At 45.6% G+C, this 117,159-nt stretch overlaps 1 protein-coding gene across 4 annotated transcripts; it reads left to right on the forward strand.

Annotated features, from left to right (window-relative positions):
* The first annotated feature begins 44,069 nt into the window (after window positions 1-44,069).
* On the forward strand, window positions 44,070-114,115 carry SLC45A4 (solute carrier family 45 member 4). 4 transcript variants are annotated; one of them, XM_082335067.1, is made up of 8 exons: window positions 44,070-44,090; window positions 72,320-72,931; window positions 99,751-99,939; window positions 102,949-103,128; window positions 103,243-104,318; window positions 104,417-104,516; window positions 105,511-105,722; window positions 106,570-114,114. In XM_082335067.1, the coding sequence occupies exons 2-8, from the start codon at window positions 72,688-72,690 to the stop codon at window positions 106,930-106,932; spliced, it is 2,364 nt and encodes a 787-aa protein (XP_082191193.1). In that variant the 5' UTR covers window positions 44,070-44,090; window positions 72,320-72,687; the 3' UTR covers window positions 106,933-114,114. The 4 variants fall into 4 exon arrangements, with proteins under 4 accessions (XP_082191193.1, XP_082191191.1, XP_082191194.1 ...); XM_082335065.1 differs by lacking the exon at window positions 44,070-44,090 and adding an exon at window positions 44,139-44,222; XM_082335066.1 differs by lacking the exon at window positions 44,070-44,090 and adding an exon at window positions 49,702-49,846.
* The last annotated feature ends 3,044 nt before the right edge of the window (window positions 114,116-117,159 follow it).

A 117,159-nucleotide genomic window follows, 5' to 3' on the forward strand; every position in this document is an offset into this window, starting at 1 on the left:
CACCAGGCTGACCTGGGGACTCAGCCCCTGCTGCGGCAGAGTCCTCCTGGAAGGCTGGGTTATTTTGGAGGGGATTTCAAACCGCTGTTAAGGTCCACATCCAGCCACAGATCTCCCAGGTAATGCCATTCCTGTGCTTCACGCTATTTGCGTACTTGACTCACACCCAGTTCCTTGCCCTCCCCACCCAAGGAGAAAATAACTCCTTCCCACCCACGGCAGGACTCCCTGTCACACCCAGGGAGCCCCAGCCATTACCTGGTGACCTGCTAACAAACACAATCTCCATGCCACGATGCTGACACTCTCTCTGAGCCCCGAAAGGTGCCAGGGGGCATCCTGGTCCGTCCCCCCCCTGGGGTCAGGAGCACCTCTGGACTCCCCATCCCCAGTGGCATGCATTGGGGTAGGTATTCACATTTCTGGTGGGTGAGCCCCTGGCCTTGTGCTCTTAGGAGAGCTTTGCAGGAGGAAAGATAGAACCTGGTATAACAAAGAGATAGCATGGCGTGCAGAGCAAACACCTGATGTGGCAGAGAGCTGATACAACATTAACCCATCAGTATTTTGTGCAGAACCATGAACCAGCAGCGGGGCTTGATCTAGGCATCTCTTTGCAACATGTACTGTTGACGCAGTTCAAGGAGCTCTGCGCCTGTCATTCACTGAATCGTCCACTCACAGCCCCAGAGCCCCAAGCACTGTAAACACTATGGGAACAAGAGCATCAGTAAGACATAAACAGGAAGACTAAGACAAATTTGTGTGTCACTGATGGGAGGGCCTTGTTTCCAAAGTAACTGGGTGGGCCTTCAAACCACTGAGTGCAGAATTGGGAAGGACATGAAGAGGTGACCTCGTCCTTCCCTCTGCCCCAAGGCAAGATCAAGCATGCCTGAACCAGTCCTGAGAGCTCTCAGTTTTACCTGCCCTTGGAACATCCAGGTCCACAACATTGGTTGCCCCCAGCTCTGCCAAGTCCCTGCCTCAGTTTCCCTACCTGTAAAAGGAGGAACAACCAGAACAAATGGATCCATTGCTGGGTTATTGGAGAGGATGGAAGTGGGGAGGGGAATCTTTGGCTGATGGCTGATTATTTGCAAACATCTCATGAAAAGCAAGAAATAAGCATTGAGTATTGTGTATGTATGGGTGTTTACACCTGCTGATGGGAGTTTGATACAGCTACAAAGTGCTGTCAGAGTCTTACGCAAGATGGTCCAGGTGTGCACACACGTGAACATCTGGTTCTTCTTGTGCTCCTCCAAGCATAAGATGGGCATTTGCCTTGCAGAGGAGTTCCCAGTGCAAAGACCGTGACCAGATTTCCAAGCGATACCAGGTATCTCCTTGTAACTGTAGTTTGTAGCAAGCTTTGCTTTTTTATTCTATTGGGCATGGAAAAGTGTGGGAATCACAGGGCTGGACTTCCTAAAAAAGGTCAACATTTGGTAGATTGGGCCAGCATCCTAATTCAGTAAGGAAAGTGGCAAGAAGATTATTATTTGTGTCCAATACTGCATCTATCTGATGCTCATGTGGACGCTTGACTGCAAGTACACTCAAAAGGGTGTTTTAAAAAGGGCAGCATTTTTATGGCACTACCCTCAAGCTTTGAACTCTACTGCTCTGGAAGACATCCTGAGCCTCCAAAGCTGGTTAATGTGGGTCCAGGTCTCTGGTCAAGACCAAATCAATACTTTGCCTGAATTGATAACTCTCAATCCTGTGCAAAATCACGCCATCAGCTTGGGCTTGAATATTCCTATTGCATCAAGGCACGCCTCCGACAGGGTCTGTGTGCAGCAGGCATCTCAGAGAACTTCACAGATGTCTACCAGCCCCTCCTGACCACTGCAGAGAGACGTTGCAGGATCTGCCCAGGATCTACAGGTTCTTAGTGTGATTCTCCAGTGCCCCATATTAACATTATGGCTTGTCCCTGTGCAAGCAAGCATTTACCTTGCTTCCCACAGGCACCGTCTCCTACCCAGCCATGTGAGAGACAGGGAAATGGACACCATCTCTCTAGCAGGACCTGTCAGCCTAAGCCAGTGCCTCAACAACTATGTTAGATGTAACTAGAAGCAAGAAGAGAGCCTGTTTGGAGACAGGAGGTGCTGAAGGCTACAACACAGGCTGTGGCTCATAGAGTCCTTTGGGTCCTGGGGCTCGTTCAGAGGCACAAGCCTATTTCAGCTGGCTGAAATCACTATCCAATGAGCTGCACCTCCACTGGAAAATGTGGGGAGCCACAAACAAAGTGAGGCTGAAAACCAGGCTTTTATGCCCAGATGCTCTCCTGCACTGTAACAAGCATTAAAACATACATTCCAGAAACCTCCAGTGACTCCAATCTGCCAAAGGATTGGGGAAAAAAAGCAAAGACAAGTAGGATTTCTTTCTCAAATTTGGACAATAGTTTTGGTACCTGCCAGAAGACCAGAGCAAACTTAGCTGACATTGGCTTATTGTCCTATACCTTATTATGTTCCTAGCTTAGCTCTTAAGTCCCTGCTCCAGTCACTACTTAGAACACTAAACCTGTGCCATTAAATCATCTCACAGCCCTCCCGGGAACAGTTAAGACTCAGGATGGCCTCTCAGCATTACTGTGTAATTTAGCTCTGTTTAATTCCCATTAGCTGAGAAAGATGATGAAAATGTATCCAGGAGACCAGTGATCAGCAATACAGCTTCTATTCTTGACAGATCCACAAGCCCAACTTTCCATTGATAGTAACTGCTGAAAACTAGGACTTCATGATTTATCCAAGGCTCTTAAGAGCTTGATAGCTGCTGTTCTTCCGGCACGGAAATGCAAAGTTTAAATATAAAACCTGCTTTGAAAAGTTCTGTGCAATCCAATCAGCCAGTACATTTCTTACAGATGATAGCACACTGATCCTGGCATAATCCAATGTTTCATAAATGACTTAAAAGATTAAGGCATCATTTTCTGCCCAAATGACAGAGGAGATTCACATCTCTGCAGAGTAAACACTGGCAACAGTCTTGCATAAGAGCCAGCAATATTGCTAAAATTCTCCTCTGTGCTTCCTTACAAGGGCAACTACACAATCAGAAGCCTTCACCTATCAAAAGCAATCCTTTTCCTTAAACAAGATGCTCTGGTGTGAGCCCACAAGCGCACATCAAATGGGAAGGAAGGGAAGGTAGCTGGATTGTGTCCCCTCACAGACCGGGAAAGAGGATTTTTCATCTTTTAATGACTCATCCCTGCTTGCTATTTTCTTTTGTTAATCTCTAGCTCCAGCTCTAAGAGTATGTTTGAAGGAGTGCACCAAGACCCTTTGACTCATGAACGATGGTCGCCAACACGCAAGGCTCTGTGCTTAGAGTCGCACGTGCCCATCCTTCTTTGTAAAACAAGGATTGTACCTACAAAGGAGAAGGGGGTCGAGCAAGACTGGCTGAAAGACCTGTGGGTGCAGAACTGCCAAAAAAGCCTTGGCAAAACTTGATCCTTGGCAAAACTGAAGAATTAAAGACACTGTCCTGCTCAGCCAGGCTCCTCTAGGGACAAGTAGTTCTGCTGCTCCCTCTTCCAAAGGGTCCCTCCGTTCCTAGTTTACCCTAAACCCCAATGAGGTCTGCAAATTAGGGCAATTACTGCTTGAATTTTAAGGTCAGCACAGACAGGAGTGGGTGTCTCCACGTGAGCTTGTCATCTAGACTCCGTAGCATCCATGGGGAGACAATGCCTAATAAGAGATGTCCTAGTCATGCCTGGTCCTCTTGAAGGGTGAATCTGTCACAGTCTGCAACGCTCCTACTATTTCCCTGCATCAGCTCTGCAAACAGATGCAGCAATGGGCACCATTGGCACCACCTCCTGATCAGTAGAGAGCTACAGACAGCAGCTGTCTCAGGACAAATGACATCAAGACCCATATACGTGTCCGAAAGAACCATGTCCAGTTATAAAACCATCAAATATGCTAACTAACCTGTTACAAAAGATCTCTGCTGTGTTGCTAACAAGAGCTGCTGGGAGAGCCTGGGCTCTAGCACAGTTTGCTGCCTCACAGGAAAGCCATGGGACCTCTTGCCCTCACTGGGGCTTCCTCTTGAGTTGGTGGCTCAGATTAGGATGCAATTATTGTCCTCAAGGAAGATAAGGCCAAATTGTGCAGGGGCCCTGAGATTGCCCATCTGGGTTTGAGATGGGCCTCACATCTCTGTGCTTATTGCCTCTTCATGGTGCGTCTGCATGGGGAAAATAAAGGACTAAAAGGCCCGGATTTAACACACGCGATCTCCTCTAAGGCAGCTGAGTGAGGGATGTAATTCACTGAAGTGCCTTCCCTCAGCAGGAGAGACCTTCCTGACTGCTGCTAATGAAATAGCAGGAAACAGTATTTTCCTGCTCAGACCTAGCAAGCAATTTTTGGCAGAGTTCCTCTAAAAGAGCAGAAGGTAACATGGTAATTGGATGAAGGCAAGTGGGAAGCAAAGAGAAGGAGGCCACGACAGCAAGGTCGCTACGGAGCAGGTCAGAGGCTGCGAGACAGCTCAGGACAGAGTCATGAGCTCCAAGAGATTAGCAAGGACAAAATGGGACAGGGACAGAGGGGCAGGAGGTGGGTATCCCCAGAGAGCTTCCACCTGGAGCAGAACTGGAAGAGTCCTGACATACAACACTGCTATGACCTGCTAATGTTTCAGGGCCTCCTAAAGGGACCATCTCCTCTACAGAGCAAAAATGTGAAACCCGATGGATTTTGTTTAGATTTTTATTTCTGAAAGGATCCCACCTTATATTCAAGCTGATCCAGTTGTGATCTAAAAGTCCCACGTTATCTTTCACTGCCGTTTCTTTGGCTTCAATTCAGGCCCCTTAGGTTTCAAGGCTAAAATGATGGAACATCCCTCCACCACGACCCACCCAACCTCAATACTTTTCTCCAGCAAATAAATTCCTGCCTCTGAAGCTGCAGCTGCTTCTCGTGGTGGCAAAAGGAGTTGATGTAACTAGCACAGAGGCACATACCAAGGCTGGAGGATACTGCTGTGGTCTTCCCTTCTATCACCAGTATCACAGAATCATAGAATGTCCTGAGTTGGAAGGGACCCACAAGGATCATCGAGTCCAACTCCTGTCCCTGCATAGGACAACATCAAAAAATCACACCATACGTCTGAGGGCGTTGTCCAATTGCTTCTTGAAAGTTGTCAGGCTTGGCGCCATGACTGCCTCCCAGGGGAGCTTGTTCCAATGCTCCACCACCCTTTGGGTGAAGAACCTTTTCCTAATGTCCAACCTAACCCTCCCCTGGCAGATCTTCCTGCCGTTCCCTCGGGTCCTATCGTTGGTCATCAGGGAGAAGAGATCAGTGCCTGCCCCTCCTCCTTCCCTCGTGAGGAAGCTGTAGACCGCAATGAGGTCTCCCCTCAGTCTCCTCTTCTCCAGGCTGAACAGACCGAGTGACTTTGACCCAGTATGACCCAGGCCACAAAGCCATCCTCCTGCAGTAGCACAGTTTCGATGCTGTATCAGCTCATCCAAGCCAGGACTTGCAGAGTGGGGAACTACAAACCCAAGAAGATACAGGAGAGGACCCAGTAAACTTGACCTAGCAAACCCTTACAAATCATTCACTTCAATGGACAAGTTGTCCTTGGAGAAGTGGAACAATGAAACCTGTGTTTTTAGAGAGAGATTTTGGAGATTTTTAGAGACTTCTGCTCTGGGGTAATATCTAGTGTACTCATAGCATTGTATTTCCATTAGTGGAGGCACGGGAAGAGACGTTTCCTCTATCCAGCAACCAGTATTTGCAAAAGTGGTAGGAATTTTGATATCTAAGATCTTTGGTGCTTCACCAGACTTGGCTGAAATGGGTAAAGGATTCAAAGGTATGGGAGAGTGAAGGGGGAAAAGCACATCAAGAGAAAGCAAGGCAGTATTAGCTTTTTATCTCTCGTATATCAGAAATCAACATCCTTAGCTATTGACTGTGATATTCATTAGCTATTGCAGGATCTGGCCTTGAAAAGCTCTGAAAAGATGGCTCAGTCATTTCAGAGGTTCAAGATGATTTTGCCACTTCCAGTTAATATTTTCAGGAAAAGCTGGGCACACACTGGGAGGAGGAGAGTAAACACAAGGCGATTGTCTGACTAATTTTTGACATAAGTTCACGTGGGCGGTTGTGCAGTGAATAGACTCATTGAAAGTGTGTTTCAAAGCCAGGCACGAGATTGGTTGCAGAAAACAAAGTTTTTGTTGGAAAGCATTAGCGCTGGAACTAAATACCTGTTGTGTTCTGCCCATGGGAAGGCTGCAGCTTATCTCCCCAGCAGCGAGAAAGCAACCCAACCCTGCCAGCAAAACAGAAGACAGCGGCGGGATTAATCAACAGCACTCAAAGAAGAGAAAGTGGAGGAACAAGCTGTTAATACTGTACTCAGAGGACAGATCTGTTCTGGGAAGCCACTTCCAAATACTCTAGGATGAAACGAAAAACGGCTTTTAAGATCAATTAGTCTTTGCAAATGAACCCCTGCAATCAAGTTTCCAGGGGTCCGGGGAAGGTAACATACAGGTTGTGGTGGGAACTGGGGGCACCTCTCCATCCTTTTGAGTCTCAACAGGGTAAACATGATACTGGGACAGTAGAAATGTCAGAGCCTGCACCAGACAGAAGAAAAAATACAAGGAAAACTGCTGATGTTGCAGCCAAGGGGATTGAAAAGCTGAGCTGACTTAAAGCAGGTCACTTCCACAGAGCTTGAAAACTGCCTTCAAATTATCCGGCCGAATGAGCGTTAGATAAGCAGAGTCTTTTTGGGCCTTGAGGGGAATTCAGACAAGAGGGTTATTCAGCAGCTGGGTGATGACTAAAACTTTCTGAGGCAGGTGGGGGATAAATCACTGCTGCAAACCGAAGACTCAGCTGAGGCCGGGAGGGCGTCTGAGGAAACCTGCGTGGCTGAGCAGAGGCAGGGGCAGGGTCCATCCTGCCCAGCTCCCACATCCCTGAGCTCTTTGAGGAAGCTGATTTCAAGAAGGGTTTTTTTGCTTGGGTTTGTTTTTCAGCCAGGTTTCCAAAGTGCTAGGAAATCTCCTTACACAATCACTGTGTATGTCTGTAACTCTCCTCCTGCCCAACAATTTTTACCTTACCAACCCAGGGCTTTCAGAAGTCCAAAGAAAGGTTTGCCTACACATGCTGTGAAAATGGGTGGATGAGGAGGCGGGGGAGTTTGGGATAAAAGGGTTTGAGCAAAGCGTCATGGGGTCACAGTCCCTCTGTCCCCTCCGTAACACTAGGGGAGAGGACCAGTCCCTGTAGAAAAGATGGAAGATGGCCACCCTCAAACACACATCAGATTGTAGAGATGGACAGGAGACAGAGAGCATTCCCATCTGGTGGGGACCATCTCTGCCTGCCGGCAGCCAGAGCTGGACCTGCTCTGAGACCCTGGTGAACACACTGAGGCTGTGCACAGAGGATGGACCTGGAGAGTCCCACATCTGTGGTCTGGCACAGGACTATCATAGGAGATAGCATGGCTGGAGACAAAGAGGGCTGGGAGACAGAAGTCTGGCTTCTGCCAGTGTGTCACTGCAGAGCTGGGCAAGCCGCCCATTCTCTTATGCCTCCAGTTCTGGATAAAACTAGGATACAGAGCTATCTCCACATTGGGCTCCAAAATGCTCTGAAGGAGGCAAGGTATGTGCGTTAGCCATCACAAGCCTAACCTTTTGACCCTTGAAAAGGGAAAGTGCAAGGTTTCTCCTGCAGGCAGTGATCAGCAGTGCCATGTAAATCAGCTGATGATGATTCAAAGTATATCAGTAAGGGTAATGAAGGACACTGAGGTCATCGCTTCCCCTGCTCTTTCTTCTCCGAGTCAAAACAAAGATCTTCTCCTTCCTGTGCTGTCTGAGAATCACAGAATAATTTAGGTCAGAAAGGTATTTCCAGTCCAATCTCCTGCCCTAAGAAGGGTTATCTTCAAAGTTTGATCAGGATCTTACCCAGGTGACTTCTGAGTATCTCCAGGTGTGGAGATAGCACAGCATCCCTGTGCACCTGTCCCAGCACTTAGCCATTCTCAGAGTGAAAAATGTTTCCTTTGCTGTGCAGGGCACCATAACAGAAATGTTCAGACTGGTGTGAATGGGGATGTTTTGTGTGGACGCACCAGAAGGAACAATGGCAGGGGAAGGGCTACGCAAATGCTGATGGCAGCTAGCAGAACAAGTCAGCAAGATGCTAGCACATCTCTGTGCACCATCTCAGGACACCCAGGCTGGGAGACAAAGGCCAGTGAGAAAATCCTGGTGACTCACAGACATGGGCCAGGATGGAGAGATTCAACAGATGGCATCCCTTGTCCTCTGTGGCTTTGCAGGGAATCCCGGACAGACCACTTGGACGCAAGTGGTTTGGTGCCGAACTGGTGGGTGCACGCCTCTTGGTGCTTGTGGGCATGAAGGTGAGTGCAATGAGTGGCAACATTTTTTGTTTCAGTTTTGTTTAAAAATTAAATCACCTGACCCCCTGCAAGGTCTCGCATCATGCATTACCATATTGTCGCAACGTCATTTCCCATAGCTGCAACTTCTGTTTGTTGCCTCATCCTTTCACAGTGCACCTCGGAGAAGAGACCGACTGTCTTCTCTATAGCCTCCTCTTATGTAGCAGAAGACAACAGTTGCATTCCCCTGAGCATCTTCTTTCTGAGGCTGGTCAAAGCCAGCTCCCTCAGCCTTTCCTCATGTGTCTTGTGCTCTCCACTGGACCTGGTCCAGTTCGTTGGTCTCTCCCTTGTGCTGGAGGACCCAAAATTTAACAGAGTGCTTCAAACAGAGGGGAATCATCACTTCCCTCAACCTACTGGCTAGGCAAGGAACCTGCAAGGCACAAGCGTGGGCCTTGCAGGAGGACACCAACTCCCACTAAATTCAGTGATGGATGAATCAAAGTCATCTCAGAAGAGCCTGATAGTCTTGCACCATGTCTTTGGAAATCTCATCTGAGAATGAGACAACAGATACCTCCTGTTACTTGCCAAATATCTGGCTGTGTGAGCAGCAAGAACAAGCTCTTGCATCTTTGACGGCAAAGCTTTAAGTATTTGCTAACGTGAACTAACATTCTCCACGCCTCTCTCTCTGTCTACTCCGCTCTGCCTGATAAATTGGGTCCCACATCTTCATGTCTGCTGAGCAAAATCCGATTAGCAGCAAACCTTAGAGAAATGAACAACAGAAGGTTCCTGCTGGTCTGGAGATGAAAGGGTGCTTTTAAATCATTAAGAAAAAATTTTTTTTTTTTTCTTGTTCCAAAGCAGGAGCCCAGATCAGCTCTTAATTATTTCCTCACCCCTACAGCCTCCATTGGCAAGTTGTTCCCCTGGCTGATTGAGCTCGTCGTGGTCCAGAAGCAACAGTAGGAGGCTGCAAGACAGGATGTCTGGGTTCCTTTCTGAAGTCTGTCCCTGACCTGCTGTGGGAAACACAGCTCGGCCCTGCTCCTGATGGGCCACGTTCGCAGATGTCGAGGCCGAGTCTGCCTGAGCGGTGGTTTTATGCAGCATGCGTCACCGCAGCTGGGGTTTCCACTGCACTTACCATTATGGCACTGTCTTATGGAAGTGTCAGGAAGATTAGTTGATGTTTGCTCAGCGCTCGACAGATGCGAGGAGAGGGGAAAGGTCCCCTGCCAGCTCTTCCTTCTCACTGAGCAAATGCAATTCTCTCTCACGATGTTTTCAAGCCCTGCCAGGATCCCTGTGCTTGCCTTTGCCTCCTCCCCTCTGGTGTCCCTTGCAGACCAAGGTCCCAGAGCACAGCCTCTCCACCCAGCACAGCAGGAACCTTCTCATGGGAAAAATCAGAGCTCTTAAAAAGCTCTTCTTTCTCATACCTTGCTTTTGCTGAGCTCCACTCTGGACAAGCTGAGAACCATCCTTATCTGCGAAGCTGACTTGGCCATCAGCCCTGGGGCGTGAAAAGGGTCCCCCCCAGCTCTCGCTGCCTTCCTCAGACTGCGCTTGGGCTAAAGCAAGCAGCACAATGTCCTTATGTCTGAGGCAGTGGGGGGGGAATCGGAAGTGGTGACACACCACCGCAGAGGTGACACACACCAGAGTGCCACTGCAACAGGGTGCAGTTCAGCCTGGCTGCCACTCGCTCTGTGCACTCTGCAATGCAGCAGCCTTTCTTCTGCAGGTGGCCAGCCAAGAGCTACGCTAGTTCAAAAGCACGAAGCCAAGCCAGGAGCTGCCTCTGGCAGGGACATCCCATTCACTTCAGCTATGGTCCCTCTGGGTTTGTCATTCTCCATGCTGAGGACTGCCTGCACTCATTGAGCATCTCCTGATGCCTCCAAGACCAGTCTGAGCTGTCAGACAGTCTGCAGCTGGGCTGCTGTGTCCCACGGGTCCCTTCTGCTGTCTGGGCACAGATTAGGGTACAACACACGCACAGCTTGTAGGAAGCACCAGACAGACCAAGTGTGGCCAAGCTGGTCACTCCTGCAGCCCCATGAGGCTGGCTATGTCAGGAGCTCTGGTTTTGTGGCCATGTCCTATGCTATGCAGACCTTCACTTCTTCCCACCATGTCCTGATCTTCTCCCCAGCTGACAGCCCTTCATGTTTGTCTTTGCTCTAGCTGTTTCTCTAGCCACGGCCTAAAGACAGCACATGCTGCTCTGCTCCACACTGCCTCTCAAAAGAGCTGTGGCCATTTTTCCAAGCCAACACCGCCACGGTGGCAAACACTGTGGTTTTAATGAGCCCCGTGGGCAACAGCCACCATGAATGCAGAAAAGCAGCAGCCAAGCAGCATCACGGGTCTGCACAGCTGAACTACTCTTTGAGGACTGAAGAAAGAAATCCCATTTTACGTGACCCTGCATTTGCCCTGCTCCACTCCCTCTTCGCTGCCTGGTGCGTAGGCGTTGCGATGGATTTGTCCCCAGGAACAAGAGGCAGGTTAGCTCTGAACTAGCTCTGCTCCCTCACACAGCATGGTGCCTGCAAAACTCCACATTTCTACCAGCTGAACCAGCTGATGCTGATTGCTGAGCCCTTCCCTGAGGCTTTTCTGGGTTGCAGACCAGCACAGCTGTGGGGCAGGGGTGTCCAAGAGCAGAGGGAGAGCAGGGATACGAAACCAGCAGGATTGCTTCAGGACAGCAACACACATCTGGCTGCAGCAGGGAAAAGGGGATGAATAAATGCACTCGCTTCCAGCTAAAGGCTGAATTCAGTGAACAGCATTTGACTTGATGCCAACCCCAGAACCGGCAGATGTTGAGGAAAAAAAAGCAACCCAACAACAAAAGCCCAAAGTGAAGCATTCCCGTAGTCACAGGGGGAAGTTTCATGAGGTCTTGACCCACAGGATTTTTTTAAACCTTATCCTTTAACATAACCAAAAAGAGGGCAGCCAGGAGATAGGAATCTCAGCAGTTGAGAGGACCTTCATCCAGCCAAGCTTTCAAACAGTCCTGAAACCTTTTCCATGAGGTACCTGCTAGGCTGACCCAGCCATGAAAAGCCTCTCGCCGTCCTGGAGCCTCTGCTGAGGCAAGGCTCCTGCTATTGCCAAGCTTCCCAGCTTCGACGGAGGACGGCAGCGTGAGCCATCAAGAATTGATGCAGAATGCATCCTCCTCTCATGATGGGAGAGCTGCCTCTCAGCGTCATGGCTCAAGCTCATCCACCAGGCACAGCAGCACAGCCTGGTTGTGCCGCTGAGTTGAGCAGTAAACTGGGCTCCTGCTTTTAAGAGGAAAAGAGTTTCTGCAACGCGCCGTGGTGCCTGGCCACAGCTTGCTCGTTAGCATGGGAGCAGTTGCCATGGCACTGCAAAGTAGGAACATTTCTGGGCTGATTAGGATTAAGCATCGGCTTCCCAAAGACCAGGCTCCCCTCACCAAGCACCTCTCTGGCGTTTCTGCCGGGCCCTGCTCCGCTTTCGGTGGGCACACTGGGGTGCCAAAGGAGCAGCGCGGGAAGAGGGTCCAGGAAACAGGGGGTGGGTTAAGCACAGGAACCCTGCAAGAAAAGCTTGGTGTATTGCAGACAGAAAGATCGCACATCTCCTGGTCTCCTTCCTTTCAAGCAGCTCTTTTGCACAGTGGTTTGTGGCCAGCTCAAAGCCAAGGCATAAGGATGCTCCCCTCATCTCAGCATCAAATTCTCCCCACATTTATTTGCATGCGAAGCAGCAACTTTGTAAGCAATGCTGCAGAGCACCTCCCTCTCCATCTAATGGACCCACATGGCTTCTCAAATGACTGGCTGAGAGGGACTGGTGAGCAGCTGCTATTTCACAGAGTCACAGGGTTTGAGACACATGGAGTGCACAGCGATAAGCAATCTGCCCTCTTGCAAAACCCAGCACTGACTGCATCTGCCAAGCCATCAACTTGCCTCTGAGCAATAATTTTGCTGTCTTGATTTAGAAATTTCCAGCAACTACCCCAGGTGGCTGGTCACAGTGGTTCTTAGCCTCCGCCAGTTAAAAACAGGAGAGCATCTATCTGACTGAGTCTGAACGTATCTGGCCTCTGCTCCAGATCACTGGATGCAGTTCCATTTTTGCAGCGTGGCTGGAGTGTTGTTCACCCCTTAGCACTTCTTTGCATCGACCTCACCCAGATCAGCTCCTTCGCTTCTGCACTTCATAGAATCAGAAAATCATTTAGGTTGAAAAAGACCTGTAAGATCATAAAGTCCAACCGTTAACCCAGCACTGCCAAGTCCACCACTAAACCAGATCCCTAAGCACCACATCTACGCGTCTTTTAAATACCTCCAGGGACGGGGACTCAGCCACTTCCCTGGGCAGCCTCTTCCAGTGCCTGACTGCCCTTTCAGTGAAGAAGTTTTTCCTAATATCCAACCTAAACCTCCCCTGGCGCAGCTTGAGGCCGTTTCCTCTCGTCCTATCACTTGTTACTTGGGAGAAGAGACCGACCCCCACCTCGTTACAGCCTCCTTTCAGGCAGTTGTAGAGAGCAATAAGGTCTCCCCTCAACCTCCTCTTCTCCAGGCTGAACAACCCCAGCTCCCTCAGCCGCTCCTCATAAGACTTGTGCTCTTGCTTCACCACTGCTTTGGGCACAGCGGTGTCTGGTCATCCCCAGTGGCAAAGAAGAGCTGTGCTCTGTTCCCTGCTCTGATCCCCTTGATTTCCCTCAAGGCCATGTGTTACACAAGATCTTCTCAGCTGTTCAAACAACAGAAGAGCCACCCCAGGGCTGGGAAAGGCCAAGCCACCATCCTGCCTCTGCCAGGTAGGTTTCTCTAACAGAAATCATAGTGGAGGTGCAGGACAGGCACACAGGGCCTGTAGATGCTAATATCCAGTTGTATTTTTATTAGAACTCAACATCATGTACCGTCAGTCTCCAGTGACGCCCAGCACACACATTTTCGGTGATCCTGGTAGTGCCAGCAGCCTGGAGCCTCAGTTCCAGCCGTCCTGCCTTCTTGCTGCCCCATGGGCAGAGGCAGGTGATCTGTCCCCAGAGCATCTCATCCTTCCAGTGAGAGACTGCTTTCAGCCTGGAGACATTTTCATTGCATTCAGGTCCAGCGTGCAGCTTGTTTTCCCCAGCAGTGTCAGATCCCTGGGGACACTCTAGGCACCTGCAACTCCCCATGCCAGAGGTGCATGGGCGGGGGGAAAGACTGGCGCTGCCTTGTCCTCGAGTCCGGACCCCCGGCAAGTGGGTTGTTGAATCCCTGTGATAGCCCCCCACAAGTGCCGATAAACCCAAATCCTATGAAGAGCCTTTTGCATGACCTCAGTGGCCCACCAGCCGGAGACCTTACCCCCAGTTTCTGTCTCGCACATCTCCGTGGCCACTTCATCTCTGCTCTGGTTATCTCACCAATGCTGTTTTCTGATTTAATTCAAATCCCCTCCCCAGTGTTCAGTGCCATCAGAGAAGCCACTTTGCCTTTCAGTTGCCAATTTTGTGGACATCTTTGATATGCCAGCTCCTGCCAGGCGGGACACCGCAGGATCCCTGAGCACTGGAAGAGCCGCAGGGATGATCCACGTAATACCTGAGCTGCAGCCGGATCTCGAGAGGAGCAAGACAGGGAAAGCTAATGTGTGAGATCTGACAGGCTCATAACAAACCCAGCTGGCTGGCACACACACCAAGCCCAAAACACCCCAGGCCACCCCCCTCCCACCCTCCTGATACCATCACACCCCTCCGCATTTAATTAAAAAAGGATTAAAGCAGGCTGTAAGGACGTGGGCGACGGCTGAGGTCAGGGGGTGCCTTGCAAACCTACGCCAAGCCCCACAGCTGGTGCTGGGACAGCGGGCTGTCTGCTGGTGACGCCAGCTTCCCCAAGACTATGGCAGGTCTAATCTGAGACCCAGGCAACTTATCCGGGCTGCTTGCCTCTTGTAGTGCTGCTCTGTAAGGAGAGCTGCAGGGCAAGGATGGGATCAGGGGTCTGCAGGGAAACGCTTATGCTGCTGGTAAGACAGCGAGCAATGGTTATGGCATTCCTCCGAGGCCTCCATGCTGTCCCGCTGGCCCTTCACCGGGCTTGTGTTTGGCTGTGTCTCCTTCCAGTGCCCACACCCTCATCCTGTGCGAGCCACCTGCAACCATCCCAGCCCTGGCAGTGAGATTCGGCTCAGGCAAGCAGCTCTGTCGCAACAGTGCAGGCCGTTCCAGCCCACTCCCCGTTTCCCAAAATATGAATGTTTCACCAGGGCAGAGCCCAGAGGCTTTTTCCAGCCAGCCAGATGCCAGGCAGGTAGGTCCTTCCCAGCTCCAGCCTCACAGAAAGCCCTGGGAACGTGTCTGTGGATGAGGCACCGTGCCAAGGAGTCCCCATCTTACCTGGCTGGAGCAGCCATAGCCATAGATGGCTGGAAGTCACCTTTGCACCGGAGTTAACCCTAGGATTAAAGCCTCATATCGGTGAGCTTCACCTTCAAGCGGGACACGTTCACAAGAAGGTGGAGAAAACCCTAGCTGACTCTCAGGCCATTCCTCCCCTGGGCAGAGGTCTCCAGGAGCAGAGTCAATGGCATAGGTGGGTATCATCTCCCGCACGGAGAGAAGCAGAAGGCAAAGCTCAGCAGGAAGGGTAAGGGCAAATGGAGAGACTGTGAAAGCTGGAATTTGCTAGCACAGAAATGAGGACGTGGGTCCGGGCCTGAAACCCACCCCTGAGTGATGGGACACGCTGCGTGGTGGCAGGAGAAGAGATGTCTCAGGCTGGTGGATGGACCATACTGCATCAATGTTCCCATTGAGAGCCCTTGGCCTCTTGGCTTGTATCGCTGCACAGAGAACTGACCTGCACGATGCAAGCTGGTCCCTCGGCAGCAGCTTGATGGCCCACCCAAGCCTATAACATGGAGCCGGTCCCTGCAGGGAGGACAGGTGAGTCCATGGCATGTAAGTGCTCCCCATTTTACCCAAATCAGTCTCACATCCCCTAAAGCATTTCAGTTCAGCCCCAAACCCACCTCTTTCACAGTGGCTTGGCCGTAACAAGCCTGAAGAGCTCAAAGAAGCTCCTTGTGGCCTTTTTAGCTCTTTCTGCTATGAATTCATTGCCTTTCCTTTCTCCTCTTGCCTCCATAGCCTAAGCAAGCCCTGCTGCCCTCAGAGCAGGCTGCTCTGTGCAGGATCATAGAATCATAGAATGGTTTGGGTTGGAAGGGACCTTTATATGTCATCTGGTCCAACCCCCCTGTGATGAGCAGGGACATCTTCAACTAGATGAGGTTGCTCAGAGCCCCATCCAGCCTGACCTTGAATGTTTCCAGGGATGGGGCATCTACCACCTCTCTGGGCAACCTGTGCCAGTGTTTCACCACCCTCATTGTAAAAAATTTCTTCCTTCTACCTAGCCTAAATCTACCCTCCTTTAGTTTAAAACCATTACCCCCTGTCCTATCACAACAGGCCCTGCTAAAAAGTCTGTGCCCATCTTTCATGGGGACACGACCTCTCTTTTAGGTATTTCTAAATGCTGCAGGTCCCAGCAGCCTCAGTAATTGCTGCTGTCCCCTAACCAACCCATCGTCCTGTCACCCAGCCTTGGAAAGTTTTCTCCCTCTCTTGCCAGAGACCAGCTGATTCATCCACTATCTGCCTCAGGCAACCCACGCAGCCACTGATGATTGAGTTACTTAACAATTAAGCAGAACCTTAAATCTTTGCAGCACTTAACACGTATTGACTAATTAATCCAAGTGCTATCTGAGGTAGGTTAGTTCAGTCTTGTGTGTAGCTTCCAAACATGCCCATGGCTGCCTCATGGGTCAAAGGCAGAGGCAGTTCTGCAGAGGTGATAGGAGGTCCACATCCCCATTGCCCACACCTCCAAGGGACCCATGCAGCACTGCCCATCTCCGTCATAGGACCCGCTGCGACTTCAGAGGTCACTGGGCCCAGGGGACCATGTCCCCAGCCCAGGACTCTTGCAAAGCCTGCCCTTGAATGGGCTTTGCTCTTGCATCTTCTCGGGCCCTGCATGGTTGCTTCATTCCCCAGCTCTCCCCCTCTCCCACCACCGGCGGGGCACCCTGCACATCCAACAGCTGAAGCCAACTCGGTCAGACCAGCAACGAGCTGCTGAGGCTCTGCCAGACCTTGAGCACAGGGAGGGAAAACCTTCCCCTGGGCTCCCACGGGCAGCCAGCCACCAGCCCTGCCGGTGCAGGAGAACAAACCTGGCCTTCAGGACAGTGACAGGAGAGCACAGCGCGCTGCCCCGCTGCAAGCGCCATCCAGAGGGAAGCCAGGCTTTCCCTGCAGCCCGCCGTATTAAGCCTATTCACACAGGCTGTCTCAGGCACATCAAAACCCACGTCCCAGTCTCGGCTGTCAGCGGGGAACGAGGCCAGGCGTGGGAGGGAGGGAACCCGCTCCCCGTGCGGACGAGCTGCACAGGAGCTGTGCGCGGATGAGCGGGCTGGGCAGATGCAGGGACGCACCCAAGGTTACGCAGGGAGGCCGTGGCAGAAGTCAGTACCTAGGTGACTCCCAGCTCTGGGATTCAGGAGAGGGAAAGGGAGGAGGTTTGCCCTAGCTAAAGCTATGGGTAGAGACCCGGAGAGCTGAGCTGTGTTCTGAGCCACACAAGCCTTGGGGCCTGATCCCCTGCAAATCACCTCACTTCTCCCTTTTTCCTCCAACACAGTCACTTTTCACCTAGCCAAGAGTAAAAGAAAATGCCACGTCCTTGTGCCACGCAGGTTCCCAACCGTTAGCTAAGGCCAAGGCAGGCATTAAAACTCCTAGCCATGCCACGGTCCTATTGCACTGAAGAGCACAGGATCTCCCCAGCACAAGCACAGGGACCCCAGAGGTCCCTGACGCTGTTTGACTCCCTGCCACCAAAAAGTTTCAGCCTATCTGAGTCCTCTGAGCAGCTCATGTCCTTTCCCTGCCTCCTCGTCACCCCAGGGCTGCAGCACAGCGACATCCCCCCTCCCGGACAGGCAGGTGATGAGGCTCGAGAAATGCTTGATGCGAAGGACCTGGCAGCAGAAAGGCACTCTGCCGACCTGGGGAGCTGCAAAGCAGCCAGCCAGAAGAGAGCTTAAGCTGAACAACCTTGCTGAAAAAAGCCAGGACCAACGGAGTCCGGATCTGCTCAAACCATGTGGTACCTATAACAGCAAGGTACTGGCTTGAGTCAAAAAGCATCAGCGTGCATAAAGGCATCTCTGCTGCTCGCAGTGGTACCCTTCACGTGCCCTCCATCTCATGCTGCTGAGGACGGGGTTCCTGCTACCCCGTGGATATACCATTTGCTTGCTTTTTAACACGCGTCTAACACCACCAAAGGGAGAGGAGAAACTTCCTCTCCCTGTGAAATTCACCCCAGAAAATCCTGAGTTGTAAAGCAGAGGAACTTGTAGACCAACACTTTACCTCTGGGTCATAAACCATCACATAGATCAGGAGTGAATTTTCATTTTTTTTTCCCCTTGCCTGCATATGTGCTGATCTCATTCATCTTGGGAAAAGCACGGGGTGTTCTCATCCAGGCTATACCTGGCAAGCTGCATACACTGTGACAGAGGGAGCGAACTTCTGAGCAAGCTCTGCAGTGGCTGCGGCCGGGCTTCTTGTGGTTTATTTCTTGAGCGAGAGGCCGGCTTCTTCACCTGGCATTCTTGAGAGAGATGAAGGGTAAGTCAGCAAATCGGCTTCATGCACTGCAAACATCCTCTGCTTTCAGCCATGGCAGAATTAGCTCAGGTCGGGATTTGCTGGTAGCTGGGGGAGAAACGTCTGCAGGGCTTTCTCCCCCCCACCTCCCCTGGAGGGAGAAAGCAAGCAAATGTTTTTAACGTGCTGTATGGAGGCAGGTTGCAGGAGCTGTGGTACCCGGCATGGCTGAGCAAGCCCTGCCGCGGAAAGCAACGGGGAACGTTCCTGATGCTATTTTAAACATCGGCAGAAAACGCTAGCTAGCAACACTGAATTCGACGGGGCTGCGTAAAGCCAGGAGCAGCGACGGAGGCATGAGCTGCCTGCCCATACAGCAGGGATCCCACACGCCGCAGAGCGAGCCGTTCGCACCTACGCGTGGGCTGCTCGCTCGCTCGCTCGGTTTGTTGATGTATTTGCTAACTGCAACGTTGCTTTGACATGTCAGCTGGCAAGCCGGCGTCCGGATGCCTCGGTGTCACGCAGGCAACTCCGTTTCAGCCCTGGGGAGAGCAGCTTAGATCCGCTGGCCGGGGTTAAAAATGAATCGCAGCTAAGCTGTTCAAAGGGATCCGCGCTGCCGCCAATGTGAGTGCTCCGCGCCCGCCAGCGCAGGTGGAAGTTGCATGCCTGTCTCCAAGGGGGGATGCAGCTCTTGCGGGGTGGCTGCGGAAAAACACCCCTGCTCTGCCGGCTCTCTCTGGAGCCCCTTGCCTTGCTTGCCTGGGAGAGGATGGAAAGAGGGCATGTTGCGGGATTGCTGCCGCCGGTGGGTGCTGCTAAAGGCAGTATGTGAGATCAAAGGCGGTATCTGCGAATAAAGATACCGCGGCAACTCCTAGCTTAAGAATAATGAATATTGCAGGTCTGGCTGCTGCAGGAAATGTCCCCTTTGTAAATCGTGCTGTTTGGAGCGAGAAGAGCAATTATGCGGATTCTGCTGCAGCTCATTTTGGTCGGGTTAATTTGGGAAGAGGATGTTTGCTGGCAGCTAAAGGAGGCTGGTTAAGATGCAGCATTACCGGACCAGGCTAGCGTTTGGAAATGGTATAATAATCTCAAAGCAGGGGAACACGGTTCGGTATGATTTACCTTCTGAGATAGTCAGGAGGGGAGAGACCTTAGCTTAGAGGGCTCCTCTTGTCTTAATTAAAAAAAAAAAAAAAAAAACAACAAAAAAAGATTTTCAAAGACAGAGCCTGTTTTGCAAAGCCCAGACACCACAATGATGGGCATTGCTGAAACCAGCCGTCTTGCCTGCCGTCTGACTGCCAGGCCTTTCCAGACACCCTGGTTGTGCAAGCAGAACTCCGTCGCAGGGGAGTTTTTTCACGCCCTGGTTCTGTGCGCGGGTACGTGTGTGTCGGGGGTGTTTGGGGGGCGGAGGCGTGAACTGCTCGCTGCACCCCGAGTCTGACTTTGCAGCCATGGTATTACCGTAGCTGTGACGATGGGTATTACGCAGGGCTGTGCTTTGAACAGGAGAGCCCCGGCTGGGTTTAACGTGATGAACGTTCCTGGTGCTTTCAGTGCTCACAGTTTTGGGCATCTCCTAGCTAAAACTGGTGCCTGTTTCTCAAAAGCTGGTGTCAAATGCCCGGTGCCAGAGGGGACCTCCTGCGTGGACGCAGCAAGGACGTGAGGTCTGAGCTCATAGGCAGCTCCAGCCGGGGTGACGTAGCGAAAATGCTGAGGAGGGCGAGTTGGCGGTGTTGATTTGGACGGACTGGAGATCGGAAAGGAGGGCAAATAGCAGCGAATCCTCCCAGAGAGGAGGTGACCGGGGATCAAAAGGGAGAGATGGCGTTTGTGTGTGCTGGGACGGTGCCTGGGGTGTGGAGGGGGCGAGGGGTGTGTAAGTACACACACACGGGGACAGTGACAGCAGGGACTGCTCCCCACGCCAGCTCATCGCTGTCTGTGCTCGCCAGCCAGCGCACAAAGCCACAAACGAGAGATTTTGCGTGCTTGCAAGAAAAGGGACCTTTGCTCCTTCCCCACTTCTCTATTAACGTTCGCATTGCAAACTCCACTTTAGCTCTGCTTCCAGAGGGAAACGAACAGTCGCTGTGAAGGCTGGTTTTTTAAAAGCAGTAGCAGAAGGAACCTAAAGCACAACCTTCCTCCTGCTTAACTTTACTCTGTTTTAAATCCCCAGGGGCTGCTTCAGGACTGATCATAACCAAACCGTTGGGCAGCGTAAGGGCACTTCCTCTGCAGAAGTAGCAGTCTGCCATGGATCGCTACTTCATTTTCTTTCACTAGAGTTTTTCCACTAAATTTATGGTCTGTATTATTTTGTTTAGTGCTGTTGAGGACAAAGGGCCCTCTGTACTGAGCAACCATATTAAAACGTGCCTATTAAACCTCACCCTGTGAAACCGCAGGGGCTGACGGCTGCAGGCTTTGGTGGCAGTCGTGCCGATGTTTCTAGTCTTGAAGATTACAGGAACCGAGAGCAGAACAACGTCGCTATTGTCGGACAGGCTGGAGGTCTGGTGGTAGGAGAAGAAGAACGGTGCATGAGGAAAGGCTTGCAGATCTCAGGCTTGCAGGAGACCATCCAGCTGCCTTCACCCAAGGTGGAAAAGGAGAGGGAGCGAGGGCTGTCCCTCCGTGGCTTGTTGACAGTTTGTCAAGCAGCGGTTGGAAGGAGGCTCCAGCGAACAACTGGGCATTCCGGTCATTTCTTTCCTCCAGCACCTAACGCTGATTCATAATCTGGATCTCCAGGAATCCCTTCATCCATCTCTGAAGCACGGTCACTGCTTTGCCTTGCAGGGATTGGAAACCGAGTTATAATCTGCTATAGAAGTGGCTGCAGCATTTTAGCCCTCCCACCTTCCCACCACTAGCAAACCGATCTTGGCTGAGCTTCTCTCCTGTCCTGACACCCACAGCGCGCCTCTCTCTGCCGTGAAGTCGTGTGTCAGTGCAAGCTGCTCTGAGAAGATGGATCCAGACCCAAAACGAGATGAGGGCAAACATCTCCAACATCCCAGAGCACGGGGGATCAGATCACATGCAAAGCAAACACCTTGCCCGCGGCTGCACGCATGTGCTGAAGCAACCACAGCTCCAATACAAAAACACTGACCTGAACAGCAGCCAGATCATTTTTTATGAGAATGCACCGTTCTTGAGCAATTTTTCCAGCACATCCCATGCAACCATGTTTTCTTTGAACACCGCAAGGCAGCATTTACCATCTCATGTCAGCTTTTTTTTTTCTAATTGTAAGGGGTGGGAGGGCTCTCACGTATCACTTAGTGTCTCCATGCTGGTGAGCACAGAGTGTGAGCAGCGTATCCTCACGGACACAAAACCCAGCGCTAAACCATTTCATGTGACCAGTTCTGCCGAAGTCAGACAAGATCCCAGTTTTCCGCAGAAACCTGAGGCCTTCGACTTGGCACCTGTATACCGCTCTAATAACATGTCCTTCCTCTTCTCATCACCAGAACAGCCTTCCCAGGAAGGGCACGGTGACTCTTCCCGGTTTGCATGCAGTGCATTGCACTGAAGAAGCGGTGTTGATCCTTCAACACTGGCACTAGCTATTGGTGTCTATGATATTTTGCTTAATTAGCTAAATTCTTGGAGGTAAAAAAGGGATGTGGAGGGAAAATGGATAGTGTCTGTAGGGCATAGCTAACATCCCACACATTTCTGGCCCAACGTAGCCTGTGTCCACTCTGACCTGGAGCTAGAGCTACTGTGAGAACAGGGAGTTTTTAAGGCCTTATTTGGCCCAATTTATGAACTTTCACCGCACAACAGTACCTCAGGGCTGTATCACCAGACACATTAATTCTACTTCTTGGTTAGTGGCGAGTGATGGGCACGTGCTATTTGTTCCTAATTAAGGGAATGAAATGGTCGGAGTCTCTCCCTTCCCACACGGGAGAGCTGGAGGGATGTTTCTAGGGGAGCAGCTCTGCTCCTTGGCAGACACCCCTCTTTGATCCAAGCTTTCAATCTCATCAGGTCCCTCATTTCTGCATGCAGGAGGGACGGGGAAGCGAAAGCAGCACTGCCTCTCCTGCTAGTCTGCCCCTTCGTACCCTGTGCATTGGCCTGATTTGAAGAGCAGCAGAAAAATTGTATTTAACCCCAGACAATCTAACAAAAATTTCCCATGTTGTCTTATTCAGTAGAAAACTTATATTCTAGTTCTTCCTTGATCAAATTTGATCAGCCTGGAAAGTCCATTCATTTTAACCCACCAAAAAATGACTGGGGGATGTAAAACTTCAGCCCCAAACAAATGAAAAAAAAAAAAGTAGAAATTGAGAATTTACCTTTATTTGCAATGCAACACGCTAAATAATGCTTGGAAGCAGCAAATGCCTAGGGAAAACTGTTTCATCACACATTTTTACAAGGGAGAGAAGCAGCAAATCCTCTAGTCATGCAAAGGTGGATTGAGCCCTGTCCCTGTGCAATGCTGGAGGCAGACTGAGTAACCTGCTCGGTCTCCTGTGCTTGTCCTGTCAGACCTCTTTCAGGGTATCTGAAATAATTCTTAGTTAATTGTCAGGCACAGGAGCAGCTTCTGGCTGGGATCATGACTGTGTCATTAGCTGGGCCTCCTCTGTTTGACTGCTGTATTCATGAACATCGAGCAAATACCTTTTAGGAGAGAGAGAGGATGAGCTGGGTTCCTCAACCGGGTGTTGGTTGACAGCCGCCTGAACATGAGCCAGCAGTGTGCTCAGGTGGCCAAGAAGGCCAATGGCATCCTGGCTTGTATCAGGAATAGTGTGGCCAGCAGGACCAGGGAGGTGACAGTGCCCCTGTGCTCAGCACTGGTGAGGCCGCCCCTCGAGTGCTGTGTTCAGTGTTGGGCCCCTCACTCCAAGAAGGACATCGAGGTGCTGGAGCGTGTCCAAAGAAGAGTAATGGAGCTGGTGAAGGGTCTGGAGCACAAGTCTTATGAGGAGCGGCTGAGGGAGCTGGGGTTGTTCAGCCTGGAGAAGAGGAGGCTGAGGGGAGACCTTATTGCTCTCTACAACTCCCTGAAAGGAGGCTGTAGCGAGGTGGGGGTCGGTCTCTTCTCCCAAGTAACAAGCAATAGGACGAGAGGAAACGGCCTCAAGCTGCGCCAGGGGAGGTTTAGGTTGGATATTAGGAAAAACTTCTTCACCAAAAGGGTGATCAGGGATTGGAAGAGGCTGCCCAGGGAAGTGGCTGAGTCCCCATCCCTGGAGGTATTTAAAAGACGGGTAGACGTGGTGCTTGAGGACACGGTTTAGTGGTGGCCTTGGCAGTGCTGGGTTAACGGTTGGACTCGATGATCTTAAGGGTCTTTTCCAACCTTGACGATTCTGTGATTCTATGATTCTATGATTCTCAGTTTGTAGTCTGCGGGCCACTCATTGCTGCCAGAGGATTTCACTGTGCTTTGGCAGGGAGGAGAGGGAGTTTCAGATAACAACTCTAACATGCATAGGCCAACAGAGAAAACAATGATAAACACGCAAAGAAAAACACAGCTTAACTTTGCTTTAGCGACCTATGAAAACCACAGCAGCAGTGCTGCACAAGGCGGGATTTGCACACTTAAGTCCAAAGATTAAGTGGCTGCGGGAGTGAAAAAACATTGACAACTGCTAATATATTATGCAGTTCTTGTCTGAACATCCTGAGCATCTGAATTTCCCCCTTAGAGAGCTGCATTAGGCTGCAGAGCAGCCTGCTATCAGGAAGCTTTGGCAGGAACGGCGGAGAGGCTGATGCTCTTGGCATCCATTTTGACAAGTCTATTGTGCAGCCGGGTTTGCAGAGCCACGCTGGGTACCAAGGAGAACAGTGGCCTCTTCTGCAACTGGGCAAGAGCTGTGGCTCTCCACACGTTATGCAGTATCCGCTTCGGCCTCCGGCACAAAGCCCTGTGAGCAACGGAGCCGGGACCACGTTGCCTCTTTGTATGAAGTCTGGGCAGACACATCCAGGTCACTCGCTCCAGACAGCATTCATGACCTGCGTTTTTGCTGTCTTCCAGTTGCCCGGAGGGGAGCTCGGTGCCTTGGCAGCAGCCCTGCCTCTGTCCCCAGGGTCCCTGGGCTGCGCTGCCTGCTGGAGCATGGCCGGAGCGTGTGGCAGCTCAGGCACTTGGGAAGAGGCCACCACGTCTTGCTTGGATGTGATGTGCCTCACGCCACGGTGCCTTTTGGGTTCATTTAGGCACACAGCTCATTCTTTGCTGGCTGAAGGGAGATCCAAGAACAGGATTTAGCTGTAGCTCACCCTCCCCTTCCTTCTCCTCCGTGATCCTCTAGGAGGAATAAATGCAAAAGAGAATGAAGGTCATCCATGGCCAAGGCAAGTCCACGCTAATCTCTCTCTGGAGCCTTGGTGGGGTCCAGTGTTCAAGCTCTGGGAAGTATTGGGAAATGGATAATTGAGCAGGAAAGGCCAGATTTTGGTAGCTGTGAAAAAGAGAGGCGCATTTCACCCACACCATGGAGAGAAAGGTGAGGGTTTTCCTCCGCTCCCAGGCTTTGAACACTAAGGTACATGGGTTGGCAGACTGGAAGACGAAAGACTGTGCCACGCTTCTTGTTGGGCTAACAGGGAGGGACCACATGGGAGAAAACACAATGGCTCGAGGATGACTTTCACACTCACGGGGCAGCTCATTTCTGTGCATACCCCTCCTGTGCTTGCTCCTGTGGCGTTTTTAGTAGATGCCCTTGTACGCATTTGAGAGGGAAAGAAAATCTGTCTGATAGTCCGTTCTTCTAGCAGATCTTCCCTTTTGTTTCTGAGGCCAGCTGTCCATCTCAAAAAAGACTTTTCTCTGCCATCCCAGAGAGAGAACTGGAAGTGCAGGATCAGCTGAAAAAGATGAACTTGCTGCAAGCAAACCCGAAACCCTCTGCAACATCCGAGAGACCGGAAACTTTGCTTGCTTTGTTTCTACACAACTGATCAATTGAAACCAATCAATGAAACACTGTGGGTTAGCGTGTTCCTGCCTCCACCCCGCGGGCTTGTGGTGCCGCCTGACCTGAGCAGCAGATCGGAGTTAGCACACACGCTAACACACACGCAACCACGCTCTCCTCCAGTGAGATCCCAAGTCCTCCTGCAGGCTTGTTCTGGCTCTCACTAAGGAAAGACCAGTCCAAAGGAATCATCCTGGGTGACAGGACATCTCAGGGATGTCTAATTATTATCACAGAATCATAGTATCATAGAATCATAGAGTCGTTTGGGTTGGAAGAGGCCTTCAAAGGCCATCTAGTCCAACCCCTCTGCAATGAGCAGGGACATCTTCAACTACATCAGGTTGCTCAGAGCCCCATCCAACCTGACTTTGAATGCTTCCAGGCATCTACCACCTCTCTGGGCAACCTTTTCCAGTGTTTCATGACCCTCATTGTAAAAAATTTCTTCCTTCTATCTAGTCTAAATCTACCCTCTTTTAGTTTAAAACCATTACCCCTTGTCCTATCACTATTGGCCCTGCTAAAAAGTTTGTCCGCATCTTTCTTGTAAGCCCCCTTTACGTACTGAAAGGCTGCAATAAGGTCTCCCCATAGCCTTCTCTTCTCCAGGCTGAACAGCCCCAACTCTCTCAGCCCTTCTTCATAGCAGAGGTGCTCCAGCCCTCTGACGACTTTTGTGGCCTCCTCTGGACCCTCTCCAACAGGTCCACATCTTTCCTGTGCTGGGATTCCCAGAGCTGGACGCAGGGGTCCAGGAGGCGTCTCACCAGAGCAGAGCAGAGGGGCAGAATCCTCTCCCTCGCCCTGCTGGCCACACTGCTTTTGATGCAGCCCAGGATACGGTTGGCTTTCCGTGCTGTGAGAGCACACTGCTGGCTCATGGCCGGCTTTTCATCCACCAGTACCCCCAAGTCCTCCTCCTCAGGGCTGCTCTCAAACCCTTCATCCCCCAGCCTGTACTGATACTGGGGATTGCCTCGACCCAGGTGCAGGACCCTGCACTTGTCCTTGTTGAACCTCATGAGGTTCACACAGGCCCGCTTCTTAAGCTTGTCCAGATCCCTCTGGATGGCATCCTGTCCCTCAGGCATGTTGACTGCACCACTCAGCTTGGTGTCATCTGCAAACTTGCCGAGGGTGCACTCGATCCCACTGTCTATGTCATTGATGAAGATATTGAACAGTACTGGTCCCAATACAGGCCAATGAAGGACAGCACTTGTCACTGATCTCCATCTGGACATTGAGCCATTGACCCCTACCCTCTGGATGCGACCATCCAACCAATTCCTCATCCATCAAACAGTCCACTCGTCAAATCCATATCTCTGCAATGTAGAGAGAAGGATGTTGTGGGGGACCATGTCAAAGGCCTTACAGGAGTCCAGATAGGTGACAACTGTAGCTCTTCCCTTGTCCACTGATGCAGTCACTCCATCATAGAAGGCCACTAGGTTGGCCAGGAAGGACTTGCCCTTGGTGAAGCCGTGCTGGCTGTCTTGAATCACCTCCCTGTACTCCATGTGCCTTAGCATAACGTCTAGGAGGATCTGTTCCATGATCTTCTTGTGCACAGAGGTGAGGCTGACAGGTCTGTAGTTCCCAGGGTCCTCCTTGCTACCCTTTTTAAAAACAGGTGCAATGTTTCCCTTTTTTCAGTCCCCAGGGACTTCACCTGACTGCCATGACTTTCTGAATATCATGGAGAGTGGCTTGGCAACTACATCAGCCAAATCCCTCAGGATTCTGGGATGCATCTTGTCAAATACCATAGACTTATGTATGTTCAGGTTCCTCAGGTGGTCACGAACCTGATCTTCTCTTACAGTGGGAGGGACTTTGCTCACCCAGTCCCCGTCTTGCGGTCCATCCACTCGAGAGGTGTGGGTAGAGTGGTTGCCAGTGAAGACTGAGGCAAAGAAGTTGTTGAGTACCTCAGCCTTCTCCTCGTCCATTGTTACCAGTTTGCCAGTCTTGCTTGTCAGCGGGGGTACGCTTTCTTTGACCTTCCTTTTCTGGCTGACAAACCTGTAGAAGCCCTTCTTATTATTCCTTGCATCCCTTGCCAAGTTCAGCTCCAGCTGTGCCTTTGCCTTCCTGACCCCATCCCTACACAACCGGGCAGCATCCCTGTACTCTTCCCAGGATACCTGTCCCTGCTTCCACTGCCTGTGCATTTCCTTCTTGCCCTTTAGCAGGTCTCGACTCATCCGTGCTGGTCTCTTGCCTTCCTTTCCTGATTTCCTATACTTGGGGATTGAGAGCTCTTGTGCTCTATGGAAAGCATCCTTAAAGACCTGCCAGCTCTGTTCTGCTCCCTTGTCCCTGAGGGCAGTTGCCCAGGGGGCCCTACTGACTAACTCCTTGAACAGCTGGAAGTTTGCTTTCCTAAAATTCAGGGTCCTGACTTTACTGCTCGCCTGACCCATACCCCTCAGGACTGCGAACTCCACCAGTGCATGATCACTGCAGCCCAGGCTGCCCCCAGTCTTGATGTGAACGATTAGTTCACTTGCATTGGTGACCAACAGTCTAGTCTCTGGTAGGGCTGTCTGTTACCTGGCTTAAGAAGCTATCCTCAGTGCATTCCAGGAGTCTCCTGGATTGCCTACAGCTCACCGTGCTACTTTTCCAGCAGATGTTGGTGTGGTTGAAGTCCCTCAGCAGGATGAGAGCCTGCGAGCACGATGCCTCCTGTAGCTGGAGTAAGAAGGCTTTGTCAGTAGGCTCCCTTTGATGGGGCAGCCTGTAGTAGACACCAACCACAAGGTTCCGCTTGTTGCCTCGGTCTCTGGTTCTTACCCATAAGCTTTCAACCAGCTCATGGCTATTCTTCAGAGACAGCTCTTCACACTCATTCCTTGACTTAGAGGGCAACCCCTCCACCCCTCCTTCCTCGCCTGTCCCTTCTGAACAGCCTGTAGCCATCGATAGCTGCACTCCAGCCATGGGATTTGTCCCACCAAGTTTCAGTAATGGCAACTAGGTCGTAGCTTTCTAGCAGCACGGTGGCTTCCAACTCCTCCTGTTTGTTGCCCTATGTAAAGCTCAGCCTGGGTAAAACAGAGTTTTTGACATCCCTTTCCTCCCAAGCCATCTCCCGAAATCTTCTAAAAACACAGTGAGCAACACGATGTGTTATCTGCCACGCAGACACGGCTCCTGAATGCCACCCCACACCTCTCTTTCAAGGTCCATGGATTTAGGCTGCAGTTAAACCTTGTGGATGTTTTCAAGCCCGGCTTCTCCAGCCCTGCAGGTAAATCTGTTGCATATCTCTTCCTTCCTCTGTTACTAAAGTACCTTCCATGGGCCCTGTTCATGCCTCGCTCTTACCCGTTCAGGATACTACCATGGAGATTTTTCTCCTAACCTCTCCCTTTTGTCTTGCTTCCCAGTCTGTATCCCTCCACTGGCTCCTCCCTTCCCGTGACATCGAACTCAGATCTTCGCTCTCAAAGCCCTGTGACTTCTCTGACCATGGTGATTCCCACCAAAACCAAGCCCACGATGGCAACCTCTGTGGTCAACCTCCTCCTACCTTCTACCACGTGTCTTTGGAAGGGCTCCTTGGAAACATCCACAAATCAACCTCATGACAGCCCCCACCCAGTCCCTGACAGAAACCCATCTTTGCCCTCAGTAGCATCCTCAGGTTGCCACACAACATACTGACAAACATCGCTTTCCTTCCCCGTGTTCCCCTGTTTGGCTGAGCCCACCCATTTTCCTATGTCTCAATCTTGGAGTAGCAAAGGTAAGGGTTTGTTGCGTAGCACAGCTCAGCCCAGCTGCAGCTTCTCGTCCTATGGCAACAGAAACCAGGAATAATAATAGCAAGGTGGTGACTCATTAAAACCAATAACCTCAATAATTAGGCTTACTTAACTTTTCCAATTGTGTAAACAACTGAAAAAAATAAAAAAAGATCTTAAGCTTTTCCAATATTTTTTACTTTTCCAGTTTCTCACACAGAAATTGTCAGTATTGGGCACTTGTCTCAGTCAAATTTCCTCTCTACACAACAGTAAATTCATAGAGTGAGGTGAAATGTTTGCTTTGCCCATATACTGTTGGTGCTAAAGACTCTCCAGCACCTCTTTCCTTCTGAGCAAGGAAGAGCCCAGCTGCAACCCTGCCTTGGTGCGGACACTCTTCCAGCTGCCGTTGCTATAGGAAAAAAAAAACAAAGACAGAACTGTCCAAGTTTTGAGTTCCTGAAAAATCTGTTTAAATCAGCAGGGATAGAGTCTGGATGCAAATTTCTCTCCAGAGCTGCTGCTCGGTGGGTGCATCTCTGCCATCCACCACTGCGTTCAGCTGCTGCTGGTTGAAGTTGTACCCTGGGTACAGCCTCTTCTCTGCTACCCCTGCTACCTGCCCCCCTCTAAATAACCCTCGCGTGCCCGTTGCCTCTTGCCAGAGGCAGAGAAGGAGGCGTGGACCAAGACAGGAGCTGCCTGTGGGATCAGGAGAGGGTGTTTGTGGGACAAGGAGCCGTCAGAAGGAGGAGAGCACTTGGGAGAAGGCACCTGAGGGACAGATGGGCAGGTAGCCTCGGGGCAAGTGGGGCGAAGAGACTGGGACAAGGTGGCTGGTGAGATAAGGAGGATTCCTGATGGAAAAGGGGGGAACAAAGGAGACAAGGAGCCAGGGAGGAGGATATGAGAGATCTGGGCTGAAAAGGGGGCAAAGGGACCAGACTGGGAAGAGAGGTGGGCATCAGATCCCCAAGCAGAGCCTCACGCTCCACTCCCTTCGCTGGCCCTGCATTTTGGGCACACCAGGACCTTGTGTTCAACTTCGTCTTTTTTTTTAATTGCAAAAGATCTCAGTATCCTGCAACTCCCAGGCAGATTGGCAGCAGGAGGTGGCTACTGAACCAGCACTGCCCTGGAAAGGGCTGCTTAGACCCCAGCAGGGGAACTGCCCTGATGCCAGCATGGGGGAAGCCTTAGTGTAGACAAGACCTCAAGAACTTGACCTCCAGGCTGTCAAACCTGCCCCATAGCCCTCAGTCCCCCCCAAAAAAAAACCCAATGACTACAATAATATGGTGTTAAAAATGGAAAGTGCTTATGGAGAGAGATCAGCTTGCTTTGTTATGCAGCTTTATGTCCTGGAGTTTCTTTTGATGTAAATGTGTGAAATTACACATTTATTGCAAGATTCAAATGTAGCCATGGCAACGTGTTTATCAAACAGTTGCATATGGAAGTGTAAATCCATACAGGTTTCTGGCTGGCGAGATTAAACTGCCCAGGGACAGGACTCAGTGTACGCCAAGCCCAGGCCCTCCATGTCCAAAAGGAATCAGCTCTGGCTTCTGTGCCTGGGAAAATTTCATTTCTTTCCATCCAAATTGTCTCCATTCAGCTGGGCTCACCACCAAGCAGATCCAGAAGGGCAGCTAAAGAAGCCGGTACCCACAGCGGAGACGCAGCATCACGCGCCTTCCCTGCACACCACTACGCAGGGCAACGCTGCCTTCAAGGCTGGTTTAAACAAACTCCTTTGCTCAGGGACAAGGAGAGTTCAGCCAAGAGCTGTGTCTCCGAAGAGTGGGTTTAAGTTACAACTCGAGCAATCGTCAGGTTGTATTCATAGATTTACCATGCACGAAAACAGGCTGGGCAGCCAATGGCACCGTGCTCAGAGCAGCCAGGGCATTCCCCCACCCACGGTTCACTCATGTGACAGCGATCCGGTGACATCCGAAGAGGAGACGAGCAAAGCTGGCATGCATACTGGCTGCAAGGAGGAAAAGGCTGTGCCCTTACAGCCTCAAAACCGTGCCCTTGCCGGCCGTTCCTCGGAAACAGAGCCCATCAATTAATTTGCCGCAGCCACCAGTTACAGGCTAAGCCACAGTATCGCAGCCGAGGAAAGTCTGTCGCAGTTCTGCCTTCTCCCTTGGACACGAGGCAGGCTCCAAAACCTCACGTAGCGGCGTTTGCACGTAGACTGTGCTCAGCTCAGAGTCCTGTTGTGTCCGGACTGACGAATGTATCATCAGGTAGACTGTGAAACAACCGCAAAACTGTTATTAAAAGAAAAAGGAAAAAAAAAAATAAAAGGAACACACACCCCAGCATGGAAACAGACCAGTGGGGAGGAAATAAAAGTTTTAAATAGACACTCAAAGTTTGGTTGAATTTGGCTGTAAATGAAGACAGAGTAGTGGAAGTGCACAAATTCATCCTTGTTTTGCTTTTTTCCCCGAGACTTGAGGTGGTTCTTTCACTGAGAAACACAAAAGTAGGGCAGAGTCCTCCAGCAGGCAGCCAGGAGGTACTCACAGCCCTGAGGTCTGGGTACCGGGGGCAGGAGCCCTGGCGTCCCTCTGTAACCAGCAGAAAAGCAGGTTATCTCCACAACAACACGCTGAGCAGCTCAGGCGGACACCTAAAACACCTGACGGCAATGCCCCCGAGCTGTCATGTAGGAATTCAAGGGATGGCTTGCTCGGTAGGATGTTCCTATAGCTAATTAGCCCCGATCCTTATTTCCAGCAGGAACATCCCTTGTTTCTGTCTCCAGCAAATAGCTCTGGTAGCGCTTTGCCTAATAGATCAGGCAGCCTGCTCAAACCTGGCACCTCCTTCTGCCGCAGGTATTTCTGGGGACCGATCAAATCCCTTTTAACCTTCCCTCCTGCAAGGCAAACATACCAGAGCTCCACCACGCTCTTGTTTCCAAACCTGCCAAGCATGTGAAGTCCCAGATCAGCCGTCCTCCTCGGTTTCTTTCTCTGCATCATGAGGTTTTACAGCAGAACCTCTGTACTTTTTCTCAGAGACTATTTTAAATAGTACTGTTTCACAGGAAATTTTTGGCTTGAATAAAACACAGGCTCTCATCACTAGACAGCCCTTTCTCAGTAAACATGAGGCTTTTGACTTTAGAAGTGACAAATACTGTTTCTTAATTAAAAAAAAAGGATTCATTTCCCCAAGCCACTTTAGAAAATTAATAAAAACTATTGCTGTGCTAATTGCTATTACCCAAACAATTTTCACATCAGCTCCTGCCTGTGGCCATGCAGATATGGGTCATTCTGCATACAGCCCTGCCATTCCAGGCTGCAGCAGATTAAGTATCTGATTTTTGGTTAACCATGAATTATCGCTAAAATAAAGGCACCACAGCCCTGCCGGTAACGCTGCCTGATGCAATGCCCAGACACTCGCAACGTGGGAGCGCCGGCGTGCTGCCGAACCGCCCATGCTGCCGCGGCATCTGCTCCCCAAATTCAGTCCCTGCCACTTGTGAAAATGGACCAAACCCCTCTAAGAAGGTCTCTTCTCCCTAGTAACAAGTGATAGGATGAGAGGAAACGGCCTCAAGCTGCGCCAGGGGAAGTCTAGGTTGGATATTAGGAAAAACTTCTTCACTGCAAGGGTGGTCAAGCATTGGAAGAGGCTGCCCAGGGAAGGGGTTGAGTCTCCATCCCGGGAGGTATTCAAAGAACGGATAGATACGGTGCTCGAGGACATGGTGTAGATGGACTTGGCAGTGACAGGTTAGCGGTTGGACTCGATGATCTTAAGGGTCTTTTCCATCCTTAACGATTCTATGATTCTATAAGAAGGGATGCGAACCTCGTTCCCCTCGCTGCACTGCCCTTTGTAGTCCTTTGATCTCCATAACCGGAGAATACTAATGGGAGCACTAGAGTCTGAAGTGGCTTAAAGCCATTTTCTTTATTGCGGGATTAGTGCTGGGAGGGTATGAAATCTGCCGGCGCTCAGCTCAGAGCAAGTGAAGAGCTTTCTGCTTCTCGCAGACACGGGTATGCTAAGCGTACCGGCCTGCCTCGCTACAGCACAGCTAACTGCTTTTATGAATGGAGTTAAAAACAACAGATGCTGGGAAGCTGTTGCTAAGAAGGTTGGTTTTTTTTTTTTTTCTGGTGTCCTGACTGCTCCGGCCAATATAAGCCACAGCGCTGCCGAGCACCGCACAGCCCTGAAATCAAGGAAATGGGCAGGAAAAGAAAAGCACAGGTTCCCTATCTGTTCTCAGCCTGCGTTTAGTTGAGCAATTATACAATTCCAGATCTGCGATTATTCCTGGCAAGGTTTATTCATCTCATGGGAGACTTTTAGAATAACACAGTGCTTTCGTAGGGAGTGTCAACCACCAGGCGAACGTGCCTTCCAGATCTGATTTTTTTTTTTTTTTTTTAAATATGTAAGTAATTGTTTCTTTACAGTTTGGTCTTTGCCTTTTAATGACTCACATTTCTACCTTGTCAGCTTTCAGCACAGGCCCTGCCCTCCCTCCCAGTACTACAATCCTCCCAGATCTCACCCACTGCGCCAGGTCACCCAGGGTGAAATCGTGAAAGACGAGAATCCATTTTGTCAGCGCCCTGTCCAGATGTTCTGCTTACGGAGGCTGCTTTTAGGGGGCTGCAGAGGCTACGGGCACAGCAGTCAGAAGGCATAAAAAACGAGGTGCAAGCCTGCCTGTAACACATTGAAACAGAGGTTTGTCTGTGGTTTATTATTTGGACAAATCCAGATGCGTTTTCACAGAGACGGTGACAGACGCCGATCCCCAGCACTGCTTCTGTGCCAAGTGTCTCATTCCTGTTCCAGCCTCCCGCGGTGCAGAAGTGCTCTGCAAAATAAACAGGGAGAAAGCTTAAACATTCATAAAACTAATTCTTTAGTTTTAATCCCAGTGAAATATGACTGCACCTTTTTTAGAGGTTTTTTTTTTTATGTTTAACTTTTCCCCCTTCATTCCTCTCCAAAAAATGTATTCAACTTGAGGCAGGGAGCAATTATGGAAAATTTCAGGCTGAATGGTTAAACCATGGCCAACTCGTAAAGTAATTGGAAACATAAGGATAGAGAGGAAAGTGTTTGGCAACATGGGATGAAAGGTGCTGTGTAAGTGGAGGGTTCTTTTTTATTGCAAGCTCTCCTCTCTCTGATACGTTAATTGTGTTTTGCCTGATCCCTTGACAGTTCATTAATTTTTTGTCCAATTGCAGGCTGTTGAGCGCAGATAAATTTCAGGCTATTATGGGAACACCCTAGAAGTTCGTGTAGAAAGGAAACTCTCTGTTTCCTGTATCATCCTTCTGGGGATCTTGAAAGAGTTCACAAAAGCCACTTAAGCAAACTTTCTTTGCTGGATAACGGAAGGAAAGGAAACTGTGAACAAGCAAACACCACTCAGTTCCATGAGACAAGAGATACTCATAGGTCATTAGAGAGAAAGTAAAATCAATGAATGCAACACACACACAAAGTATCTTGTACTCTGAAAATAATGGGAATTTCTGCACCTGCGCACTACTTCTGATCTATGAAAAGGTAAATCATGCCAACCGCCGGTGAGACGGCGGGGGGAATATCCATCCCTGCAGCGCGTGAAATCTTTTTGAAGTTTTTTTGCGGTTCAAATACCGTATTGCGGGCTGAGTTGGAAATGGTCACGGATCAGCTGAACAGCTTCACTTTCTTCCTGTCATTAACAGCACGGCTGCCAGAGGTCTGCTGCAACCAGCTCTGTATTTTTTGTCACGTACGGATCGAAATAAAGTCTGAACAGCTGTCAGTTTTCCTGGGGCTGGCTTCGAGCGCAGAATTCGGACGGAGCTCAGAAGGCTGGGGCAAAACACAGCTTCAGGTGTGCAAACGCAGCCTCTGCCTCCAAGCCCTGGAAATATTGGGGACTCCAATTTATAGGCTTGTCCCTGCCTCTGAATTTTACGCCGGTTTTCTAAGGACGTGAGGTTGGCCCAACAGTATGCCCCCTTTCCTGACAACTTTTAAACCTCTTGGCTTCAGCTGCATTTCAGAGGGAGATCAAAATCACAGAGTGGATGAAACGCTGCAAGTTTGTTAAAAGAAGTGCTTAGAGGAGGAGATTGGCAAGTGGCTCATCTGGAATATGGATTTTGTGGTATTTGATATGAGTAAATCCACATGGTGGAGAGACCTCGTATCTGCTTAAACCACAGGAAAACTTCTGGTTGAAGTTTGCAGGCAACAGCAAGGCACGGAGCTGTAAGAAGAAATGGTTTACGGGAATACTTGGTTGGCAGCAAGCAGAGCAGGGAGCGGGGAGAGGAGTGAAAGGGAAGCAGTACAGCAGCATCTCGCACTTCTGGGAAGTGAAGTTTAAAACAAGGCAGAAGGGATGACATAAAGGTGACATCCCCTACAAAACATCCTCGCCCCTCTCAGAAGAGGAAAAGTTTGTGCAGCAGGGTGGCTGAAGATCAATATGAAAGGACCAGGCCATCTGACAGGTCATTTTCAGGACTATTAGGAAAAAAGGATCTAAATTTCAGCTCCGTTCAGTGCCCCATAGTCCCCGAATACTCCTCTGAACTTCTCCAGCCACACTCCAACCACAGCCTCACCAGAGCACACTGAGAGGTTGTGGGGAACAGCGTTGCTCATCAGGGGCTGAAAAATAAACCTCTAAAGGTAACGTCATGGGCTTGCTGGGCATCTCAGAAGGGAGGAGAAGGACAGAGTGAACTATGGAGCCAGCACCAGCAGGTCTCCAGTTCGGGTCTGACAGATGATAAGAAAAAAGAGGTGGCTGGTGTCTGCTCTGTACCTGTTGTATCATTGAAGAGGAGATTTCTGTCCCCAAGGGCACTGACTGGCTATTTCTGAAATGCATTTAAGAAAATATCAATTGTGAAAACATTTTTTCTGGCAGATTCTGCAGCATATGCTTCTGGTCTGACCAAAACCACTAAGAGGGAAAAAAAAACAGAGTGAGGAAAATACATGAAACTTTTGCCAGCTGGAAAAAAAATATTTCGTTCAAATTTGGAGCAATCCATTCAGGCCAGTTCTTGTTTAATTGGGACTGGGGAGGGCCTTTTTTTTGCATAAATACAACTGATTACTTGACAGGAAAAATCCAAACTCCTCAAAAACATTTCTCCTGGTCTCTTCGCAAAGTTCTCCACAGCAACACTGCTTCCCTGGGGAGCTTGTTAAACCTCCCAAATAACCTCATTGCTAGGAACTTTCTCTCCTCTCAGTTTTATTAACTTCTTTATCTTAAGCCGTAATCTCTCGAGTCTGCTCTCGAGGTTGCAAATAATCTCCATTCAAATAGTCACCTTCTGAGCTTCTGTCGTCTTTCTGTGCTCTGGCCCAGGTGAGTGGTAAGATGTCCTTATGGAGAGCATCCATCTGCACCCAGCATAAATGCCTCGCCAGTCCAGAAAAATGGGCTGAGACCCATTCAAGGAGAAAGGACCTTTATTTCTATTCTGACGTATTCAGAAAATATTCCCTGCTGCATTTTATTCACTAATGATAGGAGAAAAAAAAACAGTAATACAAAACTTTTGGTCCTACCAAAGCAGCCCTGGGTCTTTGAGGTAATTAAGTTAGGAGCTTAGTCACCAGGCTCCCTTTAAAAATAAGAAAAGAAGCTGCTGAACTGACAGGACTGGCCAAGTAAGAGCAGCAGGAAAGGACGTCTCTATCACCCTCCTGGTTTCTTTGCTGTTGGCACAGTGTTCACACACAGCTCTACAAACCTCCAGCAGGTTGTGTCGTAGCCTTGGGAAGATCTGGGAAGTGTTTGAGGAAGATGATGAAATTGCTTGAGAAGGAACTGGAAAGTGCAGCTGTTTTTATAGGGGTCAGAAGTGAGAACTGGAAGATGACTTATCCTTGAGTACTGCGTCCAGCTCTGGAGCCCTCAGCACAGGAAAGATGTGGACCTGTTGGAGAGGGTCCAGAGGAGGCCACAGAAATGGTCAGAGGGCTGGAACACCTCTGCTATGAGGGAAGGCTGAGAGAGCTGGGGTTGTTCAGCCTGGAGAAGAGAAGGCTGCGGGGAGACCTTATTGTGGCCTTCCAGTACCTGAAGGGGACCTACAAGAAAGATGGAGAGGGACTAAGCTCCTGTAAGTGATAGGATGGGGGGTAATGGTTTTAAACTGAAAGAGGGTAGAGTTAGACTAGATAGAAGGAAGACATTTTTTACAAGAAGGGTGGTGAAACACTGGCACAGGTTGCCCAGAGAGGTGGTAGATGCCCCATCCCTGGAAACATTCAAGGTCAGGTTGGATGGGGCTCTGAGTAACCTGATCTGGTTGAAGATGTCCCCGCTCATTGCAGGGGGGTTGGACTAGATGACTTTTGAAGGTCCCTTCCAACCCAAACCATTCTATGATTCTATGATACCCTGGGAGAGACAATACTATGTGAAAGGGCCTGACCATTATCTGCCAGCATCTGCAAGCTGAAACAAGGTTTAGGACTGTCGCACGAGTCAATGTGCATGGTTTATCCGGCAGAAAACTATTTCTTTTTCTATAGAATCATAGAATCATAGAACTGCTTAGGTTGGAAAAGACCTTTAAGATCATCAGGTCCAACCGTTAACCCAGCACCGCCAAGTCCACCACTAAACCACGTCCCTAAGCACCACATCTACATGGCTTTTAAATACCTTTTTGTAGGGTTTCCCACCAAATGAGCTAGATGAACTGACTCATCCTAGGCATATACAATCAGCGGTTGAAAAGGAAAGGAAAAGCTTCTCCTTTGGGGAGAAACTAGCTTTTAAATCATTTTAGCTGTAAAGTGAAACTAGACCCCAAGAACAGCAGTGTGCAGCATCCACACTGTGCTTCAGGTAGAGGGACTTCCCCAAATCAAATAGTGCATGAAAATTGATGACTGGGGCGATATTCAGAAAAGGGAAAAATTGCAGAATGCAACTGTTTTGAGTTAATTACAAAAACTGTGAATTTGTCAGTTTTCATCCAGCTTTTAGGGGGGGGAAGCAATTAAAAGAACCCTAAAAAAATCTCAGTATTTTGCTGGGTTTTTTAATTTCCACTCCAATCAACTTTGGACTTTGGAAATGCATTTTATTTTTTTCCTCAAAGTTTAAAATTACTTTCACATGCAACACTTCGGGGTCTGCAGTTGTTTGGTTGTGTTTGGAAATTCAAGCAATTAGAATAAAAACTATTCACCCAATTAATTTCAGTTTCTCGGTCACAACTACAATAACAGTCTGCTCAGGGTTATTCTTGAGACTTGGTTTGCTTAAGTCATTTAAATAGATTTCTATTTCAGAAACAAAATGAGAGCCAACAGTTTCACAATTAAAAGCTCGAGGGCTATAAAACTTGGCTTCACCTAAGACTCTTAACATTGTTTTTATTATCTTAATCACTAGGTTCTTTACATACTAATTTTCCATCCCATTGCCAACCAGTGCGAATCCAACTCGCTTTTCCATCACCCAGGTGAGTGTTACTCATGTTTTCAGGGGAATGTAAAAAAAAACCTCAATACAGTCAGCACAACAGTGCCTATTTTGGCGACTGCTCGTGGACCTCTGCTAACACTGAGTCACGGCTGCAGAAGTCACTAGCTTAGGTGTAGCTCCTTCTTGAGTTGTTTCCCAGGATTTTCCAAAAATACAGAGAACGCTGCCGGTTTTCCAGATGCAGTTTTGATGACACAGGGCTAAACAATTTGAAATCCTGTCTCTGCTGGGACCCAGAATATTGTAAACACCGATTAGGTATGTGACCGATTAGGCAAGGGGAGAGATGAGATAAATTACAACACGTGGTTCTAACAGGCCTTAGCAAAGAGTAAAGCGAGTCCTCCAGGAAGGCTGTAGAGGCTTCAGGTCCCACCTGGGGATCAAAACAGACGTGCCCAATAACACCTGCGTAGTTTAAATCCAGGTGTAGCTCAAAGGCTGCAAAACAAGAAGGCAGCGTGAATAGGGATAAACGCTCAGCTATCTAGAGGGCACGTGGTAGTGTCTAGAGCTATAGGCTAAGAATGTGTCTTGTGACCAGATAAAATATGATATTTTATGCTGCACTGGACTAGCCCAACTGGCTATCATCTATAAATTCATCCATGAAACGTTGTGTTGTTATGAGAAAGCATTAAGGAATCAGGATCTCTCAGGGAAACTTCAGTAAAGGCTTTCCAGCAGGCTGCAGGAGCCTGTGCAGCCAGAAAACTAACTGGTCTTTTTTCTGTATTCACCAGCATAAACTGGCAATAATACCAGCCAGCTTTCACCAGGGTAAGGCTAATGTGAATGAAGTCACTTAAAAATCATTTCAGAATTAAACAGACTCCGGTACTTCAGGCTTTGGTTCAGGGTTTTGGTTCTTTGCAAATCCAATAGGATGAAAATGTATCCATTTTTCAGTTTGGCTTTGAGTAAAAATAGAGAGGCCAAAGCACAAATATCCCTGTGCAGCAACGGAAACCTCACAAACATCCTAATCGTGGTTTCATATGAGGCAGCTCAGAAGGAAAACTGACTAATCGCAGCTCATTGCCCAAGCGGAGGGAAACAGAAAGGGTAAATAGCATTAAAAAAAGAGAGGTTCTGATCTCTCCATTGCAAGGGAAGAAGTGACTGAGCTGAACAAGCTCTGCAGTTCTCAAATGCTGTCATTTTAACTGCTTTTAGGGCTTAAGTGCGAACTGAAAGCCACTGCTCTTGAAGGCCTGTCAAGCCATCTCTTGTCAACTACAAACTGCGCCGGAGCTTAATTCCTCACAGTTTTATTGTGCAGATAATTATAGACCACATAAATTCAAGAGGCAGGATAATTCTGCAGCCATTAATACCACTTTTTAGCTGTGCAAACCAGGAAAATAATGATAGGGAACTCTCATTCTTCAAGGCATGAACTCATGGTGAGACCTCACAAGTGGTGGCAGCAGCAAACGCATCTTACAGCCTGTATTAGCATCTCGCCAACGTAACTGCTACCAGCCTGAGTCTCCACCGTGAGCCGTTTATTTTCCATATGGGATGGTGGGGGAAGGTATAGCTACTGCTTTTACTCCCGGTTTCAGCCCAGGAGAAAGGCAAAGAGCACCTGCACCGCCCTGTTTTGCTTAGGACTGTTGACATTGCTGTGGGGTGACATGAGCCAACTGGCTCCAGACTGGTAAACTCTGGGCAGGAGACAGGGCAAAGGGCTGGGTCACGCTCTGTGCCTGCAGGTCCTGTCTGAAGCCATTTGGCTCTCAGAATTCAAAGTCCGTTTTGGCTACCACAGGCAACCTAAACTGACCAGCAAATCTGCCTGTCTGGGTCCCAGGCGCAAACTCGCACGCGGTATCCTGCTGTCCATGACTTGTCTGCGTCCAGACAAAATATCTTTGGTTGGCTTGCTGCAAGCCTACAGCCCTCATCCGACAGGCAGAAACCAGAAGCGTCCAAATGCTTTTCAGGGGAAAAAAAAAAAAATCATCAAGGGACAAGGGCTATTTTACACAGCCATTAAAGTTCCAGTTTAATGACAGCATATGTTGGGGGAGGGTGGGAAGAAGGATAAACAGCAGTTTCAAGCCCAGAGCACTGGTTTCCCATCAGATATCTCACCCTTTGTGAGAGATACCCTGGGGATAAGTTACAGGCCGAACGGGTAAAAGTTGAGACTCATTTTTCATGTCCTGTTTACAAGTGTCCTGGCTGGGAGACCTCACCTGGGCTTTTGGGTGCTCAGATTTGCTTCAAGTCTAGCCTCAGGCTTCCCAACCCCACGGCCACTCCCCGTTGGGAGACACCTCTAAGAGTTGGCTGTGTCAAACGGCATGAAGTCTGAAAGCAAGTCACAACAATCCCGTGGGCTTTTGTCCATCCAGATGAAGAATTACCTTTTTTTAAAGCCACAGCTTTCAAGGGTTTAGGAGCAAAGGCAGTCTCACGAGGTTTGCATAATCTAGGAATCCCAGCGTTTCATATAGAGCAATTCACACTAGATCTGAACACTGGCAAACAGTCAGCTAAATCCATTATCGCATGATAATGCTCAAACATTTCATTAATTCCTAACCAGCTGTCCTCTGCTCCCTTACCCCTTTCATCATACAAACATTTCTTTAACTGTCTGAGGGAGGAGAGAGGGAGGATCAGACGCAGGCTCGTAAAATTCCTTCACCCGCTTTGCCTGCGGCAAGTTATTTCTTTTGACACGCATGTAAAATAATACTGGGGGTGTTGTTTGTTTGGCTTGGCTGGATGGTAAATTTTCATAACAATTTTGTAAGCCAAGTACCTGCGAAATGGAGTAGAAGGAACTCAGGGCAGCTTGTTGACGGTCCTGCCATCTGGTTAATTAATATATCTCATTAAATAGGGAAGACCCCCTCACTCCAATTTCTATGCCAAGACAGAGGGCAAGGCTTTTTGATCAGGGTACTGCTCTCCAGTGTTTAGAGGTCCTGTAGATTTATTTTTTTTTTTAAGTCCTTGGGTACTGCATGCCAAACAAACCAGCGGAAGCAAGGATAAAGTGAGGGATCAGTACCTTGGGGGTTTCTCCAACTACGTGACTCACAAAATGGAAACATGCATAAAAAAGGTCGTAGAGCGATTTTAAGGTGACTTCTGGATGCTTTCTTTAGGGAAAGCTCTCGCTGAAGCGCCTCAACTCGCTACACATTGCCTAGGGTCACACCGAGGAACGGGACTCACAACCACCACCCTGCTGAGCAGGGACCCACTAAAGGTAGACCCTCAAAACGCCGGGGAGGAGAGCACGTCTCCAACCTCGCTCTCAACCACAGTTTAGGGGCTTTTCTCCCAGTCCCACAAACATCAGCCTCAAACGTAGCGCACGTCTGGACAGCACATCAGCCTCTTGACTGACACTCATTTCTCCCCTGCCAAGACTTGAGGATGCGTTTATTTATTATGGGTTAAATATTTGGAGTTGAGTAAGAACCTCAGAGGGAAAAGGTGGGTCTGCTTCCTTGGATTTTTCTTCCCCACCCCCTCACTCTCATAAAAAATTAGATTTTTTCAAGTAAAATGTTTGTTTTATGGAAAATTACCCTTTCTGACTCTAGGCTCAGCCAAGGGCTGACAGTTAACAACTCTCAAGCGAAAATCACATGAGGAAATACAATGGAGAAATATCTGGACACGTCTGGACATGTCTGGACATTGCTGGAACAGGTCTAAAATGTCAGGGCGAGGTAAGGACCACGCTTCGCCACAACAGCAGGCAACAAAAGAGCAAAAAAAAAAGTAAATTTTTTCAGTTATTTTAAAGCGAGGTGTCAAAACACCAGGTAGCCCAGGCTGCCACAGATCTACAGGTAACAAGAAGCACATCTTATAAGTTGTATCTACACCCACATCTTGAGATCCCTTCTTGGTGTTTTCAGTTGTGTTAGGGTCTCATATAATTTCCACTAAAGTCACTGAAGTCTTTCCTCTTACCACGAGTCATTAGACTTTTCTACTACTATAAATATAGGTATAATTTATTTCTTCTGTGGAACATCAATGTTTTATTAAGCTATACTACATACATTCAGTTGTGGTACAATGGATGTTGTTTTACTGTCACGAGTAGGTGTTACACTGGGCTGTCATCAGTATGGTAGCTTTATCTTTACCATTTGGCTAATGAACATGATTTTTTTGCCACATTTCTTTTCAAAAACCTAGCAGTGTCATTACAATATTTATAAACAATATTTATATGTCAAAAACCCCATCATTCTTTGAATAGACTTTGGGAATCCTCACCAGAGGATGGTTAATTTAGTGAGTTGTGGATGACTGTCGTCATGCACGCTTTTCAGTCCTTGGTCTGAATTAACCTAAAAATAAATACATGTTGATAATAGCATTCTAGAATAAAGGGTTAATGCTGGTTTTTTTGTTTCTTTAGGGCTTGCAATCACAGTATTTTTGTTAGACTCAAGATTCATATTGCTTTTTAATAGCACGTAGATGTGTACCGTTCTTCCATTTTGCCTTCTGTGGTTTTCCTTTTTCTGAAGTCTGGTATGCTTCGTGGTTTATTTATTCATGAGCTACAGAGAAAGAAGTTCACAATTAAAAAAAAAAAAATTGTTTTGGAATATATAGTTAACGGTGTGTCAAGAAACAGAAAATTACACTTATGCAATGTAACGTGCATTTTTACATGCCACTCACACACTACTTTATGCATCCCCAGTTTATGTAAGTAATAAAGATTAAATATTACGCTACCCTGCCCAATGCAGTCAGCACAATTAAGGCTAGGAGACGTAAGTAATTGGGAATAAAAAAAAACACGTGCCTGTGCTAAAAAAAATATGGTCTTTCACGGCAAGTTTGCGGAGGGTGCTTACGACGCGGCAGGACTACGGCTGCGATCGGGACCGAAGTGTTTTAATTTCCTCAATTTGCTGTACGTTGTATATTGAGCGTGGTATACGGCAGACGCCAGGAACGCCAACCTTGCCCAGGGCCGGCGATGGCGGCCTGGCACGGCTCACCCCGTGAAGCGCTGGGCTGGACGGCGGGGAGGCCGGCGGGCACCTCGCGCGGGGCCAAACCTGAGGAAAAGGTGCAATTTTTCCTCATGCTGAAGGAAAATTTCGACAATTTGGGGGCAAATTTCGACAATCTCAGGTAGGGAAGGGTGTCCGCCCCAGCGCTTTCCAAGGTCTGTTTGGAGCCGTACTCGGCACAACTTTTTCAGAGAGGGGCTCCGCGCCATGTCGCCACCGAGTTTCTGTGGAAAACGCTCTCCGTCTCGGCGGGGGATGAACGGGTGGCAACCTCCAACCGCCCCCAGGTCGCCGCTCGGACCCTTCCCGGCCACGAAACCCCCTCCGGCGCGGGGAGGGGTGCCGGCGGGCCCGTCCTTCCCAGCCCCGGCGGCGGGAACGGCCGCTCCACCTGACTCGCCCCCGCCTCCCCTCAGGTGGCCCCCCCCCCCACCCCTGGGGGGATGCCCGGTCGCCCCCGTAGCTCGCCCGCCCGTCACCCTAGCAACGCCCCCCGCCCTCGCCACGGCCACGCCCCCCCCTCGTTGCATATTCATGACCCCCGGCGCGGGGAGGGGGCGGAAGCGGAAGCGGGAGAGGGTTTCCGAGGAGCCCGGTATAAAGCGGCCGCTGGTGCCCGGTGTCGCCCGCCGCGCTTGTGCCGCCGTGAGTGACCTCGTCCCTTCCCTCCTTCCCTCTCCCCCCCAACCCTCCCCGCCGGCCGCCTCCCGGCACCGCCGCCTCCCCCCCCCCGCTGCACGGAGCAGGTCCCGGGTGCAGGGGGAGACCCGGGGGCAGGTAAGGGGGTCGGTGGGCGAGGGGCTTGAGGGGGGGGCGGTTGGGCGGTAAGGGGTGTCTGGAGTGGGGAGGCGGGGTGTGAAGGGAATGAGCGGTTGGGGAGGTTCGGGGTGAGGGAGGTGAGGGGCTGGTGGAGGCGAGGAAGGGTTTGGGGTGAGGGAGGTGAGGGGCTGGTGGAGGCGAGGAAGGGTTTGGGGTGAGGGAGGTGAGGGGCTGGTGGAGGTGAGGGAGATGAGGGGTTGTAAAGGTAACGAAAGGTTTGGGGTGAGGGGCTGGTGAAGGTGAGGAAGGGTTTGGGGTCGGGCTGGTGGAGGCGAGGAAGGGTTTGGGGCGAGGGAGATGAGGGGCTGGTGGAGGTGAGGAAGGGTTTGGGGTGAGGGAGGTGAGGGGCTGGTGGAGGTGAGGAAGGGTTTGGGGTGAGGGAGGCGAGGGGCTGGTGGAGGTGAGGGAGATGAGGGGTTGTAAAGGTAAGGAAGGGCTTGGGGTGAGGGGCTGGTGAAGGTGAGGAAAGGTTTGGGGTCAGGGGTGGTGAAGGTGAGGAAGGGTTTGGGGCGAGGCAGATGAGGGGCTGGTGAAGGTGAGGAAGGGTTTGGGGCGAGGGCCTGGTGAAGGTGAGGGAGATGAGGGTCTGTGAAGATGAGGAGGGGTTTGGGGTGAGGCAGATGAGGGGCTGGTGAAGGTGAGGAAGGGTTTGGGGTGAGGCAGATGAGGGGCTGGTGAAGATGAGGAAGGGTTTTGGGTGAGGGGTGGTGAAGGGCTTGGGGTGAGGGAGGTGAGGGGCTGTTGAGGGTAAGGAAGGGTTGGAGAGCTGCCGGAGAGAGATGTGGGTGGGACTGAAGGTAAGGAAGGGCTGAGAAGCTTTTGGGTGAAGGACTTATGGGGCTAGAGAGGTGAGAAAGGGCTGAGGAGCTTTGGGGTGAGGGGTGTGTGGGGCTGTGAAGATGGGAAGGGGATGAGGAGCTTTATGGTGAGGGAGATATGAGGCTGCAAAGTGGGGAAAGGGATGAGTGAGTGAGGTGGGGGAGGCATGGGGCTGCAGAGGTGGGAACTGGAAAGGGTTGAGCTTTATGGGTTGAGCTTTATGGTGAGGGGCTGGGCCAGAGGAGATGTGGGGCTACAGAGGTTGGGAAGGGATGAGGAATGAACGGTAAGATGAGTAAGGTGGGGTTGGAGAGGCTTGTTTGGTGTGTCTAGGATAGTGAGTCCTAATGAGGTGAAGATGGGATGAGAAAGAGGTTGCCAAGTGCCCCTTTGGGATTATGTTGGGTGGTGAGGATTTATTTTGGCTGGAAGAGGACTTGACAAAGAGACCAAAGATGAAAATTAGTGTAGCTTTTCAGACTATTGAAGTTCACTAGTCTGCCATTTGAATAATTCCACACTTAACCTGTAACCTGATCTCAATGGTTTACCATAAAACAGTTGAGTGTCACCTCACCTAGTTTGATATGATGGTGGGAGAGTACTGGGGGAAGAAACTACTTAGCACTTTTAAATCTCCCATGAAAGCTGCAGTTTTCCTTAAGATTGTGTTGTCAGTGATTTTGAACTCTTAAGATGCCCTAATTTAGCACCTTTAGGAGGTGCAGGAACTGTGTTTCACCTTGAAAAATACTCTCCCCGTGGGGCAGTTTTCTGTTGTAGTAATTGGCCTCTGGTATTCTCTGTGTATAGAGGAAAAAAGAAGGGGAGGAAAAGATCTAACCAAGGCTCTGACTTGGCACTGGGTGCAGTGAGCAAATCAGTGTTGCTAGAGCTTGGCTAATGCTGTGAATTACAAATGGGAAAGGATAGGAAAGATATTGCAGGATGTTGAATGTTGGACGAAGGAGGTGATTTCTCCTTCAGGAAAGGAGAGCTGTTACAAGAAGTGGACCTACAGGGATAGGCAGCACTGTAAGTGCAGAGCACAAACAACAGCAACATTATGAGGATTCACGAGAAGAAATTGCACTGTTACAGCATGTATCCTTACTGCTCTGTAAAAACTGCTCCAGCCTGATCTGCGTCATGTTCCACTGCCTTGATCAGACAGTGCTACTAAAATATTTAGTGAAATATGGCTTGAGCAAGGCACTTGAGCTCCAAGAAAGAGTGAACTAGTGAATACTTTGTTTCCCTCTAGAAGTCAGGCTTTTTTGTAAATATCTAGCAGAAGTGGTTGCTGATGTGACTGCACTGACATAGCTTGTATGGCTTCTTCCTCCACACCAGTATTGCAAATGATAAGGTCTTCCTCACTTGGTTTGTTTAATGATTATACCCGATTGATGAAATGTTCAACAGGCCTAATTTTTCCCTTCCTAAATAAGGAAAAGAGCTTCAGATAAGAGATTAAGGTATTTAGTTGACACTCTGGCTATAAATGCTTCCAGAATTACTTTTTACTGTAAGTTTGAAAAGCTGACACTACCTTAAGCTCTGAAAACTGCATCCAGTGGTCTCTGAGGCATCCACAGACCTCTGAGTTCCTGTGTCTGTCAAAGGTAGTGGCAGCTGCTGTCTTGGAAGTGAGCGCTTCATTCCTGTATTAATGAGATTAAATTGGGTATTTAAGGGAGTTTTCATGACAAAATAACAATTTCCATGATGTAAGGGATGGGATCAGTGGAACAACTTCTATTTTAGTTAGCTATTTGTAATATCAGCGGCCAGTTTACATGGGTTGGCTCATGCCTCTCTGTGCAGTTCTTGCACTCAATTATGTATGACTGAGGCACTTTAGTAAAATCGAAAACGTATGGCGCTATAGATAACCCTCTTGCGTAATGCGCGTTAACTCCTGTGGGAACCTGTTGCTCTCTGGGAGTTTGTCATTGAGACAGAAATTAGCAGTATCTGCTGACATGATCTTGTTTGGATGCTATGGGGACTGCTTGCAATCAAAAGCAGTCCTCTCCCTCAAAGCTGAAATGTCTTAGCAATTCAGTTTCTTTTAAATACATTTGTGTTGCACTGCCTTAAGCTGACAAGGGAGGATGTCTTTTGGAGGTGTCCTTTGTTAGTGGTGAGAAGGTGGTTGGAAGACTGACATAGCTGGTGAACTTGCTGCTCCTTCTCCATCATGTTACAACAAAATTCACGTAGTGCAGCTTTGTTCACGTGCCTTTTCAGTGGGGCAACGCAAGTGCAGTATTTAAGTGGCTTCCAACAAAGCGTGGTGTAACTCTGGCTGAAATAATACACATGCTTGTATGTTAGTACATGTGACTTAAATTTTTCAAACTGAAGCGAATGTGTACCCTATTTGAGGAGCTTTCTGAAGCAACTGTCTTTATTCTGCCGTGTGGAAATACAGGCTCTGAGGAGCTTACAGAACGCAGGCTGAATTTGGACCCATCTCACAAGGCTGTGACCTCAGAGGTTAACTACCTTTAAACTCACTCCAGTCCTGGATTCACTGACAGCTAGAAAGTGAGGTCTTGGTAATTTAATATTGCTCTGCTTGTGTGCTAAGGCTGGAATGTGTGGACCCTGCCTCTATCCCTGTATAAACTTGGTTTAGATGGATCATTCCTAAAAGCTACGAGAATACTAACATTGGATGGTACCTGCAGAGTGTTTCACCAGTGAAACTGCATCTAATGTTCGGAAAACCTTCTTGAAGTCAAAATGTGTTGCCAACTGAGTAGCTTAGAAAAGATGCTTAAGCTTTGAGAGGCATCTTATCAATGCCTAGGTGGGAGGCTGGTGGCTGAAATGACCTACTAGCTGCTAGATAATGCCTGCAGTTGTGAATACAGTTGCATGTAATGCTTCTGTACTTTCAGCAGATGCTGATTTAAGCAATAAACAGTTCCTTTACACAGTAGCATTTGATCTTGCCTAGCTTAATTTGTAAACTCTGCCTGTGATGTACTGCTGTTGTTCTTAGTTGAGCACCCCATGACTTCAAGCTTCAATTTGTAGAGAAGGTAGCCAGTTTTGCCCGCAGTATGTGGGCGCCTCTGCTTGCGTGTTAGGCAAAAGCAGTGAAATCCTTTCATATCACCCATCACAAGAAGCTGTAGCTGGCAGTTCCTTTTGAGCTTAACCAGCAGTCCGTACCTCTGCTAGAATAGTAGAATCCACCCTAAAATACTTGCATCAAATGATCGATCGGTGTGCGTTGAGCAACAATGCGCGTGCACTGGTGTCGTGCTTGAGATAAAACCAAGCCTCACTTGCACTTCAAACTGACTACGATCTGATGGTTAGTGTAAAACCACGCTGAACAGAGGCAAAGCTACTTGAGTCGAAATGGGGCTTTCCACTTGATCTGCCAGGAGAGCGGCTGTGGAAGTGATGAGGCATCATGTGATGGAGGGGGAAGCTTTAGCAGCTTGCACAGTAACTGGTAACACAAAGAACTGTGCTGCATTTTAGTTTGCAAGGGTCACTCCCATGACCTTTACCTGTAACACTTGCAAGATCCCAGGCTGTAACCTGTTCCAGCTATGGGCGTAAGATTCATTGAAACTACGCTGACAATGGCAGAGCCTTGTGCACGGTTGTTTCCATTACAGAAGGCTTAATTGATTTGATAACCATTCTGTTAGAGCTCCTCGTCCTTCAACTTGCAGCACATTGTCAGCCTTACTAAACAGCTTCCATTCAACAGTGTGGTTAACTTGGGGAATGCAAAGTGCAATGATTGCCACTTGGCTTAATATACAGCGCTAAACTGATATGAGCGTTTGAAACAATACTTTTCCTAAGCAGAGCATTATGCCTGCCCAGTAACTGCTTTAATGAGTCCCATAAACTTTCTAGCAGAGCTCTGTATTTAAGTTGCCATACAGAAGCAGAAAATACAAATGATTCTGGCAAATCCAGTTGCCAGAAAGCTGAAGCAGAATGCCTGCTGTCAGGATGAGTGACACCATGTGTGTAGCTTGACAGCTGATGTTTCAGTTCCAGAGTCACCTTCCAGATGGGGGATCCTGGACAGCACAGAAACCAAGCCTGGAAGCAGACACTGTTAAGCTGTGGAGCCCTGTGCTGTAAACTAAAGACTTTACGTGCTTTTGGTAAGCTGCTGCTGGTCAGATGACTGTTTTAGTCAGCAGCTTATCAGTTACCCACACATCTTGCATTTGGGCCACAGCCCTACTCAGAGTAACCACCCAAAACTTCCATTGGTAAAGGATATTCTGTCCTCCAGCTGGGACTGTGAGGGTCTCTTGAATCCTAGCACTGAACAGTTATTGCTATCTTGAATAAACTGGTTATTCTGTTATACTTCTGTATCACAGTTCACTCCTCTGAGTGGAATAAGATACTCTGCATGAAAAAGAGCTGAGTTCATGCTATTAAATCTAGACCTCCGATAGAGTTGCTGGAGACTGAATTTGCCTCAAGTTAAAAGCTGAACCTTAGGCATCTCAGCAATGGATTCACAACACTGCAGCGGCTGAGTCACGGAGTGGTTTGTGTGCTGTGAACTGCCATCTTAGGGAAACTGGCACACAGTAGCTTAACTAAAGCCCCTTAGTGCTGGTATTTCCAACGAGTGCTGTAAAGTCATTTAGACTGCAGCTGGCATACTGCATTATAACAACTCTGGAGAAGCAGCCAGCTTTTCTCATCAAACTTGCTCTTGGCAAGTGACTGTGGCAAGCATCAGGATGCAAAGCTTACATTGGGTAAGGATTTGGTTTGGCTTAGGAGCTGCTTCTGACCTTGGTTTGGCTCTTACTGGCACATAGTCTGCTCAAACATGAATCTCAATATATAGGTGATGGGAAGTTGGTCTCTGCAACATGGGCAACTAATAAAACTGTTAAAACTCAGAGCTGGGGAGGGTTTGCTTACTGGGACTCCCACCTATGGAGGATATTAAACTAGTCTCTTTAGCTTTAAGACACCTGCTGGCTTGACACTTTAGGCTTGACTAGCAGTCTCTTTTGCAGGGTTATATGAAGACTAATGGGCCTGAGGTGCTCTGGGAGTGGACTGAAACCTACTTTCCTTGCAAGACTAAAATTGTCAGTCAATAGCTGCTACTTATTTAGCAAGGCATAAAAGGGTAGGAGGTAAACAAAACTTGGCCCTAAGGAATAGACTGAAGATGCTTTTAAAAATCTCAGTGTGTAAACAGCAGTAGGAAAGCATTACCCTTGAATTGTTTTGCTAAACTATATCTGAGGTGGATTTTATCAATGTTCTGGGGAGAGCAAGACTGGCACTCTTAGCAGAGCAGAGAGAGAACCTAGTTTCCTCATCTTGTTTTAAATGAGACCTCTAATGTTTTTGTAGCTGAAATTGAAACCAGTGTTATGCTGACCCTGCATATTTTCTATCCTCTGCTGGCTGGCCTGGACTACTTCTGCGTGCAGTATAGTTCATTTATTTTGGAGACTTGAAAACAAGCCATTATCACCCTTCGGTGCCAGATAAATAAATGATCTAACTGGGGGCTGAACCCAAAGCACTCTTTTTACAAAAGCACAACTGCATGTCATGCTTATCTTCTCCGTTCTGTCCTTGAATATATGATCAGTTGTCCTGGACCACATCCAGAAACCAGTGGCTTAACCCAACAAGCGATGACTACAGAACAGTCAGATTTCTATGCCACTTAATTTCCTATCATCACTTACACACAGCAAGCGGTCTTCCAGAATACACTTAATTTGAGCACTGTTTAACCTACAACTTGCTTATCAGTCATGTGGGAGTACAAATAGGAGCAACAGGAATCAACTGTTAAAGTAGTGTCAATGCTGGATCTCTGCTTCCAGGTAACAAGAGCTTCAGGGTGGGGTTTTTTGGGGGGGGAGGGAGAAGACACACATGCAGGGTAAACATACTCCTCCACTTTTACAAGGGGAATATTTGAGCAAGTACACTGGCCTGTGCAGTCTGGCTCTGGGTACTCCCAGAGGAGTGATTTGACAGTCTGAACTATTGCTCCTTAGAGTAGTGTGGCTGGCCAGCTAACTCCCAAGAGTTCAAAAAATAACCCAAAACAAATGCACAACTTGCTTTAACACTAACACATCTAGTGCACATGTCCTGTTTGCTGTCTGAAATGTATCTGGGGAAATCAGCTTGTGATGTAGGTTTGTTCTTGTTCTTTTTCTTGGCTCTTTTTCTGCTTCTAACTTCAGTGTAGAGAGGGAAAAGGCTTACGCTTCTCAGTGCAGGAGTTAGCCTGATTGTTTCCAACATCACAGCATTTGGGTGGCTCCGGCTGTTGTTCACATCGGTTGTCACAGCCTAAAAGTGAAAAACACTTAGCTCCTTCAGTGGGCTGCAAAGGGAGTAACTTGACAGTTACCTGTACCCTTCATGCTCCTACAGTTGTTGCTGGCCTTACAGTTGGAGCTTTTTCTCCTGCTTTGCTTTCAAGTCACCCTTCCAATTTGTTGTCTTCCAGGTATGTTCAAAACTCTCAATATGCAGCTGCACAGTAATAGATGTCAGTCCACTGGAGAAATGGCATTGAACCAGATAACATGTGTCCTCTTCCAGATAGTCACTCTGGGATAGTTTGTGTGACAATTCAGGATGCCATTTCAAAATAATCTTTTTGACCCTATAGTACTAGTGGGATCTCTAATCTTCTTTGTATGCATATGAGCTGGACTGGAGTGCTAGATAAAATATATCTGCCATGGTCTTTCAGCTGTGTAGCAGTCCCCAGTTAAGCTGTGTATAAGAGGGCCTGAGTTCCTATCCAGTGAATCTTGTGCCAGCATCTTCGACAGATGCTTATTCATCTAGTGGGCTTGCTATTAAATTGTTAGTAGTTCTTTTACTAGATAGGAACAGTAGAATATACTTGTGGGCAAGTCAGTCTTTGGTGTGGTGACTTAAGATAGAGCCTTACTACTCTGCCTCAGGGTATCCTTAGCCTGTTCATGGCTAGATCTATTTAATGCCACTTTGTCCATGTAAAACCTAATGTGTCTCAGGGATGTTCAGTATAAACTTGACTCTGTACTCCTTGAACAAATTTCTTTGCTTCTTCCTACCTCTGCACAAGTCGTTTCAGGGAAAGCTACGCTTACACAAAAAAACCTCAGTGCCGAGTAACGGCAAACTACTAAACATACATGTTCATCAGACTGCAAACTTCCAGCTCACTCCAGCAGCCCAACACTGCGCGGTATTTCCCTGAGCTGCACTTAGCAGCTTTTCCTTCCTCATTAACTATGCTCCTAAATGAGCACTCTTTCCAAGAGATCAGTTCCAGTTCTGTGTTAAGGCTGGTTACTGAATAACTGGTTGTAATGAATGCCTGAATTTATCATTGGTACAATAATAGCTACGCTGTTCCCTTGACTTCAGCCTCTTTCAGAAGCTTTTGGTCAACAGATTCACTGTCTGGGTGGCGTTGTAAGGAGTCTGTGTAGGTATTTCTAAATATCTCACTTGCAGGATCCTTCAAGGAACTTGACAACAAGTTGCCTTAATTGTGGATCACAACCTCATTCTGCCTACTCGGAATTTAGTAATTGATGTGTCCCTGATGGCATTCACCAATCTTTCAAGTTTTAAGGGCTTTTTCCACTGACAAAGCCGCAGGCTGGTAAAGTGGCCCATGGTCAAACATTCTCACTAGACAAAGCTTTCAGTTCCTAATAGCAATTACTGTATTAAGGTGGAATATACACCACAGCTTACAAAAGACAAATTCTTTAAGTGAGTAGGGAATAAGACTTCACATTACGTGCAGAAATTGCTGCAGACCAAATGATTTGGAGATCCTGCCTCTAGGAAATGGAATAAGAAAGCTGCTGCAGTTCTGTGCTTCAAGCATTCGCAGAAAAATTGCTTTGTGGTTGAAAAAATAGCCTGACCTAGAGAGATGTTGGTAATAGCTCCTGAATCTTTAATACCAAAGGTGTATTGCCTAATAAGGGCGGAGTCTAATGTTAATGTGTTTAAATAGTTCAGTTCTGTGTTTATAACATCTCCACTATGCAATGTACTGTCCACCTTGCCTCTAAATTGGTGTGGTCAGGGTGGAAGTACTGTGCAAATGAAAGCAACACATTTTCCCCAGTAGCAGCATTCAGTTCATTAATATTGCATCTACCTGTAACTTGGAAAATGAGCAGAAGCCTGCCAGTGACAAATATTAAATAAAAATGGGTCCCTTATTTTTGCTTCAATGACTGTCCAGTGTACTTTCTAATTCTTACCTGGTGTGGTTATGCTAGTGCCATTATAATGCTTCATTTTCTTGCTCACTGTTGATGTAGGGATTAAATAACTTCCTCTTTGATTGTCTGGGTAATAGTGATATCTCTTCAAATAACAATAAGAATACTGGCTAATTCTTGGCTTTCACTGAAGAAATTTTCAAAATATTGGACTAGACTGAGAGCAAACCAGGAAGCCAAGGCTGGAAACTTCTCCGCTCCGCTGTATCTGATAAGGCAAGCAAGAGCCCAGAACTTTCCTTCATTAATTTGTTAGCCTTGCAGGACAAACTGTAGCTCTAAGTTGTTTGTGAGCAGCTAAGACTAAAGCTACACAAGTGTGTCTTTTTGCATCCGAAAGGGTTTAGGCTTGTAATATTGCTGTTGCCCTTCCAGCCTTGCAGGAAAGAATGAAAATATAGAAGGCTTACGTGACCGATAAATACATCTCAGTGTTTATATCTGGGCTTGTAGTTTAATGTTAGATCTGCATTCTACAGACTTCTAAGTAAACGCTTAGGCACAGGCTTAAACTGCAGATTGTACAGGGAAAGCCTGAAAGTCTGGGTAGCTTTTCTCACCAGTTAGGCGCACAGTTTCACTCACAGCGTATGGGGGGAGGATGTATCCAAAGTGACAGACAAGTGTCACTGTTCGCAATCTAGTGGGATTCGGAGTATGGCTTTAGTGTATCGCTGCCAACTTCTTAAATCAGCTTAACCACAGCAAATGGTAGTCAGAGCTGCTCCTCATGGTAGGAAGTATTTAATAGAAAGCATGTGAGAAGGCACATACATGTGTTCAGTTTGTTTTCTGTCCAGCAAAGAAATTTGGGATCAGGCCACTCAAGAGCCTACCCAGATTCCTGGGTCTGTTGCCCCACGTGTGTCCTAAAGTAAAGTGGTGTCTGTTTTGATTGCACTATTTTCTTCAGTAGGAATTAACATTTCATACTGACCATGGGAAACTTGTATCTCTGCTAATTTCAGTTCCATGTTTTGAAGGCTGGTAACACTTTATTTGCAGAGTTTTGCACTCCATGTCAGTGAAGGTTTAAGCCTGGTTGAAGCTTACTGTTACAGGACGAGTATTCTTTCATTGGGGAAAATACAGGATATAGTTGCACATTTTATATTCATCCTGTTTCTCCAGACTTCATGTGTGATGAGTGCTGAGCAAGGGCATCCTAAGTCCTCAAAGGAAGGTGAGCTGAGAAAGTTTTCCTAGCCAAAACTGTTGTGGGTTATCTGCGGTCAATGCAAACTGCAGCATGTGTAAGTAGGAAGAACTTCACAGACATCACATGAACTCCTTTCCTGCAGGGTTTATTTTTTCCTAGTAAATCAATAGTTTGTTATCCTCTGTCTACCACAATTAAGTTAACTTAAAATCACTGCAACTTGATTGAAAACCAGAATGCAAGCTAAGGATAGTAATGTGTCACATCATGTCTGTTTTAATATGGAATTGCAACTTAGAAATGTAAGTATCTTTTGGCTTAAAAATAAAGGTTTAAAACAATGGAAGTGACCTCTTGAACTATGTCCGTTTTACTATATTGTGATCTGTACTTCTCCAGAGAAGTTCATGGGTCAAAAGTCTGCCCATTTATTTTGCAGAAATATTTTTATAGAGGAAATATGTTGAACATAGAAAATTGCTACTGGATGAACAAAAACTTAAAGCTCTTACAGGATAAGAAATGCATGTCACTTAAATGACATAACAAGAATGTGTTTTGTCTATTAAACCTTGACTGTTCCACAAAGCAACATTAAGATATTTCAAATCTATTTAGGCTCTTAACCTGAGACATTTAAGTATGTTATGCTTAACTGCTCATTGCTTTAATCAAATCGTATTCCTCCCAAAAATCTGGCAGGTGATTGTTCGAACAGTAAACACATTAGTTTATTGCATAAGCTCGTACTGGAATTGGTAAAGTAAAATGACTAAGCACAGTGTTCTCGGTAAAGCTGCCAAAATAAAATACAGCCCAGAAAGGCGAGCCACACTTTTCATTAAAATAAGCTTCAACAACCATGAAATTTTTCACCCTAAGGGCTTCCTCGCTCTGACAAATGACTAAAATGTCAAATACCGCCATGTGCTGACCAGTAACTTGCATCAACTTTAAGATCTTTGCTAGTCAAATAGTAAATAGTACTTTCTTGTTCACAAGCTACAAGAATCGTTTTCTTCCTCGGCTGCCTGTGTTATGGCTGAAGGCACACGACTACACATGCAGCACATGCATGTCTGTGCCTTTGTGGAACCTGGTAGCTGGGCAAGTGTGCGTGTGTGCTCACCACTGAAGATGGAAGAATTGTAAGGAGCAACCTCAGCTTGCAGAGCCATGAGAAAGTTATCAATGAGTGTGGCAAGGACGGCGTGAACCTTGCTTTATCTTTGTCATGATGGATAACAACACTTCTGTTCCTGATAGCCTGTAGAGAATATATTATAATCCTGGTTACAACTTGGGCTGATCATTATTTCTCTGATGGAGAGATCATGTCCTTTCACCAGCTTTTACACTTGAAACTTACTGTCAAGTCTTTAAGTAGAATAAGCTCATGCCCTTCAGACTTGTAGTCATGTCTTCTGGCTCTTGTCCTTTCTATAATTTCCTCCCACAGCTTTTTCTAGTAGGCTCAATCTGTTTATGTACTGCATGCTTTGCTCGCTGAGGTGTTCAGGTTGAATGTTGTTGTGCTTGATGAGGAATCATTAGTCATCTGAGGTCCTATAACACTAGGACAAAAGTAAGAATATCTGCTTTCAACAGGATACTGACTTGGGTTCTGCTTTTCTGCTATAAACCACAGGTCTTCCTGAAAAATGTATAATCCTTTCTCTGGTTAACCTGCTAGCAGGAGCATCGTTTGAATAAATATTTGCTGGGTTTTTTGTTTTTATTTCAGACTGTCCTTTGCAGTCCTTACTGCAGTCCTGTTCAGTAAGCCTGTTCTCAGTGCACGAGCTGATGATGCTTCTGGACCAACACTAGAAAGCTCCTGAAACCGTACTTAAAAATACTATTTTGGAGTCAGCTACTCTTCATAGCAAAAGTTGTGGAAGCTGTTGTAATGTTCTCCAAGTCCATCTGAGTGTCTTACCCATTCCTGTGGTGGTTTCATCTAAGGTTGCCAGAGCCTTAATATAGGTATGCATGGCACCTACTACTGCTTATTAGTAAGACCTGTGAAATCCTACATAATTCCTAATTTATTAAAACCTTCATGTGTCTCAGAGTAGAGTTTTCCTGGAAGACTTCTGGAGTGACCAAATTCAGGCAGTTTCAGTTGTCCAGAATTGATTCTAAAAGTCTCTAACTCAAACCAGAGAAGGCCTATAACAAGCCCTCCAAAATGCCAAAGTGCTCGCAACAGGCTTTTTAGAAATTGTAAGCAAAATTAACGTCACCGCAGTCTGACCTGGATAACTCCGCCAGTTGCTGAAAGCCTCATTCACTTGATGTTTGCCTGCTCTTAACAGCCATATACTTTAAGCAGGTGGAACACTTCAAATACTTAGGGCTAATATGTACATCACTATATCAAGGTAACAACTTTTTGTCTGCTCTTCAAGGACTTAGCCAAGTACATGGTAAAGTTGTTCCTTAACCTGTCTGACAAGTCTATTAATTCCAACAAACTGTTGCCTATAAACACCTTGCAAACAGTGCAGGAACCAGCCCAAAGCAGCAAAATAATTCAGGGGCAAATGTGTTATCCCTTATCAACTGCATGTGTGATAAATGGATTTAGCTAGTTCTGATGTTAGAGAAAGGAATCCTGCAAGTGTTAACTATCTTCCTGGGAACTGGGTTGGAAGCCAAGCCACTATCTTTTACCAGAATAAACTGATAAGAGAAAGTATTCAGTTAAAAGTAGAGCAGTTCTTTAAAGAAATAGTCGGAAGACCTAAAAACTCTTTTGAAAAGATGAGATTAGGTAATATTATGCAGTATTCATTCAAGTACTTGACTTTGGTTTTGCAACTTAAGCTCATCCCTTTGTTGTAGGAATTACGACTGTCCTCTTATTTTCCCCCGCAGATGTAAGCCTGTGATTTCCTCTGCACCACAGAAATAAAGTATCCCTTTCCAAAATTTATCTAGTCAAAACCACCTAACAGCTTCAACCAGGTGTATGGGTGCTCGCATCATACTTTATCTGACCTCTGCATGTGATTAGTGATGCTCCTTGCTCGAGTTGCTGCTGTGGGCAGTTGTCATCTCCTGCAAGACGAACATCAAGTCAGTTTTGAAAATGGAGAAATTAGTATATTATAGCAAATAGAAGCCATCAGGAGTGACAGATCAGGGAGCTGAAAATGTAACATCTGGAATACTGTAAGGTCAGGCTCAGCTTTCCAGAGGAGCGGTGAGAAGGCTCTGCATCTATTATACTTTTAGGATCAGAGAACAAAAAGCAATGAAAGCTTAAAGCAAAGAGCTGAATGCCCTAGCTTGTGGTATGCCAGTTCTCAATAGCTTCTGCTGAACCACAAAGAAGATTAAACCAGAGCAAAGAGTAGAGGATAAAAATCTTGTACCAGTATCTCTTCTGCCATACACGCAGAGTAGCGGAGGTGAAGCCAGACTGAATGCGAGTGGAGCAAGATGCGGAGAAGTCAGTGGTGTAGCCACAAGCTTTAAGAAGCATAATGAAGGTGTGTGGATGACGGAAGATGAATGGAGAGCTATTTAACTATCTTCATGAAGCCCATGCTATTGCTATGTGTTATTACTCAAGAATGGTCTACTAGTTTAGAGAAGGCTCCTGTCAGACTGGTGAGATGCGTAAGCAGATAGCTTCGGTGCATTAAAGACAGCGTTCACTGGTCAGCTCTCAATTTGGTCAGTCCTTCCTCTGATACATTCTGTGGATAGCCATACAGCCCCTGAGACAGGAGGTCCCTTGATGTTAGGTGCACGCTAGACTAATGTTAAAGACTTCTCTGAGCAAGACATTGCTGTTCCTTTTTATCCTTCAAACCAACACTCAGCAAATTTCACTTGCTACTCTCCAAGGTGTAGTTGGTATGCCTTTTAAAAAACGTAAAGGAGATACTCAAAGTCAGTTCTGGGGTCCTGAATTTAAGTTGTAGCTGTTATTTACATTGAAAATATATAGACTACAGAGTCCATTTTATTTTCCTTCCTCTGAAGATGGCTTACACTAACTGCATTTGTATTTTAATGTCTCTTTAAACAACAAAGGCACAAAACCAAACCTATTTTGTCAGGTGTTCAGGTTGCTACTTCTTTTCCTATCTCCTGGCTGAATTTCCCACTTGGCTTGAGACTTCAGGATCTATCCAGGGTAACAGAATGAGAAAAATTATTGCTTGTTCTCCGACTCTAGTGAATGCACTTCAGAGCAGAGGATCGGATGCCTTTCTGAGGATATTAGATGTAGGATAACCTGCCAACTCCCCTGTTGCACTGAAGTATCATGCTATTGTGTACTGAAATTTTGGCATTTCCCTCATTGTCCTGCTCTTCTCAGATGCTGCTTTCAGTGCCTGCAAGTATTACAGCAGCTCTACCTCCCTGCAGAAATACATACGATACTATCTGACCACAAATTCATTCTGCCCCTGAGAATGATCTCGAAACGTACTCTAGCTGGTATGCAATTAGCTGTGCGTAAAGAAACAACCACTAGATTAGCTTTGTTTTCTAAACAATCAATCATGTTTGCATAGGCTGAACTTCTCACTACCGTGTTCTTTATGCCAGCAGCCCTGCACCTAGAAAATGACTCAAGTGCTATCACTTTGAATCTTACAACTAAATTAATCTTGGCTATGATTTGTTGACGTTAAATACCTTTTTTATGCAAAGAAACTCCCCTACTAGAAAAAGCCCGCCTAGTCCAGTAGAAACTATTGCAACAATATTTTGTCCTTATGGACATTCAAGAAAAGCTGCTTTAGCGTGTGTAAGATTGATTCACTGAGGTTGGTTTAGGTAATGTAAGGCTGCATATCTGATAGTAACCTCCAACAGAAAATGCTTGTGAGAGACTAAATGCTTTTCAAACAGCATTTGCTGGTTTTGGTTTGTTTGTTTGTTTGGGGGGAATAACAGTTCGTAAGGCCAACCATATTCACGATAGTTAAATGTAGGTTAGCACCTCTACTGCCTGCATGGCCTGCTTGTGGTAGCCCCGTCTGGCTTGTAACAAATAGTTATAGTGCAGTTGGCAAAACCATTACGCCGATTCCTCTTAACCACTCTGCCCTGGCAAACGTCTCCGTGGGGATTTAAAGGGGCACAGGATCTATGCTGCAGATGATCTGATAATGCTTACAGTTGCATGGATGAGATCTGCCCCCATCTCACAGCGCAGTTTTGTCCCTAAAGGATTCCTCGGGTCATATGTAAAACTTCCCTGGAAGGAGAAGGCAACTGTATATTTTGCAGCAAACATGCAGGAAAATTTGATGGACTGACAGAGCATGGTCAAATTGTCTGTGACAGGAGTAAACCTAGACTGTGAGATGTGCTTATTTTCATTTTCACCTGCCGAAGGTGACTGTCAGCTGTAAGAACTGCTGTAGTGATTGCACGGATACGACAGCAGACTATAAAAGCGCTTCAGCTTTGTTACAGGACTGCTGCAAGTCCCATCCCGTAGTGGTCCAGATGTATGCCGTTAAAGTGGTACGGATGCTGGAGCTTGCGCATCCCGTAAGAGGAGAGTGGCTGACAGTCATTCCCAAATTAGGTAAAAATGCCAAATTCTGACAAGCCTTTGCCAAGTGTTTCGTAGTTCTACAAAGTCACAAATGGAAGAGGTCTGTGTCCTCTAAATATTTCCCTTCTAGCAGGTCTTTATGTATCAAGTTCAACTGCCAAGCACTTGTAGCCTCTTATTATTTTAGTGTGTGTGCCAGTAAATACTTACCCTGCCAGTTCTAACAGGGTTACGGCTTGGCAAAACACATTACTAAAATAGCATTTGTTCATAGTCCAAAATCAAAGTATGTCCTGATCAATCTGCTCTTAAATGCGGCCACCAGCTTTTTACAGGGCTGCTTATAAACCAGCTGTCTAAATCATATTACTTGCGCTAAAATTTTCTAAAACGGATGGTTTGTAAATACACCGTATTTGCCAAACTGCTGTCTGTTCATTACCTGTATTTCTTTCTCCTAGAAGGTGTAACTCTTAAATGGTATGATTCACCTACTTTGCTTAAAGTACTGTTTGTAGAGATTCTTACTGTGTGGTGTTCCTAAATGCCGTCGATATGGTCTGAAATCAGTGTGGTGATGCAGCCCTTCTAAGCGCTGATTTAGCCATATTATTGACCAAACAGTATTCCTCTGGTATTCTTCAGATTTATTAATTTTATTAATTATTGATGTTAAGAGGGGATTCTTAATTGTAGTCCTTTATCTTACACCTTACTTAAAATATATGGACTATGCAGCACTGCTAGGTCAGTTCAAATGTTTATTTAAGTAATTGAGAAACTAAACCAAATAGCTATACTTCACGACAGTGACCATAAACATGTCTGTCACGCTGGTATTTGGGACAGCCTGAAAAACTGGAGCATGGATCTGCTCAAGCGCTCTAGCTATACTTTTTATGGCATACGATTTCTCAAGGCTTGTTTGTAATCACTTGTGCTTCAAAAGGGAGGCACTGAAGGTGTTTACCAAAGGCGCTGCACCATAAAACTGCGGCGGTAACCTATAGCTGTTTCCTCTATTAGCAGCGCCTGATGCATCGCAGGCTTGAGGTCATGGGGCTGAGGAGCGGCTGTTTTACCGCACCCTCTGCAGCAGGGTTGCATTAGAAGGAGGCAGGCCTCCTTGGATGCCAGCGAGGAAGGAAGTAAGAAATAAAAATCTATCTATCTAAACACCTTTATTCCTTTCTTTCAATACTATAGGAGTCAGCTCCACTTAACATCTTATCAGGGGATGTTAGAATATTTTACCTGGCCCAGATGGAGGGAAGCTGTGTGAAGTTGGGGTGGGGAAGAGGCGGAAGGGAAGGGATCTTTCTCCTTTACTCTGACAAGAGACAGTTTCCAGCAATCATGCTGAGTCAGTGTGGGCTCAAACTGCAGGTTAGGCTGTAAATGGTTCCTTATTGCCAAGCTGTCACAGTGATGATGTACCAGTTGGTCTGTGAGTCATAGAACCATGGAATCCTTTAGGTTGGAAAAGACCCTTAAGATCATAGAGTCCAACCGCTAACCCAGCGCTGCCAAGCCCACCACTAAACCACGTCCCTCAGCACCACATCTACCCGTCTTTTAAATACCTCCAGGGATGGAGACTCAACCACTTCCCTGGGCAGCCTGTGCCAGGGCCTGACAGCCCTTTCGGTGAAGAAGTTTTCCCTAATATCCAACCTAAACCTCCCCTGGCGCAGCTTGAGGCCGTTCCCTCTTGTCCCATCACTTGTTACTAGGGAGAAGAGACCGACCCCCACCTCGCTACAGCCTCCTTTCAGGGAGTTGTAGAGACGATAAGGTCTCCCCTCAGCCTCCTCTTCTCCAGGCTGAACAACCCCAGCTCCCTCAGCCGCTCCTCATAAGACAGCAAAATGAGAATATTTAGTGCAAGATGATACAACCAGTTATATATAGTTGTTTATAAACCCTTCGGAGAATCTGAAATGTGAGAAACCCTCTTCTGTGTTGTTTTGGTTTTCTTCTGAGGGAGTAATTATTTCCTCAGAGTTAGTAAAATCCAGCCAAAACCAAAGTTCTCCATCTTTGTTGGAGGGTGAACAAAATTCTGTGGATGCTTTCAAAAGCTTACTTTAACAGAGTTTTCTGAGATTGAATGATGGTAATGCGTTTAGGGACTGGTAATTGGAGATAATTCCAATGAATTAGACTTAGCAGACGTTAATGATATGCTAGAGGAAGTCAGCTTATGAAGATCTATGCTGTGCTCTTTTTTGTCTTGATCTATTGAATAGCTTCTGTAATTGTCTAATGCATATTCTGGCAGTATTTGGGTTTCTTAAGCATTTACAGCCTGAAGAAACCAGCCTGCAAATTTTCAGAGCAGTGAATATAATTAGTTCAAATGCCAGTACATGAAAATCAAGTATTGCGCTCTTCATCGTAGGTACAGTAACATCTGCAAGGAATAGCTAACTTTGCATATAGAGACTAAGTAATCGGTCCTGGCTTGACTATTTTTTATAGATGAATATTCATGCAAAATACTAGTCTCAACCTATTACAGAAAGTATTGCTCATTCTGGAGAGTAATTTGCAAATGGTTGCGCTGGTATACTTGATTTCCCACACTGTGCCATCAGGAGGACAGCCTTGGTGGAAGAACTTGCAAAAAAAAATGCTAGTGGCAACGATGTACAGATAGGCTCATTCTTGCACCACCAGCCCCGCTGGGTTAGACACTGTCCTTCCTTCTGCAGGAAGGTAAGATTGTTCCAGTTAATCCACTTGGTAATGTATTAAGATGTTCCCTGATGATAGCCTTAGTTTTGTTTTCCTCTGTCCTACCTCATGGAGACAGAGGGAATGAATCAATTTAATTCTGACGGGAGATAACTCTCGTGTTCAACATGTTTAAAAACCTGAGGATCTTTTAGTAGGACATGCCTAAGCTGAGCCGTACTTAGCTTGTGCCAGACTGAAGTTTGACTGTGCCTATCTGACCAAATTAGTGGATTTTCTTAGTGAAAGTTGTTATTTGCAGCAGTGTCAGACCATAACAGCGTATTCGCACGCTGGCCTGAGTGATCTCCATCCCCATGAGGTTTTGAGTTCTTTGTGTGTGCTTGTGGGGCGACTAGGTTGTTATTTTTTGTTTTTGAAAGTACTTAGCTGTTAGAGCTTGCTACCTTGCCCTTAACCTTGAGCTAATTTTGGGGGTAGAACCTGCTACTTGGAGATTCAGCTGTCACGAATAAGGCATGCCTGTGTCTCTGCTGTAGTGTACTACTTAGGGCCTGTTTTACCAGCATCACTGGTCCCAGCTGTTTTCTGCTAGCTGGGAAGGCTTCTCTATTGCTATTTATGCCCATACCACCTTCGCTGTTTACTTGTTTAATGTATCTGTATTAATAAACATGAGGGTAATGGGAACATATATGAAGTTTTTTACCTAGCAGTAAAACAAAAAATAAGTTTAATCAGATAATGCTACCTCCCCAGTTCAAGAAAATGAAGTATTTCCTACTAAAAACAGCAGCAGCAGTGATTTAACAATGTAATCTGATCTAATATTAGTAACAGCCTGTGCCTTTAGGGAGCAGTATAATATCCAATCCACTGAATAAAGTCTGTCTCACATTAAATTCTGGATCCCTTTTAAAAAGATGGCTTCCCAGAATTGTTTCAATAATTTCATAAAGACCCATGGTTTCCTACGCCTTTTTCCCAGTAATATAATCAGACTGGGGAAATTACATTGACCCCCAAAATATAAAGAATGAGGAAATAGTGCTGTCTTACGAAGATGTTCTCCCTGATGCCACGAGGACCTTCATCTCTCCACCTTATGGCTTAGGCTTTCTATTCCTCCCCGCACATCTGGGCAGGAAAAAGCCCATCGGGGAGTTTGTCATGCCCAGGTTGCCTTCTGTGACTGCATCGCCGTGTCTTCCAGCACGGGCCAAGATCTTACGCTTGGTCATTTCCCGAGTAAGCTGGAAGGGGTCCCGAGAAAGCAAGGGGGCTTCCAGTCAAGGCCATGCTTTATGGAAAGAAGTAGCCAGGAAGCCCTGCGGAAGATTTAATACTGGCAGAGCTGGGGTTGGAAGCCTGTTTATGTCAGGTTTTAGTAATTTCTGGAATTTTGTATACATACCAAGGAAAGGGTGCAACAAGTGTTTATTAACCCTTTCAAAATGAAGCGGCGCACACCCTCGCTCATATAGTTTGGGGGGATTGTTTTTCGGATATTTTTACGGATTTATTGGGGAGGTCGAGGATGTTGAGATGTTCAGCCTTAATAGCAGGAGAGCTGCCAAAATCATTTGCTTCTCTTGGATGAGTATATTTTTTTTAAAAGTTATGCCCCGGCTTAAACAACAGCAAGGCAGAGGTTGTAAAAGACATCAGCTGGATTACAGTGTGTGAAGAGTCCTGAGGGCAGGCAAAAGTTTGCATTGCAAGAAGTGGAAAAAATGCTGCTTCTCCGTGTGAGGTGGATTGCTCCATATCATCATTCGCAATGTGCTGCAGAGTGATTTCCCCTCTCCCTGACTTCGCTTCGGTGGCCTAAATTTTGTGGTAGCCTCAAAAGTAGGTCATGATGCAAAAGCACTGTGCTGGTTCCAGTGGTTTGTTTTTGTTTTTTAAAACCAATCTCAGGTTTCAAGATGAACTCGTTAAAAATCTCAGCTAAGCCTTCATTTGGTGTCAGCTGTAGGGTTGCTTAGGCACGGTATCCTTGTAGAACAAGCTGGTATATGCTGTTGTGTTTCAATGCCTTTGATTACCCGAATGATGGATTAAATGTTAGGACATGTCAAATGCGGTTCTTTATTGCACCCAGTTAGCCTTAACCTTTTTGCTTTGGCAGACTTTTAGTGACTCAAAACCGGTTAGTCCAGTTTAATGTAAGACTATTTTAAAATTAGAGGTTGACTTTCCTCTGAAGATCTGGAGTGATGTTGCTCACATATGGGACTGTTGTTAAGTAATATGTGGTATAATTGCATTTTTTTTTTAAATTATTCCTGAACAAGCATAGTCTTCCCTCCCCGATAGGGTTAATACAGTTCTGGTTTTAGAAAGCAGTAGCTAAAAATCAGTGTTTGCATTTAACTATGTGAGAAGACTTAATGGGAATTTAAACAGCTACCTGCCTATAATTGCTGCCTTTTTGAACCAAAGGCCTCATGACTCACTTAGTGATGGTGCTGATAGAAAGTCACAGGATTTTTTGAGTCTAAACTTTTATGAAGGAACAACCTAGTCTGTTCGTGGAAGGATACAGCCCCTTTGCTGAACTTCGTAAAGTAGTTGCACGCATTTGTCCAGCTGGGCCAAAAACTCCAGGTATGTTTTCTAGATGCTTTTCTTCCTACTGCAGTGGCTGAACGCAAGTCTTGACATGGGCCAAACAAACTTCCCCTGTGGCCAGTTCTGTTACTATAAACAGCTGCTAATAATTAGCAACAGAGCCGCAAAACAAGCGGGGAGAAAATAGCTGCCTGTTGGCTAAGCAAGTGGTATTCTGCCTTGCATCTGGCAAGTACTGGGAGGCAGAATACATGATCGTTCTCACAGCATGACTGAAGATCCTTCTTCTGCCTTCTGAAAAGGAGGCATCTCGAGGTGGGCAGGTGAGTCTGCTTTTTGACCTTGTAGCCACAGGGATCCACTAACAACTTCTTTTTTCTGTGTGAGCTGCAATTTCATACTGGCTTTGGGTATTGCTACCCAAAGTAATACTTCTAGCTGCCCCTATTCCTCCTTTCCCCCGTTAATGTTGGTACGGATCCATGCAGCCGTGCAATCAGGTAAAACCAACCTGACTTTATAAAGGACTTTTTTTAGCTGCTTGGATGTGTTTTTGTCAGCTGAGTTTTCAACCTAAATCAGTTACACTGTCTGGTTCACTACTTAGAGACTTGTGCGGCTGTGCAGGAAGGGGTGGGAGTAAGGAACCTGGGGCAAAGAAAAAGAAGAACAGACTGCTGCTTTTAGAGGAAGTACTTGTTTATGCCAGCTTAAAGTGATTGAGAAACCTATAGTGTAAGCAGTATAATAAGCTGGTAACGTACTTTATGTGATACTCCTATGCAAGCAGCTGACTGTAAAACAAACCTACCCTTGCTAGCAAAACAGGCTGTCCTAGCAAAAGTATAGTTTGCTGTTACAATTTGAAGCTGCGATCAGGTTTGTACTGCAAAGAGCATCTATCTGTTTTCAGCTGCTACTACCTCTGTAGTGGGAGCTGCTGTCCCTATGGCAGATCTGTAGAACAAAATTAATCCGGGGGGGGGAGTCATCTGTACAAAATCAGTTGGATCAGCATCTTAACGGAATCGTTTTTAATGTATTTTGAGAATCGACAGATTTTTGTGAGGTGGCGTAGCCACGCTTGCGGAGGACAGCCTCGCCTTTAAGGGCTGCTCTTTCACAGCAACATGCTATTGCTCTGTTGGCGTGGTGGAGCACCAGAGGATTTGAACTCAAAACATTAGTAATTATCCTTGGACAAATGCCATTTTACTCTTGAAAAGGCGCAAGTTCAAGCAATGTATCGTTTTGCAAGCCAGTCAGATGCTGAAGCAGAACCCAGTGTCCATTTTGCATTTAATCGTAAAAGGAATAATAAGTGATGTTTGTCTGCAACATAGGGGTAGAAGTGCTCAGCCAAACATTGCTTTGCTCTGAGGAAAAGCCAGATCAACTCAGAATGCCTTTCTTTCCAAAGCTAATATTAAAGCTATACTTAAATCAGTCTAGATAACTTTGCATGAGATGGCCAGATTACTGGATGACCTTAGCATAAACCAACTTGGCAGAAAAGTTAAGTATTTGACAAAAAAATGGAATGACTGGGCAATTAAAGGCTTGCCAGCCTAACATGATTCACAGGTGAAACAGTAAGGTTACTAGTGTGTATGTCTGTGGGACCTACTCTTGCAGAACTGATAAGGGTAAGGTGTAAGACTCTGGCAGGAAAAAAAAATCTTGTCCTATTAGACTGGCAGCTTCTGGACTCTTACACTTCTTCCAGTCAACCATTTGAATATTTCATGAAGTAGAAGTACACGTACCTTGGTTTATTGTTGTTTATGGTTTTCGCGATGTGTCATGCAGAATGTCACATTAGGATCTGTTAGTGATCCAACAACAACTGTGACCAGAATCATTAAAGCCTAGTTAAATTCTGGAAGAATTGGTTCTTAGCTGTTTTCCCTTATGAAGTTAGTGGTAAACAATGAAAAGACATTTGTATGCAATGACGGCTCAAGGTATCTCTTCATCCTTCCTTTCGGCATCAAGAAGGTAGAATTCTTTTAAACTGTAGAATCTTTGAGCTAGAGTATATCCTACGTTGCTAGAAAACAATTCCTGTGGAGCAAAACTGAATGCAGCTCTTCGCTATGGTTTGACGAGACTTTGATCAATCTGTATACTTGCATGTAAAAGAAAGTAATGATAATGGAAGAGGCAGATCTTGAAGACATGAGATAGCTAGATAAGTTACTGGGAGTTAATGCAATAAACTTTATAGACCAGTATGAGTGAAGGGGGTAGTTTGCCTCTGCTCTATCCCCTCCTTGTTCCCTTAGATACTCAGTAGTGTTGGGACAGAACTGTTTCCATCCTCTTCAGTTTGCTCATTCCAGTTTTCCTTAGGCTGTGCTTATTTTTCCCTTCAGAACTTAGGATTTTGTAACTAGTGCACACCTACCCTGTTGAAATGAATTGTTTCTTACACCAATAAATGCCTTAAGGATTGCCTAATGCCTTCAGAGGAAGAAAGCCCTCCTAAAGAGTTGACATTTTCTCATGGTATCCAGTTGAGCCCATTTAACTGTATCTACTTGGCCAGGCTTTATTACTGCTTAATAAAATACGTGTGTGATTACCTGAAACTTACTGTATACTCCATACCTTAATTAAAGTCATATGCTTTGGCACTGGTTCAGAAAATCTAGTGCTTGTTGAACAGTACATTCCTATTCCTTGTTAGCAAGAGATACCTGGAAACATGCATTAAAAATAGTTCAGTCTTAAAAGATTTGGGCAGGATCACTGTTAACCCTATTTATTTTGGTATTGATGGTGTATTACCAATCTTCTGACCTCCAGATGATGGTATCACAAATGCAAAAACACTGCTTGTGTTTTTAGGACTCCAAGTCCTAAACTTACAAAACATGCTTGTGCATCTCTAGCATCTTAGTGCTCGCTAGGGAAAAGAAAATCTCTGAATTTTGTGGGCCGCAGATATGTCCTATACAACTCTTCTTTGGAAAACCTTAAAGAAAGGCAGTAATTTTCCTCTGGTTCTTCGATGATTCACGTGCTTTGTGAACGCTACCGATTTGAGGCACAGGTTTATTGTGATACAGCCTTGTCAAGCCTATAGCATGTTGTTTAGTGCTTCACAGCGTCACGCTATGACTTATGCCTACATGGAAGATAGATAGTAAAAGTATAACAGATAAGATTACAAGCAATTTGAGCAGCTTTTATAAAATTTTGCTTACAGATTAGTTTTCAGAATATTTTACTTGCCTGTTTTGTTGAAATATTAACTACCACTGTATAGGTTTTGTCATTGTCACAACGTGCCCAAAGGTCAACGTAAAATACGTGCAATTAGGTTGAAGAGCTAGTGTAATCAGTCTCCTCCTCCCATATACCCCTGTACAGTGCCCCACATGAACCCCTTTCCATGCCTGAAATTCTTTGCTCTACTTCCTTATTCTTTGTTAGTCATGAAAATGCCCTTTAAAACTTTATGGAAAGTACAGTGAGAGTGCATGGCAGAATGGGGGACATGGTCTCAACTTCCTGAGATGAATGCCGGCTCGTGTGCCCGTTTACATTTTTAAATTATTTTGTTTAGCCCCTACATGGCTGGATGGTCAGAAAGGTATAGATGAAAGGGAAGCGGTCTTTCTGAAACCTTTGGCCACCATGCCTCTCGACATCTGTTTAAGGAAGGGATGCCAGCTCTCTTAGTACCTAGTCTGCTTGAATGACAGGTAAAATGTAAGCCTAACTGATCACTTCTTTAAAAAATATTATAATAATGCTGATGTGCTTCTCAGATGGACTACACACGCCATGAAGCCTTTGAACTGCATGAGTAAAGGGGATGTATTGGAAATTGCCATGGATAATCAATACTACAATTAAAAAAAAAATTGCTGTCAATTAAGGTTTGGTTTTACTAGCCAACAAACATGAAAAAACAGATCTGTGCTAGGTGCGGGCATGGGAGCATGCCTTCTTTGGTGTTTTAATCCAACTCCTCTTTAGATGCCATTTCCTTTGGAGTTCTTTGCTGCATAAAAGCTTCTGTAATATTTGCTACCTACTCCCAGCAGGTAAATGAATTTGTCTCCCTTTTCAATAAGGAAGAATGCCACTATTCAAACTTGCCAAATTCAAAATGAACTTGGAAAAGGCAGCAGCAGAATCTGGATCGGTCTAAAATTAGTATGAACACAACCTAGCAGGACTTACGAAAGAACTGGAAGACCTTTCTGAAAGGCTCTTGTTATTCTCTGGCTCTTGTATTAGACACGCACTTGGAGTCAGATGAAAGTGCTGCAGGAAGACTAGCGTTATGCTTACCACAAAATTGGCATAATGGAACAGTAATTCTCTATTCCTTTAGATAAAACCTGCCCATTGTGCCTCTTGCTATTGCACTTGAATACTCTTAACTGCTTTTTCTGGCATGTTTAAAATAGACTGTTCTTATCTGTGTCAATTACAGCTTCAAAGTCTACCTCCATCTATCATCCATTATTCCTGTCTCTTAAATTATCTGATCACTCCCCATCATCTTCCACTTCAAGAACAACTTTTTCAGTCCTCTCTTAGAGTCTCGCTCAAATGGGCTAAATCTCAGATATCCTCTTTTGTCCTGCCTCTTTATCCTTTCCAGTGACAAATGCTCCCAGCCTGGTGGCATCCTGCTTGCCTCTGCGGGCTGCCCCAGTGCATCATGAAACATCCTGGTGTGATGAACTGCCTTCCTCTCCGGGCCTCATTCTGCTACGCTGTAGCTGCGTATTAAATGAGGTGTTTAGGGAAATTGAGTTAAATCCTTCATAGGCAGTGACAGGAGGGGAAATTAAGCATAAGAAAATGCTAGAGACTTTAAAGCCATCTTGTACAGGAGTGTTATCCACGACCATTAGTCTGTAATACAACACACATGTTCTGAATGATTTCTGAATAATAAGAGCTGATATGTAAACATTTAAATTCTACTGAGTGCAATTTTGCCTGAGTCTGCCAGCAATTAAACATTTTATGACTAGTCTGTAATTAAAATAATTGCTCCTACTCTGGAACCTATTGTAGGTTTTACTCACCCAGGTATTTTGTAGGTTTTCCTCACCCAGAACTCGTATTATGAAAAGTGGATGTGTTTTGGGTTTTTTTTAATACACAGTACTTAACTTCATATTTATGATAAACTAATAGCCCTTCAAGGATTGAGTTGAAACCTCAGGCACTAAAGCAAAGTAAGAGAACCACATCCCTTCCCCTCCTGATGCGAGTTCAACGCTGTACTAACTGCTGGAAGGAGGCGAATGAACTCTGCCGCATGCAGAGCTTAGCAAATCCAAACCCTGACTGGTGGAAAGAAAAACCTTTATAAAAACAAGGTGCTTAGGGAGAACTTGAATAAGTACATGTCTGTGCCGTAATTCATAACCCCAGGCAGTGCATCTCAACTCCTCCTGTTAATTCTGAGTGGGTGGAGAAACGCTTTCTTGAGTCCTTTTCGTTCTGAGCGATTTAATGCTTATAGATTAAAACTTGGAACTTAAAACGCTGCTTATAGCACTTGCGTTCAGTAAGTTATTTTAACTTCTCTCATGCGATTTAAAGGTTTGACTAGCTCAAAAGCAAATTATAGTATTAAGTTGTTATTGAAGTCATCAAATCTGAGAACTCCAGTAATCTTGGGGAGCCGGGGAGGAGGAGAAGCCCGAACCAAAAAAGATGCTTTTGAATGGAAGACCAAAACAACACGCAGTAAACGCCCTGGGGGTACAGCTCGAAGGAGGGTATCGGCGGGAGAGAGTGCTCAAGGTGACATTCCCGTGCTGCACTTTCAGCAGAACAGTGCGTTGGGTCACGCTCAAACAGAGTTGCTGTCACGATGTGCTTTAAACCCCAAACATGTCATCTTTTTTCTTAAGGCTCGTTTTTAGGTTCACCACTTAATGATCTGGTTTCTGGTCTGGCCCACAAAGAGTTTTTGTTGCCACGACTGAAGGGGCAGTGAACTGCAGCGTGGGGACTTCTTGGGCCAGCTTTGCTGCCAAAGCCAGCATCTCGTGGAACCATAGCCCCGAGGGGTTTTGTCCTGGGATACGAGTTCAGTCACACTGTTTGCATAGATGTGAATATTCATCCTTCTAGTACAAACGTTGTGTAATCTGACTTTTTATAAAATGCTTTCTTTTTTCTCCTACGTGCTTAAACACATTTCGATTGACACAGTACAGTATGTACGTCTGCTTAGACTTTGTGGCACAAAGGACAGGGAAATACAGAGGAAGCTTGTCTTACCTGGTTGGAATATATTTTAATAATTTTAGCGTATGGTGGAAGATCTTGTACCATTCTACTTTCATGGACTTCAGAAGCCTCATAGGATGTGGGAGTAAGATGCTCTGGTCTTGTGTGCAGAAAGTGAAGATGGATGCATATGCTGTATATGTCTTTATTAGAAGTTTAAATATTTAAATATCAATCCCCAAAGTTATATTCCTAATGGCTTATTTTTGTTCATGCTTGCTTGAGGAATATCTTTGTTGTAAGATGCTGTGATAGTTACTGCAAAGTAACCAGCAACTTCCAAAAGTCTAAACGGAGATGTCTGTGTGGCCAGTGAGTAAACGGTAATTGATGAATCATCTTCCTGGCATAGTACTGGAATATCCTACGCTGTTTCTGAAATGGAGCCTGCATTAAATTTCCCAGAATTTTAGTCTTGTGCTCAATGTTCTGAGGATCTCAGACAAATACACCGATATATTTTTCTGTGGCTTCGTGTAGGACCACAAACTGGAGGAACTTAGGAGTACAGTTAAGCATCGTTTAAATATGAGGAGTAACTGCATTTCAATGGCAAGTCCAGGGATAGCAGGGAATGTGGAATAAAAGACCCTACACTAGGCAAGGACAATGGAAAGCCCTAAGCAGGAAATAGGGCATATAGTTGGGGGGGGGACACACAATATCCTGAAAAATGCTATTGAAATTTTTAAATGCTTGCTTTTTGTTGCAGATTAATCAGCCACTCGATGGGGATTAACAGTGGAGCACCTCTTTGTGTCGCCTTTCCACCTCTCTGTAGCAAGAACAACAACTTCAGCACTTCTTCAATAATAATTATGAAACTGGTATTAACTGAATGGCAATTATGGATTTTTAACTCTAACTCACAGTAAACCAGCAAGCCATATGTTGAAATTCCTACCAAATAGCTTTTTGTTCTTAATGTCTATACAAGAAGTTGCAAGATACCTGTTTGTACAAGAGGAATATAAGCGTTACTTGCCTAAGGAACAGAAGCTGAAAGAGAAGACAGGCTAACTTGTTTGTGGAGTTATGGTAGTATTATTTATATAGATATAACAAATATATATATTTTTTATGGTGATGAAAATGGCTCCCCAGAATGCTGACTCGGAATCTATGCAAGTTCAAGATCTACCTGTGGCACAGCTTCAGAAACCAGAAAACAAGGAGAATGAAAGTAGGGAGGAGACCATTAGCGAAGGATCCATAGACCGGATACCAATACGCCTGTGGGTGATGCATGGTGCAGTAATGTTTGGCAGGGAATTTTGTTATGCCATGGAGACAGCTTTGGTAACACCCGTATTGTTACAAATTGGTAAGTAATTCTCATTTCTGTTAATCGAAACTTTCTGTATCTTTTTTTATTGATTGAAGTCAGAAGAAGAGGGAAGTGGGGTCTGCCAATTGAAAATACACAAGGTAAAAAGGATTTTGTTTTTTTGTTGTTGGCTGTGCCACAGATTCAGTTGTGTAACCATGTTTACGTGGGAAGGATTTCTATATGCATTCATCTTCTGTCTAATATTGCTTCCCTCTCTAAAAATTTTAACCTCGTTTAAGTCTAAAATTCTTTACTAAAAGGTAAGTGTCCTAGAAACTAGAAACAACATTAGACTATAAAGGATTGCAATGAAGCTTTTTTTCATTTATGGAGAAATGCTTGAGGTTACAGTACTTTAGAATGAACAGTTAGATAAATTGTTTTTTCCAACTACTAGTGAAATATTGCATTTATTTCAAACCACTGGTGAGTCTTGTTCTGTGAGATTAATATGTCAAGTTTATAACACATGAATACATATGAATAAACCATGATACCAATAGCTTTAGATAATAAGGGGGGAGGTAATGGGGTTTAGAATAGGAGTAGACTGTTAAACTTCATGTTTAGTTCTGTAATTGGGTTTCCAATAAACTGCTTACTGTATTAACAGTATCTGGTATTACCTTTATCAAAGCCAGAAAATCATGTTCTCTATCAGATATCAGAAAATATTACATGAAACTGAATGGAAGTACCGGGCTGAGCGTGCTTCCATGAGTGAATAAGTCAACAATGTGTGTGCACTGTGTAAGTGTATATATAATATATGCATGTTATATGCTTGCTAATGTTTGCTTTGGCGTATACATGCAGTTGTACCTTACAGCATGCGCAGCTGTGGCCAAACAAACACTCAACCAACTCTCTAAAATAATGTTCACTGAATACTATTTACAACATTGTTCAGAAAGTTCAAGGTTAGCATCTCAAATGAAACATCTGTATTTTTATATTTGATGTGACAAAAGGGCATCAGAGATTGAACTTGTGAGCATGCAATGTACGAATTCCTTTGTGCAGTCTTCCCACAGTTAAAAATGTGTTTTCGTATGAAATTACTCGTCGGTTTATTTTGAATCAACAGAGGGGTCAATAATCAGTGCAGTTAGTGCCATGAGAGATGCTGATGAGTTATTCCTGAAGTTTTCCTGAAAATCTTCATTTTCAGAGCTCATCAAATGTGCTTTTTGGATCTATTGGTGGCATAGTTAAAATAAATTATAAGCATTCCCCAAATAGGAGCTTTCTGATCAACCTGACTTGCTGAATAAAACACATGCAACTTCATCTGGGAATGTTTATAATGTCCATAACTTGTTTTGAGGTTTTGTCTTTTGGGTAAGTTGAGATTTAAAGACTTAAGACTAATTTGTACTAGCAGCATTGGTTCAATTACCGTCTACCATGAATGCAAAACCTTGCATCCTGCTTTGCACGGAGAAGACCCCCAGTTTTGTAAGTGACCTGTGGTTTTTTTCTTCGCTTTCTTGTTTGTGCTGGCACGTGGATGTTTAAAATGTATAGCTGGCTAAGCTGACTTTACCTTACCATAGAGTAAGGTCAGACAGTATAAATAAACCATCCTCTTAATTACTGACCAGTCTACTAGTTTACATTTCTTTTGTGAGCTCCTCTAGCCAATCTGTTTCCTCCAGATAATTGAGAAATATCTCTTCCCTTCCTTCCCTAACCCCAGTGATCAAAATAACATTGGGATTTGGGGGAAGGGAAGAAAAGAGCTCTCACTTCTAGAAAAGCTAGCAAATCGACAAAACCATGCCAAAGTCTGCAGGGATGCAATGATGATGTTCCATGCTGTAGAGATAAGAAATGGAGGTAGCTGGTTACAAACGTTAGCGCTTCGGGAACTAATTGAACTGTTTCGTGACTGGCTCGTGTTCCCTCAGCAGGGGAATAAACAATGTTGGATTCACTGTAGGGTTAAGTTATTCACGGGTGACTTATCTAGCCTGTTTGGTAATTACCTCTTACATGGTTCTGTTTACCTTTATCAACCTCAACATCTGTCTGCCTCAACATGAGCTATATTTATCCCTCACTGGAGGGGGTTGCATATAGCTGTCGCAATGCTGTAATATTTCCTTTGCTTCTTGTTTTGGTAAAAGCAACGTTCAGTTGTTTTCTGTGAGATTAAACTGGCTCGAGAAACTATTTTTGAGAAGTGGCACCCAGGGAAGTGTGGTGACTCAACCAACTAACTTTGCTTATAATAAATTGAAGAACCAGAAGCCTTTTGGGTGTGCAAAAAAGACTCTTCCTTACAGATGTATGTTGAATATTAACAATTAAGCTTTACGGTGTGTGCTTGTATTCTATACCTCAGAGAAAACTTTGGTCGCTGAAATAGTCTGCGATTCTTATCTGATACCACCATTCAAACCTTAGGCATGTTAGTATGGTGTTACATACTTTACAGGTATTTGACTTTCCTAGCTGTTGTGTACCCTGGATCAGAGGTGTAGTTATGATCTGGCAGATCAACGACCTGTCCTACTTGTTCTCTAAGCCACGAGATTTCAGCAACTGAAGAAGATAGTCCTGTGGATAGTCCCTTTCCAATTCAACAGTGGTTGGATTCTCGATGTGTTTAAATTTCCTTCTTTAAATTAAGTTTTGAATTCTTAACAAAAGAACTCAAGCAACAGTGAGAGCTGCTTGGATCGATGGATACTGTGAATTGGAAAGGTCTGGAAGTGCCCGAGTTGCTGTACCCCTACCGAAATAAGTTCTGATTTGTGACTTCAATCTTTGTCTTTATTGCTCTGCTTAGACTGATGTGACATTGCCTTGTGAGAAACGCAGCTACAATCTATAACAGCCTTGTAGTCATAACTGGGCTTTAGTAGCTTAGCAACAAGAACAACCCAAATATGTATTACACGTTTTTTTTATTCTAACTTGCTCTTTGATTTCTTGCTATCTGCAGCTTAAGAATTCAAAATGAAGCAGCTAACTTGTTTAGAAGAATTCAGAGGATAGAATAATATACCAAATACGAGAAGTGGCAGAGCGGCTCCGGAGGAAATTATATTAGTTGGCACTTTCACAAGTTTTGATCTTTAGAAATCTTCATTAACCTTTTTTAGAGACCTGTTCAATCAGCAGTTCCTCCCAGCCAGCGTTAAAACTTTACTAGAAAACAAACTGCCAGCACCTTCAGCACTCTAGGTTTACTTGTTCATCAGTCGGAGATTTTTGAGACACGGTGATTTCTTGTGACTATTGAATATGTTCTGTACGTTAACACTACTGTTTGCTTCCCCTGTCACATTTCAGCCACATGCTATAAACTCCATAGGAGCAAGATGAGGCCTTTGTCTTCTGAAACATCTGGTACTTAATGCTGCTTATCGGTGAGAGGGACTTAAAATCCCTGCTACTGTTTATAAATGACAGTGTATTTTCTTCCATCATTAAACGTGGCTTCTAAGAATTAAATCTTTCAATCTACTTCCAGTTCATAACAGTTCGTGGAAAATTTGGGTACATTTTAGAAATTATTTTGCAAGGGATTTTGAGTGGATAAAAGTGAGGAGAAACTAATGACTGGTATGGTGTAAACTTAGAGAAACTGTTAGCTTTTTGAAGAAACTTGTTCGGTGAAATCACAATACATGGCTTCTGTTAGCAACACTTGAAACCGTTAATAAATAACATAATTTGGTAATTTCAGACTATTTCAATGGTAATTCAAGCACAATTTGGGTGGTAATGCAACCAGGAAATCTGTTTCAGTTCTTCTGAAAAGTGGGATCCACGTGCCTGTTTCATTAGGACTACGGAAGAAAAACAATCTGTATTCTGTGACTTGGGGTGGCTGTTGCTTTCAGCATGAAAAACTTGCTGTCTGACTAATGAGTAGCGGTAACTGTAAACACGAAGTTTCACATTTTGTATTTAATATGATAAAAGCTTTGCCAAGGCTTTCTCTTGCTTCAAAGGATCTTTCCAATGCTATTGAGTGTTTTATGAATAGTTAATAAGCACAAAAGTGACTGTCAGCACCAGAACTGTTCCTCATTCTCCTGCATAAATTAAATATATCACACTAGTGCGTTTAAAAAGAAACTATGTACATTTACATAAGGAAGAACATGAGCAGTTTACATGTGCTGCTTACCTTTATAATGTCACTTAAATTTAGGGGTGTTTCTCTGGTACGGTAAAGGAATAGCCTCGATTTTTATGCATTTCGTATCCGAGTGCCTATCTGTGATGGCATTACTTTGTTTTGCTGTGAGAGTTAATGGAGTCTTGTAGTAAACATTAGCCAGTCTAGCATTAAATATTGGTCATTTTAAGCTTGACCCTGAGCATAGTGTTCTTTTTAGGCAGTAACACTAAGGAGTAGCATTTCTGGAAACTGCATATTTCAGTGCTAATTGACAGATTTTAATAAAGAGAAAGGCTGAGCTAAGCAGAGCAGAATACCATAGGTTATTTTTGTTTGGAAAAAAAATTATTTCTCATTAAACGCTTTCGAATCAGCAAAATACTGTAGTTGCTGATGTCTCATACGAGACATGAGATACGTTTGCTACGTGTCTCATACATGTAGAAAAGCTGTTTAGGGGTTTGAGCTGTTATTTCTCAGTTAAAGCATTTAGACATAATATCTCAGAAAAAAAATTATCTAATATTCAAAATTCTTCCAGCCTAAAGCTTAGCAGACCATGCTTAAAGGGTCTTGAAGTATAGTTCATGTGAAATTGCCAGTATGGAAAAAGCGTGTTAAGCAATAGTTCAAACTGCTGATCCTGAGAAATCTCAAAGTGGTAGCTGAGAAGTCATTACGCTGAAGAGATTTAATATTACGGAGTCAACTTTTAGCATGAAGTGGTGAATCTCCCCATTGAAATTTAGTGTTGATACCTGTCTGAGAAGAATGCATGTAGGTAAAGAGGAGATTTTGGAGACACATTTAGAAACCAAGCATGAAATGTTACAGATAAGTTAGCTTTTAGGTATGTTTCTTCAAAGGAATTAAGGTATCAATTACTGACTCAATTCAGTGTGGAAGGGGATAGTCTTCCTAAGGCTAAGCCTGAGATCAAAGGAAATCTAAAAACCGTAAAGATCTGGTTGGGGAGAAGGGAACAAAGGGATTGGATGAGCTTTTAGAGGCCGTCTATAATTCAAGTGAAAAAAGGCTGACTGGCTGGAAAAACTCTCGCAGACGGAGGAAGCTCTTCAACGTAAAGCAGCACTGACTCTTTATTTCAGCTCAGCTCAAGTAGTCGAGTTTATTCCTCATCTCTGCCAGAGCTTACATGTATGTTAAGGTTATATGTATTTATAACTGTCTTTCTACAAAGCTGCATCTTACCATTTGAGCTGTGCTTTACCTTACCCTGTCTTACCAGGAAGAAACTGTTTGAGTTGCTGTGACCTGCTCTTTGACGTTCAAAGTTAAATTCCCGTACGATCCAGCCGCATCTGGGCTCCCAGGTGTAGCTGCACTTGATGCTGAGAGTGAATTGCAGGGTCTGAATTCCTCCTTGGAAGAATTAATGGCTTGAGAGCTGACCTGTCCCAAGAAGGGACTGTAACGCAGCTAACCTAAGGACAAGAATTGACTTCACAGTTGATCCAGAAAACCTAGAAGAATAAGCACTTAATTAAATACATTTTTCACCCTTGTTAGCTTTGAAGTTAGTCTTTAAGATGATGTAAAGTTTGTATTCAGATCTCAAGTGGTGGAATGTATAAAACGGCAAATATTGTGCCTGAGGCACATGTTAATTGCCCTGTAAAACCTCTCCACCCATCATTTTTTACTTATTGACTAATTTTATGCCCACTAAGGGGTTGTGTAAGACTAATTTTACTGCACTTTTTTTTTTTAACCAACAAGCAAGTCGGTAAGGCTTTCATAGCATGTATCACTGTTCTCTTACATAAAATATCTTTTGACCTCAAATCGATAGCAGCACACTTTTTGAACACATGGAGTCCTTAGTGGAAGGTTTGGTTATGGATACTTTTAAGGCACCTTTAAAAGAAAGGTGCTATGCAACTATTAAGATTTTTAATCCTGGGGGCAGTAGGAGTACATGCTTCATTTTCCTATCAAGGCAAATGCCACGCGGTCTGGGGGTTGTGCAATAACTGTTACTTACAGAGCTTTTTTATAGTAACGTTCTGTTTTTCTTTAAGTAACACTGAATCTGGCCTTCAGAGGCACAACTGATAACACATGGCAGATTTTCAGCTGGGGTAACATGAGGATTCGCGCTGGCTTTAGGATTGTGCAGGCTGTGTGACTTTGGATGAATAGCCTTACTAGGAAAGGGAAGTTGAGTGAGAAGGAATTCAGAGGCTTCTCCCACAGCACGAAATGTGTTTCCTATTACTTAGCAGCAGGTAACTTTTTATTCCCCTTTTTTTGGCTGAATAAGGTCTGCCGAAGAAACTGCTTCTAAAGTAAGTCTTATACTTGCTCTGGTGCTGTTTTCTCCCATTCCAAATCTTTAACAAAAGTCCTTGATCTTTTAATTGTGTACTGTGGGAATGTTAGTACTTTTTTTTTTTCCCCTAGCATAAAGAGTGTTGGCAGTAAATATTGAATGTGAGAACACTTCTTTGAATCCTCAGAAGTTTTCCTTTTGAGACCCGTGTGATCTGAGGTTAGTGCGAGTGACCAAATATGACAGTCAAGAAACGCTAACAGGTGAGACCTGTGGACTGATAGAAAAAGCACACTGCGAGACAAAACAAACTGTATAAAAATGCAGACTGTCAGCTCTTATATAAGGGTGGAGGTTTAAAAGCAGTTTTTAATTTTGTCGTCATCTCTGCTCTTCAATTTTTTTTATTTTTTTTTTTAAGCAGCAATAGACATTTTAGTCTGTGATTTGTGGAAAGAGCTTGAGGCCTCCAAAAATAATCACTCCCTAAGAAGGAAATGGACATCTCTGCCCCTATGCAGATGCTTCTTTTTACCAGTAAATCTTTCCTGTCCAGCATGCTGCTTCTTTTTTATCTTGAGTAGCCAAGGTTTAAGAGAGACTAAACGTTTTGGAATGACTTAGGAGTACTTTGACATCTCTGTTCCCCTTCTTTCCCAAATATCTTGTTCTCTCCCACCTCAAGGAGATCTAGTAAAGCAGCAGAAATAAGGACCAGTTAATAACGCTGCTGCATGCTAGTAGTGCTGAACTGGTTATGGGACTATATTAAATTATAAGCAGTTTTTTTCTGTTGTTTTTAATTTACATATCAGCCAATAGTTTTCAAATTTTCTTTCGGTCTGTTGTAAATGTGCTTTTTACTTCTTGGTCGTCGGGTCACTGAATTGTCTTGCAGTTCTTCCCTCCCACACATACTGGGCCCATCTTGTTGCTATAGCCAAGACAAGCCTATATGTCATCTTCTGTTTTCGAGGGCAGCTCTTAAGTAGAAAGGGACACGTATAGGACTCGAGGAACTGCAGGATCCCTGTATTTTTAGTGCACCCTTACAAAGATTTCCTGTGGGTAGTGGGGAAAGGATGGGAGAAGTAGGGGACAGACTTCGGCTTCCCGAAAATGACCTAAAATTGCGTGGTTTTAAACACGCACCTTTACACAACCTCTTTCCTAGCCTAAACCCTTCCTCTTAATGTGCTTTCCACCCACGTACGCTCTCAGCCAAATTGACAAAGCCCACATCTTTTTATACTTCTGTCTAAACACCCTGTAGGAGAGCAGGATGCCAGGTGAACCTGTGAATGCGTGTGCACGCACAGCGGCCGTCTGAGTTTCAGTTTTCTGTTCAGAATTTAAGTTTGACCCTCACGTCCGACCGAGAGGTAACTTTGCCACAGCGATAACGGATGAAACATGATAGTGTTTCCATGCTCTTTATTACGAAGTAATTGCCACCAGGGCAATTTTCCAGCAGGCAATTGCCTGTAAAGAACAGTAAAAAGAAACCATTCAGCTCTCTGGATGGGCTTCTCGTCGCGGAGACTTGCAGATGCAGAACCGAGATTTGGGCACCCAGCTCTTGAAACTTGCAACGCCAAAACTCAAATCGCTGGTTTTCTATTGAATGTGGATTGTGAAACAGGTTATGAAAAGGGAATGGCTGAGAACTCCTTAATGAACAGGAGCCTTACGTTTCAAAGAAATAAAATATAAGGCCACTTTTGAAATGAAAAGAATGTCAACAGGCTGTGCCAAATCACGTAATGCTTTAATAAAGCTTGCTTCAAGAGGATTGTCAAAGCTGCAGCCCCTTAAGCTCTATTCTCCTCCGAGTCTCCTGTGTGCTTGTTGCAACAGTATTTCTGTTGTGATGCACCCTCTGGGACTCCGTTTTAATCATCCTCTTTTAACCAAACAGCAGTTGAGAAGGTTTCAGATGTGCTTCCTGCAGGCTATTTTGCAAGAAATTATTGGAAAAGTTTTGAGCTGCTGATTCAGTTTGACAATAAAATTTAATACAAGTCCACTTAACTAAACAGGGAAAAAACAGGTCATAGATTTTATTTACATTGGTTTGGATAAATCCCCAGTAGCTCATGTCACTCCGTAAACATATTCTTCTTTCTGAAGTCTTCAGTAACAGTGGGTACAAAGCAGCACAGATGCAGAGTTTTCCATAAATAGATAAAACCAGCAATATACTGTATTAACATTTGGTGATCTTCTGTTGGAGCCTCGTGGTGGATTTTTTGCAGTGTAGTAGATGCAGAGCATGTAAACTGAATGTGACCTGTTTTTCTACAGAAATAAATTGGATTTAAAAGGATTTCATCAGACAAGCAAGCATAACTTGCCCACAATCAGAATGACCCGAAAGCCTAAACTCTGCAAAGAAGAATAGGATGAGTGGGTAGCGAAGGAGAGGGAAAGACTTTTAGCTGGGGGTAGTGATGGGCAGGTAGTGGCTGGCAAGAGCACTAAAGTACTTAGCGAGTGCTGCTAGACCTGGTACGTGATTTCACTTGTGCTTTGAGTCACTCCTCGTTTGGGGAAAAACGTGTAATCCCCGTTCCCGCTGCTGGGGAGGATGTCTAGCAAACAACGTTTTCCCCTTCTAGTCGCAGTCTTTGGAAACTGTTCCACTTTGTGTAAAATAGCATAAAAGTTCATCAAAGCAAGTCTTCTGAATAACTGTGCTGTCACTGTAGCATCTGTCTCAGCTGTCCCTATTTATATTGAATCTTTTTGTAAAGTTGGTGCTTTATGAAGTTGTTTCAACCTTGAAATGCCCCGTGTCCGTGTGGCTTTCTGAAAAGTAAAGATTTGGACTTCTTGGGATTGGATAAACAGAAGGATTTGAGTCTGAGTTTCTATTCTATATATAGGGAAAAGTGACTGCTGCATTACACTGCTCTACAGCAAAGTTAGATGCCATCGTACAGGGCTGTGAGGACTGGTCCGTGTGAGGACGGAGCTGACGTTTTGCATAGACACAGGTACCGGGCAGCTGAAACCACGCGGACGCTCCTGCACATGACCCCACCAACATTTTGCATAGCAGCTGGGGGGAGACTGCTTCAGTTGTCAGATGAGCTTAAACTTCGGAGGTAGAGCAGTTGAATGCCGAAATTGCAACTTTATCATCTACCTCCAGATTACTTTACTAAGTAAAAAGCATTTTACGGAAGCAAACTTTCTGCAAACAGAGACTGAATTACCTGGAAGCCAGAAGTGCGGCCATAAAGTAATGTCAAAACATAGACATTATTGGGACAAGCAATCTTCAGAAACAGCTTCCACACTTGGCTCAAGAAGCCTTAAAACACTTGCAGAGTAAGACTGAGTTTCCCCACAGGTGTGTTGATACGGAGAACAGTGAGTAGAAAGGATCAGTCCCTACAGTGGCCTGGTCCTGTCCTTGCTATCAGTTTTGTCTTCGCTAAGGGTTCCACCACGAGGCAGTGCAGTCTCTTTTAATATGCCAGTAAGTTTTGTATAGCTTTCTGTTCCGATCATCTTAACCTTGATTTTCTGTCCTCCTCTGGATCCCGGTTTATGTTCTCTCTGGCTCAAGTGATAAACTGAGATGGATCATTTTCTATGTGTTCTCATGTACAGACTGGTTAAAAACATGAATTTCCTCCTTTTATCAGGTGTGCTGCTCTGTAAACAATGGTCTTTCAATAATTCAGTCTATCAGAAGTGAGGCCCCGCAGGATAATTTGCAAATTCCAAAAATATCTTCCTGGCTTTAAATGGCCTCTCGATCTGGAGGTGTTTAATGTTATGTACAAATGTTAGATCTGGGCACTTCTGGAAATGAAAGCATTTCTTTGGAGAACGGAGATCGGGTTCACACGCTTCAGAGTTCATGTAGGTGGCAGGAAAACTAATATTAAATTACATATTCTAAAATTAGTATTAAGCTTTGACGCTCCAGGAGAAATCTTCACGAATCTAAACCCAACAACATGCCTGGGGTGTTCAGATAAATGATTGTTTACCAGCGCGGATTAGTTGTAGTGGATACGGTCGCAGCATTCACTGTGTTTTCCTTGCCTGATTTGGAAAGTCAGACATAGTGTCTTACCAAGCCAGACATTTTCTGGCAAGGACGAGTCATTACAGGCATACCTGCTGTCTTACATGGACTACATCAGGTGACTTAAAAATGATTGTTTATCATACTCTGATGCAAATTAGGCAATTTATGTAGTGATGGGATGCTGTTGAGGCCTCGGAAACATCTGATCTGGTGTTTTGTTCCAGGCTACAGCAGAAATGAAGAACAGATGCCCTGTGCTCGGCTCCTTCTTTCTCCCCTTGAGTCATTATTCTGTAAAACTTTACAAAAATAGGTTTCTGGTTCCTAGACTTTGAGTCAGTTTATCGTCTCTGTAGCGGTTCTGCACTATATCTGCCTTTTTAGAAAAACTGCGTATTGGAAGGGTTTGGGTTTTTTCACTAAGGGATATATTCCTAATATTAATGCCTTTGCAACATAAATCGAAGGATGCTGACTTCATACTGACTTTAAACGAGAGCAGAAGGAAACTGTCATCTGTCTGAAATGGAAATTGAGTTTAAAATTTTTTTCTTTCCTTTTTGGTTCAACAAAGAGCGGTATGCAAGAAACACGGTTTACAAACCTGAACTGGCTAGCATCTCAAGAGGTCATCGCTAGCAGCCTGCGGTGAGCAGCAGCGTTGACACCCCTTCCCTGGTGATCTGCTGGGTCCCCCCAGATACGGACAGACTGTGTAACGGTAGAGAAGCTGAAGAAGTGCATGGGGGAGCTTTCAGGCTATTTGGGGATGGAATGGGAAAATAAGATGATGTAATCGGTTAAAAAGCTGAGGGTGGCTCTTTTTCTGGTATTTAATTAAGGAGTAGTCTTAACAAGTGCTCCCCCATCTCCGAGGTACTCAAAGTCATGGGTCATAAATCTTGTGCCAGGGACTCCATCGGTTTGGATAGCAGTCAGCCTATGCGAGAGGTTATGGAGATAAATGAGGGGCAAGGTTATTTTTCTGCACTATGGATTCCTATCCCATTGATGTGGCAAATGTGTTTAAAATTTCAAATGTTTTTAAGCTGCAACCTGCAGGGGAGGGGATTTGGTACAACTTTCTCTCAATCAGATGCGAAAGGATTGCCAAATTCCGTCTTGAAAACTATTTAGGTTTCAATCTCTAAATTTATTTAGGTTTCCTTTGTTGGATGACTGAATAATGCTGTGTTGCTGACTACACCTGTAACGCATACATATAACTCATTCCATTCTTCTGTAAATTCAAATTACAAGAAAAATGTTACAAGCAGAGTGATGTAAAGTAAAACTGCTTTTCACAATATGACAAAAATACTTGTCTGGTTGTTTGGAAAAGCGTTGTGTTCTACTTTGTCCCCGTTAGGGCCTAATTCTCATAATTTGCACATTTGGAAAGGAAATGTTTGCTGTTTTATTTGCCGGTGTGTTCTCCTTGTTTAACTTCAGATTTTATTGGTAAATTTATCCTTCCAAGCATAGCCTCACTGATTGTGAAACATAACACGTGCATATAAAAGAGTCTGCGGTAAGAAGTCTTTTTCATCTTGTGTAATTTCATTTTACGCCAAACTATCAGTTCCAGTTATTTGGTGCAAAGTGACTCCGTGGATCTCATTATCCTTCACGTAGAAATGCAAGTAATGCAATTTTTAAACAGCTCAATAAGGGTGGGGGAGCCACTCCTCGGGGGCACAGCGAGCTTGTTATTTGGAGTGCTGGCTGAGACTTGGGGGTTAAGTTCTGCTCTAGTTACCGAAATTTCCTGTGTGTGCAACTTTGCAGTATGACCCTGCAAGCTCAAAATACCAAGATCAAGATTTTTATATAGCTAGAGTTTAGAAGAATGCAATATGAAAGCAGCTCTGCTTTTAAATCTCTCTGATACGCATGTAGAACGTGTTTCGTGTCAGTTAATGTTCAAGCCAAAACACACAAGTATAGAGAAGGCGGCGTGTAGGAAAATTTGAAAGTTTGAGGCAGGCTACATAAACACCAACACTGTCTTCTTAATCAGCCCCCATAATTTCATCTGAGAGGATGGTTTTCTGTAATGCTTTACCCACAACGCAGGCAATTGGTGGCATGAATAGCTAGAGAGGAAGACCACTTTTTTGGGGGAGGGGCGGGGGGAACCCTCAGTTGATTAAAATTCTCTGTAAAGTAGTCCTGTTACCAGCATTCGTATGTCTAGAGATTGTTAAAACGACTGGTGAACTGCAATGTTTTTCCTGGAGCAATGGTCTATGTGAAAACCATGCCTGCAAACTACAACCTGCAGTTCATTTGTCAAAGCAAATAGGAAAAGCACTAATAGGATTTACGTTTCGCTTGATATAGCCACAGGAGGAATTAACCTCAATAAAGGCAACTGCGTAGAGGAATGCAGTTTCTCTTTAGGAGCTTAGCATGGGTTATTTTAAAAATTCCTTTTTTTTTAAAGTATGCAGTGAATAATGAGTTAGAAGAATCAGTGTGTTTATGTATAATTCAGCAACATTTTTAAAGTAGCAAATAATTTCAAAGTGAATGCAGCGTTACTGTCCTTTGCTGACTTTTAGCTGGTAGGGCTTCTCGGTAACACAGTTGTGACAAAAATGATCACAGGCAACGTGTTTATTCCTATCATAAACAAACCTATAGTCCCAAAGACTTTAGAAAAGGCCAGAAGGTTGATTTTGCAGTGTAGTAACAATTAACAATACACTTTTTGTGAGTCTGCTACGGGAACGGTGGCTTTTGGGAGGCTTCGCGTATTGAAAAGACGGGGAGTAAAGCACTCTGAGGCTGCATGAACGGCCTGAGGAGGGTAGGTAGCTTCAGTTCAGCTTTTTTCCCCCTCTGAATAGTTTGGGCATTTCTAGCTGGAAAAATGGCTTTTAGAATATGAAGTTTATACGAGGTACCTATAATTTTTGTTAGCTATTATATTTGTTTTGCTTTTAGTCAGCTAGGGTAATTATAGAAGGAGCTGCCTGCACCATATCCTGACCCTTAAAAGGACTATGCAAATGTGATCCCGGTTGAAATTTAGAGATGAACTGTCTGGTCAGTAATCCCCAAGAAGATGAAGGTTCTCGGATGGTAACTGCAGGGGGACGCGGGCCAAAACCCACCTTCTTGAGTCACCACGTTCACGTGGCTTCCAAGCGCGTAGTCAAGCCTAAAAATTGGGGGAGAAGAGGCTGATTTTTATCAATCTGCACAGACGAGCTCCTTGCGTTTTATTCTGCTGTACGCTTACTCTATTTTCTAAAAAACACATCTTGAGGCTGGAGATGAACTGTTTTCTTTGCTGCTTGCAATTCAAGGATGCGAATGTTGTGCTGACCATACTCTGCCTGGCTGCCTGCTCAACAAAAAAAAAAAATACTTTTTTGGCTACCTTCAAGTCTGTTTGCCCTCCTTTTTCAAGTTCTGTTCCTGGATACACTGACCAGATGCCATGCTGGGCTAAATATATGCCAGTCATTTGTTTGGCAGCGTGAACCGGATCTTTTATGGTTTCCTAGGGCTTGGGGGTTGCTGGGGTAGAGCGGACACATCAGGAGTCATCTTCTGCTGCAGTGAATGGGAGTTTAACATCTAGGTGATGCCTACTAGCCCAGTGTTTCCTTTAATAGAATGGTATTTTAAAGGTCTTAACTCTGAGCGAATCTCATAAAATTTGGGATGTCCTAGCCATGCCCTTCATCTTGCCCTTGCTTAGTTAATGTTAATCGTGCTTCTGCCTTCCCTTGAGGTCTGGTTAGAGCAGTGCAGGAGGGCAGTCAAAGCTTCCCTTGGATGCAAAATCCTTGCACCGCAGAGCAGCACAGGACCGGAGCACCCAAGGAAGGGCTCAGGCTGCACCTACTGCTGCCTTGTGGTGCTGCTGGGCAGCCCCCTCCCAGCTATGAGCAGCCCCATTAAGCAAGTATGATCTTAATTGAAAACTTGTTCTTAAGCAGAACAGAAAAGTTTGCTAACCGGATTTTTTTAGGGGGTGGGAGAGGGTCAGTTCAGTCTGGGTTGAACACAGATTTCAGAGTTAACAGTTCAGGTTTGGCTCTACTTTCAGGAAAAAAATAGGTGTTAGCACCGGTTTCTGGTTAGGATTTGGTTCAGCTGTGTAAGTAGACAGTCATATTCCGGGGTATTAATGTGTTAATCGCTGCAACAAAAGCTCCACTGTGAATTAACAGAACAGGCTTGCAAGTTGGTGCTGAAAGATTTTCTATTGTATATGTAAGAGTCTTTTGAGTTTGGGAATTTTAAAGTGCGTTTGAGCCGAAGTGCCTTTGTTTATAAATTTGCCAATATTCTAGAAGTGGTGACGAAGAACCCTATTGAGCTTTGGATAAACTGGGATGCTGCATATCTTCAGGCAACACATGTCACCGTAACCGATGTCTGATCCTGCAGCGAGACAGAGCGGCGGAGTGCTGCAGCGTTACGCAACGCATGCGGAGCCGAAGTGGGGCATCACGTACAGCTGATGCATTTTAATGACATCCCGTAAAGGCGAGGGAAGGATTAGCGTGGCAAAACAATTTATTGATTGCTGCGTTCGTATACGTGTCTGCATACATTTAGACACTTGGGAGTGATGGGAAATGGATGGTAGCGTAGTTGTGTGTGACCTTTGAGTCCTCTTGTATCTGTAGCTTGCTTAACTGGCCAGCAACAGGAGACAGCGTTTGCAGCCTGGGAATAAATACACTGACGTTGTGAAGTTAGCCTTGGGTGGTTTTACTGAGATATAGAAATGTGTGTGTGTGTGTGTGTGTATATATATATATATATAAAAATACAGTTGAATGCAGCCTGCATTTTTCTGGGACCGTGAAGAAAGTTCTCAGCTTTTTATTTGATGTAAACACCTTTATTTTATCCCTAAAACTGCTCTTTGGTGGAGGTTAAAAGGATATTTTGTTGCCTTTTTTTTTTTTTAATTACTGCTGGTTCAGCACACTGGAAGTTGCATCAGATTTAATCTACATTCAATATCAGCTCGTTAAGCACTGTGATGCAAATTTCTTATTAGTGTCAAAGTGATATATTTCTAAATATTGATTAATAAGCGAGAGAGGAAGAAAAGTTAAAAACAAGTTTCCCAAGAGCCAAAAAGGATGGCACAGATAATCTAGAAAACTCCAGTGAATCAGGTTTAGCAGTCGATAGGAGCTCTTTCTTGGCAGCGTTGCCTTTCCTTGCCCTCTCTGGAGCTTAATTACCTGCTGCAGCATGGAGAAAGCTTGTTTGGCACTGTCGGTGTTTCAGTATAAAAGGTTCAGCTTCTGGCTTAAGTAAACCTGGCACTTTTCACTGGTCTGAATGTACCCTGGCAAAAATAAATACCATCGTTTTGGGAAGGATGTCATTCTGCGCAACCTATAGGGATTGCTAAGCATTTTTACTATAATAAAAAAAAAAATCTACAACAGCAATTGATTCTTTGGCCTTTCCCTGAGCAGGGCATGTCATATGTGTTGCCTTTGTTTCCTCCTCTTCAGCAGCAGCAGGAGTAGCTAATATTGGCATATATGTCTATATCGCAATATATAATTGATACATTGGATAAGGCAGTAGAAAGCTGGATTGATATAAGGGCAGTAAGCTAGAAATAATCTTCTACCTGAATTACTACAGGTTACTGCTGCGGAGGTAGGTTAGTAGGAGGGTTAGAAACTTAAAAATAAATAATTAAAGCTTTAAAAGCATTACTTGAAAGCATTTGTGATCATGCTAAAAGGAAACCATATTTGCTTGCCTGCAGATCAGCGCATGTGTTCTTTCTCCAATGCCTCAGAGCTCAGCTGTTCTCGGGCTTTTGCTTCCCCGCTCCCCCTTCCACACGTACCTTTGGCTCACTTCTCTTAACATATGCTTCTCCTTCCTGACACAGCACCATAAAACTGGGTTATAAACTAGAAATTGTCAGGGAAGCCACATAAACCTTTCTACAACTTTGGCAGAATGGCAGTGTAGCAGCAGAGCTTAATGAAACGCTGATGACTCCCACGGTTGCCAAATATGAGAAGGGGAGGACAGTTGTAGGAGGTTGAGAAGCAATAATTGAGCCGAGACAGAAAATGGGAAAACTGGATGATGAAATCCTTTATGAGGCCTGTCACTGATTTCCTTAATTCCATGTGTTACTTAACCCAACACAGTTGCTGCTGGCGTGCTATTGCATGGGTAATTTCAAAAGCTGTTGCTGTACCGAAAGGCAGAATAGCTTTGCCAGAAAGGGATATTATTCTTCTACAGCATAAAAGCACCTCCAGGACTCTGTGTGTGAAACACCGCACTAAGATTTCTGTACTGAAGCTGTTGGAAAGCAAGAGCATTGTTTTATTACCAGTTTAGTAGCTGTTCTTTCAAAATGGTGGCTCTAGTCTGGTTATAGGCACAGCGTGTAATAGTTGTAATAGTTTCCAAATTTTTAAATTTGTTTCTGCTGTAAAAGTGTGACTTGTTTGCATCCAACTACTAAGGAAATTTAAAATTTGAAATACAAGTTTTAAGGGAATGTTGGACAGTTTTTCCAGCATCTCTAACCTAATTTCATTCTTTTCGTATTCCTATTAATTATTTGTTCATGTATCTCAAATCTAGATCCAGCTTCCATTTATAATCTTGTCCTTACGACTGGGAGTGACTAAAGCAGAAATGTAGGTCCATTTTAAAGGCATGCATCTGCTGTAAAAGTTTTGGATGTCACAGCAATGCAGATAGCGGATCCCCGTCCTGGAAGAGCAAGACGGACCGTGCTCCAGCCCTCTCCCCTCCAAAGTGTCTCTTTGGTCCTGTGGATTTTTCCCGATGCGTTGAGGGTGGGCTGCAGCTGACTTTTGCTGGTAGCTTTGGAAAGAATTATGTGCGTTTTGCCCTTGGATATCAGTCCTTCGAAGCACTGTGCTTTTTATGGACTTGTAATATTCCTATTCCTTATTTGTTCTCTTGGTTATCACTCCCCTCAGTGCTAATAACCCCATCCAGATGGGGGAATCGTGCTTTATCCCTCTCGTGTCCCACGACCGATGCCTCTTTCGCACCGAAGAGGCGGCCCTATCCTCGCCTTGCACCACCCAGAGCAATAACGGGCCAGCCGAGGGAGGCCGAGAGCCCCGCGCTCCCGCAGACATCCCCGCTGGCGAGAGCTGAACAGGCGGGGGAAGGAGAGGATAGACTTCTTGCAGCTGGGTGATAGTTTGTGTTCCAGAAAAGTACGTTCAGATTGCAGAGCGCACGTACTCCCGCCTATAAGATGTATATAATGTGCTGACAGCTTGTGAATGTTGCAGGCTAAGCAGAAGAGCTCTTATTTGACAGGCAGAAGAAGAATTTCAGGATGTGAATTTTACCAGTGGGAAGATGTAAGCCACAGTTTTGATACTGCTCCTATTTTATGTGGTGTTTATTGTAATAGGTCATTTCTGAGACACTGAGTGAATAAAGATGCCTGACAACTTGATAGGCTATCATTTTTGTGTAGAAAGCTAGCAGCAATTAAAAACCTCACGGTACTGATTTTATTCTGAGTTCTTCCACCTGCGTGCTTGCAACCAAAATGATCACACATACTGGTCAGTATAATTTTCCTCCAGTATTGTTGTGCAATTTGCAGCTTGTTAAGAGTCGCCTCTGAACAAGCACTTGGCTTGAGCAAATGTCGTCTCATGATACAGGCTGAGCAGGCATAATTTGATGAAGAGCAAAATTTTCACATAAAAATGAAGTCCAGTATTGGGCTTCATTTCTTCTCACACCAGCAACTGCAAGATACCGAGCATCAGAGGTACAAACTAGAGGCTCTCTCTTCTCATATGATATCAGACTGTGATTTCAAGTGGTACTTAAAATTATTTCCTTCTTAAAAGCTTGTACTCCCACACTTGGAAGCTGCTCAAGGCATGGTAATGGGCACTAGGAGAAATTACTGTGCTTTTTCATACCCCTACCCTGTTGGTCAGAGTTCCTACTTCAATCCAGAAGTTAGAAGGTGGTTTCTCATGGGTGCAATAAGCTCAACGTACAAGTGCTGACAGTACTGCAATAGTGCTCAGACCACCAGTCAAGCCTATTCCAGTGCATCAGTTCAACATATATTGGCTCAGAAATGGGTTTTTTGGCAGCTCGGTGTCCCACATGAGCTCTAAGCCATTGGAAGCCCTAAAATCAGAGGGGAGAGCAAGCAAGAAGCAAAAGGATTTGTGGTTGAAATTTCATGGTGATACAGTTGTCAAAATAGGCATGCATCTTGCTGGCAGTTTCTCTGGGGGACCCAAATATGTTTATATTTTAAATATAAGGAGGTGGTTATCTGGGTGCATTTATGAAATGATTGCACCTGCATTCCTCATATAGACACCCCAAAGCTAAAATGCTTGAGCTTGCAGTGGTTTCTACGATTCTGTTGTAACAAGAGGAAGAGCCGATACTGGGGTTCTAACTTCTTCACAGCTTTTTGACAAGCATTGGTTTTGCTTGCTACTCTACAGTCTAAACAAAGCAGCTTGTATAAGCAATGCATTTTAAACAGATCGATGTAGACTATTTTTAGCGGCACGCAGTATTTTGTACGGGGATGAAATTGCAGAATACAAAGTATTTGCAGGGTATGACAGCTTCTTATGTTAGTTCAGAAATTTGTATGGTGTTTACTTTAAGAGTACAAACAAGTCTCTAGGTGATGCTTTCTGACAAATGAAAATAAGAGCTTAGCATCCTATTCCCATATCAGATCTTATTGTTAAGCTTATAAAGAACTATTTTTCCCCCAATAGAACTTATCAAAAAGAGGTTTTGAATAGAAACTGCTGCATGGGACTTAATCTTTCTTCCATGTAACTCGTGACCTCACGCAGCCCTTAGACTGATGGTGACACAGTGAGCATTTCCTGTGAACCGTGAGCAGTGCTGGTCCCACTATTGTTGGGCACTTTTTTTGTCTGGGAAAAAACAAACCCTTATTTACTAGAAGCCAGTGTCCTGTTTGTTTGTAGCTGGCTGGGAAATGCCATATTACAAGGGTCTCAGTGGCAGTCGTGGCTGCTAACAGAAGCTGTTGTTGTGTTTTGCTCTTTTTCTCACTGATTTGTATGAGACTTCTGAGCCTGCCTTGTGACCTGCTCCAGATTCAGTTCACAGCACAAATACTAACCTTGTTTATCCAATATGTTTTTTTCCTCCTCGGTGTTTCCTCAGATTAGCTGTCAGTAAAAGGCTAAATAATAATCCTTCTGTTGTTATTCCTCTCCCAAGAGGCCACCAGGTTACTTTTCCAAGTTGGCGGATGGCGGTTCGCTGTTAGAGCTGCTACCTGGCAAGGCAAGCATGGCGGTGGAAAATTACAGACAAAATAAAGGAACACCACTAAACCAGTAATGGGATGCAGCTGCTTTGGCCTTCGAGTCCGCATATGAGTCGCAGCAGCCTCTGGTAAAGTATTTGCTGCGTGATACTTCTCTTGGCCATACGAAATCAGTCCCAGCCTAGTTATAGCCTGTTCCAGGTGGGTATAGCAGCTCTCAGCAGTTGGGACATTTTACATTTGGCTGTAAGAGGTTGTGGCAAGGCAGTCATATGGATGACAAGCTTGCTGTGCGGTACTGCCTTGAAATCTAGTCAAAGCCGGCATCCGTACATCTGTTCGGCACATCAGAGAGTGGGTGCTGCAGGGCTGCTGGCCAGGCACATCACCGTAGCCAAGTTTATTTAAAATCCAGGCTGCATATGAGTCCTTGCCACTAGATGGGAGTATCAGAAGGAACTTCTTGGTGTCAAAATATTCCCTTTATCTTTTCATTTCTGCTCGTTGTCTTCTTCTCCTGGCTTGGATGCTGCCTTCTCCTGGCTTGGATGCCTTCTTAACTGTCTTCCCATTTTAAAATATGGTCGAGTCGTGTAGGTATAGCAGCATATATATATATATATATATACACACACACACACACACACACACACACACACAGAGAAAGGAGCCATTAGGCTATGTAATTATCTTCCTTGACTGCCTGGTGCCCTTCACAGACATAATTTCTATAAAATTTGATTATTGGAGCTCATTCTTGTTGTGAGGCAGCAAACATTTGGATGACTTGTATTTTTTACATACACACACACACTCTCTCTCTCTCTCTCTCTCAAGTATTTCAATTTTCAGTCGTCTTATTTATTTTGCTTCAACTGCCAAATCATGCACACCAACCTAAATATGCATATCATATATGCATTGAAGATGCTAAAACCAGAACAGCCTCTTTTGAGGGAAAAGAGGTATTTTGGGGTTGGACTTCTCCTCATCTGTCTGGAACTTTCTCATTTATATGAAAATGTCTAGTGCTAAAGCAAACCTACTGTTGAAATGAAGGTCTTGTAGACTCTGCCAGTATGAAGCATGAATTTTAAGAATAACATCTACAAGGTATGTTTTGAAGTCTTGCTTCATGGGACAGTGGAGGTTCTGCTTAGGGCCTCGGAACGCTCTTTCCTGGAGGACCCATGGTAGAACCTGGAGGACCCATGGTAGAACACGACTGTGAGCTTTACAAAAGTCTGCCTTTCCAGCACCAGTGCTGAGTGCAGACATCAGAGGCGACAACTAAATCTATACAAAGAGAGAAGGCTCTTCTAGGCACCAGAACTGTTGTCTCGCAGAGTTTTGGTTCACCGGGTAGACTATGGCTTACCAATAACACAGCTCAACTTTAAGATACAGGAAGCAAATGCAAAGGAAAGTTTTGGGTAACTAACTTTACGACCCATTTCTAAAATGATTGCTCTGTTTGCCTGGCCATACATTGTTCAGGTGAGGAGTCTGCTGTCCGTCAGACAGGTTCAGGAGGGAATTCTCCCACTAGCAAATTAATTTTTCCTGTGCTGTTTTATTATAGATTGCATGTGCACCAGCTTCCCACCAGGAATCTTCTCTAACCCCACTCGGTAGTTTTCCACTTGAGTAACCAACTAAGTTCTAATGTGGCGATATCACCGTTTACATACTTATGATAAAGAAAGTCATACACTTCACTTAATAAATGATTACTATTTTGAATTCTGCATAACTGTATATAAAACACATATGATGATTTTATAAACTGCTAGCTTACACTTGGAATGCAATTTATAAGAGCCCTGCCACTTAGGTTATGGAAGTAGTCCTACAGGATGACTTCTCCAGCAAGAGAAAAAGCAGGTTGTGCTCATGTTGATGGTTCCTACCATGATACAATCTGTGGGAATTGCTCGTGTTTCACTCGAACGTTGTCCCTTTTCCTGTTTACTTGGAGGAGCACTGAAAGCTTTTTAGAAATTCTTCCATTTTTCTTGGCATGGGGCTATTAATTCTTGTATAGATTTTTATCGTGGCCTCTTTTTCTAAAGATAGATATTTTGGCTGCTAAAGAGTAGTTCAAGTGGAAAAAAAAAAAACAAAAACCCAAAGTGGTTGTCTAAAGAAGGATCTCCAAACATAATGTTCTTGGTTTAAGTGTCCTTTTTACCCTTCCATAAAAGCTACATCCCTAGCTCCATTCTGGAATCATTGAGATTCATGTCTTTGCAAAGTAAGCCATTTTCAATGTAAATATTTGGATTTAAGCTTTTATTTATAATACTTAGATGCTAGGAAGATCACCCTTTTCAGACAGTGAAAATAAAGGCTTCTCAAGAAAGCATTTCAGTCCCTCTCCTCTGACTTATACATGGAAAGATAAGACTCCCTGATTGTAGGCATGTAACAGAGGGTGGGTAAAAACCCTTTTTTCCTTTCTTTTACTGGCCTGTAAAATCAAACCAGAATGCAGGCCTTAATCTGATTTTGAGTTATTACATGCAAAGCTGACCTTGAAAGTACTGAAGTCAAAGTAATGCTGGCAGTAAAAATCACTGTGTTTTCTAATAATCTTAGGACATCTTTATGACAGTTGGTTAACTGTGGCTATAAAGCATAAAAACCCCCTTATCTTCCCAATTTAGAAATGTGCAGTTTTTACAGCTGAAGGAAAAATATTTGTAAACAGGTTTTAATTCTCTGCAGAAGTCATCATTTCAAATTAATTGTTTCCAAAGCTTTTTTTTTTTTTTTTAAATTTATATACACCCCAGAGAAGTGCCACTGTAGGCTGGAGACAGACAAAGTGGTTGTCAGAAGGACAGAGGGACGGTGAGCTGTGCAGCCCCCGGTGTCCCTGTATGTACACTCCTATGGCCTGTCCCTGCTGTACTAGCATTTCCTTGTTGTTTCTGCTCATAGTCTCTGTTAAAATGAGTTGGTTGTCCCAATGGATGTTAGAATATTAAGAGAGAGTCTCTTAATTGTATCCATTTTACTTATATCTATCTATTTAAGGTTGTTTATTCATATAGGATAGGATGGTGCTTGTAATGCTAGTAACGGAGCTCTTGCTAGCCCCTGTGTTTATTTAAAGCAACTGTATGATTTACTGCAAAACCTTCCCTATGTCTCTCAAGTGTTTGCTGGTGGATGAGCTCAATTGAGATGTCCCAGCTCATAATTCACAAGTCACAACATAATTCAGAAAAGAAACTTCTTTTCTCAGCATACAGCCCCATTGCAGTGATATGACATCAAATTATTTCAGCTGTTGGTGATCACTACAGTCAAGATCAATGATGACGGTTAAGCTCTAGCTTCTAACTTAGTTTAAAACAAACTCGCTGCAGCGGGTTGGCATCACACAACAGCAACCTCTGGTGCGTAACTGCTGCTCAACAGGATGGCTCTGTGGAGGCAAAATGGGATGAGTATTTACACATTACCATTTCTTCCGTGCCCTGCAGAAAAATCATTCACACTAAGTGAATCATACCCTGCCAGCCATTTAGTTTTGCTTGCCTTGAACTAAATGTTTCCACTTTCCCATCATTATTTTTTTTCGAAGCAGACCCCGCCACCCCATCTATATGCCAGGCACTGATAAGCGTTAGCATCAGTGATAGCGTTAGCATCTGGAGCAAGTAAGATGCCAGTTAAACACACAGTGCCTGAACCTGCTTGCTTGGGAAGGTTGTTGAAGTCGGTGAAGTCAAAAAGGATGTTAAAAACCACAGGGAGATGGAGGTTTTCTCTGCACTCTTGTTTCGATTGCTGGCTTGCTGAGTTGTACCTGTGGTTAGGATAGTGCTCATTAAGAGAAGCTGGGTGGTGCAACTGCAGGTTGGGATCTGGAGGAACGTTGGTTTCCTGAACAAGAGGTTTAAACCTAATATGCCCCCCCCAATCCTAGTGTTCCCTACTAAGCATGTCTTAGCTAAAACTTCCGTGCCAGCCAAGACATCACCAAACAGTTGGAAAAGCTAAGCGAGAGGTAGTGGTTTGAACCATGATGTGAACAAGGTGTCATCTGTACAAACACACCCCTGTCCTAGAGATCTAAAACCTGCTGCAAAAGGAGTCAGCAGTTGTATGGTAGGTGCCCATGTGGAGTCTTGGCCTCAGGTACAGGCCTGTAGCAAGGAAAGATGGCTAAACCATGATGCTTTCCCCATGCCCCGAGGGCAGCATGCTCGTGGGCACGTTTGGGCCGACAGCACAGGTCGTGCGGATTCAGAAGAGGCAAGTCCCGTCCAGTAACTCTGTACTCATCAAGGCGGCTGTCACCATTAGCTTGTTCGTTAGCCAAAGTTGAGTCAGACCTGGATTTTGAATCCTGATGGTGAATTTGGTGATTTATGCTAAGTTGTGGGCAAAACAGATCTTATTTTCCTATAATATTTCTGCATCACTGCCGAGCGCACCAGTCTCGGGAAAGTGTGATGTATCTCGTGGAAGAAGTCAGCATCGTTAGTCAAGATTTGACGGCACTTTAACCGGCAGGAGATTAGACTTCCAAATTTGCAGCATAGGCTATTTTGGGCAGGGATTGGTATAATCCTGCTTGGTAATGGGTGCCTCAGCGCGCTGCACAGGGAGCGTAAGGTACAGGTTGATCTCACCAGCAAAGTTCAAATACTACTCATGCTCACAACATGTGGTTTTGAATAATAAATGATTTTCCTTCCTAGGGTAAAGGCACTGAGTTTTTCAGTCTTGGCATCAGTTGGACTGCAAGGAATTGATTGGTTTGCTTGTAATGCTTTGCTAAGAAACCTGTCAAAGCAGTTACCTGACCTGTGCTGATAAACCGAGGGGGAGGCAGGTCTCCAAGGTCAGATCTCCAAGCAGCCAAGCGTAGCTGCTCTCCTGGGCCAGTCTGCCATCTGCAGGCCATTGCTCTCCATGCTGGAGAGGTGTAAAGCAGGGCTCTGGGTGTTTCTTTCCTTCTCCAGAAATTATTATTTGTAACAAGTTGGGTTTTTTTCCCCCTAGGTAAATATTACATAATAAATGCAATTTGTTTCTGTTTGATCCTATGAATAGTCACCCCAGTTCTGGGAAAAAAGCAAGGATGGTAGAGATAAGCAAGCCTCTTTAGCTGTTCTCTAAAGGTTAATGAATAATTGCTTTTTCTTTTATTGTCCGTTGTTCAGTTTTATGAGTAAACATTTTTGTGTTTAGAAGTAGGACATTTCATGTGACTGTCAAATGCTGTCCGTCGTTCTCAGTCCATTAAATCTTTAGTAACTCTTCATGGTGGTGGTCTTAGGTGAACAGTACCGCTGTAACGCTCAACTCCTGTTGAAGTTTTGCTGAGAAGGGGATATGTGTGTGTACGACAACCAGGTGCCTTTCCAAGCATTCCAAAGATCTTTGTTTTTATAGTCCACAAATGGATAGAGGATGCAACAAAGCTAATGGGCTTCTGCACAGCAGACCTTGGCTGCTACTTCTTCACAGAGGCCGTCCCCACCAACACCCCCATCAAAAAAAAATTCAGCACGTGCGGCAGAATTCAACAAGTGTGTGGTTTTTTGGACAGTAGTAAATAATCTAGATCCATTGGGTTGGCATGGCAAAGTTTTGGTAGCAGGGGGGGTACAGGGGTGGCTTCTGTGAGAAGCTGCTAGAAGCTTCTCCTGTGTCCAACAGAGCCAATGCCAGGTGGCTCCAAGAAGGACCCGCTGCTGGCCAAGGCCGAGCCCAGCAGAGATGGTGGTAGCGCCTCTGGGATAACACATTTAAGAAGGGAGAAAAAAAAAAATGTGCAACTGCAGCCGGAGAGAGGAGTGAGAGCATGCGAGAGGAACGACTCTGCAGACAGCGAGGTCGGTGCAGAAGGAGGGGAGGAGGTGCTGTGGGCACCAGAGCAGAGATTCCCCTGCAGCCCATGGGGAAGACCATGGCGAGGCAGGCTGTCCCCCTGCAGCCCATGGAGGTCCACTGTGGAGAGCAGATCTCCACATGCAGCCCACGGAGGACCCCACGCCGGAGCAGGGGGCTGCCCAAAGGAGGCTGTGACCCCGTGGGAAGCCCACGCTGGAGCAGGCTCCTGGCAGGACCTGTGGACCCATGGAGAGAGGAGCCCGTGCTGCAGCAGGTTTGCTGGCAGGGCTGGTGACCCCAGGGGGGACCCACGCTGGAGCAGTCTGCTCCTGAAGGACTGCACCCCGTGGAAGGGACCCACGCTGGAGCAGTCCGTGAAGACCTGCAGCCCGTGGGAAGGACTCACGATGGAGAAGCTCATGGAGGACAGTCTGCCCTGGGAGGGACCCCAGGCTGGAGCAGGGGCAGAGTGTGAGGAGTCCTCCCATGAGGAGGAAGGAGCGGCAGAGACAGCGTGGGATGAGCTGACCTCAACCCCCATTCCCCGTCCCCCTGCGCCACTGGGGGGAAGGAGTCAGAGAATTCGGGAGTGAAGTTGAGCCCGGGAAGAAGGGAGGGGTGGGGGGAAGGTGTTTTAAGATTTAGTTTTTGTTTCTCATTATCCTACTCTGATTGGATTGGTAATAAATTAAATTAATTTTTCTCAAGTCAAGCCTGTTTTGCCCCTGACAGTAACTGCTGAGTGATCTCCGTGTCCTTACCTCGACCCACGAGCCTTTTGTTATATTTTCTCTCCCCTGTCCAGCTGAGGAGGGGAGTGAGAGAGCGGCTTTGGTGGGCACCTGGCCTCCAGCCAGGGCCAACCCACCACACTAGACGAGTGATTCCACTGTTAAGATTTTATATATTTTTTTTTTACTTTTATTTCAGTAGCTTAAATATACCTAATGTTAACTTCTTATTGCCCAAGTATTTGAAAGATATATGATATGTACTTTCCTTAGCTGTTTTTTTAACCATTGATAAGAAATCTTAACTGAGTTTTTCATTTGGGAGAGAATTTACTGTAGGTAAATTACTGATCAATGTACAGTTTTCAAAGGTAATAACAAAATCTCATGTATAAAGTGAAATGTTTGGTGTGTACCACATAACCTTTACCTAATTTTTGTCTTTGTTTTAGGTCTTCCTGAACAATACTACAGCCTCACTTGGTTCCTTAGCCCTATCCTGGGCTTGATCTTCACTCCGCTTATAGGTTCGGCTAGTGACCGCTGCACACTGAGCTGGGGCCGCCGGCGGCCTTTTATTCTTGCTCTCTGCATTGGTGTCCTCTTTGGAGTTGCACTTTTCCTTAATGGCTCTGTTATAGGTAAATAATGAGGAAATCCCCTGCGTATATCTCCTGCTATCATATCTGCTTTAAGGTTTTTATGTAGGAAGTAAAGATAATGATACGCAGTTGATTTAACTTATGTTTAGTGTTAAAATCATTAGAAGTCTCTGCAACACTGCATTTGAGCTATCCATCTTGCATGTTTTTATTCTTATTTGAAAGCTGCGGTGCTGTACTAAGTATTGTGCAATCATAGCTGTAACTGTTCATACAGTGTTATTAATACAATGGTTGCCAGCATAATGTTTGCAGTCGCTGAGACGAATTTGGTCGATCCTTGACATGGGAAAATTGTAGCAACCTGTTCACAGGGAAATGTTTCCTGTTGTGATCCATTTTCCCTTTAATGCATATCTGGCAACACATCCTGTTTCCAGCATTATTTCAAAAATTATCTTTTCACTTTTTCTTGTGCTTTTCTTAGACCTGGTATTGAAAAAGTCCAGAACACAGTTAATATTTGTTTATCAAAAACTATGTGGGAAAATAATTTTTCCTGAGCCCCCATCAAAGCTGGTAAAAATAGTTTCCCTTGAACATAGTTTACTACTGAACTTAATCTACAATCTCCAATCTCTTTGTAAATTTAGTGTAGAAGAGGTGACAGCAAGTACATTTGGGGAAATGTTTACATCATGGTTGGACTGATGCAAATGGAAGGAACTTAGCACCTAATAATATCCTCTTGGCTCTTTTTTTTTGGGTTAGGTGCAGCCCTATTGTGAAAAAGTTTTACTAATTGAGGGAAATGAGCGGAACATTACCTTGGCTCAGCATGTTAGCTTTTTAAAGCCAGATTGGGGTGCCGTATGATGGTTTTCAATTTTCTATAAACTGCAGTGGACAAAGTGCTCAGATGAATGATGTTTAGCTTATGTTTTTTTAATTTACCCAAGCAATACATATGAATTATTTGAATTGCTATCACATGGTATCAGTTGTACTTTGTAGCTGTGTCTCCAAGACTTATTCCGCCTTGTCCAGATACATCCAAGATGTTAGACTGCAGCCCTCTTACAAGATTTTAGTGGATAGGAAGCTCTTACTTCCATACAGTGGTTTAGGTCAGTAGCCATTGATACTGGCAAGCAAAGCTCATACGCAGTTTATAGGTTTATTTTGAAGTCTCTCACCTTCTAATAAATCAGCAGAAAATATTGATTTTTCTCTAATTCTTTGTTACACCGTAATAGAGTCTGTTGCATAGCTTTCTAGAAAACCTGCGTGTTCCTGATACTCCAGTGGTACTTTTGTGCAGTGACACTTCTTTAAAACACAGAGGTTGTTGCAGTGCACCACAGAAGTGAGCTGTATGCTTTATGTATCTGTTCCTGGGACGTGGTTATGGTAGATTTTTGAATGAAAACCCTCTTCTGAAAAGCACTTTAAACACTGCTGTGCCTCTCCCAAGGGAGCCTGGAGCGAACTGAAGTGAGAGCCATTGCATGGTCTTCTCTTATACCTGTTCCATACTAGAAGATAGAGATTTGCCACTAACATTCAATTTACATCAGCATAAGACAGCACTTGATCTACTATTTAGAGCAGATGCACAATATGATAAAGAATATGAGTCTCTCTTCAATTAAAGTTTTTGAAATGGGGGCTTGTGTTACTTCTCAGAGAGAAAAGGCACTGCTTACCAGTCTCTCGAAAACGGGGTGTCTAGCGGTTTGCAGGGAAAAGCCTCATTTGTAACCAGATTTTCTTCTGTGTGCTTTCATTGCCTGCCTTCTTCCCATTTTATGTTCACACGTTCCTATCCTTAGCCTCCAGTTACTTGCACTCCTAATTTCAACTTGGGGCTACAGGAGATGCTGCAAAAGCCAAGGTGGTTGTTGTATTGTAGCCGTTTTCATAACCTGGCCTCTGGCAATAGGAGTCATCGGGAGGGGAGCAAGGAGCACTAAGAGCATGCTAAAAAAGAGGTTCTCCGATCCTAATAATAATACGACCATGTCCCAGGAGAACAGCTGTGTATAGATCTTATTCAACTCTTGTTCTCTCCACTGTAGGCACTGTTCAGGTTTCCAGCAAACCTAAAGCACTGGCACCGTTGGTGTTTTCTGCTGTAAGATTCAGCCGAGCGTGGAACACGTGTAAACTTCTTTAGCATTCGGAGGACTTGGTATAAATGAGGATTGAATATGCAGGAATCATAGCACTTGAGATCTAGCTGATTTTTGGTGGCTTAGCCAATTCATCTCTTTCCACAGTCATTTTCATCAGTGACGCTAATGGTTTTATCAGTGTCTTGCATGTGTAACGTTGAAATCTCTCTGATTCCAGTAATTCGTGCTTTTGTCAGTGGTTCGTTTCATGAAAAATTCTCCAGCTATATACTAATGCTGCCTTTCTACTCTGTAGACAAAAAGCATTTCATCTCATGCTATCAACAGAAGCTGACTGATGCTTTTTGCAATGCAAAATGCCTTCATGTTGCTTCACCCTTAAAAGTTCTGCTTATAAAAGTGATCTAGGAAATATGAATGTTTAAGAAAAGCAAAGAGAGAGGTGAGGGGGTTAAATTTCATTTTATCCTGTTGTGCTGCGACCATTACATGTTAGGCACGGGGTCAGGAATGCTGTCAGCAGTGCAGTTACCTGTGTTTGTAACTGATAGATGAGGTAAGACAGTTTGGTTTTGGATGCTCTCCTCTCTCACCACAGCTGTCTTTTATAAAAACAGCCTTCAGCATTTGAAGGAAAATACACGCAAGGAAGATGAAATAGGATCTAATGCTCTCAAAGGTTTAAGAGATACTTTTAAAATAACATTTTGAAAAATAAAAGTCAGTCCTAAAATTTAAAAACATAATCTTCTGTCCCAGACCTTCCATGAAGAGTTGAAATTGCCATTTTACCCTGTAAAGGAATGTTTCCAGTGAGTGTGTTGGCCACGTTTCTCTTAAGGAGTTAAGCTTGCTCTCGGTAGTTTTCCCTTGTTGAATGATGTGCTCAGACTCTTCTTCTGTTTTCCCTCAGGTCTGGCTATTGGTGATGTCCCAGACAAGCAGCCCATTGGTATAGTTCTCACGGTGCTTGGTGTTGTGGTGTTGGACTTTTGTGCTGATGCAACAGAAGGGCCAATTCGGGCCTACTTGTTGGATGTGGTGGACAGTGAAGAACAAGACATGGCCCTTAACATCCATGCGTTTTCAGCTGGTACGGAGTTAGTTGATATGTTTTTGGCAGCTGTCAAGTCTTCCTCATGACCAAGGAAATGTGTGACTGACATGATTTTTCCTGAACTCAGTTCTCGCTTTTTCTCTTCCACAGGTCTTGGAGGAGCAATCGGTTATATGTTAGGAGGGCTGGACTGGACACAGACCTTCTTGGGTGGTATTTTTAAATCTCAAGAGCAAGTCCTTTTCTTCTTTGCAGCCATTATTTTCTCTGTCTCTGTTGCGCTCCACCTTTTTAGCATTGAAGAAGAGCAATATAACCCTCAGCAGGACAGGATTGATGATGAAGGAGACACACTTTCCAGCGTCAAATTCAGTGGTAGTCTCCCCCCTCTGAATCGACTGAATGTAATTAGTGAGGAAGAGCCGTATGGAAACTCTATGTTCCCCGATGAGGTTCAGTCGGAGCATGATCTCAATATGGAGTTCCTTGAGGTGAACATTGTAAGAAGTAAGAGCGACTCAGTTCTGCACATGCCCGATGCTACATTGGAAATTGAATCGGAGCTGCTTTTTCTGCATGACATCGAACCCTCCATTTTTCAGGATGCTTCATATCCAAACACTCCCCACAACACCAGCCAAGAGATCATGAAGTCCAAACTCAACCACCTGTCTGCTTTCCTCAGGGACAATGAGAAAGAGGAGGAAATGTTGCTTGATAATCACTTAAATGAAAATAAAGTCCCAAACGTGAATGGCTCCCTTCCAAAAGAATTCCTCAATGGACACGCTAGAATAGGCATGAAGCAATCCAGTACTTCAAACTCCATGCGAAGGCGGAGGCACATGTTCTACCGTCAGCCATCTTACACCTTCTCATACTACGGTAAAATAGGCTCTCACCGCTATCGCTTTCGTCGGGCCAATGCCATCGTCTTGATAAAGTCCTCACGCAGCATGAATGATATCTACGACATGCAGAAGCGGCAGCGACAGAGGTACAGGCACAGGAATCAGAGCGGCACGACAAATTCAAGTGGAGACACAGAGAGCGAAGAGGGGGAAACTGAAACCACTGTCAGACTCTTGTGGTTGTCGATGCTAAAGATGCCAAAGGAGCTGCTGAGACTGTGCGTCTGTCACCTCTTAACTTGGTTTTCGATCATTGCGGAAGCTGTGTTCTATACAGATTTCATGGGCCAGGTCATCTTTCAGGGCGATCCAAAGGTAAGAGAACAGTCACCATTGACCGACCTGCTTATTGTTACTCATTTCTGAGACGTGCTCGTTACGAGAAAACGGCTTTGCGTTTGTGTTTGTGGCAGGCCCCTTCTAACTCAACTGAGTTACAGGCCTATAATGCTGGAGTCCAGATGGGATGCTGGGGACTGGTAATTTATGCTGCTACTGCTGCCGTTTGTTCAGGTAAGAGACTCTGCACAATCAGACAGTGGAATGCACCTCGTAGATGTATTTGCAAGGTAAAAATAGTTTTGCTTCAGTTAGCATCCACCTCCTTGTTTGGGGTGAAGGGTATTTCGGAAAAGCATTTCACGTGGTCATAAGGGGAGAGGCTTCTTTAAGAATCAATATTAAAAAATTCCTCCAGATGTAGAGGTGGAAATATGAACAGATTGGCTAAGTGGCATAAAGCACAAAATGATATCAAAGGACATTGAATAGCATTTAGCTAGTCATCGGGAAACCAAATTATGCTTGTTAGAAGATTCAAACATATGTAAGAGGGTTTTTGCAAAGACTTTTTAAAATCAAAATTATATTATATTTCTGAAAGTCTCTTTCTTGCTCTCTAATAACAAATAAACTAGCTACAGACAATTTAGGCTTGGAATACAGACTGAAATTGAAAGCTTTTGCCAAACTTAAATTCTGCCTTTTGCAGCACGCGTGCCGGCACGCCTGCACAGATCAGTATCGTGGGGACTGCCTCTTTGTTGAGACACGTCAAATTGAAGTTCAGGCGAGCAGCTTGTTTCTGAACACAAACTGAAATGTGGCTATAAACATCAATTATCTGATCACTTTGTTTAGCGAATATGCTTGCATTAGAAACAGAATCTCCTCTGTGCTCAGAGTGTACCTGCATTGATAAAGTTAATAAATAGATAAAATTAATGAATGGACTGAGTGGACCGTGATATGTTTGAGTCTCAAAGCATTTTATTCTGACTCAGACTTGTAGCCTGGTTTAGACAAGTCTCTGAGCTCTTTGTTCCCCGGTTTTCGAAGTAGCAATACGTCCTTTTCCCAACGAGGGCTGAGCTACGCTGCTAAGACAAGCCAAATATGCAGTGAGCATCCAAGTCCCAAACAGCATATTGAGCTGCCACAGCCACATCAATACCGTAAAGCTTCGCTGAGTAAACTGATATTTATGTTTTACTCTTGATCTCTGCAGCCTTGTTGCAGAAATACTTGGACAACTATGACCTTAGTATAAAAGTGATCTACATCCTGGGCACGCTGGGTTTTTCTCTTGGCACTGCAGTGATGGCTATGTTCCCCAACGTGTACGTCACCATGATAATGATCAGCACTATGGGAATAGTCTCGATGAGTATCTCCTACTGCCCCTATGCGCTTTTGGGACAATACCATGATATTAAACAGGTACGTGGAATATTTTGAATATTTTAATCAAGGCAAAGCAGTCACATTTCTCTGAAGATCACAGTGGCAAAACGGATTTATTAAATCCCATTATTTGAGATACTTGCTTTGTTGGGATGTGTGCCAAAGCACAGATTCACCCTTGGTAGTAAATCGCAAGAGCTGCTACTTAAATCAGGTGGCATTAGCATCAAGTCGGCTCAGTGGGGTCATGCGTGCTTTACCCTGTGCTGAGGTATAAAAGGATTTGGGTGCATATGGTAGATGAAGAGAGATGAAATAATTATTGGAGTATTTATTATATACCTAGTTGTTACTACTGTTTCCAATGTGTTATGTTAGCAATACTCGGGTTCTTCACAGTCTTAGATACTGAGGTGCGTCTGGAAATGCAGCTATAAGTTTGGGGAGGTGTGAGGCAAACGGATTCCACTGGAAACAAGGACAGATTTACCTTCTACTTTTTAGCACTGTTCCATTTGTATTATAAATTACAGGAGGATCATTTATGTTAACATATTTCTGCATTGGGATTGGGAGGGAGATTCCTTTTTATAATCATAAAAAATAATTTCCACCAAGTGTTTCATGTAAATTTTTTTTACGAAACCTAATCTTGGAGGCAATTCACGCTAGGAGTGCCCCAGTAAACATCTGCCTCTTGGTGGAAGATGAGGAGGCCATTGGTAAGTAGGTAAGGAGGCTGTTGCTCTGGACTTGTATAGCCTGTGTGATGCACAAGGATGGCGTAAAGCTGACCACGAGAAATTCGAGGACGATACTAGTGTTTAAATATTTTATTCCATCCATTGTTTTATCTCCTGACACGTTTCTTGTCTTCTTCCAGTACATTCACCATAGCCCCGGGAACTCAAAGCGAGGATTCGGCATAGACTGCGCTATTCTGTCCTGTCAGGTTTACATCTCTCAGATCCTCGTGGCCTCTGCGCTTGGCGGTGTGGTGGACACGGTTGGCACGGTCAGAGTCATTCCCGTGGTGGCTTCGGTGGGATCCTTCCTGGGTTTTTTGACAGCTGCCTTCTTGGTGATTTACCCCGAAGTCAATGAAGAGCCAAAGGAAGAACAGAAAGGACTAGGTCGTCCAGAGACAAGCGAGGGCAACGGCACGAGCGCAGAGAAGCCGACTGTGCTGAAGCTCACGCGCAAAGGAGCTGCCGCGTCGGAGCTGGAGAGCGAGTCAGCCGTGTGAGGCCGTCGGTTTTTGTTCACCCACATTCCAGGGAGGGCAGGTGCCAGATCAAGAACTTCCCCCCCCACCCCCCCCAGGAAAACAAATTAGGATCGTCACTACTTGTAGCTAAAATTGCAGAAGAAAAGGCAGTTTCATGCAAAAGTGTAAATGAAATTCCGTAGTCCTTAATATAGGCTTGAACAGGTAGCTATGATGCTAATTGCTTTCTCTACAACTTAGAAATGTCATTTCTGAACACTTTTTTTATTAAGAATACATTTAGATTTCGAATAAGTTTTATTAATCTGCATGAGACTCACAGTGTATACAATTAGCAGTTAGAAAAATTTAGTTTTCAGCTGTTTTTAAACTAACTGAAAATGGAAGCTATCTTGACTTATAGTCTCTTGCTATTTTTTTGTCTGAACATTTCAGATTTCACTAGTGTAATAGCTGAATGAAACGCTTAGACATCTTGATCAATTTTTTCATAAGCATGATATTATCGGTCTGACAACTACAGTTCTTCAATGTTAATTTTAGACTTCATGTTTTTGTTAGTGCAATTACTACAGAATAGTTTTATTTGGAATTATTTTCTAGCAAAACAAAAGCAATTACTGCGGTTTCTAAGAAACTGCTGTGAATCCTTTTAGTCATACTGTTCGACAACTACTCCCAAGTCTGCTGCTTGTCAGGAGAGGGTGACATTGGGTGCGTGACGTGAACTGTAGATGGAAGGAGCAGCAACTGGGAGAGGTGACCAGCACTGACAGGTTTTTATCGCAAGTGCTGAATTTTATGAATGTCGTTGGAATACGCTGTGACAATTTTTAGCTCAGAGTTTTGCGTGCTGGTGAACGCTGGGGGGGGGGGGGGGGGGGGGGGGTGTTCTTGGCATTTAAACGTGATCATCTCTGGATGAAGCTGCCGTGGAGAAAGGGCGTCTCTGGGCTCGGCTTCGTGGGAGGGGGCGTGCGGCTTCTCTCTCACGGGGCAAGGAAGTCGTTGATTAATTGCACTTTTTATGATCCTTTAACCTGCTGGCTGGGAACGCGGCGGCCAAGGTAAAGGCACAGTGTCAGTACAACAAAGGTAAACCGAAGGCCTACCTCTGTCACTTTATGGCATAGTCTGGGTGTATAAAAATCTGTCAGAAACAGTTTTTAGGCCTTAAAATTCAATCCACTAGCATGTGTTGCTGTTCCAGTCCCTGTGTTGGAGGAATTGTAGGCTGGAGCTCTTCCGAGCTGCTGTACCAATGTCATCAGCGCAACCTCCATGCCCCCTTTCCTTGATTCAGGATGTAGCTGCAGTGCAAAGACATTTTTCTGCGAAGAGCTTGAAAGAGTTGTGCTAATCTGATTTATAATAGTGCTTGGATCGCTAGCAGTGTGCCCCAGTCCACGGGCAGCCAAAGCTCAGAGATCCAGCAGCCATTTAAAGAAACTTTAGAAACCGAACTTCCGTTTGTCGTCTTATAAGAAGTGTTTGTGATGCTATTTACTCATTTTTTCGCATGGACCTCCGGGCTGCAGTCAATCCGTGTGCTAAACAGGCAAATCACAGCTCGTTGTAAGATTTCTGCTGCCTCAAACTTCTCATACTCCAGTACTTTAAAATACATGTGTAACTCATGCTGCAATATAGTCATTCAAAAGAAGAATATATATTTCAAAAGGAAAAGCAGTTTTTAATAAATTACTTGAATTGTCAATGTATTTAAGAAATGTATGTTTTGGTATATTTGAAGTTAACGCGCTGTCTTGGCCGGCATCGTTGACGAATTCCTGGTGGCGTACGTGGGTTTCTTAGGTGAAGGCTTTCCGTCGGTGCCGATGTCCTATGCCACCAAGGGTGACAGTGTTGTTTTTAGGCTGGTGAAATCGCCGAGCACTAAAGTACGTGTCATCGCACCGGACTTAGGGGTTTTTTTGTTTGTTTCAAGTGTCTCGAGAAAGTCTTTTTTTTCTTTAAGGTGAATATTTTTTTTATTTAGAACACATACTGTGAACTGTGTTCAGACAGGGGAATAATACTACTGAAGAATATGAGACCTTATTGAAGAGATCAGTTGTGAGAAATACTTTAACTGAACTTGTGTCGTGAATTTTATCATCTCAGTTACATTTAATATATTCTGGTGATGTTCATATATAACAGAGATGCGTTGTATTTCACCCTATAACTGGCATTCGTGTAAAATACACACTGAGTTAGACATTTTAAAGTGACTTTAATATTTTATTTTTAAAGCTCCTTGAAGATTCTGCTTCTGGTTAAACGAATGCTGTCAAGTACCCCTTATTTTAATCTCTATTTCTGGAAAGGGTCTTCTACAGTTTAAAAATCTGCATCCTCTGGCCGGTGCCAGCCCTACCCTTTTCCCCATGAGCTTCGTGGATCCGTGTGGTTTCCAATCGCCGTTACTCCACATAGCACCTTCGTAAGCCAAGATCTCTTTCACAGCACCATCGAGCTGACCAAGGTCTAGCAGCAAAGAGGGAGGAGAAGTTGGACCCAGCGGAGGGAACGTGAACCGTTTTGGGGGGTGAGCTCACACACATTTATTGAGCTTTCTCAAGTCAGGGGAAGGGTGAGGAGGGAGGAAGGACGTTTCGAACCCAGAGGGTTTCAATCAAAGGCAGGGCGGGTCCAATTTTGTCCCGGCCAGCATCTGGCATAGCCTCGTTTCTTAAGAATTGGATGTTAAAATCCATATTTGGAGTTGTTTATGGAGCTGTTTAATTACCGTTTGTAACGCATGAATGTGTACGCTGCCTTGTAGCAGGAAGCTCTCTTTCACTCCCCTGTAAAGCCGAAGGAAATAATTATCCATTGTAACGCGCTGAAGTATTTGTAGTATTGCCAGAAGAATTAACTTGGGGGAGCCCCTGCCAAAGGATCTCCTCCTGTACCCTGGCCAGCCTGTGAAACCACCGCGCTGGCTTCCGCCGCGCTGCCGGTCAGGGCTCCCGGGATCTTTCATAGTAATGTTTTTTCTTGAATTTGAGAGAGTTTTCTTTCTAGCCCCGGCACTTCTCAGGGTAGAGTGGGCAATGATTTATTTCTTCATGTGTCCCTTACCTTATCTTTTAATACAGAAATTACTTTTTTTTTTTTTTTTTTTGGTCATGATTAAAGGGTAAAGCAGTACAATTTTATGTCTTTATTGCAAAAGTTGTGGGAAGATAGATTTGAAGGGGCTTTTTTTTTAATTCCTGGTGACAATAAGCATCGTTTTTTGTCGGTATTACTGTATAGTCAAATTCATTCTGCCTGCTCCATCTCTTTGGACCTTCACTGCAATAGGCTTAAGGTTTTGTGGTTTCATTCCATGTTGCTTTTACTGTAAACAGTTTTAACGTATTAAACGTGACGTGTAACACCTCGGACATGAGACACCGTTAGTGCTCAGGTTCTCGAGAGCTGTAGTCGGTGAGCTGCACGGCTGGAAGTGTTTCACACGAGAGCAGAGAAGCTCAACCTTTAACCGCTCGGAAAGGCGTAGCGTGGATTTTGCACCATTGGCTTATTGCAAGAGTCGAGTCGGATCTGCACTGTTCGTGGATGGCAATTTCAGACTCCAGAAGCAATAATTTCTTAGGAATGTTTCTCTTCCTGCTGGTTAGATGACTTTCATAGAGATTTATTACCTAAATAGCCTTTTAATAACATGAATCTGGTCGTTGGCTAGCGCCGGCAGTAAGCAGTTATGGAAAGATGTGGGTTGTTCATCATCAGAAGGGAGGAAGCCAGTAAATCCAACGGAGGTTAGTGCTTCTTGAAACACACAATGTCCTTTTCCCCTTTCACTCGGAGCCTTTTTCTAGACTATGAAATATTCCCGGCTCGGCGGCCTGAAAAGGAGGCAGCTGCAAATTTAGCCCCCCGGTTTTCTTGCCGGTGCCGGCGCTGGCATGCCGACCCCGTGATGAAACAGGCTTGCGTGAGGTTTTCCACGCAGGCACGGCAGCGAGGGCTGAGCCTTTCTCATTCCTCCCCCGTCTGATCTGAACCCCCCCCCCCCCCCGCACTTGGAATGACAGCGGCAACAACGGTGATTATTGCCAGGTACCTCATTAAAACCTCAGTCCCATCGTTAGAAACGCATCCGCCCGCCCTCGGTTTGCCATGACCTTGGCCTTCCTCCGACGTCCACCATTACAGGTGGGATTTTCATGGCTACCAGTGGGGTCTTGCGGCCACGCGGGCTGAGGTCACGTTTACGGATGAAGGTGGAGAAAGTCACGGTTTGTTCCTGGGAGAGCTCCAGGGGAGGCTTCCTTCCCGGCGCCGTGGCGCAGGGCTCAGCTTTTCGTTTTCAGCGGTCGCTGGCGGTTTCAGTACTTTCGCGTAGACGCGTGGCCGCGTTGCGCTACACTCCGTTGTTCGGTCCCTGCGACGAGTTGTAGCTCAGTCACTGAGAGCTGGGGTTTTTTAGGTGCGCGCGTGTGTGTATATACGTATCCGTGTGTATATACATTTATATACACACTGCTCGGGCCAAAATATCTTTGGTGGTTGTGTGCTTGTCGTCATTCTACTCGACAATGTTTGCAACTGAGTTCTTCCAGGTTTCCCTCCTCCTAGTCCGATGCGAGACGAGCTCAACTATAAATATGTATCCTATTTAAATAAATAAGTAAACTCCTGCATGATATTCCAAGCACATGTAGCAGCTTCGGCATCTGAAGTATCTGTTGTGAAAGAGAAGTTGGTTTTACTTGCAGCCGTTTTGTCCTTGTTTCCTTTTAATAGGCCAAATAAATGTAACGGACACCAAATGTTGCACAGAAATGTTATTAATGACTGTGTAGAAGAAATACCAAATTTTATTTTTCTTTGCAGAAACTTTATGGTTACAGAGTCCTCTAGCTGTTATTCTTCCTTCAACGACAAAGCTGAACGTTTGTAAAGTGCGTCGAAAATGGTCATTTTTGAAAAGTGGAGCTACCCAAAGTTTTCTGTTTCTCATGTTGCATCCAGAACAAGCCATGGGCAAAGGCGAGCTGCAGAAGCTCACAGGTCGATTGGCGTTGCGTTTCCGAGCCTTAGCAGCCCAGACAGGTAGGAAATTGTGTTAGATAACAACAAAAAGGCTCAGTCGCCTTTTCACGGCCCGCTAACGTCTGCCCTGGGCACGGTCTGCTTGTTAAGATGTTCTAGTTTTTCCTTTAATTTAAATTAAGATCACCTCCTGGAAAAACCTGTTTTGTTTGGTTCCTCGACCCAAGCAGGCCTGCGGCTCACCCGGCTTTCACCCGCGCCTTCCCTCGCCCCGGGGGTGCCCAGGAGGGACAAATACCCCCCCAGAAGAGAGCCTCTGCTAAAATCAAAAGGCTCTGGCTGCCCTTGTGGCCTGTAAAGCTTTAGCGAAAACACCGTTCAATTTGAAGCCTTCTGGCACATTTTCTTCTTAAATTTTGAAGCCAGGGGTGAAGCTGTAGGGGCGTTTTGGCATCCCCTTATTCAATCCTCGGTGACAGCCAAATTGTAGTAAATAGCCCCAAAAAGCAGAAAGACTTTTTTTCTCAACAAATCGGCAGTTTCCAATATTATCTTTTTTTTTTTTTTTTCTGATGTAACATGAACACTAAGCCCTTTTGGTAGCCAAATGACCAGCTTGTTTTAAATGCCTCATATTAATAGAAAGCTGCATATAGGCATCTCATAGCGGAGAAAAAAAAAAAAAAAAAAGAATATTTAGTTCCTTTGTGAACTGGCCATATGACAACTACTTTTTTATCAACTTATTAAGTTGGGGCACTATAATACCTCTTGCTGAGTTTAGCAATGTTTATAAGCATGTGTTAAACACATAATGTTAAGATTTATGAGGAAAAAGGGATAAAGAAAAGTAATGTCACAGATGAATGTTTGGGTGTGTAGACGGCATAATGTATGTATGGTTTTTATTTCTACACTGTTGAGCTTATTTTCTGTTTTAAGGTTAAAAAAAAGATTTGTTGCATGAGAACTGTTTTATTGTGTTCTGCACTTTCTGTTCTTTTTGTATAATCTTGATTTTTTTTTTTCATTTATGCATAGAAAAGGAAAAAAAATCAATTTAGAAATATTCTACTCCACAAGACGTTGTGTTCCGATCCGTTGTTCTGAAGTTCAATCTTAATAAACATTTCAATAAGAGCTGGTGGCCGGCGTTCCTGTGGTGTTTGTAGGGAAGGTGAGGAGAGGCCCGCGTCCTTTCTCTGACGGCGGCGACGCCGGCTCCCTGCTCCAGGCCCAGCACTGCTGCTGCTTCTCCTTGTCCCTAAGCTGTGCAAGACAATTAATCTTTCTAAAAATGCTACTACGAAATATTCGCTGACAAAAAAAGCCAAGTGTTATAATTTGCAAATGCTTGAGAAACTCACCTGACGCTTGCGGGGTTCGGGTGCGACAAGGGAGGGAGCAGGGATGGCGGCGCAGAGCCAGGGCGCACGTCCCTGACCGCGGCCTCTGCTCTTGCCCTGGTTGCCCTGACCGGTTCCCAGGAGGCGAGGGGTGGCGGCCGGCACCAAAAAGCAGCCAGCAAACTCCGCCGTCGCTCATGCCATCACCGAGAGCGCTGCCGGGGCCGAGGGGCTGGGAGTCGTTGGGTCTTCCCTTCGCGTGGGTGGCGGGGGCTCTGGCTCTCGCCGTCGCAGCAGGGAGGCTCTCAGCCCTCCTTTGCCAGCACGTCGGCCTTTTCCCACTCCTCTGCCTTAGCGCGGCGCGGGATCCCTCTGCACGGGAGGGCCTGGGAGCGCTTCAGGAGGCAATAAGCATAACCATAAACAGCTTCCAAAGAAACCAGTTCGCATCCAAACTGATGAACCAGTTGGGCCGCTGCGAGTGACCAGAGAGGGGAAAGCCGGAGGGACCGGATGACAAATGCCAGCTGACAGGGTTAAACTTGCAGTGTTGAAGGACTCGGTTGTCCTGCTTTGATTTCTGGCAGTTTACTTGAGGGATTTGATCTGTGACTTCTCCTGAAGGCACTTCTTCAGAATCGGTATCAGCAGCTCAGAGAAGTCGATGCCCAAGCAGCGTTTGGTTCATTTTTGACTAAACACAGCTCAGCTGCGCTCTTCTCTCACCAGCCCTGAGGTTAAGGAAGAAGTGAAAACATAAAATGCGGTAAATCTGCCTCTCGGCTTGGGCTGTGAACTTGCTTTTTCACCAGCACCAAGGGCAAAGTGTGAACCCTGCCTTGCCGGGGAAGGAGCTGCTCCAAATACCCACAGAAGACCCAGAGGAGGGCTGTGCTGGGTTTAGACTCATAGAATCGTTTGGGTTGGAAAAGTCCCTTAAGATCATCGAGTCCAACCGTTAACCAGCACTGCCAAGTCCACCACTAAACCATGTCCCTCAGCACCACATCTCCCCATCTTTTAAATACCTCCAGGGATGGGCAGCCTCTTCCAATGCCTGACAGCCCTTTCGGTGAAGAAGTTTATCCTAATATCCAACCTAAACCTCCCCTGGCGCAGCTTGAGGCCGTTCCCTCTCGTCCCATTGCTTGTTACTTGGGAGAAGAGACCGACCCCCACCTCGCTACAGCCTCCTTTCAGGGAGTTGCAGAGAGCCATAAGGTCTCCCCTCAGCCTCCTCTTCTCCCAGTTTGGCTGGGATAGAGTTAATTTTTTTGGCTGTAGCTAGTACAGGGCTCCTATGAAGTGTGGGGGCGTGAGCAAGTGGCTGCATGGTGCTTAGTTGGCGGCTGGGGTTAAACTACGACAAGGGCAAGAGCCTCTTGGCTCAGCTGGTCCTCGCCATGGGGGGCTCCTCCTGGCAGAGCCCAAAGCGAAGCGGGGATGAAGTGGCAGGGACTGGCCTACATCCCTGTCCTCTCCTGGCACAATTAAAAGTGAAGAGGCCAAAGGGATGTGAAAGCAGTAAAGAAATAAACCTGAGCCTCCCTGGGCTGGGTCTTGCAAGGCGCAGCACTGAGCCCCTCTCTGTCTGTGCATCTCCTCCCGCGTATCCGCGCGTCGGCCCTGTGCCAAGAGAGCGGGAGGACGGGGCAGCCCCCTTCATCCCTTCCAGCGCCGCGGCGGGAGAGCGGGAGGAAGCCGAAACCTCTCGGGTGCGGTTGTTCCTGCAGGGTCATCCCTAGCGAGGAGGAGAGGTGAGAAAGCACCTTGGGCGGCTCAGGAGCCGTGACTCAGCCCCTGGCCCTGGGAGCGGGACGCTGCGATCCCCAGCCAGGGGCAGCGGGTCCTTCCTCGGGGTGGGAGCGGGGCGTGGGGCCGGGCTGGCCGGAGCACGCCGAGGAAGGGGTGAGGACCAAGGAGCTGCGTCAGTCCCCCAGCTATTGTTCGAGTTAAACGCAACCCTTACAAAATAGCTCGCAGTGGCCTTGGAGTGGCTGGGAACCGCTCGGAGAGGAGCCTCCCCCGGCGCTGCCCCCACGCTCCAGTCTGGACCGAGGGTGGAACAGCCAGCAAACCAGTATCTTCCCCCCAGTCTGCCCCAGGGGGGTCTGTCCCCCTGTCGGGATGCAGCAGCCGGGGTGGGATCTCTCCCATCCAGGGGGTCACGGGTGGCATGTGGTCCCCATGTCCCTCACCCGCCCTCAGCGTTGGAAGGGGAGGTAATGGCGCCTGCTGCCAAGGGCTGCGGTAGGTACGTACGGAGGAAAAAGCCAACGGCTGCTTGTCACCGCCTCTGCGTGGCGGCTGCTGCTGGGTGCAGGCTCTGCTGAGCACCCCCGCCCCACCCGTGCCCTGCAGGATCAGGCCCTATGGTGCGCGTTGCGTGGGTGCCCCCACGCAGGCACCAGGCAGAGCGGAGACCTCGTGCGCCCCCAGCCCCCCGCTACCGCCCGCTCCCCAGCGGCCTGGGCCTTGCTGCGTGGCACACGCGTGAGCACAGAGCTCACCGGGGACGTGGGACGTGCCTGGGGGGGGTCACCATCTTCCAGGCGGTGACACCACAAACGCACACCCTCAACTCGGGGTCCCACGACCCAAAAAGGGGCAGCGACCCAGCAAGGAACCAGGCCTGGAGAGCCACAGCAAGGGAAGGGGAGCTGCAGCAGGACGGGGGCCCAAATCCTGGGGCCAAGGGTGGCGGGCGGCTGCCGCCGCAGCTCCCAGCCCCAAGCAGGCAGCGGTTGCCTCCTTTTCTGGGTCTGGGAGGCCGCACTGGGGCCAGGTGGCATTTGTGCAGCATCCTCCCTCTCCTGGCACCTGGGGTGGCACGAAGGCCGCCCGCCCGCCGCTGAGAGCGGGCAACGGGCCGAGGCACTGGGGTGAAGCACCATGGAGGGGGAAGCCAGACACCGGGGGGAATCCTGCCTCGTCCTCGGCCCCCACACGGCAGCCGACCCCATCGCAGCTGGGACCCACATCAATGGGCCCCACAGCCGCGGGCTGTGCTGCGTCCCCGGGCAGGCGTGGGGAGCGGGCTGGGACCGCGGCAGCTGACACAGCTGCAGAACGAGCACCAGCGATTCACGGCAGAGGGGGAGGATGGCTTTTTGCTTCATTCGCTCTAAAAAGCTGACAGCGACAGGCAGGATTCAGTCGGTACTGATGGGGCAAGGGGCCTACTCCTACCAATAGACCCACAGCAGCTGGAAGGGGGAGGAAGGGGCTTTCCTACCTGACGGCATGGCCCCGTCGGGGCAGTCACAGCCAGCACAAGACAGCCTGAACTTCCAAGCAGCTCCCATCTCCGCAGCCAGGTTATTTCTAGAAGCAAACACTGCCATCCCTTGGTTTGAATCATAGAATAGCTGAAGGTGGAAGGGGCCCACAACGAGCGTCGAGTCCAACTCCCTGCTCCTCGCAGGACTACCTAAAACTAAACCATATGACTAAGAGCATCGTCCAGACGCTCCTTGACCTCTGACAGGCTCGGGGCCATGACCGCTTCCCTGGGGAGCCTGTTCCGGTGACCAACCACCCTCTCAGAGAAGAACCTTTTCCTAATGTCCAACCTGAACCTCCCCTGATGCAGCATCATCCCATTTCCTTGGGTCCTGTCGCTGGGCACCAGAGAGAGGAGATCAGCACCTTCCCCTCCGCTGCCCCCCTTGAGGAAGGTGTAGATTGCGATGAGGTCACCCCTCCACCTTCTCTGCTCCAAGCTGAACAAACCAAGTGACCTCAGCTGCTCCTCCTAAGTCTTGCCCTTGAGGCCTTTCACCGTCTTGGTTGCCCTCCTCTGGACACACTCTAATAGTTTGATGTCCCTCTTATATTGAGGCGCCCAAAACTGCACACAGTACTCGAGGCGGGGCTGCACCAGTGCAGT

This window comes from Platalea leucorodia (assembly GCF_965183815.1).
Source record: "Platalea leucorodia genome assembly, chromosome: 1".
Classification (NCBI taxonomy): domain Eukaryota; kingdom Metazoa; phylum Chordata; class Aves; order Pelecaniformes; family Threskiornithidae; genus Platalea; species Platalea leucorodia.

Excerpts from the sequence above, each read along its gene's own strand:
- SLC45A4 (XM_082335067.1), top strand. The coding sequence starts at position 72,688 with ATGGTGATGAAAATGGCTCCCCAGAATGCTGACTCGGAATCTATGCAA. Across the intron at positions 104,319-104,416 it reads TCTTTCAGGGCGATCCAAAG|GCCCCTTCTAACTCAACTGA; the intron begins GTAAGAGAACAG and ends TGTTTGTGGCAG. Across the intron at positions 104,517-105,510 it reads TACTGCTGCCGTTTGTTCAG|CCTTGTTGCAGAAATACTTG; the intron begins GTAAGAGACTCT and ends TGATCTCTGCAG.